This window comes from Hypanus sabinus, chromosome 27 (genome assembly GCF_030144855.1).
Source record: "Hypanus sabinus isolate sHypSab1 chromosome 27, sHypSab1.hap1, whole genome shotgun sequence".
In the NCBI taxonomy this organism is placed as follows: Eukaryota; Metazoa; Chordata; class Chondrichthyes; order Myliobatiformes; family Dasyatidae; genus Hypanus; species Hypanus sabinus.
In genome coordinates, this window is record NC_082732.1 from 38,563,455 (window position 1) to 38,707,633 (window position 144,179).

The 144,179-nt window shown below is 40.5% G+C and overlaps 1 protein-coding gene and 2 long non-coding RNA genes across 6 annotated transcripts; 1 reads left to right on the forward strand and 2 right to left on the reverse strand.

Moving 5' to 3' along the window:
* Window positions 1–2,790: 2,790 nt before the first annotated feature.
* On the reverse strand, window positions 2,791–78,339 carry clstn1 (calsyntenin 1). 4 transcript variants are annotated; one of them, XM_059952266.1, is made up of 19 exons: window positions 78,121–78,339; window positions 41,696–41,818; window positions 37,224–37,253; window positions 33,164–33,359; window positions 30,082–30,290; window positions 26,507–26,656; window positions 25,375–25,560; window positions 24,939–25,196; window positions 22,397–22,518; window positions 21,086–21,248; window positions 18,442–18,492; window positions 16,873–17,030; window positions 13,244–13,392; window positions 11,947–12,173; window positions 9,738–9,908; window positions 8,421–8,566; window positions 8,009–8,144; window positions 5,825–6,009; window positions 2,791–5,679 (listed from the first exon to the last, which is right to left on the reverse strand). In XM_059952266.1, the coding sequence occupies exons 1-19, from the start codon at window positions 78,200–78,202 to the stop codon at window positions 5,488–5,490; spliced, it is 2,934 nt and encodes a 977-aa protein (XP_059808249.1). In that variant the 5' UTR covers window positions 78,203–78,339; the 3' UTR covers window positions 2,791–5,487. The 4 variants fall into 4 exon arrangements, with proteins under 4 accessions (XP_059808249.1, XP_059808250.1, XP_059808251.1 ...); XM_059952267.1 differs by lacking the exon at window positions 37,224–37,253; XM_059952268.1 differs by lacking the exon at window positions 18,442–18,492 and having other exon boundaries at window positions 78,121–78,338.
* A 57-nt stretch (window positions 78,340–78,396) lies between these two features.
* On the forward strand, window positions 78,397–95,586 carry LOC132382239 (uncharacterized). The gene is made up of 3 exons (XR_009508244.1): window positions 78,397–78,432; window positions 79,208–85,036; window positions 86,057–95,586. It is a non-coding gene; the product is annotated as an uncharacterized LOC132382239 (long non-coding RNA).
* A 22,275-nt stretch (window positions 95,587–117,861) lies between these two features.
* On the reverse strand, window positions 117,862–129,664 carry LOC132382240 (uncharacterized). Its single transcript, XR_009508245.1, has 3 exons — window positions 129,611–129,664; window positions 125,846–125,973; window positions 117,862–119,033 (listed from the first exon to the last, which is right to left on the reverse strand). It is a non-coding gene; the product is annotated as an uncharacterized LOC132382240 (long non-coding RNA).
* Window positions 129,665–144,179: the final 14,515 nt, after the last annotated feature.

A 144,179-nucleotide genomic window follows, 5' to 3' on the forward strand; every position in this document is an offset into this window, starting at 1 on the left:
TGCAGACACGGTTAAGAGGTTCAGTTGTTGTTCAGACCCAACGTTAGAATGTGTAAGAAATGTGATTTAAGTGATATCAACCTTGGAATGATTGTTGGTGCCAGATGGGACAGTTTAAGTATCTCAGAAACTGATCTCCTGGGATTTTCATGTCTAGAGTTCACAGAAAATGGTATGAAAATCAAAAAAAAATACCCAGGTGAAAGTGTCTTGTTAATGAGAGGTCAGAAGAGAATGGCCAGACTGGCTCAAGCTGATAGGAAGGTGATAGCAACTCAACCACGATACATCAGCTGTACAGAAGAGCATCTCTGAATGCACATGTTGAACCTCGAAGTAGATGGGTACAGCAGCAGATGATCACAAACATACACTCAGTGGCCACTTTATTTGGTGTACAGTAGGTACCTAACACTGAGTGTATTTCAGTGGGAGCACAAATCTGAAGCTTCCCAGCTTGATTGCTGAGCCAATTTCTATTTTAGACTCAGCACATGTACATTTTAAATAGAAATGCTGAGACCTGATGAAGGGTCTCAGTCCAAAATGTTGATTGTTCATTCCTCCCCACAGATGCTGGTCGATCTGTTGAGTTTCTCCAGCATTTTGTGCAGGTTTCTCTGCAGAATCTCCTTTACTAATTTAAAGTTTTGTTACCACCGCCATCAAATTTCACAGGAGAATATTAGGAAAGTCAATACAACCCAAAAAAATATACCTTCACATACAGTGCTTAAATAAGACCACAAGACACAGGAGAAGAATTAGGCCACTTGCCCCATCAAAACTGCTCTGCCTCTTTCTCTTATGTCCCTTGGTCTACTCTCTTCTATCAGATTTCTTCTTCAGCCCTTTATCTTTTCCACATAGCATCTTCCCCACCCCTAATTCACCCTCCTTCTCCACTACCTAGCTTCACCTAACACCTCCTCTTTCCAGTCCTGATGAAGGGCCTCAGCCTGAAATGTCAACTATTTATTCCTCTCTATAGATGCTGCCTGACTTGCTGCAGCAATTTGTGTTACTTTGAAATGGAAGCAATATATAACGAATGATTAATAATTTCATGTGAATTTAAATATTTAACTGCTTTAATGTTATCTTTCAACTGAACATCCTACTTTCTTGAAAGTACAGTTAGTTGACTTACTAATTTGAATAGAAATATTCAAGAATAGACTCTTCTCAGGCTTCCATCCAGGTATCGATTTTAACCAACATTTCAATGACTAACTGCCATCTTCATCAGGGATGATGCCTGGGAAGGTCTAGTCTGGTGGTATTTATAACCATGTATTCCATCCCTCTTGATTGGTTAGCTCTCATCCAGTCAGGTTTCCATTGCTCCACAATTGAATTTTAGTTCTTTCTTAACGCTAGACCTTCATTTTTGTTAAAATTCTTTTCCTCTGGTTTTACCTCAATGGCTTCCTTCACCAGGCGGAACCAAAAATCATTGGTGCAGCACAGTAGTTTTGTGCTGAAGTCAATCCTATGGCCATTGTGACTGCAATGAGCAGACGCACTGTGAAAAACCACATCAAGGAGCACAGGTGCATCCGTTTGGGTTAACCAAAGAAATCGGCAGCAGCAGAACATTGCATTCGCAATGGCCATAGGATTGACTTTGACAACACAAAACTACTGTGTCATGCCAATAGGCTTTGGGATTGCCTGGTTCAGGAAGCCATTGAAATAAAATTAGAGGAAAAGAATTTTAATAAAGATGAAGGTCTTGCTCCAAGAATGAACTGGAAGATTGTAAACAAGATGGGACAGCAGAAACCTGACTGGATGAAGACTAACTAATCAGGAGGGACGGGTGACGAGGGTATAAATATCATTGGACTAGACATGGCCACGCATCGTCCCTGATGAAGATGGCAGTTTGTCATCAAAGCATCGTTTAAAATCAATACCTGTACCTGGCTGGAAACCCAAGAAAAGTTTATTCTTGACATACGCCAGGAAAGCACTAGATCTTTTTTCAGAAATATTCAAGGTTTGCTGCTAATTCAACTGGTGATGTGGCTTCACCAGCTTTCAGTGCAGTTATAATCAGCAAGACTTTGCCTAAGATATCGTTGCAAACACTAAGAAGGCACGCTAGCGGCTTTAATTCATCACAAGTTTGAGGTGATTTGGTATGTCACCAAAGACTACAGCAAATTTCTGCAGATGTACTGTGGAGAGCATTCTGACTGGTTGCATCACTGTCTGGTATGGAGGCTCCAATTCACAGGGTCAGAAAAAAACTGCAGAGGGTTGCAATCATCAAGAACCCTCAATGTACAGAACATGTCCTCTTCTCATTACTAACATCAGAGATAAAATACAGGAGCTGGAGGATATACTCACTGTTTTAGGAACAGCTTCCTCCCCTCTGCCAACAGATTTCTGAATAGTCCATGACAATATCACACTATTTTGCTCTTTTTGCACTATTTATGGGTTTCTTATTGTAACTTGCAGTAATTTTTATGTCCGTACTGCTGCTGCAAAACAACATACTTCATGACCTATATTTTAATGAAAATAAATCTGATTTTGGGCCAGAACTAGCTTCTTTGTGCAAGGTCACAGCTGTGGAACTGGTCAACTGTAGGTCTGGTGGGCATAAATATTGGGCCAACGTACCAAAGCATTGTTTTAGCCATTTTACGCAAGCACTAAGACAACAAACACAGATTTTAAGATTTTTTTTATTTGACACCGCACTGCTTCAGGCAGCAAGCTTCATCACCCCAAGTAATTGCACACTAAGAACCCATTAAAACATGCTGGACGATATTGTAGAGTTTAGGGCTGGAAATTTATTGTAGCTCAAAGACTTCAGATCGACCTATCATATACATATCTGTAAGTAATACCCATATTGGCTACATACAATTTATAACATGATTACACCATTGTTAGCTTTTAACATGATAGCCTTTATGTCTAATACATTATCTACGATGACAATAAATGGATAGACTTCAAGTCTCTTACACATGAACACAAGACACCCATGTCAGACAAATACATAATGTAGAATTTACTTTTCCACCATGAAAAAAAAACTAGCACATTTAAAAAAAAACTTGACGAAAAGAGAATCAAGTAAAACCATATTCCCCCACTGTTAGGAAATCTATAATTTAAAGTTAAAAAAAAATTTAGACTATTCCACTTCCTAGATGTACATCATTAAGTTATGCTATTTGCGAAAGTCAAGGCACTCCCAACCTGCTCATCTCGATCCAGTTTAAATTACACACTTGTGGCCAAGACAGATCCTGACCCAAAGAACAAAAGAAGATGCAACAAAAGGAAAAGCAAACCTGGTTTCAGGTGATTGCTGTGGCCATGGCACAGAATTACAAGCTACATGGCAAAGGATTTAGGAGAATCATGATTGATAGAACTTAGTGTTCTTAAATCCATTTCAAAACAAGTATCATTCCAGACTTAAAGCTAAAATTTCATCTTTAACCACTAACAGATCACTAATTTAGCAGCATGCAAATGTATATTTTTTCAGCTAGTGATAAAAAATGCTCCTGGATCACTGGTTAATATGCTGGTGTGAAACTCCCCCAATTAACCCATCAACACCAATTCTCCAAGTTAAAACCAGAGACATTCTTCCAAAGGGTAATCATGGATTTTTATTGGTTACAAAGCCAGACAGGTGCTTGGAATGCTCACCAAAATGATGAAATAATATTTCAATAAAAGCCTTTGTAAAAGAGCTGCATTTTCACTTTTAACCAGTGTAATGACTTATTTATTAGCCATTAAAACCAGGAATATTTAGTGAGTTTGTCATTCATGCAGATGCGATTTAAATCCCACTTAGATGTTTGTGGGATGCTAGCCTTTCCACGATGCTTTAATATCATAAATAATGTTTAAACAGATTCTCTACACCCAATAATGTACCTTGTTATACACTTCCAATTTCCAAGGATTACCCTAAGTAACACAAAATTGAAAAACTCACACCATGCTTATGTGATGCTGAAAATGCTGTGGGCATTCCAAGCAATCTCAAATAAGCACTCCCTAGATTCAGACATCTTCAGAATTGGAGTTTTCATTCTCAAAGGACTTTTGCAATTCTAAGAATCTTACTTCTAAGGAAAGGGGGAGTCTGTAAGAGCACAGAACAGCTATTTCTTTCCATTCCCTCCAGGCCTTGCTTCTTCCCTTACAGAAGCTAAATTCATCTCATTTGCTCCAACTATTAATGCATTACCAGTCACAAAAAAAAACCCCATCTTATAAAACAAAACCTTCAACAGCCATAATCTTGCTCATCACTGACTACAAACACTCCCGAAACATCTTTTCCAATTCCCCCTTTTGTCCATCCAGCCAAGCCTGCCCTGCGCACGTCACTAAAGCTGCATATTTTAGTACCATTCTGGCAAATGTCCTTGCACATCAGTTAACAATTCATTTAAAAAAACATGGAGGCAGAGCACTGTTTTAAAATCACCAAAACATTTGATTCACAAATATGAGCCAATTTCTTTGTACAGTTCAACTACAATATTACAAGGAGAAAGCAAAGTTTACTAAATGTAAACAAATAGTTTAAAACTACAGTACAATTCAATGTACAGAACTATTGGTAGTTACTTTGTGCATTGATCCAACAGGGATGGTTCTCAAAGCAAGCATATCAAGTCCTTGGTTTTGTTGAATCCATCACTTCCATTAAATACTCTGCTTTAAAAAGACAGTATTACCTTTGCTTAATCAACACAAAGCCGGTTTCTGATACTTAATGCAAAGTCAAACTGTTACAGAGTCAACAATTGTATATTGATTTAATTTTTAAAACAATGAAATAAAATTTGTAGAGTTGTACGCCAAAAGGTCACTGTTTAAATGCCTACCTACAGATTAATGCAGGATAAGCAGCTAAAATTGTTTTAAACTATTTTCTCCCTTACGTCAGCTTTACTGTTGAAGACAATTACAGCAGAAGTATTTCAGGTAGCATCAGTAAGGATGACCATAATTAAACTAAGCACATTTTAATTACAGAGTTAGAACAAATTTGACATAGAACTTCAAAAGGCCAATATTAAAAAAAAGATACTGTCTCTTTAAATGTATGCTTTAACTCTTTGTCCAATATTTCACTACCATGACATTAATTACATAATTTCAATATATTTACAAAATATTAAAAATCTTGTTATTCTTCTACATAAATTGACCTCCTCAATTTTTTTCCACATGCACCAGAAAAAAAAATTATGACCAGGTCAGAACCAAGCAACTTTAAACGCTACTCAATGCAATTTTTCCTCTTTCCACAAAAAAACTGAAAATAGCAAAGCTGCCTCTTAGAGCAAAAAGAGTCCTGAAAATCATGTATATTGTCTAGCTAGAGTCATTCATCAGATGACAAGAAAAAAGTGCAAGATGGTTCCTTAGCTAAGATGGAGTGGGCAACTGAGTCTCCAACAGCACGAAGTAACAGCAGGAAAATCAATAGGTAAGAGTTGAGTCATCCCATTCAAGTTGCTGTTGTCGGTTTACATTCTGATGATCTTCCTGCTCACCCTCTTCTTCACTGCTTTCAGACTCTGCACTGGTAATGTCATCTTCTTCATCACCTTCCTCACTTTCTTCCTCCTCTTCCTCCTCCTCCTCTTCGCTACTATGCTGGTCCTCGTACGTCTAGTGAGGCAATGCAATAGTTTATTATGAGAAGCAAATTAATGAGCTGTCAAGCCTCTTCAAAATTACACCTACAATGTACCACAATTTTCCTGGGTGGGAGATAATTGGCAATTTAAAAGAAGATTTGAGTTTAACTATTTACCTCCATGGGGTTCACTGTAATTGTCAGAGCTGAATCATCCCAGTCCATCTCATTCTCTTTCCCATTCTCCTGATCCCGTATCGTCCGCTGATGTGCAGCACGGATTCGGAAAACCCCAAGGATAATCATGAAGACCAGGAAACTGACACAGACAACGATAACGACTGTAGCTGCACCAGGCACAACTTCAAAATAAAGGTGTGTTTTTTTTTTAAACTTAAGGCATCAATTTACAGGGCAAGAATATGTGTACTTGCTTTCATTAAAAACAACTTTGAAAGGACGACAACTTGCTTGGATCACATTTCTCCTGCTTCACTTATATCAAACTACACTGGCTATATTTTAACACCCAGTTAATGAGATTTAAAACTTAACAGCTGGCACTTATCACCATTAGCACTGGCTCCTGCCAACATCCCTCCCCAAAATAAAAAGCATTGCTGACTTCTTCCAGACCATTCATTAAAGAATTTTACATCTGCAGAGTGATTAAATAGGTCTAAAGACAAAGACCGATTGCCCAGAGGGCTCTGCATTGGACTGAATTACTTCTTCTGTAGCATTAATTTCAAGAATGGATTACATATTGCTCAACATAAGCCAACAGATGTCTTGTAGACTGCATTTGGAATGTGGTGCAGTTTTGGGCCCCTCATCTTGGAAAGGCTGTGTTGGCATTGGAGAGGGTCTGGAGGTGGTTCACAAGAATGATATCGGGAATGAAAGAGTTAACGTATGAAGAGCATTTGAAAGCTCTGGGCTTATACTCGCTGATAAAAATTGAAGGGAGATTTTCATTGAAACCTATCGAATATTGAAAGGCCGAGAAAAATGGACATGGAGAGGATGTTTCCTATAGTGGGAGGATCTAGAATCAGAGGGCACAGCCTCAGAACACAAGGATGTCCCTTTAGAACAGAGATGAGGAGGAATTTCTTAGTCAGAGGGTGGCGAATCTGTGGAATTCATTGCCACAAAAGGCCAAGTCACTGGGTATACTTAAAGCAGACATGATAGGTTCTCAATTAATAAGGGCATCAAATGCTATGGGGAGAAGGCATGAGAATGGGGCCAAGGGGTATGATAAAATCAGCCATGGTGGAATGACAGAACAAACTTAATGGGATGAATGGCCTAATTCTGCTCCAAGTTTTATGATCTAAACCATACATACAGCCAAATTGCAGAACAATAGGCATCCGTCTCATAGCAGATAATTCAGTCTTAATGGAAGAGCACAGAAATATTGGACTGTGATCTAAAACTTTAAAAAAAAATCATAAGCATATAGATAACCAAATTAGTCTACTTCCAAGCACATGCCTTTATGGCTGTATTGTACACAAACTCATCTAAAGCCACATTGGCTGAATTATTTCAAAGTATTCAAGACCAGGTCAGATTGGAAAGGAACAGCATTTGGCCAAATTTTTGTTATTAACTAATTAATAGTTAAGGTGGCCCACCAGCACCTTTACTTCCAGAGAAAGCTGAAGAAATTTGGCCTGTCCCCTAAAACCCTCACTAATTTTTATAGATGCACCGTAGAAAGCATTCTTCTAGGGTGGATCACCACCTGGTATGGAAGTTGTCCTGTCCAAGACGGGAAGAAGCTGCAGAAGATCGTGAACATTGCCCAGCATATCACACAAACCAATCTTCCATCCTTGGATTCACTTTACACCGCACGCTGCCGGAGCAGTGCTGCCAGGATAATCAAGGACACGACCCACCCAGCCAACACAATTTTTGTCCCCCTTCCCTCCGGGAGAAGGTTCAAGAGCTTGAAGATTCGTACAGCCAGATTTGGGAACAGCTTCTTTCCAACTGTGATAAGACTGCTGAACGGATCCTGACCTGGATCTGGGCCGTACCTTTCAAATATTCGGACCTGACTTGCACTACCATATTTTTCCTTTTCTATTTTCTAATTATGATTTATAATTTAAAATTTTATTATATTTACTTCGATTTGTACTTCAGGGAGCGCAAAGCGCAGAATCAAATATCGCTGTGATGATTATATGCTCTAGTATCAATTGTTTGGTGACAATAAAGTTAACAAAGGAATGTATCTCAATAGACAAAAACTCAAAAATTGATAGTTGGAAGATTGATCTTATTATTAATGAGGATCTTTTCTATATATACGGGTATTTTGAAAACTGAAATTTTGCGTACCTGTGGATGGATGTGGATTTGCAAGGTTATGTCCGGATAAGTCAACTGAAGAATGATGAACTGGATGAACAAACTCTGGTTGTACCACTACATGGTTGGGATGCTCTACTCGATTAGCGGTGTGAATGACATTGACCTGAAAATCATATACAAATCCCAGTTAATATTCATGTCAAATTAGAACTGTATAGAATGATAATTTTGTACATTTTTGGATATGTTTCAGATTTTATAAATAGGGACTCTAATGAGACCAAAATACGAGTACAAATGTGAATGATGACTCTTACAAAGAATGTTGAGATGTTATCTCCTGATCATCCGATAATTTTACACTTGAATTGCAAAATTGTAATGTAATCCTTTATAAATATTTGCAGATTTTTTCAGCAAAGTTTCAATTTCCACATACCTCAACGGTGAACTCATTACTGGAGTAGCGTCCATTTAATTCTGAGCAAATTAGTTTAAATTTCCTTTCAAACAGCGATTCGCTGTTCCAGTTTCGATAGCGAATCAAATGCAGCATCTCCTCATAATTTGACATTGTATCAACACCTATACAAGATGAGATTTCAAGCAATGTTTTGTATTAGGATTTATTTCAAAAACTCTTGCAAGGCAGAAGATCAAGAAGGATCTTAGCTTTGATCCATTAGTTACTTTGTGAGAGGACAGTGGTGGTAATATTACCAATATCATTTGGGCAATGGAAGATGGTTATAGTTATTATTTATTATTAAATAAATGTTGCTGCAAGTAATGACTCTTGCAACAACAGCAAGACTTAGTAACAAGAGAAAAAATAAAACAATCAACTTCAATCTTAACAAGCTGCTGAACAGAATATAGACAGATCATGGACTGTACTAAAAAAGTCAACTTCTTGTACAAATGAAATCAGGTACTTATAGCTTATTATAGTTAAAATGGTTGGGTGAGACCAAAAAATTCCTCAGATCCAAATATCTCTCCAGTTTAGCCTCACAGGTCATCTCAATACTGATTTGGCATAATCAAACAAGAGATGCACATTGTACAATTGAGATTTGACTCAGTGTATTTCCTGACACCATATACACTCTTCCAGTAGACATTAATGAATAGTTCTTGGCAACACGATATCCCATTGTTTTATTTTCCTCTTCCCAATGGAGAAATGTGCATGAATACTTTTGTAACTCAAGTTAACTTGCATCATTTGCAAACCTGGCCTGCTCTTTTCCCGGGCAGAAATACACCAGTAAGTGCTGTCAGTGATAATCTTACAGTATCTTGCTGGTTGGTTGACTATTACACACTAAATAGGCAGGAGAGGGTAAACTGAACAGTAATTATTGTATCCCAATGATTGCTTTAGAATATGATCACAATTTAGAATATGATACCTCAAGTTGTCCATTAGTATATCACCATTTTGGCAAACAGGAGATTAGCTTAAGTATCTTTTGGGAGCATGTCCCAAAAATATGTCCCCAGTCTTCATAGATAACCTCTGAAACTCCCTGTAAATCTGGTCATTTCCTTGGAGCTAATCACCAACTTCTGAAGGACAAGTTAAATTCCCCTAAATAGTGCAGAAAATATTTTTAATTACACAAGAATTGCAGACAACCCCACTAGCCACTGGGGTTGTGGGGAAGGGGAGAACCATTCAAAAACATATATGCCTCCATCTGATGACAACTCATACTCAGAGAATATTAGCTTCCAGCACTTTACAACTCACCTGTGATGGTCATGCCAGTTGAAGAGTTACTCACTTCCATACCCCTCTGTCGAAGTTGGGACTGATCAACATCAAAACTTTCCTGTTCTGCATTCAGCTCATCACCAAGAACCGAAATCTCACACATATCGAGATTGTGCATTATTTCTTCAGATATCACAGACTCTTGGACTAGATAGAATATAGCCATAAAGACAAATTAGTTCAATATAAATAAAGGGTCACTGTTAATTCAACAATTTTCTGTAGTTCAGCAACAAATAAAAATCAGGTTGAACTAAATTGTATACCAATACAAAAAGTTGAAGTTTAGATATACAAATTGATCTCTCAGTTATAGATTTCATTAACATATCTTACTTATCAAATATTGAAAGGCCTAGATGGAGTGGACGTGAAGATGATATTGCCTATAGTGGGGTATTCAAGCCTCAGAATACAAGGATGTTTCTTTAGAACAGAAATGAAGAAGAATTTCTTTAGCCAGAGGGTAGTGAAATCTGGGGAATTCAATGCCACAGACAGTTGTGGAGGACACATCACTGGGTATATTTAAAGCAGAGGTTGACGGGGATAACAGTAACAGACACGAAGGAATGGCAGAGCAGACTCAATGTGTCGAATGTTCTAATTCTGCTCCTATGTCTTAGTCTTTAAATGATGAACAATGATTACCAGCTTTAAGATCAAAGTAATATCTAAACATTTAGTGCAACATTAATTCCTGCCTTTTCTTTCAATACATAATATTATTTGTTCCCAGTACTGGCTGTGCAACTGGACTACACTGCACCAAGTCTTCTTTTCTTTTCCGATGAAAGGCAGTCAACCTAAAATAGGAATCGTCCTACTCTCCATGGATGCTGACTAACCCTACTAAGTATTTTAAGCAGTTTGTTTTAATTTCAGATTTTAAACGTCTTAATTACTGTGTTTTGCCTTCTCCTTTGCTAGAGAAGATAGAGAAGACAGGCCAAGTTTCTGTAATAGTAATTAAGATTTCAGCATTGTTGGACAATGATATCCAATGAATGAATGTGCACATTTAAATGCAGAATTCTAAGCTGCTGCAAGAAACTCTACACCACCTTCACCGATATACTTTGAATCAAAACAGGAGCAAACTTATGTGTATTCAACTCTGCAGTTCTTCAGTAAACTTGCCATAAGCAGAAATGGGTGTGATGGGGTAAATACACTGTTATGTCACTCTGACAGGAATATCCAGACCTAGATGTCGCATTCTCAAATTAAACAGCCTACTACTAAGAGGTGGCAGAAATATCTGCATATCTTTGGAATTCTCTACCCAAGTGCAGTAAGCAAGCACTTAAATGGTAAGGCAATTGATAATGACCTTCGAAAATCCTTTTCAGCCCTGAAAATTACTTTCCCATATTTGGAGACTTCTGTTGAAAATGTTTGATCTATATTGTTGGTCTCTTAATTCCATCCCTCATGATTAACATCCAATTTATTTTTGCATTTTTACATTTCAATGAAAATTGTTCAATTCTATTAATTTCTTGACCTTTCTTATCATTGACACAATGGACACTCTGTGCTGCCTCAAGACACCAAAGTTGAGCACACTGATATTCCAAAACTCAGCAAGCTGTGCGAGATGCTAGAAGGGAGTTGCAGGGTGAACAAGTTGTTTCATAGTACTATAAATCCAGACCAACCTGTTCCATTCTTCTAACCAAGGCCTTGAGGCACTTTTTCGTTTACCTGCACCACACTTTTTCGGTAGCTTTTACGCTTTGATTTGCGTTGTTATTGTTTAACTTATTCTAGCATTATATAATGATTTGATCTGTATAAACAGTACGCAAGACAAGCTTTTCACTGTGTCTTGGTACATGTGGCAACAATAAACCCTACTAAAATCACAATGCTCTTTACATGGAGAAGGACAAAGAAAAGGATTTTTTTTTCTAAACCCTAGTAGAGATGGGATGAACAGTAGAAATAATTTTCCCTAAACCCTAGTGATAAACTGTATTATGACAACCAGGGTGATCTGAGGGCAGTGATTTAATGAAGTGAATCTGTGCATAAATATACCAGTAACTGATGCCAGTGCTACTCTAATAGTATCCTGTTGTCTGATTGATCATTCTATACTGAAAAGGTATGAAAGGGCAAACTAAAAATCAGTATCACAGCAATTTAGAATATGAAACTTTAAAGTCATTGGGGCATTTACCTGCTGATTCATCTTCATCCTCTCCTTCTGGTTCGACCTCTCTTGTGATGGTGCTAATAACCTTCAGCTCTGGGAACAGTGGAACACCTTCATCACTTTCAAATTCAGAGGCAGCACGTGCAAAGTGATCAATACCACTCAGGCTGATTCTTGGTTCGTCTGGCTGAAGAACCATTACGTAGCCCTCCACGTCTGGGATAGTGATGCAAGTCTCTTCATTGAAGCACCTGGAAAAGATTTTATTGTGTAGAATTCAAGAATATTAGCTTCCAATCATCTATCTGCATATTTTCCAAGTGTCAATATGACTTTCGAGCATATTGGCTCCATACATGAAGCCCTCCAAACAACAGGGAGCAGTTATCAAACACAAAAAAGCCTCAAATTTCCTTTTAAAAAACCGTTGTAAGTCAAATGCAAAAATGTCACAACCATTGGACAAGACCTTCACACATGGAGAAAGATTTTGTTCCAAGCAACAAGATGGCCAAACTGCAATAGATTGTTCATCTCCTTTAACTGTTATATTCAGTTGCCCAAAAACAGGTTATGGAACTAAAGATCTAAATGCTAATGACTGCATCTCAATTTTCTTATATGCAATCAGGTCCAACTTTAGCTTAAAATACAATTATACCACCACACCTTCAAATGGTTAATATTGCAGCTTGGTGCACGAGAGACAGGCAGATTTGAGATGTTTCATGACTACTACTCTTGTGCTTGAATGACTAGTACTCTAAGACTTGTTGCAAGTAGAAACAGTGCAGTGTTGATCCTAATATCATACATTATGAGTTAACACAATTTGGAATGAGGGCCTGCTTAAGAGGTGGGTTGGGTAAGTGGTAGAAAATAGAAATCTACAGAATGCCAAGCTCAGGGGAACTTGCATTGTTGGAATTTACTTCCCTCCGACCATCCCAATTTACTTGCAATATAAGATCACTCCCAAAATCATCTAGAATACAGAACTTGGTTACACGGGCAATATACATTGCAAAAATAAAATTATTATGTTAATCAGAAAGACTGAAAATAAGTGTGCAGTTTGTGGTTTTCCTAAACTAAACTGCAATACATTTATATCATTTAAGTTCTGTATTAGAGAACATTAAAAGCTTACAAAATTTCTTGGCGCTTTTTTTTTAAAACACACCATTAGCAGTTAAAATACATAAATACCTAGTGGATCAACACCCAAGTCAAATCCTATAAAAACCTATGACAGGCACCCTGGAGACTGAAGACAAAATTATAAATGTTTGTATTAAATAATTTCAGTTTTCCAACTTACTTCACAGTTGTGCTGATTTTTAATCGTCTGATTCCAGGTGTTGGGAACTGTCTAGAGTTGAGATATGACATGTGCTGTATACTCTTATCAAAGCTTTCAATGTCGTTCCCCTCCAAGCTGAGCACTGACTGGGTGGGATTGAAATGAACCTAAAAAAAAATTCAAACATTTTCCAATCTTGTTCATAACAGTTTTCCAAATGAGCTGGATATTTCACTGTTCCATTTGAGATGTGCTTGCCCAGTCCAAATTTACTGATCCAAAAAACCCCATGGTATTTTGGGCTACAGGGCTCCACAGAGAGCTATTTAGCACCCAAACGCAGGGAAAGCATATTCACCATCTGCGTCCTGAACACGATATCCCATTTCTAATTCCAGTGAAGACCGTTAACTATTTCACTGCAATGTGGAGAATAATCAGATCCATCACATCTATAATAAATGTTACAGATGAGGAAAGCTTAATTTTTGTTAAAAAGGTTTATGGGTTCTGATCACTGTTACTGACAGTGCCCTTCAAACAAGAGGGCATAGAAAAGATGCCAGCAATACTTCAGCAGAATTGTGAAATTTTGCCCTTTTCACTGCATGTTATGTAATAACGGCCAAATATATTACAAAGAATAGTTTTCAAATAAGGCCAACATTTGAACTCCCAGCAGCTAATCATCAACTATTGGGCACATACAATTTGATGGTTTTCTTCTTCAGTTAATTGCTCCAAAGAAACATTAAAAATTTGAGGTTGAATGTATTTACCTAATCTGGAAGACACACATACTTGTATACATGATGGTAGGTTAAATGGTCATTGTAAATTGCCCCGTGATTAGGCTAGGGTTAAGTTGGGGGATTGCTGGGTGGCACGGCTCAAAGAGCCGGAAGGGTCTATTCTAAGTGTATATCAATAAACAAACAAACAAAATATACAACTGTCCAAGAGCTTAGTGGGGCTCAGGCAAGTTTAAGGATGACAGAGGTACTATTAGAGACTAACCACATAGAACTGTGCAGCTCACTAGCAATACTGTTCTTCCCACTATTTATCAAGTCAGATAACTGGAGAAAATCGTGGCTTCAGTGGGGCACATTAACCACTCCCTGGCTTATTTTATATTTCTCAGCTTCCAATGCAGATCTTTTCATCTATCTTGGAGTGAATTAAATTACAAAAGAGAAAAAAAAATATATAGGTAACACTAACATATTTGGATTTCTAGGAGTCTTGATGTGAACTGAGGATTAACAAACTCAAAACATCATTGAAAAATTAACTAAGAGGTTGTAAACAGTGGGATACTATAGATATCAGGGCTGGGATTCCAGCTGTTCACATCCTATGTCAAGGATTTGGTTGAGGAAGCCAAATGTCATATTTCCATATTTCCTGTTGATGGAAAGCCAGGTGCCAGATGCAAGGGGGATGCAGATGGGGTTTGGGAGTTCAAGAACATATTAAAGAAATTGGCTAGGTCTCCTGGCAGGAAAGATAGCGGTCTGTTAAAATATCCACTATCATCTACTGTGGTAGAAAATAAATATAGGACACTCATACCACCCCCCCATGTTGAAAGCCTGAAATACGTTAGCAACAGGGAAACCCTTGTACACCAATGGCTGAAAATTAACATGAGAATGCTACAAGCAATTAAATACGCAAACATTACATTGGCGTTTATTGCTCTGAATATATATTGTTCTGGTAAAACCATACTTGCAAAATTGCGCACAGGTTTGAACACTCTTCTAAAGAAACAAAATAATTGAGAGCAGGAAATTAAGGAAGGACCACTAGTGCATTTCTGAAATGGCTGATCTGTTATGCGATTTATCACGCTGGGTCAGTACTCTGTTTTGACAGACCTGTGAGCCCAGGAGCGAAGCTTTGCTTCATTCCCTTGCTTAAGCACAGTATTCCAGGTGCAGTCAGATCAATACGAAATATAACTACTCAATAAAGCAAACTGTCCAGTTCAATCCCATATCTGACCTCAGGAAAGGAAGTTCTATTGAGCTGAGTGATCTATAAACAGTGGACACTCTCAAAACAAAGCACAAAATGACACACTAAACAGTCAAAACTTCAAGTAGAGACCCTTCATTTCCCTCCACAGACGCTGCCTGACCTACTGAGTTCTTTCAGCAGGTTTGTTATTGCTCCTGATTCCAGCATCTGCCGTACCTTGCGTCAAAGCCATTCAAGTTGGATTAAAGAAAATTTATTTCCCTAATCTGTCATGGATCTTCAGAATTCTTTACTCAGTAGGGAAGTGGTGATCAAGTAATTGAGTACATTGAGACAAAAAACTGATAGCCATTTTGTCCTTAAGAAAACCATGGTGAATGGAGTTAAAGGAAAGTGGCTCTAAGATAAAAGAGCATCTGAATTTCTTATGTTCATTTGGTGGTATGGTATTCAAGAGATTAAAATAACCATCACAAAACAGAATAATAGACAGTTTTCAGTTTGAAGAACATGAAGGAAAAAAAGGAGATCAAAATTAACTTCAACTGAAGGAGTAACCTCTGGGATTAATTCATCACAGGACAAACTATGTACCAGTGCAATGAAGGCCAGAGACATGGGTCTTGGAAACAGGATTTAACTCCTTACAAAATCCTTGACTAAAATGATACACCTTGGTTCAGTCATGAATTCAACACAATTGTGGTCAACAATCACTGGATAATAGATAAGTGTTGCCCTCTGCCTTTATCAGAAGCCAGCAGTAACCAGAAACTCCTAACTAATAATCATATTTGCAGCATACTATCAGAAAAAAACTGCTATTTTTATAACTGCTTTTAAGTAACCATTATTCAAGGGCATTGGGTCAATATTAATATTCAATAGTCTATCTGAAATATCACTCTCAGTAGATTCCTACAACAGTATGCTCAGTAGTTTCATGTAGAGTTGAGCTACACAAAGGCATAATCTATAATTTACACTGTCCACCACGACATCTCACTAGTAAGTCATCTGTATAAATGAGATATAAAAAAATTCATCTTAAATTGAAAAAAAAAAGTTTTGCTACTTTAAAACAGTTTCAACATCCCAAATTATTTTGGCCAGCAGTTGGAATTAAACTATTAATTCGTGCAAATGTTATCACAATCAGCTGACCAGTAAATGCCACAGGCAAACTTGTAGATTGTATAATAGAAAAATGGAAATCTGAATATGTTCATCAGAATGTGTATACATAGGTGCAATAAAATCCCCAGTATGGATTCAAAGCAAAATCTATCCTATTCTCTGAACACCTGGGTTAAACACTAACAATGGAATCAGCTGACCAGTAAATGCCACAGGCAAACTTGTAGATTGTATAATAGAAAAATGGAAATCTGAATATGCTCATCAGAATGTGTATACATAGGTGCAATAAAATCCCCAGTATGGATTCAAAGCAAAATCTATCCTATTCTCTGAACACCTGGGTTAAACACTAACAATGGTCTTGCAATGACAAAGTGGGCACATGCTTCTCTAGAATTTTATTCATGTTATCATTAGGGCAAGCAGTACATCAGGACCTGACACTGCAGAGCAGAAATCATGAAAAGAACACACAGCTAAACATGCTTAAATGTGAAGAAAATAATCTTTAATGCTCTTACCTTCACACTTTTGTCAAGATTCTCAGATTCCAAGAGATCCAGCCCTTCTTTGCAAGTGTACAAGCAGTCAATCACCTTTTTGCTTTCAATTTTCCCACTCTGTATCGTCAAACCTGCTAGATTGCCTTGGAAAAACTGAGCCATGCGGATTTCTCCTCCTGCCATATTAAAAACGGTAATAAATATGCTTTAGAATTATGCTTGGCAATCTTCCAAATCTTCTACTTATCGTGCAATCATGCAGGTTAGTGAAATTTCCACTCTTACCACGGTTAGCTTTGCTGTCATGGGCATAATGATGACTTGCAGTAGGGAACTTGCCCTCATGCAAATGGATTGGGAAAAAGCATTTAGTCAGGTAAAATTGATGAAGATGGAAGGAATGGGGATGGGCTGAGGTGAACAGTTGCACAAGCTTTAAGTCAGTGAGGTGGCACACAAATACTAACTAGATTGAAGTTGCTGCTAACTTTACACAATGAAAATAATACAGAATAAAGGCCATTCAGGCAATGGTCTGTGCTGCAATGTATATCAAATCGAATTCAAGTAAACTGGTGACAGGAAAATAGGTTTAAAAATTCTACCCAACTGAAACAGCAGACCATAATCAACATTCTCCTCCATCCCCACTCATTCCCACCAAACTTTGTAACAAATTGCCTCAATACTTAGCTACTTGTAAATACTTTGTGCACACAAATAGCTTCAATTGTCTCACACTTCCACTGTGTGCAAGGACTAGACTTTGAAAATTCCCAATGCTAAAAAAATCGCTTGCAAGGAATGACACACTAGGCTTGAAAACATGGTGGATCAGAAAATAATCAGTAAGGCAAAGTAGGTAGAAAATTCAAGCACTTTCTCCACTAAAACTCCAATTGTAAAATTATTCCGCTTACTATACAAGATAAAATGTGAATATCAATATACAAGTATTTGATTATTTAATATTTGGGGAACATTTACTTATCCCTAATGCCAAAGGCAAGTGAGTTACTGCATGGAAGTGAAGTGGAATTTAAAGTATAATCCTTTCCAAATACATTCACCTGGAATATGGGAATTAATAGAATTAAGGAGAATGTTGAAAGAAAACCACAGATATTTTTCCCCTCTCAGTTCAAGTTAGTCAAAGCATAGTTGCCTGTAATTCTAACTTCATGAAGCTGACACATTCTTTTGAAGAGGGGATACTTAGAATTCAACAACTGTTTCCAAAAGCAGTTTTCCAAAGTCTCGAAGTAGCAAATGACAGGATCAAAACAATATTATGCTGCAATTTTAAAACAAAATTGAAGTACCAAATGGGAATGTCCATTTTATAATAATAGCCCATTACTTAAGATTTCATAGAAATGCCAATAAATTTAATAACCAACTCACTGTCAAACAGCGTGCACACATGAACCCCGAATGCACGATAACCCCACACTCCTCGATGAAAAGAAATTTAGGTAGCACAATGCAGAAATAAGCAGGGGATGATGCAGCCAAAGTGAATAAAAAAAAGAACATTCTCATGCTAATTGTGAACGTATACTAAACAGGAGGGAAACCCCCAGGAACCTGGATAGGCTTCAGTCACAGTTTCATTTTCATTTTCGCTTCCTGTATATTCTGTGGAAAAGCAAGACAGAAAAAAAGAACTGCGGTGAAGGACGAAATGACCATGGGGAAATCTAACTGCAGGTTGTCAAAGTAATGGAGAAATCCTTCAGCTAGTAGGTTCTAGCAATTCTAAAATACTTATTATAAAAATTGCTGTTTTCTTCCTTTGATCACCCATGAAATACTTATCTAGTTGTCTGAGTACATCTTAACATTTCTTGAAGTACATCCTTTCACTCCAGCCCATATCTGAACCATTCTTGGTGGGGTACAACTCCAAAGGCAGCAACCAATGTCCAGTAACTTGTCCAGGTGGCCATTCTTATGCAAGAGTGCATAACAAAAACGGCAGATCATTTGACTGTGTAGGGGACGCAAGCTTGTTCCCAACCATGACCCAGTATGAGCAGCTGGACAGAAAATCACCTTCTCATTCTACAAATCCAAGCCTAATTATGCATCTCTATAGCCTTGTACTGCAATGCCAGGTATCTTTACCCATTTCTGAATGAACCTTTTCCATTAATTTAGAATGCAAGTTCTAATTAATTTATATTATCCCTCATATTTTCTGATCAGCTAAAGTGTTCCTAAATATATCTTATATTCAGAAAAATATAAGATTTCTTAAATTAATGAGAATTTATTTACAATTGTTTCCCATTAGATATGTAAAATGAAACTGAAGTACACACAACCGCTTTTCCTGAAACCTTATTCCCAGTTTTCTGAACGCAGTATCATGCTGGCATACAGAACCAGTTATCGCTACAAACACAGCAGGAGGCTTAGCAAATGTTAACAGGTCAGTCTTGTTGGTGGAGGGGAGAAAAACAATCATATTTGAGCCTGGTCCTCAATTTTGTATGACATTCACACACACAGTATTTCAAAGCACTTATGGATGAATTCAGTAAAACACAATAAAATACTTTTTCACAAGTACGTTAAAACAACATGAATGAAGTTTATCATCTGCTCCTTACACTGCTACAGCAATATCATGAGGATTATCTATCAATCTGCATTGAACATGCTGAGAGTGAGCATCCACACCCCTCTTGGATACAAAAATTCAGTGATTCAGAAACACTTCTAAAGAAAATTCATTTACATCCTAATGGCTAACCTCTTGCTTTGTGTTTGTAGATACTGCTTGTAGAACCACAACCCCACATAGAACTCTGAAAAACCCCATAAAAATAATTTTAATCAGATTACTTTTATACTTTTAAATTCAAAATATAAGGCAAGTTTGTTTAACTTTTCACGCAACAAAAGCAAAGTACTAGGGTCCCATATTGGAGCACAAATGTCACTACTCATGCACTCAAGTTCTTTCACAATAGAGGTCAACAAAAAGTAAGCAATCAGGAAGATGATATAATTTTCAGTGTCATGCAGAAGGACACTTGAGTCCCTCTGAACACCGTCTTTCAATTGATCAGCAATTAATTTGTTCTTGACAAGCTGGGTAACCTCACGTTTGTCACATTATATTCAACCTACCAGGGTCTCACCTCATTAAGGACCCTTTTGTCCTTGAAGCCTAAATACATTCGCTTCAGGCCACATTGACACCTAAACTAAGATCTTGAATAACCTGGGTCAGATTACATTCAATCTCTTCAATCAGATTGTTGACGCATTATGAATAGTAAGGGAGGTGACAAATCCCCACAGCAAGGAATCCACCAATGTACTTAGAGGATAATCATCACTCAGGAGGATGGGAACTCCCCTGCTCACCTTCAATTTATAGTTATAGGGAAAGTTATAGCTTTTTCCCTGAAGCAAAGGAGAATGAGAAAAAATCTCTTAGAGGTATACAAATTTATGAGGGGTACAGATAAAGTAAGTGCATGCAGGCGTTTTCCCTTCAGGTTGGGCAAGACTAGAACTAGATGTCACAGGTTTAGAGGGAAAGGTGAAATATTAAGGGGAATCTGTGGAGAAACTTCTTCAGAGGATGGCGAGAGTGGTAGGTGAAGGTTCAATTGTAACATCGAAGAGAGGTACATTAACTGGGAAGGATTTGGAGAAACTTGGTCTGCGTGCTGGTAGATAGGACTCGGTAGAAGACCAGACTGGCACAGATAGGTTGAAGGGCCTGTTTCTGAGTTGCAATGCTCTATGAAATTATCCATTCATTCTGTTGAGACTGCATCTGACTGTAATTTTGGAAAATGACTGTGTGTCTGGTGTTCCGACCATCAGGTTCTGGCAACTTATTGCCTTTCAGTCCCGTTAACCACTCTGGACATCATCTTACTAATGCTGGTTCTGTGAGCTTCTCACTTATTCCTGACCTACAGTTCTCCTCAGGTTTACTGAGCTTCTTTCTCTGAGTACTAAAAATATTAATGATCTTTCTCATTTCCGTATTTCCCCAATTTATCCTGTTGTGACAGCAAGGGGCATGTGTTAATTTTCACTGATCTTATTCCTTTTAATTATGTATTGATAATTTTGCTTTTTGCTGTTACTGTTACATTCTGTATTAATAGCCGAGAATGAAATAAATTTTAATTATATGGAGCTGATCCTATTGTAGTGCCAACAACCCCCCAGAAACAGCATGCTGCATTATATAACACTTTACCTTGCCAGCAAGCTCCAACCACCAACTGGGTTTCAATCTTTGAATGGTGCAATGGATAATCCTCAGTAACCAAGAATGGATCATGTGCAACTCCATCAACAAACAGGGCCACAGTGGGGATGTCAACATTTAGTACATAGTGATGCCATTCTTTATCACACACCTACAGGATATAGGAAAAGAATAATAATTATTATTAATTTTCCATTTAATTATCCCATGTCCTTTCATGGATCCTGCATTATTAGCTCCACAGAAAACTAAACAATTTGCATACAGAATATTAATATTCTGCTTGCTGCAAAAGTTTCAAAGCAAATTTATTTAAATGTATTCCTTTGATAATGCCAGTGCAAAAAAATATTAAGAGTAACACACACAAAACACTGGAGGAACTCAGCAGGTCAGGCAGCATCTATGGAAATGAATAAACAGTCGACATTTTGGGCCAAGGACCTTCTTCAGGAGTGAGAAGGAAGGGAGAAGACACTAGAATAAAAAGGTGGCAGTGGAGGGGAGGAAGAAGAGAGGATGGATGTTAGCTGGAAGGTGATAAGATTTTATTCTCGTGTTTCTAAGTAATAAGTGTTATTTTATTTCTTCCACCCGTCTCTCTCCCCCCCAGGTTTAACTTCAGTTTGATAAATCTAAATAAATTCTTCACAAATTATATATCCATTCTTTTAATTTGCCTGAATGTTAACCGATAACACTACAGAGTACAACATATTCTGATAGAGCATGCAATAAATTAAATGATAAACTTATCCAGCTAAACAGAGTAAAGGATCTGGCCCTCAGCTCACAGAAGATCACATAAATATATTTAATATTTTTTCAGATTTAGCAGACTCCCTCAATTTAACTTTGCTGATAATGCCAAACAGGAATAGGATTAGAATAACTCAAAATTCATTTCATATAGGAAACTTTAAAGCTACCATGGAAAGGAAATTTGGAATCATTTATTAGAAGGATTCTAACCCAGAGTTCATATTCCAGTGCCAATCTTTCACTGCACTATTACTAAAGCAACTGAGTAGCTAGATTAATCTAACCTCTCACTGGCATCCTTTATAAATTCAAACTACAGCCAATAGATTGCAACAGCAAAGTGCCTTTTTTTAAAAAAAAATTGCACACACAAAAAGCTTTTAAGATTGATTCTTAAATAAGCTGTTTTAAGAACAGAACTGCTTCATTGTGAAAACAACCAATAATTCCTACATTTGAAGTGCATGTGCTATACGTTTAACTATTTAACTATGTCACTCTCACCGGGTATAAACACATTTATAAAGACTTTCAAACCTGGTCAATTTTCCAATGGAATTCCGCAGGCCGGAAGTTTTCATTCTCTGAAGGATTTTGACGGAAGAGGAAAACCAAGCGACAGTTGTGCACATAAAGGGAGTAGTGATGACGATTCATTTCTACGATTCAAATGAACAATATACAATTTATCAATTTTAAGTGCAGTTCAGAAAATTATTTAAAGAAAATGGTCCCTTCATCAGTATTTTGTACATACTGTCCCCTCAAACTAGGTACAGAATAGCTTGTCACTATAATCCTTCAAATGACTGTTTGCAGTGTCAGAAAGAGTGATTAACTGGTAACTGGTGTGAGATGAAAGGGTTCCCAGTTAAAGTTTTCATGCATGCCATCTCATTTAATATAAACTGAACAATCCTTGAATGAAGACACTGACCACAAGACCAACTTGAGGCTATATGAAATGCAATTAACAGTTACGAAATTCTGTCAAGCCTCAATGGCAGCCTACAGTTAATTGCCAACCTTGCTGATGCAGGTAAATAATTTATTGTCATGTACAATGTTCAACAATTTATTGAACGTCACGTATAAACCCTGGTCTGACCTTGGGAGGATACTGCAGAGCATGTTCCTGTTCTCAGAATTTTTCAGTAGGGGTCACTAGATAGCAATGAATAGGATGAAACCTGGCCATTCATTTTCCCCATCCATAGTGCAGCCAACTATAAATTAACTAAGTGGTTGAGATAATGATTTAAATTTGTGGACACATATTACAGTAGGCCAAATGAGTTGCTGATTAAATCATCAGTAATTCTCTAAAATAAGTGCAACATAGTAACAGGCTTGTGTTCACTTCAAGCCAAGTGTTCACTTAATGCAATCTGAATTGCTTATATTGACTGAAGAAATCTTTCTAAAAGTAATTGCTAAGTGAACCTAGACAATCCTCCTCTTTACCTTGGATACCATTTCAAAAAAAAACAAGTCTGATTATTATACAACTACCTTGATCAAGTGATTATATATAGCATACATTTTACCTTCCTATGCATATAAAACACTTAAGAAACATATGTATTCCAATAATTAAACCACTGCGTTGCTTAGTAATAATTGTAGCTTTCATCGGGGTAGAGCCTTTCACATGCTCCATTATTCTCACTTTATATATTAAGACAAACATTTGACTAACTGACGCTAAATAATACTGGATGTACTTGTTCTGGACTTACGTACAAATCGGACTTAAAGACAGACTCAGGAACGGAGCTCGTACGTAACCTGAGGACTGCCTGTACTATGCAAAAATCTTGGGCACCCTTGCTTACATATATAGTACGGTACATGCCACTTGTAAAAAAGGGTCTATCACATTACAGACATTCAAGAGACTCTTAACTAGGCGTATGGATGAAAGGATAATGAAGGGCTATGTGAGAGGGAAGGGTTAGTTTAAACAGTAGAAATGCCTGTACTATGCTGTACTGTTCTATGTTCTAATTTAGCAAGAGATGCGGTGAGGCAGAATGTTTTAGTTGTGTCCAATCAAGAATTAACCGTCTTTTCAGATTGCTTTCTAATCATGGCTGTAGTTGCTGTTTTCCCCTCGATATCAACCCGGCACAGATGGTACAGGAGTCACTGGATTGACATCAACCTGGCACGGGAGCGGTCTGTAACTGGATCGAACTCGGGAACCTCCATTCTCCAGCCCAGCGCTGATCTCACTGCGCCACCAGCCAACTGGAATTTTTTTTTGGGGGGGGGGGGGGTCTTTGTATTTAAACCAAATACAAAGTTACACATTCAACATAGTGTCAACAGCAATGACTTAAAATGGCAGACAGCATCGCGATCTGACTTAAAATGGCAGACAGTGTTCTCCTTCCTTGGTTTGTAAGTATGAGTTGTCCATAAGTCAGACATTCGTAACTCGGGGACTACCTGCACTGTACTTGTCAACATGGAATGGAGAGCAGGTTTGTAAATCTGGGGGGAGCAAAACAATGTTGGGAATGGCAATGATAGAACACCATGGGAGGGTGTGTGTCAGGTGGCAGAGAAGGAGTGCCAGGGGCTGGGTAGCACTGGTGCAGACACACCCAGTCCTGAGACACCAAGCAAGGTCATCCGATTCCAAACAATTGGTTTATTGATCATTACAGAATGTCTCTCTGGTGCTTCCTGCTCCCTCCCCTCCCTTTTACTAATCATGATTACCCTCTTCCAGCACCCTTCCCACTCTCAGTCCACAATAGAAAACCAGAGCAGAATCAGGTTTATCATCACTCACATATGTAATGAAACTTGGTTTTTTTTGGTAACAGCAATAAGAAAAATTACTACAGGACTGTGCAAAAGCCTCAGGCACCCTAACTATATACGTCTAAGAACTTTGCACAGTACTGTATACGATTCCTTTGATGTGGGTTAATATTTCATATGATTTCAGTTTACAAAAACCCAACTTAAAGCCATAAGAAACAGACACCGAGCAGAAGGCTGGACACGTGCATGGATTTCTAAGAAAGTCTTGAGGTACATGAATAAGGCAACTTGAACTCGTGCATACCTCGTTTGTCAGAATTGCAAAGGATCGTTTCCTTGCCCCCTTGAATACCAGAAGCAGGTCCATGCCGCATCCACACAGAGATAGTAAATGTTTCTTCCAGATTTGTTGTCAAAACGCCATCTGGGATTTTCACAGCTTGAGTACCATTGAATTCGAAGACTTCATCACTGTCGTGCCCATTGTCCGTAGGAAGACCAACTGTCCAATTTGTGCTGCTGCTTGGCGAGGGTAGGAGATCAACTGTATCAGAAGTAACACCTGCCATAAAATAAGAACATTAGACATGAGCATTATTACGAGACAGAGCTAAAACAAACATTAAAACTGTTATTAAATACTGTAAATACAAGTTCAATTTCTTTAAAATCATAATTATGCATGCAATAAAAACACATAGTGGGAAAATAAAATCGAAACTGATAGTCAATAGTCTTACCACATAGTTTATGGAGTGATTTTTCAGAATAGGTGTCCCTGTCACATCCTTTGCCAATGTGGTTTGTTTCTAACTCGATTGTTGTTTTAATGAAGGTAACAGGTTCATCACATGTCTCCAAATGCATACTTGGAAATAATGCCAAACTTCCAGTACCGGGTTCATATTCAATTCTTTTACTCCAACCTATAATCACAAAAATATTAACAACCCTTAATATCATCTTGTCAGAAGCCATTATCAATACCACAAAATAAATATTTTAACTCTTAATATTTGGTATGATCAATGCCACAAAAATATGCTACTGCACTGTGTTTTACTGATGCAATTCAAAGAACCTATATTTTACCTCTGATTCATAACCACATTATCTGAGATATAAAGTCAGTAAACACACAATAAACAATGCTTTATAGGTTTGCGTAAAACTTGTATTAAGAAATGGAGTGATATTTTTAACAGCAGCAATATAGTGTTAGAAATTTCACAACCGGAGTTCTGGACCGTTAATTTAAATGCAGCAGCTGAACAAGTTAATTTCAAGTAACCAGATAAATAAGTCATTTAAAATGGTTATCCTCAAAAACAAACAGTGAGCTGCAAAAACTCCCACCTGGTTTGCAAATATCATTTAAGGAAAAATATCTGAAATCTTTACCAGTCCAGCCCATGATTGACAATTGGCTTTTCAGCTTGGCTACAATTAGGCTTGGACGATATAGTGGCTTTGCCCGCAAGGTATACATGACATTAATAAGTAATAATTCTAAATGCAAGTCTGCAATTGCTGGAAATCCAAAGCAACACTGACAAAATGCTGGAGGAACTCAGCAGGCAAGGCAGCATCCATGGAAATGAATAAACAGTCGATGCTTTGGGCCAAGACCCTTCCTCAAGACTGGAAAGGAAGGGGGGAAAGATGCCAGAATAAAAAGGTGGGGGGGGGGGGGAGAGACACAGGGAAGAGGAAGAAGGTGATAGGTGAAGCCAGGTGGGTTGAAAAGATAATGGGCTGGAGAGGAAGGGAACTGATTGGACAGGAGAGTAGAGTGGACCATAGGAATAGAGGGCGGGGGGGGGGGGGGCGGTACCTAGGAGAAGGTGATAGGTAAGTAAACTTGCTCATTACCTTGCCAGCCAGGCTTGCATGTAGGTTTAATGTTGATCTTAACAAGAACATCTTCTGTTGAACGTTTCTTCCCACAATCATATGCAGTGACCGCAAGCTTATACTGCCGATCTTTGCTATAGTTCACCTTCTCTGTGTTCTTAATAAACCCTGCAAAAATCACCAACTTAATGAGAGAGAGAACCCAAAACAAATATTGCTTATCACTTCTATATCAAGAAATTAGAAAATAAGTTTATGAATGAATATTCAATGCAAAAGCTTATTTGAATAAAAGGTATGGAATTAACTTAGATTATGAAAAAGGAAAAAAAAATGCATTGGGCTTTCTTTGAAAAAAATAGGAAAGGGGAAATTACAGATCTGTCAGGATAATTTTATAAGTAACAAGATACTTAGGGGAAAAATTGAAAGGATTGGACAAAGCCAACCTGGATTTGTGACAGATTGAATTGATAGAAACTATGACAAAGAATTCCTGGCCAGTGTAGTGGCATCTGTACCAGACTTCGAGGCGAGTGGTCCCAGGTTTGAAGTCGGCCATCTCCTTGCATGTTTTCCATCTGTGCTGGGTTAGCAACGGGTTAGCAACTCGGCCTCAAAAAAACACAAATGTGAAAGAAACAGCAAGGTCGCTGCCCGATGCGCCATAAGGCACGGAAAGGAACAACAATGACAAAGAACCAGTGGATATCTTGTATATGGGTTTTCAGAATGCCTTTGTTAAAGTTCCAGAGGTGATAGTGTATAATATTAAAGAATGAATGCAGTGAAACTTGTTGACATACAGGAAAAAGAAAGCAAAAGTAACTAAGTATTTTCCAGGATTGCAAGGGGTGAGGAATGGGGGAATCAGTGCCTGAGCTAGGGCGAATCACAATACAACATCTATGATTTGGATAAGGAAATATCATCTATGATTTGGGTGTGATTAAGTTTACAGATGATGAACAAAATGATTTCAGATTGAGATTTTTGATGAGTATATAACTTAATCCAGACAAGTTGAATGAGCATCAAATACAAGGTAACAGTTTTCAATCTTCAACAGCAGAAAGGCAGATTAGACAACCTATGGAGGAACTGAGTGTCCTTGTTTACCAGTTCCTGAAATCAGTTTTTAAAAAAGCTGGATTTGTTGGCCTTCAATGCAAATTGCTTTGACTATAAGAGAAAAGATGCTTTATTATAATTATACAAGAGTGGACCAGAGGAGAAAGGGTAGAAAGAGGGGACCCGGGGGGGGAGAGAGTGACAGGTAAATGAGAAGAGGTAAGGGGGAGGTGGGGTACAGTTTACTGGAAGGAGAAATGGATCTTCCTACCGTCAGTTTGGAGGCAACTCAGACCAAATAAAAGGGTGTTGCTCCTTCACCTGATGATGGCCTCGTGTGGCAAAAGAGGAGACGATGGATTGACATGTCAGAATCGAAATAGGAATCAGAATTAAAATGTTTGGCAACTGGGAATTTCCTCTTTAGGCACATGGAGCGGATGTGATCAGTGAAGCCATCCTCCAATTTACGAATGGAAGGAGGCCACATCGGAAACACTGGACAAAATACACAACCCCAGCAGATTTGCAGGTGAAGTGCCCTGAATGGAAGTGAGGAAGGAGGTGAATGGGCAGGTGTAGCACTTGGGCAACTTGCAGGGATAAGTGCCTGGAGGGAGATTAGTTGGGAGGGACGAATAGACAAGGGAAGGCAGAGGGAGCAATCCTTGCAGAAGCCGGGGTGGAAGGTAAATATATGCTTAGTGGTAGGGTCCCTTTGGGGTGCAGAAGTTGTGAAGGATGATGTGTTGGATACAGAAGCTGATGCGGTGGTAGGTAAGGAGACGAGGAACTCTACCATTGTTAAAGGCAGTGGGTGACAGCAGATGGCTGGGAAATGGAGATGTGGGCAAGGGTAGTAGCATCAGTGGTGGAGGAAGGGGAACCCTGTTCTTTGAAAGAGGACATCAGAGGAAGGCCTCATCCTGGGAACTGATGTAGCAGAGATATATTCAGGATAACTGTGGGAAGCAGTAGGTTTATAACAGATGTCAGTTGACAGTTTGTCTCCAGAGATGGAGACAGAGAAATCAAAAAAGGGGTGGGAGATGTAAGACCATGCTTGGGTATTTCAGGCAATTTTGCTCTTCAGACTTAGGGATTTACTTGCTATAGAGAGTGCAGCAGAGATTCACTGGACAATCATTGAGAAACTAGGTTTAGGCCCATATCTGTTCGAGTTTGGAACGACAGATACAGTATGGAAACATGCCTTTTGACACACAGGGTCCATAGGGAATATCAACCACCCATTTACAGTGATCCCACATTATTTCTATTTTCACTACATACTATTAATTCTCTCCAACCACATCCCACTTCAATTTTACAACTCATCTACAGAACAGAGTTAATGGTGAATAGATCTCAATGGAATATACAAAATTCGGTCAGGGCTTGAAATGCTGAATGCAAGGGGGTAAAGGAAGAAAGGGACCACAGACTTAGGCTATAGAGCAAGACATTTGGGACAAAACTGAGGAGAATTTTATTTCCCACTTGGTGCATCTGAAATTCTTTTTCACAGAAAGCCTTGGGAGATAAAATAGCCAAAGATAATTAAAAAAGTAATAAGTAGAATTCTAAAAACCATTTGGCCTGAAGTCTATGCTAGCTCCTTGAGCAATTCCATTGTTATAACTTCCATGCTTATTTTCCAATAACCAGTCTGTTCTCTCGCATGCCCATTAGTTCCTGTTACTCAACCACTTCAAGGTTAATTTGCAGTACTAACTAGAATGTCATTGGGATGTGGGAGGAAATTCATGTAGTCTCAGGAATTAATTTTCAGAGGATGATGTCAGGGCTTAATTTGAGCCACTGAAGTTGAAGCAGCAAAACTGCCTGCTGCACTACTGCAAAAAATTGAGCATGGTTGAGGGGAGGGGGGGGGGGGGGGTTTAGAAGTATGGACTGACAGCAGGTCGTTTATATAGAGGGTGGCACAGTAGCATGGTGGTTAGCACATCACTTTACAGTATGAGGACCTGGGCTCAATTCTGGCTACTGCCTGTAAGGAGCTTCTACATTCTCCATGTGCCTGCACAGGTTTCCTCCAGGAGCTTCAGTTTCCTCCCGCAGTCCACAGACATATAGTTGGTAGGTTAATTGGTCATTGTAAACTGTCCCATGATTAGGCTAGGGTTAAATCGGGGGATTGCTGGGTGGTGCGGCTTGGTGGGCTGGAAGGACCTATTCTGCGCAGTATCTCAAATAAATAATTAGCCATGATTTTATTTAATGACAGTGCATGCTTGAATGGCAGAATGGCCTTCTGTTCATATTTGACTATATCCCCATGCTACATTGAACATCCAGCAATTCACAGTGGAAAGTACAGGCCGTCACTTAATCGATACAGGTTTCATTTCTGAGACAGTGAGGAAGCCTGTTAACATTGCAAATCTGTACTGGAAAAAGAAACATTTACTTTTGCTTTATAGAACAGTTCAGTAATGGAAATTTAATTTGCTGTGTATCTTTTTGAAATTAAGTTAATACCTACATGACTTACAACTTACCATCCTTATCAATAGTGAACGGCACATCAGGAGTAACAATTTCATAACTGCAAATTTGACTATATTGAGGTGAACAGTCTGCATCAATTGCTTCCACTCTCAAAATGCTGTCATATTTCTTTCCTTCAACAACTGTAGCTTTGTAGGACTTTTCCTTGAAAACTGGGGAGTATTCATTTACATCATTCACCTGGATATGAACATTGGCTCTACAAAACAGAAACACTGGTCAGTCACATGGCAGTGGCCATCAACTGAGAGGCAGCACCTGAATCACTTAAAAGATGAATATAGTGCACTCTTTCCTTTTTATAAACACTTGTCCTGTCAGCACAAATTATTTGATTTCTATCAAAAAGGTTACTTTTAAATTGGGAGTCCCTCTCAGGATACCACGTTTACCTGGATATGGACCATCAGTTAACCGGGGCAGCTGCTTATTTAGGACAACTCTTAAAGAACAATAAGCAAATTGAGAAAATAGCTGGGATTCCCTTAATTTATTTGGGACACTATGCTGTTTATTTGGGTCAGAAGACCACTGCTGAAAAGTCATTTACCACACCGTGCTTAGAGTGAACAGTTTTTAAATAGCAGAAAGACAATTTGGAACTGTTTTGCACACCACGGTTTCAAACATTCAGGCCCAGGCATGCCAGAAACTCTTGGGAGTGAAAATAAAACAATCTCACAATTTCAAAATGTTAGGAACTACAAAGAATCATCTTGATGCTACAATTACAACTAAGATTTGGAGGATGCAATCATCAAAAGCATTGTATTAAGGCAATCCATTATCTGCAATAGGTCGTTGTGCTGATTTTGTTCATTTACAATCAAAAGAACACCATTAGGAACTAATAGTTTTATAGTTCTGTAGGTGCTTATGAAATGTTCTAATTTGTTACTCAAACTGTAGCTTGTCTTTTTTTAAACTTAAAAAAAAACTACTTCCTTGAAACCAGTTTACTGGGGGCAGCCCGATATGTCCCAATTAACCCAAATCGACTGTATATGCCATTTAAAAATGAAAGGCCGCTGACTCGACTTTTTCTTGAGGGGATGGGGGCAGTTTCTGTCTGGCACTTGCGTACTCATTTATCAGACATGCCGAAATGATGTCAATTATTTTGAGAATTATGACTTGGGTTGTCTGTCTTTATGGAATAATTTCACTAGTTGGCTGGTGATATCACTCACAACTCAGGAGTCATCATGTGAAATTCAAAGCTTGTGCACAGTAGTATACATCTTCAAAAATTGATACTTCATACTTGTAGACATCTCCAATAAAATTCAACATGCATTCTCTTCCTTTTTTAAGCACTTCTAATGAACTGATTTGGACAACTTATGTGATAATAATGACTGAACACAAATGGGCTAAATTGAGAATGCGTCAAAATCTATACCTTTTTTCCATTACCTGAAATGCCCAAACAATTAATTTTTTGTAGTTGTTGTTTAATGAAGTGGAAGTGTAATGACTTGTAATTGATTACCTGTGTTTTTAGTTATCTCCTTGGAATTGCAAAAACAATATCCAATCACTGGATCACATAATTAGGTGGACACCTAACAGACAGTGAGTGGTTCACACTGGGGCATGGTACATTTACGATAAATAATGTAATTATAAGCTTTCATTGATATATACTTGCTTAGGTGAGATGCAATTTGGCAAGTGACTATCAGGACTTATGTACACTACTGGGTAAAAGTCTCAGGAACATATATAACTAGGGTGCCTAAGAATTTTGCATAACATGAAGCAGACAGAGTTTGTAAATCTGACAGGAGCAAAGCATGTTGGAAAAGGGGAGGTTGGGGTGCCTCAGGAGGGGCGTGGGACAGGTGGCAGAAGGAGTGCCAGGAGCAGGTGGGCGCTGTGGGTGCAGACACCAGTCAAGGTCGTTTGATTCCAAACAATTGGTTTACTGATCATTACAGAATGCTTCTCTGGTGCTTCTGCTCTCTCCACTCTCCCTTTCCCTTTTTCCCAACATGATTCCTCTCTCCCTGCTCCTTTCACATTCAGTCCACAATAGAATCAGAATCAGGTTTATCACTCACACATCATGAAATTTGTGGGGAGTTTTTTGCACAGTGGCAAAACATAAAAGTATTACAGCACCCTAGCTATATATGTGCATAAGACTTTTTGCACAGTACTGTACACAGAGAAATGAAATTAGAATTTTACTAAAATGTTGGTTATTGAAATTCTACTGCATGCGTCCCCAACCTTTTTTATGCAATGGATCCCTAGCGTTAATCCGTGGACCCCAGGATGGGAACCCATCTTACTGATAGCAAGCAGTGAGTTGCTCAAAATGTGTGGAGGGAGAAGTTATCTTTTCAAATACAAAAAGCAACCTAATTGGAATCAATCGTTTCCCCTTGACTAATTGCAAAATTTAACAGTCAAGAGTTAAACAATAAGCCAAAAAGCTGACAGCATATATATCTTAAGTAATTTTCTTTAAAGTATCTGAGAATAAATAGAACAGGACAAACATACAATAAACGTAATTCAATTTGCTTAACACAATAATCATGTCAGTTAGATTTCTAATACTGCTAATATTTGACTTTCTAGATTTTAAGCTGACATTTTAATAACAATATAATCTAAGATGTCGCTTGGTAATTGCACAGGCCTGCTCTGATGTAACTGGTGACCTGCAATGGAATGCATCTTCAATCATTCGATTTGTGCATGACAGCAAAAAATAAAACAGACCAAACATCCGCTTGTAATTTCATTAAATGCTGGACACCATACAGATACAAAAGTGATTTATTTTGAACTGTTCTGAATGCACAGTCAAGGCCAGAACTTCAGCTTATGCAGATGCACTTTTTATTACATACTATATTAGATCATTATGAGCAGTAATTAGCAAATGCATCATTACATTGGTTATACCATGTCTTCTGTTCCAATGTTATTTGCAGAGATACAGCCCGTAACAGGCACTTCTGGATAAACTAGCCCATGCCACCCAATTACATCCATGTGACCATGTGTAATAAAGTAGAAGTCAGAGTAATTTTGTCCTGCATTGCAGTATACACTTACTTATGGGATTTTTTCATATTTTCTCCATCTGGACCCTCTCCACAGTCGTAGGCCTGGATAGTAAATGTGTACTCTTTCTGCAGCTCACAGTCCATCACTTCTTTCGAACGCAAGACAGCTTCACCGGTGGTTTTATCAACCATCACAGCTTCAAAAGGAACATTCTGCCCATGAATTCTAAATCCACAGATCTCACCTAGAGATTAACAAATAGCAAGTTAGAACTTGAACAATAATGCAACAGTTTAACAATAAAGTTTAAAGTGCAACAGCAGTCCAAACTTCGCAGCCAAGGGTTTTGCTTTTATTGTGAGGGTCTGTTGAGAAAGCAAAGCCTGTGCCTTGTTTGGGTGAGTTCTGGGACTTAGTATGGGTGCATATGCCTGCCTTCCAAGCCACTGGTTTACAATGCATCCACTCATGCAGGAAAAAGAGATAAAAGGAGAGAGAAAGAGACAGGCATTTCACAGGATTACTTATGACAGCTATAACTTGTAAAATACAGCCATGGCTGCTGGGATCTTCTATGCCAAGCTACTGGGCAGAGCTGGGCTGTCTATTCTGACCAGGATAAAAAGTTAAAGTGCAAGTTAAAAATCTGGAAATGTACAAGCATTTGACACAGGTTCAGCACAGTTTCACAAATTCTGTCAATTTTCTTTTGAAAAACAATTGTGTTTTAAGTCTTCCTGTGCAATGTATCTGTCTACAATTAGGAATCACGATAAATCACTGGATGGCAACTCAGCATTAGAAATATCAGTTGGATTTCCTATTCAAAAAAAATTAACACCTTACATGAATTGATTCTAACCAGATCAGTCCTTTTGACAACTGTGGATGGCAACTAGAGAACTCAAATCAAGTATATTTAAGGTGAATTCTGTGGATTAACAAAATTATTCGTAAACTCAAATTTCTTCTGAAGATTTAAAATATTAAACAGCATGTTGGACCACATATTTGACCACAAATTCTATACTTGTGATAGGTCAGAATTTCTCTGTCCAGTATTAACACAAGGAAAATTTGGGGTGGAAGGGGGAGGAGGAGAAGCACAGAAGGGCTGGATATCACATCAACAAATTCAGCTAATCAGAAATACCAGAGTACAACTTTTAGGCACCAAGGACAAAACTACTGGAAACATTTGGCAAGTAAGCAGGATTTTCATTTCAACTTCATAAAGAATTTATATTGAATAATCTACTGTAAATTGTCCAATGGCTGTTAAATTATGATACAAATGACTAAGAACTTCACACTGAAATCAAGAGCTCTAAATTTTCAGCAATCAGGGATATGAGGCTTTGATTTTTTCATCTTATTTCAACTATTAAGAGCTGTTACCTTCTAGATGAGTAAATGCAGACACTAGAATGTTTTGGACGACTCAATGACTTCACTTGAGAATGCTTTCATCCAAAATCTTCTCTAATCTCATCATTCTTAACAGATCTGCCAGTACAGGCCTTCTGGCCATTTCCTGGATTTATCCACTCCTCCAAAAGGAGCTTGTACTCACAGATTGAAAGACCCAAAGCTATGGAACTTTCTCCTTAAACCCCCTCCTCTTCCCTTTTAATCATCCACCCCGTATCTCCTTCATATTGCTTGACATCAATTTTCATTCAATATTGTTCCTCAGAGAAACCAATTGGAGTCTTATGTTAAACACATATGATAAATTTAAGCTGTTGATTTCTTGTAACAGAGATAACAAGACCAAACATATTCACTGGGGGAAAGTGAAGTGACAGGGAAGGATAAATGAACCAGAGGGCACAGATGCAATTTGAAGTTTGTTTTCCTTTATTTCCATTAGATGTTTGTGTGCAATCTGTCATGTTGCGATTAGATCCTCCTGCCAACAGCAATGCCCCATCATAAAGTGTTTAATAATGAATTTCTGAGGGTAAGTAAGGTGGCAATTGCAGGATGTAATTTATGCATAGAGTAAATGAATGTATGAAGAGCTTTTCCACTGGCATTAGCAGAGCAGAGAATGCTCAGGATCGCAGCATGCACTGCCTTTGAATTAATGCAGAATCTTTGCTAAGGTAGCATTTGGTGGGAATGGAAAAGGTATAAAAGTTTATTTCTTTAGGGGCAATCTATATACAGCATTTCTAACCATTCACACTTCTGTACAGCAAAAGGCTAGTACAAAAATAATGTTTAAATACTTGTACAGCATGAAACCAGAAATGAAATTTAAAACCAGCTAAATCAAGATGATACTTGCATAACATGCCACTCCAGGATAATCAATCACATGATCATGCAAAAAGGGCAGTGCAGATTATCTGGAGACTGAGAGGGAAGCACAGAGAGATCTAGGTGTTCTTGTGCACCAATCAATAAAGTGCTAACAGGCAGATGGAACAAGTAGCTAAGGCTGCAGGCGGCATTTTGACCTCACTACAAGGGTTTTGGAATTTAAAATTCAGGATGCTTTGTTAATTTGCAGTGGGTTTTGGATTGATGGAATACTGCATACTGTTTTGATTCCCTCTAAATGTAATAATATTGGAGGCAGACCACCAGACTACCTTGAATGAGACGATTGTCCTTCAAGTCAAAGAATTATCCTGCCAGGACATTAAATAGCTATTCTTTGGAGTTTAGAAAAATGAGAGGTGATCTTAGTCAAGCATACAAGACTATAAGGAGGCTTGACAGAATAAACTCCAAAGGGACAGTCATAGAAATTACCGGAGGATGGTGGATCTCTGGAATTTTCTGGCTTAGCATGCAGTGAAAGTTAAATCATTGCAACTATTTAAAGTTGAGGTGGATGAATATTTGATAGATTGAAGAGTATGGAGGAAAAGCAAAGAGGAGTTGAGGGCAGCAGATACCAGCCATGACCATATTAAATGGCAAGATAGGCTTAAAAGGCCCAATAGTCTACTCCTGCCCGTTTTGCTTTCCTTTGTCACTGCCTAGAAAGTGAACATGCTCAAAGTAATTAATTTCTGCATATAATTAAGAGAAAGGATAGCATATCAAATAACCCTGCAATGGAAAGAACTAGTGGCTCATAAATTACATCAATAAGCACCATGTTCATATTTGTCATGCAATTCTAAATCAATATTCAATAATGGAAATGGGGGGAGAGACGAAATGAAGGATCATGCAAGTCCCACAGTTTGCCATTTTTGTTTGTGATTCTCATGTAGCTGATGCATGAGATTTTCATTATCAATAGTGTAGGTGTTGCACTTGACACCTAGAATCCAATCAAGAGGCATCTGACAATGGAATCCCATCTGAGCGATATGGTCAAACTTTGCTGGACACTAGATCAAGCAGGTGCCTGCTTCATTAAGTTTGCACTTTCCATCCAGCCACATGCACACCAACTCACCACTGTTACCATTCCTCTAACACAACTGATTCTGACTCACAGATATCCAGCCAATGTACTTCCTCCCACACAAGCACAAATGACCTTGTCTTCTTGAAGTCTAACCCTTTGCTTATCCCGATTCTCTCCCAACAAAGTAAAGTCTAACCACTATACATGCCCCACAAGCCCTTTCCAGGCTACTTTTCTCTCCATCAAGGACAGCTCACCATCTATATCTGCACTCAGTTATCAACTTATTTCCAGTCAAGCATTTTGTTGTTTAAATTTGAATTTACTATGAGACACAACAAACAAGATATTCTAATTTTGATAAGGTACCAGGACTAAAATCTAGACACTAAAACCCAAGGCTTATATAGAACTGGATTTGTATTATCAGGTTAGCCTCAGGCAATAACTATACAAAGTCAGGAAGAAAATTCATTTTTTTAACCTACATCAGAAGAGTTTGGGCTGAATGCAAACTCGAAATATGAAATGTGAAATGTCAAATTAACTGATATTTCTAATGAACTCATGTTAAACTTTACATCCAGTAATTTTTCAGATAAGCCTGGATAACAATGGGGAATAATATGGATGACAGGATTTGCTGTTTTAAGTGCTGATTCCCCATTTTATGACCGGAGTTAGTGGGTTAATACAACTGTTCATGAAGAATGAAAGAAAGAACCCAGGTATCACCTTCTTTGGTGAATGTCACCTCATACCTCTCTATAAGGGGAAGAAAAGATAAACAGAGGTCAGTCATCGAGTAAGAAAGCAAAAGGGTGAAGACAGGAACAAGTAAAAGGGATCATTGCAAACACAAAGCAACTTAAACAGATTTTTCTTTCATGCATGTATAACTTTTTAGGATCTTTGACAAACCAACAGTGGGATTTAGTCCAAAGAGATTAAAGAAAATTCTTGGCACAACATAGCTCATTATAAACATACTAACCTTCACAGTTCCAGGTTCCCTTTAAAAACAGGTTATATAAAAATAAATTATCTATCATGATTCAAGTCAAAAGCAATGCATTGCAGAATTATATAATTTCTGCATCATTTATTTTTTCAGCATGAAAGTAACTTGATACTTAAATGCACCATTTTGAAAGTTGATCAAAATTATTCAGAGTGCTACCACATAAATAGCTCCTGGTGCATAATAATCCAACAGATTACTGAATCTTACCTGTATAAAATAAAATTCAGTTAACATTTAGAATGGAATACTGCTGATCCTTTAACTACAATCCTATTAGTTGAAGATATTTTTGTGATTTATATTTATGAAATATTTCACTGTAAACTAACCATGAAATATTCCATTAGGTAACAGTGAAATATTTCATAGCCAACTTCGACCTTGGGATTTCATTTTTATACCAGATCCAAGTGACATTGCTAAAGACATCATGTACATAATTAAACATTACATCAATAACATCTATTTAAAGCCTTGCTCTTTCCTTTCAAAATAATCCAATCATTTCTATCAACCAACAACTATTAGGTACTAAAGCAAGATAATGTGACAGATACAGAGTCACATTTTGCAACTAATTCCTGTAACACTAGACATACATTTAATGGGAGACATCAACAACTTTTGAATTATTAAAATAGTTTACAACAGCTTTCTTTTAAAATTTTACCTCATCTTATTTATAATCTTCGTTAAAGTCATTAATCATAAAGTTGAAGTTACAAAGCAAGTTTTATTCTGGGGAAGAACAAGCTTTTAAAATCACTGCAGCTTGGGTTGTTTTCTCTGGAGGCTGAGGGGAGATCTGAGGAGTTTAAGATTATTAGAGGCCTAGACAGTATCTTCTTCCTAGGATTGAAATGTCTATGAATTGTTTAGTACCAGAGGGCAAGTATTTAAGGCGTGGGGGGGGGGGGGTACTGACAGGAGATAAGATGAGAGGGGCAATTTAAAAAAAATACAGTGGTAGGTACCTGTAATGCACTGCTTGGAATCTGGGGTCATGGTAGAGGTAGATGCATTAGGGACTTTTCGGAGACATTTAGAAAGGCACATGCCTGCAAGGAAAATAGAAGGAAATGGACATTGTGCAGGCAGAAGAGATTAGTTTAGTTGGCCATTTGATTTCTAACTTAACTGGTGTGGCACAACATTGTGGGCTGAAGGACCTGTTCCTATGCTGTACTGTTCTATTTTCAGGCAATAAGAAAAAGGAAGGATTGGACAGACCTAGCAGACCTGTTTATTGCAATGCTTGAGATGAGGATCTGAGCATTTCCCAACCAAATTTGAAACACCTCTTGGGATGACACCAATTCCATCTCTACCCACTGCTCAGAATCTGACTAAATCATCCTCCTACTCTGGTTACACTGCAATAGTAGATTCATGCTTACATTGCTATAATCCATCAGGTAGCTTTTTAGCTGGGGCAAGATTTAAAATGAGATTAAATATTTTCATGCTTAGAGCATTAGGGTAATCTTACCCATCTACAATTTTACTCTTATCTGATTATATATTGTTTATTCTCAAAATTTTATTTCTAAAAGTATCATGGCTAATTCTTTCCTCACCACCCTGTGCAGAAATAAGTGGAGGGAAGGCTGATAAATGCAAAAGGATATTAACAGCATTTTCAGAATAAAGAGTACAAAATCAAGATGCTTAAAAGCAATAGCTTTAAGAGGACAAATGGTCAGAGGAAGGGAAAACAAAGGTTATTCCCTACAGACAGGATGAAAAACTTTGAAAACATGAAGGCTAAAGATCTACCATAGGAAAGCTAGTTAAGCATCTGGTGCAAAATAAAAACATGTGCCCACTTAGACAAATCCTGGATGGCAGATTAGCAACAACATTGTAGTGACTAAGGGACCAGATTTAGGAGAAGAAATTAACTAATAAATAGGCCATAAATATTGGTAGATAACCCCTGGAGAGAGTGGCAGAAGAGGAAACAAAGTAATACACAAAAACTGGAGATGATTATGCAGAAATCAGCAGCAAGCCCTTGCATGGTAAAATGGCATATCAAGTGATTTATGCGCAACTGAGAGCTTATAATGTGAAATGCTTACAGATGCCAAGAGGATGACTGAAAAAATGATTAGTGAAACCCAGATAAGGAAATCAGTCTGGAGAATGATTTCAAAACAGTTGAACAATCCCCAAGTTCATTAATGTGGACAGCCAGTGGATTTAAGCAACACTGCCTCTCAGGTATATTAAGGGAGAGCTAAGTAATCAAAATTTACAATAGAATATTGTGACAATCAAAAATAAATCCTTCAACTAATAAGTTTGAATTAACCAAAACATATAAAGAATGTTTCTTCTAACACGACAGATCATCAGGTCTAATTTGCACTAATTGGATTGAGGGCCATTCAAAATCCTGTTGAGGATCAAAAGACCTTCTGGACAACTGCTGTCATATTCACACCATCTGGTACTCAATGTACCAAACTCACTAATTCATTTGGCAAAAACTGAACAAATCTCAATGGAAGATTACCTTAAATGTGTCGTGTAAAATTGCTGGCTGGATTACAATGCAAACCGCTGGATCGACTCAGACAAAAATCATGGATTGCCAAGCAATGGATATGAAAGATGCTAATGCAACTAGAATGCTCGACAGTGCAAATTTCACACAGTAGTCTTTGTTTGCAAATTCTAATGTTTAGCAAAGGTCTCCAAACCGTCCTGAATCATGAGCTATGGGTAACAACTGCAAGTTATGGAGAAATTATTTGGAATTCAGTTACAGATAAGCCAGAACTCACACCAATATGGATAACCTTTGAAGCTTTTAAAAGAAAACAACAGTTAAAATTGCCAAGCTGCACCTTTGTGGTTAAGGTTGTGGCACCTGGATATTTTGCTTTTAAGAAAATACTTTACCAATGAAGAGTGCTCTGGGCCTCTAATTTCACTAAACTATTAGATACATATAAGTGGATCAAGTTGTTTTTTAAAATTAGACGATGTTTTGTTCCAATTAATTTAAAAGGTTTTGTGTTTAAATATAACCATCCAGCTGTTCTGAGCAGTAAAATGGAAAGAATGTCCACACTGCTGTGGTGTAAATTCACCACAGTGTCCATGGAAGTGGCCCAACGTAGAGTTAGTTTTGCTTTAGTTTCTGGCTTCAGCCACATGGGGAGAAGGCAAGGACTGAACACAACATGCAATACATGCAAATTGATTGAAATGCAGAAAAAGAATATCAAAATTAATTGCTGTACTGCTCACTTTATCAATTATCAAAAGTAAACTTCAATTACTTTGTGTAATCCTGATTGTTACAAGCTGGATAAATATCTTCTAGAATAAAATAGAAGGCGCCAACATTTTCAAATTGACAAATTTTATAAAACTTGACACCAGAGTGGTGTAAAACAATAAGACATCATTTGCAGGGAGAGACAGATTGAAGGTCTTAATTATTTAAGGGCTGCTCAGGTGAATATTTATCTTAATCACAGAAGACTTTGAAAACTGTACAAATGAAAGCACAAATGCTAATGTTTATTATGAACTGGGTTCTGTTTAGAAAATTAGAAAACTAAGTACCAATAAATTGCTTGCAATAAAAACCTACTTATTTTCTTGTGCAAATTCATGAAAATATTAATATATCTTTTGAGCATATGCAAGTAGTGTCCAAAGTCCTCAAACAGCAGACCATTAATGCTCAGAACTAAAAGGCCCTGCTGATCTTCTCAAATTCAATTCATCAAATAACCTCTAATACCCCAGTATTATTGCAACAGCCGAAGTAAAAGAGCAGCTGAAGTACTGCATCTTGACGCCGGTACATATGAGGTCTCTGTTGTTGGCTACTGGAAGAGCCCATAAGACTCGAGGACAAACAAGGTGAGCCCTTGGTTTAGTATTCCATCGTTTAAGCTTCAACAGCGCAGCACTGCCAGTTTTTAAGTTCAATAAAGCCACTTTAAATGGAATACAATTTTACTAAAAGGCCAGTTATGTGACAAAGTTAACAAAAAGATGTCTATTGATGGCAGCACAAATCCCTGATGCAAAAGATTAATATTTCTAAATCAAGTTCACAAGCATTCTTTGATGTGTGTTTCAAACAATATACAAGTCTACAGATTTACAATACATTCAAATGCAGAACATAACATTTAGTCATGAGAATGAATTTACATACCTGCATAACGCAGAGGTGCATCTTTATCCAAGGCAATCAGTGGAGGATCCAGCAGGACTGTGACATCATTCTCTGTTACAATACCATGATAAGTGGTTTCTATCCAAGGCTTGTGCTTGTTTACTGCAGAAATAAACATCATCAATGGTTAACTACAAATAATTTGTTTTAATACCATGAAAAATATAAATCTGATAGATTAATTTTAGAATGAAATTCCAAATTTGCAGCTTCAAAATGATATCCACGCATCTTACACTTTGCATTATTGATACAAGCTCCATAATTGTGCGGCTTTCTTAATGCAAACTTCCTTCTTATATATTCAGTCACAATACTAGTCTGAAGAAAACTGTAGTACTGAGTCACATTTCATCCAAGAATGCTATCATGTACAGTCTACTAATCTGGTCATATCCCAACTGGATAGGACGAGGAAGAATTTGGAACCAAAGCTCAGCATCTAATTGACTGGATTTCATGCACATGGAATGCAATAATCTACACAAGACTATAATTAAAAAGTATGCAGTTAAACCAGCAGCATTAGAGATGGAATTACAGGCATGAATAAATCAAACAATGCAAATATCAATGGGATTACCTTACAATGGAGTGAAATCTAGGAAAAATACCAAGATTGAAAACTGATAGTTTTAGAAAGATGACAATCTTATTCAAGTGCTTTGAAAGAAGGCATTTTAGAGATATTGGATATACTTATTGTATTCCAATGTTTATAGATTCTGGAATTGTTCAAGTAGACGGTAGCAATGTGACCTCACATTTTAAAGAGAAGAGACAGAAAAATGCTACAATCTAAAAATGAGGCAATCACAGAATACCAAATCTCTTAGCTTTTTCAATCTCTCCTTGTAGAATAAGCCTGCTATCACTGGAATATTAGAGTCAAGGAAAACTACAGCACAGAAACGGGTTTTCTGTCCAAAACATCCAGACCATGCTGAACCACTTAAACTGCTTAGTCCCATCAAACTGCACCTGGACCATACCCCTCCTATTTGTGTAACTATTCAAACTTGCATTAACATAGAAATCAAAATCACATCCACCATTTGTGCTGGCAGCTTGCTCCACACTTTCAACGCCCTGAGTGAAGGTGTTTCCCCTCATGTTCCCCTTAAACATTTCACCTTTCACCCTTAACCTAAACTCAGTAGAAAAAGCCTGCTTGCATTTACCTCATCTCTACCTCTCAGTCTTATATACATATATCAAATTTCCCTTCAAGCTTCTATGTTGTAGGGAATAAAGTTCTACCTATTCAATTGAGTTCTTTACGACACCATCTGCCTGTGACACCACTTTCAATGAATTATGGACCTGTATTCCCTGATCCCTTTGTTCTGGGAATGTTAGTAGTTATACAGGATGCAGTACTCTATACAGTAATCCACACAGTTCCCAAAGCCTTATACACTTGCAATGAGTCTTTCTTACTCCAAGACAAACACAATCAAATAGAAGCTAAGATATCATTTGTCCTCGTAATCACTTAAATGCTGGACTTCAGCAACTTGCATACAAGTATAGATGGGTCTTTTGAGCATCAGGATTATCCCATCTCTCACGATTTAAGAAGTTCACAACTTTTCTATGATTCGCAACAAAAATGGACATTTCCTACATTCTATTCGACTTGCACGTCTTGCCCACTCAATTTACCCATAACCCTTTGAAGTCTCTTTACATCTTCCTCCATACTTGCAACACCATCTAGATTCATATCATAAGCAAACTTGGAAAATATGACATTTGGTCTGCTCAGACAAATCATTGGTTATAGACTGTGAACAACTGAGGCCGAAGCATAGATATCTGTGATACCCCCTACTACCAATCTATATCAACTCTGCTTTCTATTCATTTAAACAATTTCTCCCTTCCCCAAAATCTATGCCTAATTAAGGGTAAACAATTCCTGTAATTTACTCTATCTATAACCCTTTTAAATCTCTTATACCTCGATAATGTCCCATTATAACCTCCTCCACTAGATAAAGAACAAAGCTACCCTCGCCAGTCTCCACATAACTGAAGAACATCATAGGTAAAATCCTAGTGAATTTCCTCTGCATCCTCTTCACTTTCCCACTGGCGATACACAGTAATCCAGCCAAGATCTGACCAATACCTTGTGAAGACCAATCTCTTGTGACTCAATTTGTTGTTTCATAAGTTTCATCTGCAACCCTTTCGAAAATGAAAATAAAGGAAAGCAAATCAGTTTAGACTAGCAGAAAAGATTAGGTGAGGGAAGGGATAGGTAGAACAATGGAGAATTCTCTCTGAAAGGTTAAGGAGAGAAGTTACATGCAAATTCAGCTGATTTGATCTGTATAATGCATTGAAAATAAGACAGGCCTAGCAAGTCCGATAGTACAAAAAGGATAGTATAAAAAGGACTTCAGTAAGTACAGGTCTACCACTCTCCATTACACATCAATGTTTCTGCTGTGGAGAGTGAAGAGCACAAAGTTCCTTGATAGGCACATAATGGATGACCGAACCTGAACTCTTAATACCAGTTTGCTAGTCAAGACGGCATAGCAGTGTCTGTACTTTGTGGCTCCCTGTCCCATTCCAACAACTTTCTACAGAAGCATCACTGAGTGTCCTCTCTGGCTACATCATTGTGTGATAATGGAAACTGCAAGGCAAAACCTTATTGAGGACAGTAAAAATGGACAAGAAGATCACTGTGGTCTTCCCCCACCCCTCCCATTTGTTACATTCACTGGAAACATGGCAGACAAAGGGCCCAAAGCATTGCTGAGAATCCCCCTCAACCATCCCACAATATCTGTGACCCACTACCATCAAGGAAGTACCGAAGCATCAAGACTGGGACTACCAGACTTGGCAACAGCTTCTTTCCTCAGGCTGTGAGACTAATGAATACCTTGCCACCAAGGTCTTGTCATTAGGAGAGCAACCTGATTACTGTCTATTTACTTGTGCTGCGCATTACCACACAAAATATTTAATTATATTTTATTAACTTATAGAGTATTATTTTTTGGTTTCTGTGCTGTGAGATGTTTTGTGGATTCATGTGGTCTGAAGGAATGTTGTTTCATTTGGTTCTGTATATGTAGTCAGATGACAATGAACTTGAACTTTATCTTAAGTAACAGCTAAAATGATAACAGGCAGAAATGGCCAGTTCTGATACCGACATAATAAGTAGCCTTAAATTAGAAGTTGATAGTCCTGATGGAAGCAATTTGCTCAGATGATGGCGTTACTTAAGCTCATTCCAACGAGGCAAAAGGTAAATGGGAACAGAATGGTGGTTTAATAGAACCAGATATTCCTTCTGCAGGAGTGACTCCAAACAAGGATATGACACAAAGTGATCAGCCAGTCAGCGTTGTTACATGTTGATAATTAAGGTGCATCTTCACCTTGTTTCCAGCAGTTTGTTTTTCTTTATAACTTCTATAATCTTTAGTTATTTTCTTTTCTTCCACTGTATCACTCAAACCCGTGGTAACTAGAGAGGCCCTCCACTGGTTGGGATCAACCATGGATGCGTCCCAGCTGTCTATGTGATACACAAGCTGGGCAGTATGATATAGAGAGTAAGCTGGTTCCCATGTAGCAGACTCCCCCTCTCCACACAGCTGATAAGTCCAAATGATTGACAGAATGTAACTATATGAATCTGTTATTCATTATGTGAATCTATCCTATATTAAAGGGGCCTGCCCCACTTACCTACTTAATAGCAGACTACATCACAGAAATAATTTGGAAATTTAGTAAACTACTCATCAGAAAAAAATACACTGGAGCTTCCTTGAATTTACAGTGTAAAGACTTGCTTTAATTTAAAACTGAAAACTAATCAAAATTTGTAGCTCAAATTAATTGGACAGATTTAGGGGAAACTAAAGTACCTTTCTTGTACAGTATAATTTTGTCAAAACTAAAAACCATGGCACATTGTACTGTGAATATCAAACCAATGAAAGAGAAAGATAGAGGACTGTAACTGTGATTTAGTAAACGTAATAAACTATAAACTGAGATTTCATACTTTGCCAGCTTTCAGATCCATACTCGTGTCATGTTCTTGGAGGTGTACAAAATGGGAAATATGACTTCTACACTTACATTGCAAAACTTTCTAGGACCTTACCAGTTCCTAGAAAAACAGGAGAAAAAAAAGCTTTTTAAAAAATCTCCTATATGAAGTATGTCTGGTGCTCTCGTTAAAAACTTTCTCAAGCTTTGCAGATCAGCAACACATCCAGTGCGTGAGAATTACTTAAAAGATTTATTCAAAATGACATCCTTAGCTGCTCCAAAGTGATAACGGCTAAGGGTGTTAGTCTAAAACTCAAAACATGCTACAGTAGAATAGCAAAGTTCCATAACAAATATTCTGTATCAGAATTACTGAACTCTTTGCAATGTTGTTTTGAAGCAGCTCCTCAAGATCGAGGAGTATTTACTTCCACTGATCTTTGGGTTCCAAGACATCAATGTGAGATCTGCAGACTCTTCTACAGTTGGGGCAGGTTTGGCGTACCAGTTGGCAGCCTGTGAGGTGCTCCACTCTATCACCCAAAAAAGGCTTCCAATTCATGGTCATGGGAGTTTTTTAAATAACATTTTGCATGATCCATATTGGGCCAGAAATTTGCTGAAGTCTTTGTATTTAACAGGAGGCTTTGAGCACACACTTTTCACCAGGTAGTAGCTTTCTGTAACAGAGCTCAGAATAAACTCTCTTTGAAAAGTCTGTGGCTGGAAGATGAATGATAATGTAAGGCCTGTCCATGACAATACTGGGGAAGGTAGCTTCGAACATTCACATTGGTCTAAGACAGAGGTCGGCAACCTGCGGCTCCAGAGCCACATGCGGCTCTTTGATCTCTGTGATGCGGCTCCCCGTGGTTTGTTAGCTTTTGAAATGTAATTCGAAATTTGAAGATTATGGTGATCTTGTACAATATGAAAACTTTGCGGAGACACCGTTTCCTGGCACATCCGAACCGGCTCACAATTAGCCACCGTTCCGACTAAGGGAGATAGCCTACGGGGGTTTGTGAGTACGTGTCTTTTGGAGCATCCGCGCCCACGGGGACGGGTTGAGGGAGGCTTTAAAGCAAGGCTGTTTAGTTCGAATAAAGTTACCTTTGACTGCAGTCTTTATTTTAGCGCTGCGTGTAGCGCTACACCGCTACAACGTGCTTTTTATCACTATTAATATACATCACAACTGCCAATGCCTGACACCCGCCAGTGCGCGCATTCTTTTAATTCTTCGATCCAAGGTAGGCTACCTACGGAGTAACCTTCAACCCAACGTCTTTTTTTCGGAGTTCAAAATGTTTTTGTTGCATGCAGAAATGTAATTTCGTTTTCTCTGCAGGAGTTCATCAATTTCATAAATGCAACACATTATAGTTTGTTTATACATAGCATAAAGGCAAAAAAAACCCGTTGTATGCAGTGTTATTTCATTTTGTGGCTCCCAGTGTTTTCTTTTCTGTGGGAAATGGGTCCATATTGGCTCTTTCAGTGGTAAACGTTGCCGACCCCTGGTCTAAGAGAATTTTGTGGCAAATGTACTGATTTTTCCAGTGCTTTACACTGCCTGCTGCAGACGGTAAGAGGTCACAGAAGAGGTCATTGCTGCCCAATGGGCTAACATTCTTGCTAAAATGTTGCATCTCAATTGGAATAAATCTTCAGAACTAACCAAAACCTGCTCAAACAGCAGTGACTACATTCCAGATCAAAAGTTATTAGAGCCTCAATACTCAAGCTGCAACATGTCGATTACAGTTGCATTTGTGCAAAGAAGCAGAGCTACAAATTCACTCAATGGATCTGTTTGCTGCACTGCACTGTCTTTCAACAATAAATGCTCATAGCATGGCCCTGGAAACAAGGACCTCTTCTCAAATCTTGGGAACCAATCTAGTGATAGACGACATTGATGGTAACATTCATCGTCATCTTCAAAATGCCAGCATGGCCTATGATGATTGAGGAGAACTATAGAAGACCAAGAGTCCTTCCTGCAATGTTATATCCAAATGAAAGTTCAACCCAAAATTCAAAGAGAAATTTGTAAAGCAATATCTGCACAAAGAAAATTTAATGTCAGGATTTGGAAATCTTGTGACCATAAATTCAACACTTTCCTTTTCTATCCATAATTTTTTTTTCAATGGCAACAGTTTTCTGGTATTTCAAGCCAAGCACAAGTAGGAAGAAATTAACTGTAAAGGAGTGTAATATAATTCGGCTGCAAAATCATCAACAAATGTGCAAAACAATGATAAATAATGAATGAAACCCTGTTTCTTTGGACCTAAATGACAAAACCTGACAAAAATATGACTGAAATTGCCAAGATCTGAAGTTAAGATTAGTCTATTCATGGAAAGGTTGAGTGATTTATAGGTGTGGAACAGGATTAAAGATTAATGGGGAAAAATTATGCACATTCTAACAAAATAACCATATTAATTTCTGTGTAACTGTTTTGATTTTTCAAATGTCAAGGTGGCTAATAATAGACTAGCTTTATATACTGGATTGCAATAAAAATATGCATATACATAATTAATAATTTATGACAGAAACCAAGTAACACCTTTAGGTACAACACCTTATATACCAGCTGGGTAGCCTCCAACCTGATGGCATGAACATTGACTTCTCTAACTTCCGTTAATGCCCCTCCTCCCCTTCTTACCCCATCCCTGACAATACTTAGTTGTTTAGTTTTTTTCTCTCTCTCTGTCCATCACTCTGCCTGTTCTCCATCTCCCTCTGGTGCTCCCTTCCCCCTTTCTTTCTCCCTAGGCCTCCGCCTCCTGTCCCACAATCCTTTCCCTTCTCCAGCTCTGTATCCCTTTTACCAATCACCTTTCTGACGCTCAGCTTCACCCCAACCCCTCCGGTCTTCTCCGAACATTTTGCATTTTCCTTCTCTTACTATCTTTCCTTTCAGTTAGTCCTGATGAAGGGTCTCGGCCCGAAACGTTGACAGTGCTTCTCCCTATAGATGCTGCCTGGCCTGCTGCATTCCACCAGCACTTCGTGTGTGCTGCTTGAATTTCCAGCATCTGCAGATTTCCTCGTGTGTAACACCTTTCATATCTGTGCATTCCAGAACTTTTTAAACAGTAATTCCCTACTTTTGAAATGTAATCACTGTCATCATGGGGACGAGGGAGGATTTAATCTGCAAAAAGACCCAGATATTGAATACATACTTTGATAACAAATGTACTTTTAATCTTGAACAGCAATGAAATTAATTACTAGATCTCTTATTTATCTTGTTGCTTGAGGGCAAAATACCAGAAATCCCATGCTGGCTGAATCAAGTTATGGAATTATTTTTAACGATACAAATGGAGCCTCCCAACATCTTTTTTCTTTTTCAATCTTTTTATTGAATTTCATATATAAATAAAATATAACATAATAGTGAACAGGTTATAAGTACAATAGACTTGAGATTGCATTAATAATAAGATAACAATATCCTATTAAATATCGACAACAAAAAAAGTATAATAATCAAGTCTATAATAATTATATATGAAAAAATAAAAATAATCATCAAAAGAAGAAAAAAAATTAAAAATACAAGAAAAAATATATAGAAAAAAAAACACTAAACTAAACTAACATGGGCAATAATAACAGTTTATATGTATATGATAGTGTCAAGAACTCCGGAACTCCATACCTGAACAAGAATAAGCAGAGAGAAGTTCTGGAAGAGGTCAAATTAATTCATATGAAAATGTCGAATGAACGGTCCCCAAGTTTCTTCAAATTTAATTGATGAGTGCTTCTAATTTTTTCCAAGCTCAGATAAGAAATAGTTTGAGAGAACCACTGAAACGTGGCAGGAGGATTTACCTCTTTCCAATTTTGTGATATAGACCTTCTGGCCATTAATGTTACAAAAGCAATCATTAGTCTAATTGAAGGGGAAAACTGATTACCATCCTTATTTGGTATACCAAAAATTGCAGTAATAAAATGAGGTTGTAGATCGATATTCCAAATTGAGGAAATGGTAGCAAATATGTCCTTCCAATAGTTATGTAAAGTGGGACATGACCAAAACATATGGGTCAATGAAGCCACATCTGAATGACATCTGTCACATTGAGGGTTAATATGAGAATAGAATCGAGCAAGCTTATCTTTAGACATATGAGCTCTATGTACAATTTTAAATTGTATTAAAGCATGTTTAGCACATATAGAAGAAGAATTAACCATTTGTAAAATTTTTCCCCATTTTTCTGTTGATATATTATATTGAAGTTCTTTTTCCCATTCTTGTTTAATTCTACCTGATATTTCTGGTTGTATCTTCATAATCGTATTATAAATAAAAGTCACTAATCCCTTCTGACAAGGATTTAAGGTAAAAATCAAATCTGAGAAATCCATTGAAGTTGAATTGGGGAAAGATGGTAGAACTTTATGTAGAAAATTTCTGATTTGTAAATATCTAAAAAAATTAGATTTAGGTAACTTAAATTGGTTGGAAAGTTGGTTGAAAGACATCAAACTACCTTCAAAAAAAAGATCACGAAAACAATTTTATACCTTTCCTTTTCCATATGCTAAAAGCTTGATCTGTCAAAGGTTTGAAAAAAAAATTAAGTAAGATAGGGCTATCAAGAACAAAGTTTTTCAGAGTAAAAAACTTATGAAATTGAAACCAAATTCATAATGTATGTTTGACAACAGGGTTGGATATCTGTTTATTGAATTTAACTAAATCAGTAGGAAGAGAAGAACCAAGAACGGAGAATAGAGAATATCCCTGTACCTCATTGCATTCTAAATTTACCCACTGTGGGCACAATGGTGAATCCAAATCTGATTTCCAATAAATTAAGTTACGAATATTATTCGCCCAATAGTAAAATCTAAAGTTAGGTAGAGCTAAACCACCATCTTTTTTAGATTTTTGTAATTGCCTTTTACTTAACCTGGGGTTTTTATTTTGCCACACAAATGAGGAAATTTTTGAATCAATATTATCAAAAAAAGATTTAGGAATAAAAATTGGTAAAGCTTGAAATAAATATAAAAATTTTGGTAAAATCATCATTTTAATAGCATTAATCCGACCAACTAATGATAAGGATAGGGGAGACCATCTTGTAGTAAGTTGTTGAATTTGATGGAGCATAGGTAAAAAATTCAGTCTAAATAAATCTTTATATTTCTTGGTAATTTTTATACCTAAATAGATAAAGTTATCAGTAACAACTTTAAATGGTATCCTATCATTCAATAAAGTTTGCACGTTTAAAGGGAATAAATCACTCTTAACCAAGTTTAGTTTATAACCAGAAAAACTACCAAATTGAGCCAACAAGGATAAAATAGCGGGAATAGACCTGTCAGGATCAGAAATATATAACAACAAGTCATCAGCATAAAGTGATAACTTGTATAACTTCTCATTACGGATAATACCAAAAATATTAGGAGATTCACGAATAGCAATGGCTAAAGGTTCTAATGCGATATAAAATAATAAAGGACTTAAGGGACAACCTTGTCTCGTACCACGAGATAATTGAAAAAAAGAGGATCTGTAATTATTTGTAAGAACAGAAGCAACAGGTTTATAATATATTAGTTTGATCCATGATATAAAATTAGGACTAAAATTAAAGTATCTCAAAGCGTTAAATAAGTATGTCCATTCAACTCTATCAAAAGCTTTTTCAGCATCTAATAAAATAACACATTCTGGAATTATGGGTGATGGTATAAATTATATTAATCTATTTTCTAACATTAAAAAAGGAATACCGATTCCTAATAAAACTAGTTTGGTCTTCTGAAATAATCTGTGATAGTACCTTTTCTAACCTAATGGCTAAAATTTTTGTAAGAATCTTAGAGTCTACATTTAATAGTGATATAGGGCAATAAGATGCACATAAAGTAGGATCCTTATCTTTTTTAAGAATTAGAGAGATAGCAGCTTCATAAAAAGATTGAGGTAATCTCTTCTTAGCAAATGCATCATTAAAAATCTCACATAACCAAGGGGAAAGCGAAGAAGAAAAAGTTTAAAAAAATTCTATAATCTCACCATCAGGACCAGGAGCTTTCCCTGAATTCATTAACGAGATAGCCTCTCCTATTTCGGCCATAGAGATAGGAGCATCAAACAAGTTACGATCTTCATCTGTCAGTTTGGGAATATTCAAATTGTTAAAAAAATTATCCATCATTGACAGATCGCCATCAAATTCTGATTGATATAAAGATTTATAAAAATCTTGAAAAGTGTTATTGATTTCTTTATGATCAGTAGTTAGATTACCGTCTTGTTTATGAATTTTAATAATTTGTCGCTTAGTCGAAATAGCTTTTAATTGATTAGCTAACAGTTTACCAGTTCGATCACTATGGATATAAAATTGAGCCCTGGTCCTAATTAATTGATTCTCAATTGAAGAAGATAATAATAAGCTTTGCTCCATTTGAAGCTCAACTCTCTTCTTATAAAGTTCTTTGGTAGGAGTCACGGAATAAATCTTATCAATTTCTTTAATTTTATCCACTAATAAAGCAATATCTAAATATCTTTGTTTTCTTTTACCAACGGAATAAGAGATAATTTGTCCACGGATAAAAGCCTTAAAAGAGTCCCAAAGTATTCCTCTATCAATCTCTTCAGTATAGTTTGTTGAGAAAAACAAGTCAATTTGCTGTTTTATGTAGGTGATAAATTCTGGGTCTTGAAGCAAAGTAGCGTTAAGTCTCCAAGATCTAGTATTATTGGAAAAGTCCGAAATCTTGATAGATAACTTCAAAGGTGCATGATCCAAAATAGTAATAGAATCATATTTACAATCTGTAACATCCATTAATAAACGATGATCAATAAGGAAATAATCAATTCTAGAATAACTGATATACATGTGAAAAAAATGAAAATTCTTTATCTTTAGGGTTCAAAAACCGCCATATTTCAGTAATTCCCGAATCAACCATAAAAGAATTAATAAGTAAGGCTGATCTATTCGGAAGAATTCGGGATAGGTTTAGATCTATCCACCGAAGGATTCAAACAACAATTGAAATCTCCACCCATTATCAACATATATTCATTTAGATTAGGAAGGGAAGTAAATAAACGTTTAAAAAATTCAGGGCAGTCAAAGTTTGGAGCATAAATATTAACTAGAACCACTTTTCGATTAAAAAGTGAACCAGTTATCAACAAAAATCTGCCCTGTGGATCAGAAATAATTTCATGATGTGTAAACGAAATTGAGGGGTCTATAAAAATAGACACACCCCTAATTTTGGCGGTACAATTCGAGTGAAATTGTTGACCCTTCCAGAACCTAAAAAAACGTTGATTATCCTCCCTCCTAATATGGGTCTCCTGTGCAAAAATAATATTAGCATTTAGTCTATGAAATACTTTAAATATTTTTTTACTTTTAATCGGATGATTTAAACCATTAATATTCCAAGAGATAAAGTTAATAGACTTATCCATCATGCCAATATTAGTTGTGTATATCATAAAAGGTTAAAAAGACACATAACCCATAATTCAGGAAGAAGGAAAAATGATTCAGGAGCAACCGGAGAACATGACACCTCAACAATATTAATAATTTAAAGTCGGACCATAAACTAAAAGCAAAAAAATAAAAAGCAAAAGCGTGAAAAAAGATCCCTACCCCCTCCCCCAACCCCTCAAAAAAGAGCCAAGTGGCAGGCGCACAAACTAATACTAATATTACCCCCATTTTCAAGATGGCAACTTCATGAAAAGAAAGAAAAGAGAAACTATATAACACCCAGATATAAATACAGGGTTGTAAAAAAAAGAATATATATCAATCAAAATGAAAAAATAATATAAAAAAGCAAAAAATCATTAAAAAAAAAGGATAACCATTGAAATTTAAAGTAGTGTAATATGCCTTAAAAAAAGATTCCATATTCAAATATAAGAAAATGACGTTTCAAAAACAGAGACTTATGGGAAGAAGAAACGACATTTTGAAAGGACCATATTACAGAATATAAATGTAAATTCGCCAAGCTTTTCTTTAAAAGAAAAGGTCATCAAAATAAGATTAAAAAAGGATTCAATAACCACTACTATATATATATAAAAAAAAGGTCCAAAAATTCAAGACATTCGTCCCATTCTCAAATACAGGCAAATAAACGCTTACGGAAAGCAAAGTCTTATGGGAAAAAGAAACGACATCTTAAAAAATAAATCATTATTACAAAATCTTAACGTGTATATCTAATCCAGAGGGAAAAAAAACTTAATTAAAAAAAACATTACAGTAAAATTAAAAGAGTATCTGTAAATCATGATAATAAAAAAAACCAGGTCTACAGACCAAAGTAAAAAGCTATACCGCAGCTTCATAAGTTAAAGCCTAAAAGCGGAATGGCGTCTTCTCTCCAAAAATTCTTCTTCAACATAACGCATAGTTCAACTTGTACTAGAAGAGCGATATTCTTCAACGAATTTCTTTGCTTCTTCCGGAGTATTAAAGAAGCGTTGACTGTCATCACTCAACGTAATTCTGAGATTCGCTGGGTATCTTAAAGCTTGTTTAAGTCCAATCGAATGAATCTCTGCCATCACCGGTTTAAAAGCGATTCTCGCCCTCATTACCTTGAATGAATAGTCCTCCACAATACGAAACTTGTTGTTTTTGTGAGAAATCATACCTTTCTGACGAGCTAATCGAATTAGAAGCTCTTTCTCCCGAGGATAATGGAGACGGACAATCACAGCTCGTGGCTTGTCTCTCGCAGCCGAAAATCTCAGAACTCTGTGCCGGTCAATAGTAGGTTTAACCCGCAAAGCGTCCTCGCCAAAAATTTCCCACAATAAGTTAGAGAAATATTTAGTTAAGTCACCAGATTCAACTTTTTCGGGAAATCCAATAATACGCAAGTTCTGTCTGCGAGATCGGTTTTTTAAAACTTATTCTGCTCCACTATTTTAGCGGTCGATCGTACCTTCTCCTCCAAAGTTTCGATTGTACGTATTTTTTCACAAATTATCTTGTCAAGAGCCGCAAACTTTTCTTCATGCCGTTCAATATCTGCTGCCAGCGATTGAAGCTTGGTATCAAATGATCTAACGACATCTTCAAGCTCAGACATTTTCGCAGTAAGTTTATTTTCCAGACTTGCAAGTTTAGTATCCAGTTTAGTATCCAGAAGACTGGAGATTGCATCGAGAGATATAGGGTCTTTAGACGATTTCTTAGGTACAGACATTTTAAGTTTGAAAAAATTAAATCAAGTATTATTTTAAAAAAAGAAATAAATTGTAAATATCAACCCATGTAGTTAGGTATGAAAAGATTTGATTAAAGGGTGATTATAGCTTAAAACATGAAGAGCGCCTAAAAGGCAGATGTCTACGTCGTCATCTTGAAACTCCACCCCCCCTCCCAACATCTAATCCCAGTACAATACCACGAACAAAGACAAACAACTGAAGAAATACTTTAAAAGTTGTGCAGATTTAGAGACAGTAATTGACTCTGAGACCCTGAAGGAAAGTGTCACCACTGACAGCCTGCTTCAGTTACACATCTCAGTAGCAGATATACTTCATTAAAGGGACAGTAGACAAAGCAAGACCACAATGAATTATTTAAAATTAAATTAGAAATATAGAAAATAGGGATTTTGGTTTCAGAAATTGAGGCAAAGTAAAAACCCAAAAATTCTAAACCTTCATAAAATCATTAATAAGGTCTGGGTATTTTTACTGGTTCTGCAAGGGTGTCAAGCCCACAGAGTCATATTGTACATTCATTGGAATGATACTAAGATTGAGCTTCACTGATATGGCATATACAGAGGAATTGGACTCAAAATCAATTTTTTGGTGGTCAGAATGGAGAAACTTAACAGGTCTTCAAAATTATGTGAGTTATCTACCAGCATTTCAAATGGGATAGATTTCAGCCAAGGAACCACAAGATATTTGAAAGTTAACGAACATGATCTGCAATGGACCACTGGGAAGGATGGCAGAACTAGTAGCGACTTTAAAGAAAAAAATTGGACAGAGATTCAAAAGGGAGTTTTAAAAAAGACATTACAAAACATCAGAACAAATTTTAAATAAACTGGCAAGGAATCAAAAATGAACTGTCCTTCCTTGCCACATGATTTTATGACTTTTAACAGTACAGAAATCACACTAATTGCAAGATGAAAGCTAAAGTGAATATAATTTGCTTCAAGATATGAAAAAACAAAAATGAAATTATGCACCCACTGATTCTTAACTTATTAGTAGCATCCTTCTCCAGTTAATTGAAGTATACTCTGGTGAGGCAAAAAGACATTTGTTTGCAAAAGAAATATCAATTTAAATACCCAACATCACACCAACTGCTTCACTGGCATAGGGTTATGACAAAAATCCAAGGATCTCTCTTGTTACAGAACTGAAAGAAATTGAACGATTCCTAAATTTGTAAAATCTGCAAGGGCTGAACTATACAATGCAGGCAGATCACACTACAGTGATGGAAGGTGACTTCTCAAATCAAACAACTTCCAATTGCCAGTTTTCCTACCACTTCCAAACAATTCCAAAAAGATCAGAAACTCTGTATACATTCCAACACAAATATACATGCTTAATCTGCTACATTCAGATTCTGATAATCCACATTTCCATTGCTCAGAAATCCAGTTTGACAGTGTGGTTTCCTGGCTGCCAATTCCCACACTCCCCGCAAACTCATCAGGGCTGTGTTCCCAGCACACCCTTTAAACTGAAATGTGAACTGTTCGAGGGAGTTATATCAAAAGGTCCAGAAAATCTGCCAGTCTAGGAAGTCTGTAAAATTACTTTTACTGAACTCAGTTTAATATAGTACTTACACAACCCAAATGATAGATGTCGCCATTCAGCAAGCCAACCCCATGCTTGCTCTGCCTTTCAAAACAATCATGACTGATCTTTTAGGTCAACAGCACTCCCCAATACTAACCCTATCTTTTTCACTTCCCTTAACATGAAAAAAAATACGATTCACTATGATCATGGTGATGAAATTTCTCCTCAATCCTTTCCTATGCAATCAGTCCTTATTAATGGATGGAGCTGGCTAGCCAAAAACTCAACTCTGCATCTACCCCAAACCTGGTAAGAACTTTCTATGTTTCAGTGAGATCATTTGTCATTCTTGAAATTCATAGAGTGTGAGCCCATTCTGCTTAATCTCTTCAAATGCAATAAATACACTATCCAAGGAATCAAATCTGGGAATATTCAATCACTGTCTATTGCAAGTATACCCTTCCTTAGGTAGCAAATGGATCTGTACACGATATTCTAGGTGTATTCTCGCCCATTTAAAAAAATACCAAGGACCCAGCATATCTATAGTAAGCTATCTCTACAAAAAAATGCAGGAGGAACTTGCACCCCAATGAGTCAGTTTTCCAAAATAAAAATTATCCACAACCCCATGTGTTCTAACTTTAAGAACCTCATTTGTATTACCTGTATCTAAATACCATTCTTCTAGCTCTCCCTTTAGAATTAGAGTAGTCATCATGTCAAGAAATGCGAACCTTGGGGTTTGTATTAGTCCAACTTCTAACTCAAGTTACTTGAATTCAGATAATGTCCATTAAATTTAATTAAAGGGACATTAAATATCTAATTTTGAATATGAAATCTAAGTACTTCAAGACATGTAACTGAAGGACTTTCTCCCAAGTACACACATTTTTAGAACATTTGAATTGCAAATGTACACAGACATTCTCACAAACATCAAGGTGTTTTTGGAAGTTGTTTAAATTTGGCCAGCACAGCACTTTGCTAGTGTTGTCCTTTGCCACACATTACTGGTGGTTGTTATCTTCAGCTCTTGTTCAAAGCTCTCCTCTCATTCCCTTTCTCTTCAACTGGTGTTCTCCTATGTTGCAATTTGTGATATGATACAAATGTAAGTTTTCAGTTCCATGGCAAAAACAATCAAATGTCACAATCATGGGCCAAGCTTAGCTACTCAATTGCATTTGTTTACCAGCAAGTCAGAAAATAGTCCAGCTATCAGACATTTCCTATGTCAACCACAATGCTCCTCTTTGCTTGGTATTTTTTTAAAATGGGTGTGGACAAAGTGTAAGGCAAGACCTGCAATTTGTTCCTATTGTTATGTAAAAAATTCCTCCTCTTTATTGATGTACTGGTGGTGTTTTGGCTTTTTATGTTCATGCCGCCAAGAGTTTTATATCCACTCAAATGGCTGTTAAACAGAATTAAGGAGGAAGCTTTGAATAGACTGACTTTAATCATTTTGATTTAACATGGTTTAAGAATTTTGTGACTTGCTGGCAAACAAATGCAATCAAGATTCAGATGTCTAGATTGAATTGTTTGCATTTGATGATATATTTGAATACTTAAATACTGCATGTTTACCAGTTGGAGATGTCTTTAACTTAAGAGATCTGCTTTGTCAGGATTACACAAATGGAAGATTGTTTAATAAAGTGAGGAAGGAAGTGCAGAAATAAACGGGTCGAGGCGAGAGAGTGGTGAGTGCATGGAATGGGCTGCTGGCAACAGTGGTGGAGGCGGATACGAGAGGGGTCTTTTACGAGACTCCTTAATAGGTACATGGAGCTTAGAAAAATACAGGGCTATGGGTAACCCGAGATAATTTCTAAGGTAAGGACATGTTCGGCACAGCTTTGTAGGCCAAAGGGCCTGTATTGTGTTGTAGGTTTTCTGTTTCTATGTATATATAGAATGAGGCATTGCAAAAGCTTCAGCCCTTGTTGTCATTCAGCAAGTCCGATGCTCTTACAACCTTGCAATAGCAATATAGAATGGATGAGCAAACTGACCAGACAAACATCTTACAGAAAGCTGTGGAAAAGGCATTCAGTGTAAACAGCATAGGTAAGAGGGCAATGAACCAAATAACCAGAGCAATACATAGTACTATTCACAGAGAGTGGGCTCTAATTTATATTTATAAAGTTAAAGAAAAAGTATTAAGGCAAAATGAGAAATGGCAACAGATAAACAATCTTTCAGAGAAGGTCAAAACATTCAAACATACAAACATATCTCCAAACAGAAAATCTGCAGATACTGGAAATCAAAGTAATACACTCAAAATGCTGGAGGAACTCAGCAGTTCAACCAGCATCTATGGAAAAGAGTAAACAATAATGTTTCAGGTGGAAACCCTTCATCAGGACTGGGCAAAAAATAGATGGAAAGTCATAGTAATAAGGTGGGAGAAGTACAAGGCAGCAGGTGATAGGTGAAACCTAAGAGTGGAGGATGAAGTAAGGGCTGGGAAGTTGATTGGTGAAAGAGATAATGGGGTAGAGAAGGGAGAATCTGACAGGTCAGAAGGCAATGGAAGGGAGGGGGGAGCAGCACTAAAGGGAGGTGATCGGCCTCCTCTACTGCTGCGATAGGCCATACTCAGGTTGGAGGAGCATAACCTTATATTCCGTTTGCTTAGCCTCCAGCCCAATGGTATGAACATCGATTTTGTGAACTTCCAGTAACTGCTGTTCACCCCACTTCTTCACATTTTCCATTCCCATTTCCTTCTCACCTCATCTCCTTAACCTGCCCATCAGCACGCTCTGGTGCTCCCCCACACCATTCTCTTTTCTTCAATACCCTTTGTCCTCTCCTATCCTATCAGATTCCTCTTTCTTGCCCACAGAAAGCAGAGTGGTTGTAGAAGGGTCATATTCTGCATGGAGGTTGGTGACCATGGTGTGCCTCAGGGATCTGTTCTGAGACCTCTTCTCTTCATGATTTTTATAAATGACGTGGATGAGGGAAGTGGAGCGATGGGTCAGTCAATTTGCTGGTGATACAAAGGTTGGGGGTGTTGTGGATAGGGTGGAGGGCTGTCACAGCGGGACATCGACAGGATGCAAAACTGGGCTGAGAAGTGGCAGATGGAGTTCAACCCAGATAAGTGTGAGGTGGTTCATTTTGGTAGGTCAAATAGAATGGCAGAATATAGTGTTAATGGTAAGACTCTTGGCAGTGTGGAGGGTCAGAGGGATCTTGGGGTCCAAATCCATAGGACACTCAAGCAGCTGCACAGGTTGACTGTGGTTAAGATGGCATACAATGCACTGGCCTTCATCAACCGTGGGACTGAGTTCAAGAGCTGAGAGATCAGACCCCACTTGGAGTACTGCGCTCATCTCACTGCAGGAAGGATGTGGAAATTATAGGAAGGGTGCAGAGGAGATTTACAAGGATGTTGCCTGGATTGGGGAGCATGCCTTACAAGAACTTGGCCTTTTCTCCTTTGAGCGATGGAAGATAAGAGGTGTTGTTGTTAATTAGGTACCTAGAGTGGGGACATTTAGATTCATCAGGGAGTAGGTTTATACAAGTTGGCACAAAATCATGCTCCAAAGGGCCTGTATTGTACTATCCTACATTCTAAATCTGAGTACAGCAGGCCAAAAGATACAAGATTGGCAAAGGCTGAATACGAAATGACAAGTAAAGACTAGGGCACTAAAAGCATTAAAAAGTATTGAATTTACTTGTAAGTATATTAAGCCACAAAACCCATCAGGAATATAATACAGCCATGGCTAGTGAATGGAATTATTAGATGAAGGGAAAAGATTTATATAAAAACCTGGGATTTTTTCAATTTAGCAGAAGAGTAACAAATATTAAGAGTAGAATACAGGAATAGTCTACCAAAGAAATAAGAGAATACAAAAGCTTCTAATGGGCATATAAAAAAGAAAGGTTGGCTAAGGTGGGAACGTTATAGATGGAGAAAGGAGCAATTATGTTGGATGAAATAAACAAGTAATTTATGATTTTTTACAAAGACAAAAATTGCTGGAAAATAAAAGTCTGCAGTGAATGAGTTGAAAGTCATGAGCATTAGTTTAAATGTGAAATTAATGTCCAGTACTGTGATTCAGTACTGTATAGCATTAAAATTTAGATATGACATCACTGCATTAATTGGGTTGGCAGTTGTGGCCAAGTCCCTCATCATTGAGAACATATAAACAGAATGCAACATTGCCATGCTTTTAATCTCTTGTCTTTTACTCCATTTCCACTAAGTCATTACATTTTAAGCAATTACAGCCTGAACTTCTTATACATCATCTTTCTTCCAAGAACCTTGATTTTCAAACCCCATTCCTTAACCTGGTACACCCACTTCCTAAACCCTTTCATGATCGACAAATCTTGCACATCAGACAAAATACCTTAGAGGCGAAAAGCATGGCATCACTGCAGTCTGAGACATCCTTAGACTAGAAAGTGTGGCAAGAGACTCAGTTGCAATCGCCAACTCAATTAATGCCATGATATTTTATGCAAATTTTTCTGTCCCATAGTATTTACTGTTGAAAAAATGTTAGCAAAATTTGTTTCTCTTACCATCATCCAATTTTATTCAATAATAGTGGTCAGTCATTTTATCAATACAAATGTAGTGGCTTAATGAGATCCTCTAGGAGCACATTTCCACTCATAACATGGAATTTATTAGGAAAGGGGCATGGGGAGATCACATTGCAGAAAGTCGTAATACAGACTAATCTCCAGCAATTCAACCACTCCATAAAGCAAGTTAGTGTGAGAGGTATCAAGTGGTAAAACGAGAACTTGAAAAATAAAAAAGGGGAAAGTCAATATGAATTTATGAAAAGGAAATCACATTTGACTAACGTGTTAAAATGGTGCACCTGGAGCTTCAAAAGGCTTTCAATATGACAGACAGCATGTCATTACTGCTACCTTGCAAGAATCTAAACAGTAAAAGTGCACAGGACAAGGAGAAATATACTGGCATAGGGACTAAAGACTAATTAATAGAGAAAATGGTATGGATAGATAGCTGAATTTTGATTTAAGAGGCTGTGATCAATGTGGTGTTGGCTACTGCTTTGGATTAAAAGATGAACTATAATACAGTGGATTTCTGGTTAATTGGGACAGCCATTTATTTGGGACAAAAAGAACATAACTAAATCAAGGAAATATCCAGGTTTCCCATCGTTTATTTGGAACACTATGCTACTTATTGGACAGGAGGCTGTAGTCAAGCAGTGTCTCACTAGCATCAGATGCATTATGTGGCCATTAGACACTGTGCTATGCTTAGAGTGAACAGGTATTTTAAAAAAATAACTTCAGTTGTGTGCGTTTGTGTTCAAAAAGCAGTGATTTTTGTCACTGATAGTTGGCAAGAAATAAGCAGCAAGACCATTCAGAACAGTTTTGCTCATCGCAGTTTCAAGCATTCAAGCTTGGAGATGTCAGAAACAGCTGGAGGTGAAAATGAAGCAACTTTACTACTTAACAAGTTAAGAATTACAAAGAATTTGAAGATATCTACAATTATGTCACAATGAAAATGAAGATTTGGAGAACATAACAATCCAAAGTATTGTATGAAAGCAGTCCATTATGTACACTAGGTGTCCGTGCTAATATTGTTCATTTTTAGTCAGAACACATAAGATGAATTCCTCCGTCAATAACCATTAGGAACTAATACAGTTTTACAGAAGTAAGAGGCATCGGTATTTTACAGAAGTAAGAGGCATTATTCTGTATTTCATTTAAACACAAATTGTTACTCAGTTAAATGGTAGTTTGTCTTTTTTTTAATACCTTTTAACTATTTCCATGAAACTTCGGCTAACTGGGGCAGCACCAATTAACCGGATGGAATCTACTGTATAATCGAAATTTGCTAACGAAACCAAACTGAATGGTATTAAAGGCTGTGAGGAGGGAGAGCCTTGGAAAATAATGAGCACAGAAATCAGAGTTCATTCATTTTCCATATTAAAAGAAGAAAACTGGAGTTTTCTTGTATAGGAATATTGAAAGGTTTTGGTATTCCAAAGGATTTGCATATTCTTGTACATGAATCACCAAAGTTAACATCGAAGAAATTAGCAAGATAAATACTATGTTGGCTAAGTATTATAAGAAAATGTGCAATTGTATAATTTCACTAAGACTTTTTAATTTTACAAGTCCCCACCTTACAGTACTGTCTGATCCCCTGACTGAAGGAAGGATCTGTGTGAGAGGGAGTGCAAAAGTGCTTCCATACATATATACGCACAGACAAAATTTTATCCTGTCAAGCTGCAAATGAAAAGTAAGGTTTTTCCTGACAGGATCATCTGAAACCAGAGATCAATCTTAAAATAGTGGGTCAGTCATTCAGAACTTTACCTAGGGATTGCTGAATTTTTGGAACCCTCTATCCAAAAGGGCTGTGATATTGTGGATGAGTTGGCAAGCATATTCAAGGCAGGGATTGATAGATTTTTTTTTAGTATCAAGAAAAATCAGAAGGTATGGAGTCAATGAAATTAAATGATCAGTTATGGTCTTCTGACTAGCACTTCAAACATTAGAGTTAAATGGTTCACTGCTTACAACATAATTCAATGTTGCAAAGTCCTTCAGCTTTGCTGGAGATTTCTTGATATTTTAGATGATGCTATTTCAAATCTATAGTACAACATTGATTAAATAAATGAGTTTTAAAACTTCAGAGAAACTAAAAGTGCATTTGAGGACATCAACAGTGAACTTTTGTCCTTGAAGAATCTAACATAAGAATTATGTGCCCATTCTTTTAAAAAAACACAAGTGAAATAAAATATCTAACCTCATGTTCTGGGAAAATTTTATCCTTCAAGTATCATCACAGTCATGTCTGGTCTCTCATTGCAGTATGCATGATATTGCTGTGGTCAAATTAGCTGTTGCTATTGAGAATTGCTAGAGGCTTCTTAATGTACATGAATATTTTTTCATTTAATCCTTTTAGAAAGTTATAGCATCTCAGGCAAAACAGCAAAGTATGCCCTGGACTGAAAAAATCTGAAACACCACCCTTCAACAAACATTCTTAGTAAATGAATTCTATGGACAAGTTTTCTAAAACTGCAAACTTAAGGATACTTAAATAACAGAATCAACCATTTTCACAAGCAAACCTACCTCAGCTTTCTAAACAGACCTAGTCTGTATGGACAAGGCAGACATTAACTAAAAAAGACACACCCAAACATTCAATATTAATCTTACCATTTTCTACAAAGTCCTGTTCTACTTTCAACAAATCAGCTATTCATAACACCTCAAGCTATAAATTTCCTAAAACAGGTGGCTCACTGCTTGAAATACTGACAGTTGTTTCAGGATTAGATTTAATATGGAAACTATTCAAGCTTCACTCCCACCTCCCACAAATCCTCCATTCAAAAAATGGAACTGAGTTAGTGATTGGTTTCCAGACCTACCAATGTCACCTTGTACGAAGTGCCATCTGCTATGTATTTACACCTTTTCAGGAACTACAAACTCTTTAACAAAATTGAAATAAAAAGTATTGGAAATGCTTAGGTCAAGCAGCATTGAGTAAACGTCTTAGGTTGACATCCTTTATTGCAACATCAACCTAAGACATTAATCACTTCTCTTGCTGAGGCAAAGTGGGAAATGGAGAAGAGGAATTGAAGGACAAGAAATGCTGTCTGATGTGTTGAGTGCCTCCAGTATTGCTCTTGTTTCAGATTTTCTGCACCTGCAGGTTTGAGTTTCAATAAGGGTTGAACTTCAAGCTCCATTTGACTTAGAAATGGTATATACTTTCATCTTAAATTTTATGGCAAGAGATACAGTAATTTAAAAATGGCAACCAGATATGCAAAGCACATCCAATCTTCTTCCATTCAGAATGGCTCCCGATTCCTTGAATGAAGAAGATGGAATTGGAGTTGAAATCAGGGACATAGTTGGAACAAGTGGAATGGAGGAAAAACAGTAGCAGAGCTGTTTCGGAGCCCGTCCATCTAAACCAGGAGCAAGGTTCTATAATTTATACATACTTTGAACTTTGAAACTAATTATTAACTGTCTATGGGATACAGCTTGCTTACAAAACTGTCATCAATTTACCTTCCTCAAATACCAATTAAGCAATTAAGTCAGTTGAAGTCTATCTGTTACTTAATATATCCAGTCAATTGAAGTTCTTTTAAAAAAATGCTGGAATTCATTATATTCAACTCTACCAAGCAACCCCCAAAGAGGGAGAAAAGGCTGAAAAACAAAGGAACAAAAGAGAAGGAAGGGAAAGGGAAAAGAGATACGTGTTTATAATTTTGAAATTAAGATTTTAAATATTTGATCAACATCTATATCAATCCTGGGATCCATTGCCCATATATCATCTCTGCAAACCACTATCTTAGCTAAAGGCCATGGATTGGGTACTGCTCCTCCAGTATTTGCTTAACTGTTGGTCCAAACAGGTGATGCTGAGCTGCAGCACAGAGTTAAATATTAGGTGACACAATACCTTTTAATATGCTGTTATTTTGGCTTTGCATTATCATGACACTTCCTTTCATTAACCTTGATAATTGCAAGTCTATATAGACACCTTCTAGACTGAGGGTAAATGACCCTGGCGTTTCATTTTGTTGTATGACAATGTCACAGAAGGAAACCGATTAAACCGCTAATCAAGGTCAGGAATATTAACACATGGATTAGTTTAAACAACAGCACTTCACAGACTGAAATATTGTTATACACTGTGGTAGAAATAAGCCAGCTCCAAAGGAAACTACAGGACAAGGAAAAACCATTCCTGGAGAAGCAGCAGTAACCACAGAAGTAAAAGAATGAAATATAGGTAAGATGCAGAAACATAACTTAGTGCTCTTGAACAGATTATCTAGGAAACCACAAGTGAAACAACACTTCGTCCAATAATAAAACATCAGTATTTGAGCTAGTCACCAAAACCACCAGATAACCACTGCACACCTGTCCCAAAACTTCCCAGAAAACATCTGCTGAAAAGCTCAAATAAAGATAAATGAAGTTCTCTTCCTGCTTGCCTAACCTTATTCGTGTTTATTCAGATGAATGACTAAATAATAATAAAAAAAGATCTAGTGCTTTCCCAGCTTATGAGCAGTAAACTCTTCTTGGGTTTCCAGCTGGGTACAGGTGTCAATTTTCACCGAAGTTTCGATGACAAACTCTGCCATCTTCATAAGGGACAATGCCTAGACACATCTAGTCTGGTGGTATATATACCCCCTTCATCCATACTTTCTTTTTGGTTACTCTTCAACCAATCAGGCTTCCACTGTCCCACCTTGTTTACAATTGAATTCCAGTTCTTAGATCAAGACCTTTAGCTTTGTTAAAATTCTTATTTTCTAGTCTTACCAAGCAGTCCAAAAAGCCATTAGCGCAGCACAGTAGTTTTGTGCCGGAGTCAATCCTGTGCTCATTGCAAATGTAATGTTCTGCTACCGCCAATTCCCCCGGGTAACCCAAACAGGTTTCCACCATCCACCCAATTGACAAAACAACTGTACCATGGTAATGGCTTTTCAGGCGGCCTGGTGAAGGAAGCTATTGAAAAGAAAGGCCAGAGAATAAGAATTTTATCAAAGATGAAGGTCCTGCTCCAAATAAGAACTGGAATTTGACTGTAAACAAGGTGGGAAGCAGAAGCCTGATTGGTTGAAGAGTAATCAATAAGGAGGGATGGACGATGGGGGTACATATACCATTGGACTAGACATACCTAGGCATCATCCCTGATGAAGATGCTGGAGTTTGTCATCAAAACGTTGGTTAAAATCAATACATGTACCTGGCTGGAAGCCAGAGAAGAGTTTATTCATAATGACTGAAAATCATTTGCAAAGACCTTCCTTTCTTCTCAAACAAGTTATCTCAGAGTCCCTCAGAGATTTGGCCCTAGTTCTATTCTTTTTCTCCTCCACTACTATTAGGTGACACAGTGGAGCAGTGAGCAACTGCAACTTCACGGTATTCAGGTTTGAACCAAACCTTAAGTATCATCTGTGTGAGGTTTGAGCGTTCTTTTTGACTGATGGATTCTCTCCAAAAGCTCTGGGAACGTGGGAAGTATAACTGGCTGCTTAAAAGTTAATGCAGACTTGGTGAAATCATTGAGGTACAAGCAATTAACTGAAAACAAAAATATGAATTGACCATTTTCACATTAGAAAGCTGTGATTAGCAGGATGCCTTGAGGTTCAGTGCTCTGCAATCTATATTTCTGACTTAGGCATGACTATCATACAAAATTCCTATTACAACTTGCTGACAAGTACAGGTAAGCAACAGAATTGGGGGTGTCAGTAAAGTTTAAGTGGCAGGACAAGCAGAAAAGATTCACATGATATATTACTGTAACATGATACCAAGACTTGGATGTGCTTCTAAAAAGTTAGGCTGCAGTCACAGCAAGTAATTATGGTAAATGAAATGACAGTATTTATTGCACTAAGGTGGGGTACAACAGTAAATCTTGCTACAGCTGTACCGACTTTGGCAATAAGTATTGCCTACAACCTTAGTTTCCTCATTTAAGGAAGCATTTTCAGAGAACCACCAATGAGGGTGTACAAGATTGACTGGGGGTGGCAGGGTTTCTCTCAGAGAAAATGTGGCATAATCACAAACAATTTTGAGAAGAATCAGAGGTGGTATTAGGCTTGATGCTGTGCAATTTTTCCATTGATTGGAGAGTCTATAAACAGGACATTTTCTGTAAGGGGCAGACGATAAAACAAAGATAAAATTCCTCTCCCAAGGTTGAATTCTCTAAAGAGCTACATAGCTAACAGTATGCACTGAAGGTACAGACCGCTAGATTTTTTTTGTACTTCAGGTGAATCATAGTTTGTGGGGATCAATAAAGAAAATGATTAGGTCAATAATCAGATTGACTGTATTCTTACTGAACAACTGCTCAGGTTGAAAACAATGCATGATCCATGCTTGCTCTAATTTCCTACCTGGTTTTGTTTTGTGTACAATAGTGTCTGAACAATTCCAACAAAAACAATGCAGAGCAGCACAAACCACATAATTGGCATTTTTCCAACCTCTGAATTCTTTGACTGTTAACCAAGAGGAATTATGAAAAAACCAAGTCTGGATGACCTCTGAAAATGATTACTGTTGCACACCCACTAAGCAAAGACATGCGATGATCCTTAAGTCCATCACAGACCTTACTTCCAACACAAACCAGGGCAAACAAGAGATCCCCAGCCCTGGTGCAAATATAAAAATACATGAATATAACAGGAATAAATCAGTCTGTTTAACCCGAGGACCAAGATCACTCCAATCCCAGGTCAATTTATATGATGCAGAAGTAAAAGCTTGGAGGCAGAGTTCCAAATCATTGTCGAGTACTTCATTAAAGTCCCTGAATATTGGCCTTGTGGTAAACAACACAGTGATCCTCTGCCTACCAGTCTGCTCCCAGTAAACACTACCACTTTCACTCCAATGACCAAAATCCATGACACTACCCCCAACACATGCAGCAGCATCCTCATCTCACAAGCTACCTTTCAACCATGGCAGGTAGGCACTGATGACAAAATTCATCATTGCCCCCATGCATCAACACAGTCTGCGGAGACTAAGGGAAAATAGCAGAAGTGAACCCCATCATTCTGTGCATTCCAGTGGTATTGACAACCCATAACTCAGCACTGCTTAGAATGGGTTCAATGAACCATTGTTGTATCACAGAACTCCTCAAAATTACCAGCAGTTCAGTTGAACTAATGTCAGTTTCCTCTCTCAGAAGGATTTTCTGCATCTAGACCATGTACATGCTCAAACAGTTCTGGCTGGTGTGCTGCATTAGCACACCTAATACTGCACTCCTAAAGCATGTAAAGCTTTGGTAAAGCAATAATCTTTAGAACTGGAATTATTCATAGTATCCTCCTCATTAACCAACCCCTGGTCCTCAGCTGATCAAAATGATGCATACACTCTGGCCACTTTATTAGGTACAGGAGTGGAACCTAGTATGGGTTTCTGCTGCTGCAGATCATCCAAGGTTCGTCATGTTGTGCATTCAAAGATGCTCTTCTGCAGATCACTGTTGCAGCACATGTTATTTGATTTACTATTGCCTTCCTATCAGGTTGAACTAGTGTGGTCCGTCTTGTCTGACCCCTCTTCTATCATCGCCCACAGAACTGACACTCACTGGCTGTTTTTCTTTGCACAATACTCTTAACTCTACAGACTGTTGTGCGTGAAAAATCCCAGGATATCTGCAGTTTCTCAGTCACTTGTATCACATTTCTTCCCCATTTAATGTTTGGTCAGAACAACTGAACCTCTTGATCATGTCTGCATGGTTTGAGATGCTGCCACAAGATTAGCTGATTAGATATTTGCATTAAGTTATACAGATGTACCTAATAACGTGGACACTGAGCATATATCTAAAACAACTGTTGTACCCAGCACCACCTTTTCCACTTCTGCCAAATCTATTGATATCACATGGGACTGTTCAGCCACCTCAGAATCTGAGTGAATTTGAATAAAGTCATCACTGAGGATCTACCCAAAATGTGCTGTCTTCAATTGTCCTGGTCTTCTGCGATTCCCTCGCTAAAGTTCTCATTCTTTCTTCAAGATAATGCTTTAGATCTACTGTTCTAACGTATGTCCTAATATTTCATAGAATGCCTTTTGTTAAGTTTAACCTGTTAATACTGAGAAACAATTTGAAGTACAATAATACCTTTTAAAAGGCATTTGCACAGGTACATGAAAAGGAAAGGTTTGAGAGAGATATGGGACAAACACAAGCACATGGGACTAGCTTGGATGGGCATCTTGGTTGGCATGTCCTGATGAAGTATCTTGGCCCAAAACATCAACTGCTTATTCCCCTCCATAGATGTTTCTTGCTCTGCCCTGGAGTTCCTCCAGCATTTCCTGTGTTACTCTTGGTTGGTATGGGCCCATTTCAGTGCAGTATGACTGATCTTAAGTATCTTGGGGCATCTTGCACTGAAGACATTATATGAATATATGCAAGTTATTCCCCAACACTCACAGGACAATTTCAAAAAGTTGTTTTATGCCAGTATTACTCATGCTTTAAATTGTTTTATCTTAAGCTTAGCCAGAAGCCACAGCACAGTGCTTTAATATTGAGCAAACTTAAAATAGTTTATTTAAACTTTATATGCATGTCTGTACATCATACAGACTGCTTTGCTTAACCTATGCAGTGAATGTTGCTTTGTTAATTCACATTGAATAGAACACCTACACCATTTACAAGCTGTGAGTAAATACCATTCTTCACGGCCCAGGTGTGGCCTTCTGTCCAATGTATAATACACATGTCGCTTGTGGGCTGGAAAGGAATACAGGGCTTTGAATGGATCTTGATGCAACTTAACAAATAATTTAAAAATAAACAAAATTACAAGACTTCTTCATCCCATGCTCCCAAAAGGGCAGAGCGAAATAGTAATCAGCTCTTCCCTGACAATTTGATAGAATCAAGCAATATGTCTTCCAGGAGGAAGGAATGAGAGATCCTTAAATGCCTTCCCCACATGCTTGAGTTAGAATTTACCAGGGGCTCAGTATAAGCTACTGTAAAACTTTTGGACATCCAGTCAAATGATCTGACCCAATACAGCATGTTTCAACTATTCTGAAATGTAAACAAATGATTACAAAAGAGAAACTCCTCCTCTTTACCATCAACATTCAGAGTGTATGCAAATCACAGAAAGAACACCTGAACAGCAGGGATGCATACAACAAGATGTCCTTTATTGAATATGGCTTGGCATTCATATCATCCCCTCAAAACTAATCTATTAAGCTTCAAGACCTGGGCTCAATAGCTCCATATGCAATTGGCTCCTCACTCAGTTCCCAGTTAGTTCAGAATAATAACATCATCACTTTCACAATCTCCATCAGCACAGTTGCACAAGGCTGTCTACTCTCTTTATACTTATGACTGAGACTAAGCACAGCTCCAATGTCATATTTAATTTGTTTCTGGCTGAATCAAAGGTGAAGACGAATCTCAGCTTATAGGAGGGAGCCTGAAAATCTAGCTGAGTGGTGCCACAACAACCTCTTACTCATGTCAGTAAAAGCTAGATGACGACCATTGACTTGAGGAGGAGGAAACCTGAGGTCCATGAGCAACTCCTCATTGGGGGATCAGGTGTTGAAAGTCAGCAACTTTAAATTCCTCTATGTTATCTTTTCAGAGGGTCTCTCATGTAGATGCAAATATGAAGCAAGCATGGCAGCACCTCTACTGCCTTAAGTTTGCAAAGATTCAGCATGACATCTAAAACTGGGACAAATCTGTATAAATGTGTGGTGGAGAGTATATTGAAAGGTACCATCTCAACCTGGTAAAGAAACACCAATGCCCTCAGACAGAAAATCCTACTAATAGTAGTGGATTCAGCCCACTCCATCAAGGGTAAAATCCTCCCCACCTTCAGCACATCCACATGGAGCACTGTTGCAGGAAAGCAGCATCCACCATTGAGAATCCCCACCACCTAGGACATGCTCTCTTCTCACTGCTGCCATCAGGAAGGTGGTACAGGAGCCTCAGAACCCTCCCCACCAGGTTCAGGAACAGTTATTAACCCCTCAGCTCCCCACCACCACCGTCAGGTTCTTGAACCAGTGGGAATAACTTCACTTGCTCCATCACTGAACTGCTCTCACAACCTATTGACTCATTTTCAAGTACTCTTTATCTTGGTATTTATTATTGTTAATTCTTTTGTATTTGCACAGCTTGTTGTCTTTTGCACATTGGTTATTTGTCTGTCCTGCTGGGTGCAGTCTTGGATTTACTGAGCATCCATGGTAGGGTAGTGGCAGAACGCTTTATAGTACCAGCAACCCAGGTTCAATGCCTACCACTGACTGCAAGGAGTTTTATACATTCTCCCCATGACCACATGGCTCTCCTCTGGATGCTTCAGTTTCCTCCCACAATCCAAAGATGTACCAGTTGGTAGGTTAATTGATCTAAAGTAAATAATCTTACTATTATGCAAGGGTTTAAAAAAAAGGGGGCTGCCATGCAGCATGGATCAAAGGGCCAGTAGGGCCTATTCCGCACTATATCTCAATAAATAAATGTCTGCAAGAGAACAAACTTCAAGGTTGTATATGGTGACACATGATGTACTTTGATAATTACTTTGAAATTTGTAAAAGATCTCAGTAAAGCTTTAATAGCCAAACACAACAGCAAATACTTTGCTGATGTCACTTAAAGGATAATATGCATGAGAAAAAACGATTATAAGATCTAGAATTGGTAACATATATGATCATTCTCAGTGCAGTAATTACAAGACATTTGAGTAGTTATATCTAGGTAAATTCTAAATAATAAAAATATTAACTGCAAAAATTTTAAGTGGCTTTAGAATCTCATTCTTATTAAATCTAAATGATTTTTAAAGAATCACACTGTTTACAATCATGAACAAAATCAAGCTTAATTACAGAAGTTTTTACATGTTTAATATGGTTTGAACATTGAGATGTGTCATTTACGTCACAACCACAGTCTAATGATGTGCTGGGAACAACCCACAAGTACTGCCATGTTTCCAGCATCAAAATAACATGCCCACAACATACTAACCCACGTTTTTGGAATGTGAGAGGAAATTGGAGCACCGGCAGAAACCCACACAGGGAAAACATACAAGGTCTTTAAAGACACCAGTGGAAATTGAACCCAAGTCACGGGCACCAAGATATGGCATATTGACAAACATTTAAAACATTAAATATTCCATAATCGAAATGTAACATCTATTGGCAGCTTGTTTTAACTTCACAAATTATAGAAAATGTTAATTACAAGTAGAATATACACACAGCAAAATAGCACTGATTAGCAAATAGGAAAAAACTGACAATGTCAGTAGAGCAGGGAAGTAGGCACAACTGAAATCCAAACTTCAGTGACTGCTCGGCACAAGATGTTCCAACATCTAATTCTCATTACCAATGAAAAGTACAAACTATTAATTGTCAGTAGGGAAATACACAATACATTCATCATTACAACCCATTCATTGTTACACCCACAGATCACTTACCCTCAGACATGCATGGGAAATGAATGCTGGCACTATTAGAAGCTTGCAGGAAAAAAATGGGAGGAAATTTTGATTCCAAATATTAGGCATATTTTAAGTTAGCAACACTTTTGAAGAGTTCTATTTGTGTATGCAATTTGATAACTGTAGAACCAAATTTCAACATTTTGAACATCCAATTAAGACCTCTGTGCTCTTACAATTTATGCCATCACAATCTATTTGGCAAATTAACATAATATGCATACAAGATTCATTCTCATATTAACCTCACTATGGAGGGTTGTCTAAATACCACTGCATGTCTTTTTCTTTCCCAATTTAACCTCAACTCCTCCTTGTCAGTAAGTAATCACTTGTAAATGACTGCAAGCTAGCAGCAAGAGATAAACCTATTATTTTTTAGCTTCACCTTTTCAAACTCAATCATGACTGCCGCTAAAAGGCTGGAATCATTTTTTTTAAATGTCTGGGCATGCAACAGGGTTAGGACAGATAGCGAAGCCCACTTCTCCAAATCTGCCTGCAGTGTTATAATACATCTCTCATACAATGTGGCTCTTATTCATGATCAGAGCATGCAGAGTTAAGATTTTAAAAATGTTCTCATTTCACCTGACCCAGTTGTTTTTTGAGATTAAAGTTTCGTCATTTCGAGCAGCCTGAAGCCATAAGAAAACTGAAAAAGTTTAATAAAAATTATCCTCCTACATATTATCATACTTTTGGTTGCACATCAACCTTGCCAGCCATCTCAGAATTGAAACAGAAATTATTCTCAACCCCGAGGGACTGCTTGTTGTTCTAGCACCTTTGCTTTGGGAAAACGAACAAGATGCTTCCCAAGACTTTTATCACACAAAGTGTGATAACAACCCAAGGTGATCCTGTAGCTAATAGCAATATAAAAAGCCTAAAACTCAATTGCTTAAAATGTGTATAGAGAAGGAAAAATGATAAGGTCAAGACATGTATTGGGTAGGGAACCAGTCTACATTAGTGTGTGTGTGTATATGTATATATATATATATATAAAATCTTGATGACAACTATTTTGGTTAAAAAAAACATTCTTCATATGATTAGAAATCAGTGTCCATTTGTATATGTTTAGTCATGCCACAAACCAACTCAGCTCCATTTGGCTGATGAGTTATACAAATTTCAGTATGCCCGTCTAAATTAATTTTAATTTTGTTCATTGCAAGATGGTCAATGTCTGTTTCATTTTGGCCTCTCAGAATTAAGGGGTAGCTACAATTGCAGATTTAATTTAGGGCAATTCTATGAGATACAATTGCAGAATGGTTATGTTACTGGATTAAATGAACCAAAACCCCATGATCCTTTCCCTTCTCCAGCTCTGTGTCCATTTTGCCAATCACCTTTCCGGCTCTCAGCTACACCCCACCTCCTCCAGTCTTCTCCTATCATTTCACATTTCCCCCTCCTACTTTCAAATCTCTTACTATCTTTCCTTTCAGTTAGTCCTGACGAAGGGTCTCAGCCCGAAACGTCGACAGTGCTTCTCCCTATAGATGTTGCCTGGCCTGCTGCGTTCCACCAGCATTTTCTGTGTGTTGCCAAAACCCAAATAACCTGTTTAAATCTTGATTTTGCCATTGGGGGATTTAAGTTCAGTTAGTTAAACAAAATCCAGAATCTAAAAATGATGGAAATCTTTTCCTACTAAATGCCATCTAGGTGTTCAAAGTGATTGACTTTTAATGGTCTAGGAAACCACCCAGACACAATGCACTGTTACCTTTCCAGGGCAATTAAAAATAGGCAACAAATGCAATCAGTATCCATATGAATACTGATTGAATGAAGAACTTTTCAAGAGTCAATAATACATAGATGTTCAGAACAACAATAAAAATCAATAGTTTACTAAATTCATAATTAATGTACTATAATAATACTGCTGAAAGGACATTTGTCCATGCAAGCACATCTAAAATCCAATAAACAATCAAACTACAGCTACAACTTTTCCAAACTTCTCAGTTCCAGTAAGAACTTTTCTTGCATTTGTTTCGGATTAAGACCAAGGAAAATAGATCACAATGGATAGATAACACCCTGTACTATAAACTAGTAACAGCCACTACGGTAGTGTAGCAGTTAGCACAATGCTATTTCTACTCGGGGTGGAGGTTAGAGTTCAATTTCAATGCCATTTGAAAGGAGTTTACATTCACCCTGTGGCTACATGTGTTTCCTCCCATATTCCAAAGATTGGTTAGGTTAATTGGGCATTGTAAATTGTCCTATGATTAGGCTCATGTTAAATAGGTGGGTTGCTAAGCAGTGCGACTCATTGGATCAGAAGGCCCTGTGCTACACTATCTCTAAATAAATTAATTTTGATCTTAAAACACATCACTCTTGTACATATACCAACTACACTGCTATTCTATTATGAAAATAACCTACCTCAAAGAATGGAATCATATATCACAGATGGAAACAATTAATCACTATTAAATAGAAAGATAGAAATCTAAGTACACTAAAAACTGCAATCATACTTTCCCAAGAAAGATATCAGAGTAAAATTTCTGCCTCAATCATTTAAAAGTGAAAGGACCAACAGTTAACAAGCCTAAGAATAAGACAAATCCATTCTTTGAGAGCAACCATCTCAATCTAGTCAAAACATACCTTAAAACATTGTTATTTATCTGTGGGAAGCAGTTAAAAACAACACTGCACACTGTTCAAAGAAGTCAAACAAAAGGCTTTAACTAAGACTGAAAAAGTTACAATTGATAGCTCAATCATTAAGTTGTATTTGGAAATAGAAGCTTCATGGAATACATTCGAGATGGCACACCTGCCCAAATACAGGTACAGGCATACCCCATGAAGCTGACTAAAATAATAAACAAGTTTAATTCATATTTTAACCAAGTTTCTAACCATGATGTCAGTCCTCAAACATTCAGCATGCCTATCATTTATCAAATTTCAAAATTAATTTATAATCTAAGTACGTTTGTCACCATATACTACCATGAATCAACGTCTTGTAGGCATTCACAGTAGAATATAGAAATACTGTAGAATTAATGAAAAACTACACTGGCAACCAATGTGCAAAAGTGTGTAGTGTAACATCACAACTGCATGCTTTGATTGTTGAAAAAATTAAGCAGCTCTCTGAATTAATATGATGAGAAATTTAGCAAAGCAACAGACACAAACTGCTGGAGGAACTCAGCAGGCCAGGAAACATCTAAGGAACCAAATAAACAGTCAACATTTCAGACCAAGACCTTTCTTCAGGACAGAGAAGGAAGGGAGAAGACACCAGAATAAAAAGGTGGGGGTAAGGGAGAGCAGGATAGCTAGAAAGCTATAGGTGAAGCCGGATGGGTAGGAAAGGTAAAGGGCTGGACAGCAAGTAATCAATGGGAGAGCTGATAGACAGGTGAGAAGAGGTAAGAGGCCAGAATCGGGAATAGTAGATGGGAGGGTGTGGGAACATTTTTTTTACCTTAAGGAGCAATCAATATTCATGTCATCAGGCTGGAGGCTACCCAGACAGCACATGAGTGTTGCTCCTTCACCCTGAGGGTGGCCTCATCATAGCACAAGAGGCGCCCATGGACTGGGATGTCGTCGGGAATGGAAAGGTTGGGGGAGGGGAAGAAGGCTGGCTAGAAGGTGATAGGTTATACCAGGTGAGTAGGAAAAGGAAAGGGCTGGAAAGGAAGGTTTGCATAAAGTATACTCAACAACTTATTTTGAACTTTCAGGATTTGTTCTGCAATAGCAGTTTAAAAAAAACACTGCAGGAGACAGCTATGAGGAATCCCTGAGATGAGTGAGAATTTACAATAGACCAGAATACCTTGATTAATATTTTTCCACTGCTCCTTGGTGGTGTTAAAATTGTGGAGCTCAGCAACTCTCAAACAGTTAAATCATAAATGCATCTTCCATTTTTAAAAACATTTCATCAGTGTAGGGTGAAATGCAATTTTATTCTTCACAGATGACGATAGTCCTGAGATATTAAACAGATTTCAAGGAAAAAAATGTGACTAGAAATTCTTTGGTATTTACCTCATTCAATTAACAATAATGATATGAAGTACTAGTGGTATTTCAATATGCAGATTAGAACCAACATCAATATCTGCTGTACCTCCACAGAACTGGTACATTTTCCAAGATACCATCTAAAATCTGAAGCTTTTCACTAAATTACTTCAAGAAACAATAGAAGATCAAAGAACCTGCAATGCGTCGACTTTTGCATTTAAAAGAATAATCAATATTAATACTACCCATTATGCATTTTCTAGAAGTCTAGACAGCCTGGTATTTTTCAGTCTTTGAAAACTTAATTAACAATACTGTAAAGGGTAATCACTTTTAAGCCTTGCAACAGCTATCAATAGATCTTTTAAAAATCCAGTGTTGGTAGGGGAGGGGGAAGAAAGGTCAAAGGCTTGGCTTCCTATTAAAATTATTTAAACTTATTAAGAAAAATGTCACACCAATGCACATAGAAATTAAGAATGTTAACAGAGCTCTTCAATTTGAGAGATTTTTTTAAAGGAATAGGAGGAAATAAATGCAATTGTTGGGAGGGGGGAATAGAGATGGAGGGCAGGCATATTTAACAGTAAGCACCAAACCTACTGGAAGGCACAAGATGCCTTAACTACCTAATATTTGGGTGTAATGAGCATTGCTACTGCAGCCTAAAGTAACGTCATTTGGGTCTATATATAAACAAAGCCTTGCCCTTTGCTAACCCTATAAACCAAACCCACACTGAAAAAGGAGATAATCTTCTGAAATATTTAACCCATCCCGACATAGCACAAGGATGTCCTTAAAGAAAACAAGACACGAGAAGTAGAAAATGCAATGCTTTATCTTAAATCTAAAAAATGAGAAGACAAACAAGCGCAGCATTCCGGCACATTATAAAGTTATTTTTCCGCTTTGATTAGAAAGATGAAGTATTTTCTGGAAGGTGGGCGGATTCCTGTGCCGAAGGAAGGAATTTAATTAAGAATAAATCTGCAAGATGCCACTTCTCTCATCCCAGTGGAGGCAGAGAGGGTGGAGGTGACTGGAATTGGACGTTGCAACCTGGATAAAGCACACAGATCCCCCGTAAAGGAAAAACGTATCAACTAGCATTTTAATTTAAATAAGATAAATAAACATTTTGCTCCTCAGCATCAACACCAGAAGCATCTGTAGGAACATGGCCGGAGCGAAGAAAAACACAAACACCCTCAGCCCATCCTCAAGCGAAACAAAAATAAATCACGATCGGATCAATCGCAGTGAAACGGAGGGGAGGGTGGACTTATCCTCACCTTTACCGGCCGCGGCGGCGACCGAAAAGCTCAGCAACAGGCAGGCCAACGAGGCGACGAGCTTACACCTAACCGAATCCATGCCCACGCTGCCGCTGCCCTTGCCGCTCCTCGCCCGGGTGCTGGGGTAAAATGGCGGACAGCCGCCCTCCCGCTGGACCGCCAGCGCTCCGCAGCCCAGCGCCACTGCCTGCCTGACGTCACCGCCGCCGCGGCAGAGCCGCCGACGTCACCGCCCGGCCCCGCCCACCGGCGCCGCCGCTCCGCGTCACGTGACCGTTAAAGGCTCCGGTGCTCGGCCGCATTGGCAAGGTGAGCGCTCGGTCTCTATTCCGTGATCCGCTGTCCTCTGCTATTTGATTTCTTCTCCTTCAGTCCTTTTCCTCACACCACACCTTTTTTATTACCTGCCCTACCCTCTTGCCATCCCCCTCTCACCTGGACAATGAACCCATGAAAATTACCTCAGTATTTCCCTGATGAAGGGTCTCGGCCCGAAACGTCGACAGCGCTTCTCCCCATAGATGCTGCCTGGCCTGCTGTGTTCCACCAGCATTTTGTGTGTGTTGTTGTTCATCGACAGTGCTTCTCCCTATAGATGCTGCCTGGCCTGCTGTGTTCCACCAGCATTTTGTGTGTGTTGTTGTTCGTCGACAGCGCTTCTCCCTATAGATGCTGCCTGGCCTGCTGTGTTCCACCGGCATTTTGTGTGTGTTGTTGTTCGTCGACAGCGCTTCTCCCTATAGATGCTGCCTGGCCTGCTGTGTTCCACCAGCATTTTGTGTGTATTGTTGTTCATCGACAGTGCTTCTCCCTATAGATGCTGCCTGGCCTGCTGTGTTCCACCGGCATTTTGTGTGTGTTGTTGTTCGTCGACAGCGCTTCTCCCTATAGATGCTGCCTGGCCTGCTGTGTTCCACCAGCATTTTGTGTGTATTGTTGTTCATTGACAGTGCTTCTCCCTATAGATGCTGCCTGGCCTGCTGTGTTCTACCAGCATTTTGTGTGTGTTGCTCAGTATTTACCCTCACTTTTTGCGCTAGTCATTTAATGTAATTTTATATATATATATATCCTTGGCCCTTAGGGGGCTGGAAAGAGCCATCAGGACTATAGCAGAAGCTGCTAAGCAAGCCTCCAGATGGTTATGGATCTGGAGGTGCGACTCATGGAGAGATGCTGCTGGGACACAAGCCCTGGCCTGACCAGCCCTAGCTGGGTAATCTGGCTGAGAATGTCTGATATTCAAAGACCTGAAACACCCGGTGACCACAGGTTACATCACTGATGATGTGTCCCAGTGCATCCTAGGATGTATGCCAGCAGCGTTACATCCATACACTTATTGTTCACTTGCCCCTTCATTGAAATGCTCCCACAACCAATGGACTCACTTTCAAGGACTCTTCATCTCATGTTCTTGATAGTTGTTGCTTATTTATTATTATTACTATTTCTTTCTTTTTGTATTTGCATAGTTTGTTGTTTTCCATACCATGAATACCCAAATAGGGCAGTATTTCATTGATTCTGTTATGGTTATTATTTTATAGATTTATTGAGTATGCCTACAAGAAAATGAATCTGAGGATTGTTATGGCGATGTATATGTATTTTCATAATAACAATTACTTTGAACCTTTAAATTTCCTTTAATACCATCACCCCTCAAAACTAATCAGTGAACGTCAAGACCTGGACCTCGATAACCCCTTGTACAATTGGATCCTAGATTTCCCCACTTGGGAACCCCAGTCAACTTGGATCGCTAAAAACACCTACTCCACAATTTCCATCAGCTCAGGTGCACCACAAGGCTGTGTGCTTAGCCCCCTGCTCTACTTGCTTTACACTTATGACTGTGTGGCCAAGCACAGCTCCAACACTGCATACAAGTTTGATGCAGCCAATCAGAATGCACTCCACAGTACAGTTTTGAGTATTTTAGTTGACCAACTAAACCTCCCCAAACTCCTAATGAAATATAGCTGCTACCTTGCCTTCTTTAATATGTTGTGTCCAGATTAGGTCCTCAAAGATGTTGACACCCAGGAACTTGAAATTGTTCACGTTCTCCACTTCTGATCCCCCTATGAGGATTGGTTTGTGTTCCCTTGTCTTACCCTTTCTGAAATCCACAATCAGCTCTTTGGTCTTAATGACATTGAGTATGAGGTTGCTGCTGCGACACCACTCCACTAACTGGTAAATACCGCTTCTGTATGCCCTTACATTACCATCTGAAATTTTGCCAGCAATGGCTGTATCATCAGCAAATTTATGGAGAGATTTGAGCAATGCCTAGTCACACAGTCATGAGCGTAGAGAGAGTAAAGCAGCGGGCTAAGCAGACACCCCTGTGGTGCCCCAGAGTTGATAGTCAGCGAGTTGGAGATGCTCTTGTTATTTATTACTGCTTTGTTTTATTTATATCTGTACAGTTTGCTGTTCATTGATCCTGTTCACAGTTACTGTTCTATCGATTTGCTAAGTATGCCTGCAAGAAAAAGAATTTCTGGGTTGTATGTGGTGACATGTATGTACTCTGATAGTAAATTTTACTTTGAACTTTTATTATTATGTATTACAATGCACTTTACCTATTGTCTGCCAGCTTGTGCTCCTTACCCCTCTCCCCACCCTATTTTCTGGTTTATGCCCTCTTCCTTTCCAGTCCTGATGCAGAGTCACGGCCCGAAATGTCAACTGTTTTATTTCCCTCCGTAGATGCTGTCTGACCCACTGAGTTCCTTGAACATTTGTTGCATTTGCAGAGCCCGCAGCATTGTCAAGGGACCCCTCCCACCCATCCCACAATCTCGCTGACCTCCTGTTGAGCAGTATGAGAACAAGGACTGTTAGGCTGGGTAACAGCTTCTTCCCCCAGGCTGTGGGACTTCCAAACACCCTGCTACCACCCAGTACACATTATTTATGATAACAGCAGTAGCTTTATACTGTTGTACATTTAACTAAGGTCCTATATGCACTTTATGCCAACTTGTACGTCTACAGATTTTTAACATTTTTTGTTAATATTATTTTATGTGTTATATGTATTATATTGGGTGGTGGGATGGAGGTACATCTTTACTAAAGGAGGTGTAAGGTGCTCCTTCTGTCCACTAGCCAGCAGGTCACCCTTGGGCAAGGTGTAGCACCTGCTCAGCCCCCCAGTCAGGGTCACGTGAAGCCATGGGAGCAGGTGGTGGATGGTCATATGAGCAGCCGGTGCAGATCACAAGTCCTGGTTATGTGACCACTGACACCTGGCAGACAATCTCTGAAGAGTATTGATAATGGCTGGGGTCACTGGTCTTGTAAAGACACTGTCCAGAAGAAGGCAATGGCAAACCACCTCTGTAGAAAAACTTGCCAGGAACTATCACGGTCATGGAAAGACCATGATTGCCCATGTCATAACGAATGAATGATATATTTTATGTACTGTGTTTTGCACTCTGCTCCCTGACAAAAGCTGTTTCGTTTAGCTGTATACCTGTGTGTGTGGTTAAACGATAAAAAAAATTGAAGAATATTTTGTGTGTGTAATAAGAAGAAGAAATTTATATGTGTGTGGTGTCTCTCATCACCTCATTCCACTGAAATCTATCCATGTAGTCTCAGCTTTTCCAGCTGTCTTAGACTGTGAAAGCTAAACACTGCAGGAGGTGAAGTCTAGAAACACTTGATGCTGCAAATGCTTATCAGATCAGAAAGAGATAAATAGAGTTATTGTTCCAAGTGAGTTACTCTTTATCAGAACAGGTTCAGACATTTGGAAAAGCAGGGATTGATTAGAAATACTGTAGTCAGCATGGCTTTGATCATTAGAAATTTGACTGAGTTTTCCTGGAGATGCCGAGGAGGATTATGAGGGGAAGGTGGTAGGCGTTGTCTGTATAGAATTCAGCAAAGACTTTTGATAAGAGCCCACATGGTAAACTAGACTGGAAGGTTAGATCACAAGGAATGCATGGTGAACTAGTCAATAGGATCCAAACTTGACTTGGATGAAGGAATCAGACATGTGTCAGTGATAGTAAACTGATTACGATTATGGTTTTGGGTGAGCAGGGAAAAATTAAAAGGGACCTAAGGGGCACCTTTTTCACTTGGATGGTAATATATTGAAAGGTAGAAGTGGAGGGTGGTTATGCTGGAGGCCTGTGACTAGTGTTGAGCCGCAGGGATCGGTGTTAGGCTCACTGTTGTTTGTCATTAATGTTAACAATTTGGATGACATTGCTGCTAAAACAGTAAATTTGCAGATGACATCAAAATTGGCGGTGTACATTGAAGATGGTTATCTAAGATTACAATAGAGCCTAGATAAATTTGGGGAAATAGGCCAAGGAATGGCAGATGGAATTTAACTCAGTAACTCAGACAAGTGCAAGATTTTGCACTTTGGTCAGCAATACCAGGGCAAGGCTTAAACAGTAACCGGTAGAGCTCGGGAGACTGTTAAAGAACAGAGAAACCTGGGGGTACAGATACATAGTCCCTGAAAGTGGTGAAGCAGATGGACAGAGGAATGATGAAGGCATCTGCCTTTGTCAGTAATATTGCTGTGAGTACAGGAGGTAAAAATTATGTTGCAGCGTACAAAGCTTGGAGCATTGTGTGTGGTTCCAGTTGCCCAGTTATAGGAAGGATGACATTGAGCTGGAAAGGGACCAAAAAGGATTCACAAGGTTGTTAGCAGGACTGGAGGGCTTCAGTTATAAGGGAAAAACTGGATAGGCTGGGACTGTTTTACTTTACTTTTTTTTGTCACCAAACAATTGATACTAGAGCGTACAATCATCACAGTGATACTTGTTTCTGCGCTTCGCGCTCCCTGAAGTACAAATCGAAGTAAATATAATAAAAATTTTAAATTTTTAATTATAAATCATAATTAGAAAATAGAAAAGGGGAAGTAAGGTAGTGTAAGTCAGGTCCAGACATTTGGAAGGTACGGCCCAGATCCGGGTCAGGATCTGTTCAGCAGTCTTATCACAGTTGGAAAGAAACTGTACCCAAATCTGGCCGTACAAGTCTTCATGCTCCTGAACCTTCTTCCGGAGAGAAGTGGGACAATAAGTGTGTTTTCCCAGGAGCACTGGAAATTGTGAGGTGGCCTCATTTTTTGAGGATGTATAAAATTGAGAGGGTGGAGATAAGATACGTAAGGCAAGGAATAAAATATGATTCACTATTTTGTTTCCTGGGGTAGGGGAGAGGGGATAGGTTGCATCAAAGGCACTAGCCTCCCCACCGAGGACATCTTCAAAAAGCAATGTCTGATGAGGCAGCATCCATCATTACAGACCCCCGCCACCAGGTCATGCCCTCTTCTCATTGCTACCATCAGGGAGGAGGTAGAGGGGCTTGAAGACCCACACTCACTGATTCAGGAACAGCTTCGTCCCCTCCACCATCAGATTTATGAGTGGACCATGAACATGACCTCACTCTTTGCTGTCTTTTTGAGCTACTTATTTATTTTATTTATATTTTTCTTATTGTATCTTGTAGTATTTTTTTATGCATTGCACTGTGCTACTGCCAATAAACAATAAATTTCACAACATACTGATGTTGTCCTGATGAAAGGTCTCTGCCTAATATGTCAACTGTTCATTCCCCTCCATAGATGCTGCCTGACCTGCTGAGCTCCTCCAGCACATTGTGTGTATTACTCTAGATTTCCAGCATCTGCAGTACCTTTTGTGTCACAACATATTGTATGTCAGTGATAATAAACCTGATTCTGCTTCTGATTATGATTTAGGGTGAGAGGGGAAAAGAATTATGGGCAAAATTTTTAACTCAGGTAATATATAGAATGAGGTGCCAGAGACAGCTTAGACATTAAGAAATGGGTGCAATTATAATGTTTAAAAGACATTAAAAGGTACATGGATAGAAAAGGCCTAGGCTCTCATTTGCCTCTATTTGACCCACATACATAGAGCTATATGGGTCAAATAGAGGCAAACGGGACAAGCTTCGACAGACATTTTGGTTAGTATGGATGGCCTAGGCCGGAAGGCCTGCTTCCATGCTGATTGACTCTACGATGACAACAACAAATATTGTGTCGGCAGATGGGATTAGAGTAGTTGGGTATTTGATTACTAATTTAAGTTAGTTCAGCACAACATTGTGGGCTGAGTGGCCTATTTCTGTGCTGGAGGAACTCAGCAATTTGGGCAGCATCTGTGGATGGGGGAGGGAATGATCGATGTTTTGGACCAAGTCTGCTTCAGGTGTACAGTGGAGAGGTGGAGTGATGAAACAGGTTAGTGAGTCCCTGGAGAGAGATCCAGAGAGAGGTGGATGATAGATGGAAGCAGAATTTACCATGGGCATTATGACAAATACATTGAAATAAACAAAAGGTAAGACATTGAAAACTTAATCGTTTTCCTTTTTCTCTTTTAGTATTCATAAGTATAGGGGAATGGGCAGAAATACATACTTTCAGTTGTAGATTCAAGATTCAAGTTTATTTATCACATGTATATTGAAAGATACAGTTAAATGCATCATTTGCGTTAAAAGCCAACACATCCGAGGGTGTGCTGGGGGCAGCCCACAAGTATAGCTACACATTTAGGCACCAACGTAGCATGTCCACAATGTTCAGCAGGACAACACGAAACAGAACAAGCAACAAACAACTAAAGCAAATGCAAGCCCCATTCCTCCTTCCAACCAACCAACCAACCTACCTACACAGTCCTACAACCCCAAGACAAACATCCAATCTCCAGCCTCTAACAGACACTGACTCAGTCCTGCAGACATGGAACTCTGACCTCCCTGGTGCACTTACAGATTCGCAGACTCGGCTCCGGCCAGAGGGCCTTGACTCCTGAACTTCCGATCTGGCTCTTGTGCCTCGATCCTCGGCATCGATCCCAAGGTATGTCGATCACTGAACACTAGGCCCTAATTCCGGACCCAAACACTAGATATAGAAACAGTTATTATAAAGATACAATTACCTGCAAATATCATAATGACTAATTGCAGCTTGGGTTACAATAATATGTGTAGACTGTAGCCTCCAATACAAGTAATCAGTTTCCAGCAACTTCCTGTGTCTGGCTCATGAATATCAAACATTGTTGCTGCTTCTGGCTTCAGATCAGCTGATTATAAACACTTCCAGAGAACTTAAATCAAAATAGAAATGACTTCTTAACTGATTGTAATGACTAAGCAATTCAGTAAGAAACATAAATTGTCTAGGACAGTTGTGCAAAGCACATACTGAGTCAGCAAGTCTGGTCAGCACTGCCCGGTGTACACTGCTATAGATGCTAATAGAAATGGGTATATATTTATTTATTTTTATTTTATTTATTTAGAGATACAGTAGGGAACAAGCCTCTCCGGTCCAATGAGTCCAGCAGCCCACTTACTTAACCCTAGCCCAATCGTAAGACAATTCCAATTAGCCTACTAACCAGTATATCTTTGGACTGTGGGACGAAAGCAGTACACCCAAAGGAAACCAACACCAACAAAACCATCTGTGGAATTCTCTGCCACAGGGAGCAGTTGAGGCCGGTTCATTGGCTATATTTAAGAGGGAGTTTGATATGGCCCTTGTGGCTAAAGAGATCAGGGGGTATGGAGAGAAAGCAGATACAGGGTTCTGAGTTGGATGATCAGCCATGATCATACTGAATGATGGTGCAGGCTCGAAGGTCCGAATGGCCTACTCCTGCGCCGATTTTCTATGTTTCTATACACACAGGAAGAAGGTACAAACTTTCTTACAAAGGACGCCGGATTTGAATTCCAAACTCTGATGCCCTGAGCTGTAATAATGTCGTGCTAACCGTTATGTACCATGATGCCCTAAAGGGCACAGAATATGATATCACCCACTTCACACTATCTACTAAGCACACATTTTTTATCTTCTGTCTCAAAGGCAAATGTGCAATGAGAAAGAATTCTGATTGCAACCTGTAATAGAGGTATCGGTGGCTGAAGACAAATGAGGGAAAATCTGCAGATGCTGGAAATCCGAGCAACACACATAAAATGCTGGAGGAACCCAGCAGGCCAGGCAGAGTCTATGGAAAAGAATAACAGTCGACGTTTTGGGCCGAGACCCTTCAGCTGGACCACTTCGCCGAACACTGTGTTCTGAGTGCCAGACGGAACATGAAGTGTTGTTCCTCCAACCTGAGAGTGGCCCCATCACAGCAGTAGAGGAAGACATATTGGAATGGGGATGGAAAGTAGAATTAAAATGGGTAGCCACTGGGAGATCCTGCTTCTTCTGGAGGACGGAGCGTAGGCGCTCAACGAAGCTGAAGGCAAACTATGCAAACACATGAAAAGCATATAATAATAATAAATAAACAAGTAATATATAATATTAAGAACATGAGTAGTAGAGTCATTGAAAGTGAGTTCATAGGTTGTGAATCAGTTCAGTATTAAGGTGAGTGAAGTTATCCACACTAGTTCAGGAGCCTGATGGTTGAAGGGTGTTCCTGAACCTGGTGCTGTGGGACCTAAGATGAGACCAGGTGAGAAGGAAGGTGGGAGGGTGGGGATGAAATAAGAAGCTGAGAGGTGATAGGTGGAAGAGATAAAGGGCCGAAGAAGAAGAAATATGATAGGAGAGGACAGTAGACCATGGAAGAAGGGAAGGAGGATCATCTTTTTTTCACTGCTAATCAGTTTAATAAAGCTAAACATCCCCTCATTTCCAATTTCACTTTGGGCTTGTTAATTTAAGACTGTCACTTTCATTTTTAATCTCTTTAACCAACTTAAAGATGTTATTTCAACCTACATGGAATATAGCCAGCAGGATTGCCGTGACCTAGAATAATCAACCACACCCACGAGTTCAAGGCTCTCTTTCTACAATAGAATTATTTTTCCAATCCTTTTAAAACCTAACTACAGAAATTATACTAGATTTGCATAGTTACTGGAATTCTCTGTCCCTGTATTAGCCTAATTAATTCATTCATTCACATGTGATGAGAATGCTCCTTTGAGATTAGAGAAAATATATTTGCATTTACTGAGAGAGAAGGAAGGCATTGTAACATTTTCCTTGGCTTCAAAGATAATTTTTAATAGATGTTCAACCCTACGTATGAGATTATCTTCCTGCATTCCATAATTTTCTATTAATTTTATCCTGTATCAGTTCTCTGCAAAAGCCATTACTCTTTAAATTTAATCGAGCTTCAATTCACACACTGACAAAAGCAATGAAGTATCACAATAATGTTCAATTTAATTCCCATACAATTGTCTCTTTTAAATCATAAGTTACTTTTGATACAATGTTGTAACCGGTTATTCATTATATACTCAGTGGTCAGCTTATTTGCTACTCGTACATTAATGCAAATATCTCATCAGCCAATCACGTGGCAGCAACTCAATGCTTAAAATCATGCCGACATGGTCAGGAGGTTCAGTTGTTGTTCAAAGCAAACATCAGAATGGGGAAGAAATGTGATCTAAGTGACTTTGACCATAGAAAGATTGTTGGTGCCAGATGGGGTGGTTTGAGTATCTCAGAAATTGCTGATCTCCTGTGATTTTCATGCACAGCAGTCGCTAGAGTTTACAGAGGATGGTGTGAAAAGCAAAAAAAACATCCAGTGAGTGGCAGTTCTGTGTGCGAAAATGACTTGCTAATGACAGAATTCAGAGGAGGATTGCCAGACTGGTTCAAGTTGATGCTAAGACGACAGTAACTCAAATAACCATGCATTATAACAGTGGTGTGCAGAAGGACATCTCTGGACGCACAATATGTTGAACCGTGAAGTGGATGGCTACAACAGCAGAAGACCATGAACATATACTCAACGGCCACTTTATTAGGTACAGGACAGACCTAATAAAGTGTCCACCGAGTGTATTTGTATACATACTCCATAATATCATCTAACTATAATGAACAATGGTTAATATTTGGAACTGTGAACTTAACTCTTGCTGGGTTTACTCATTCTTGTTCTTATTTTGTTAATTTCACAGTTGTTCCACTAATGTTAGCATAATTATAGTAGAGAAATGGGAACACAAAGTAGGGGTATTATTTTCTTATCACTGTTCAAATGCCTGTATATTTAAATGCTAAATGTGTCTTGTAGCTGATAAAACATAACAGCTTCTAGTTATCTTGTGTAGATATTTTTAAAAGTAACACACACACAAAATGCTGGAGGAACTCAGCAGGTCAGGCAGCATCAGTGGAGTGGAATAAAGAGTTTGGGTTGAGACTGGAAAGGCAGAGGGAAGAAGCAAGAAGGTGCAAGTCTGGGTGAGGACATGTTTGAAGAGTCAGAGGGCAGCAGAGATCACAGGAGAGGAGCAGTGAGAGAGGGTCTCACAGAACTCCCGTCCAAGAGAAGATTTTAACTTTTTCAGGGTAGGCCTACCTCAATACTACATAGTGGAGCAGCAAATCATAAACACAAGAGATTCTTTCTAACATCTGCACAATCTCTTCTGTTCAGATACTTTTAAAATGCATTTTTTCTTCTATTCTCTGAAAGATCGTATATGTCATTGGCACAGCCTTCAGATTCAGAGATTTATTAATCACGTACATCAGAACACAGTGAATTTCATCATTTGTTTTAACAGCATTACAATTAATTTTTTTTCTCTTTCACGTTTGCACGGTTTGCTGTCCTTTGCACATTGGCTGTCTGTCCATCCTGTCGGATGTGGTCTTTCATTGATTCTATTGTGTTTCTTGGATTTACTGCGTACGCCCGCAAGAAAACAAATCTTAGTGTTATATATAATGATGCATACTCTGATAATAAATAGACTTTGAACTTTGAAGTTTGAAATAGGAAATAACTGTTTTTGAGTCTGGTGGTCCTGACGGAAGTGGGATCCTTCCTGACATTGCTTTCTGGAACATTTCTGTATCTACACTATTTATTAGGTATATCTGTACACCTGTACTCCTGATCGTTAATGCAAATCTCTAATCAGCCAATCGTGGCAGCAACCCAATGCAGAAAAGCATGCAGACATGGTCAGGAGGTTCTGTTTTTGTTCACGCCAAACATCAGAATGGGGGAGAAGTGTGCTCTAAGTGACTTTGACTATGAACTGATTGTTGGTTGCAACAGTGGTGTGTAGAAGAGCACCTTGAAGTGGATGGGCTACATTATTACCAAATAAAGTGGCACTGAGTGTATGTCCTTGGTGGCGGATAGGTTGGTGCCAGTGATGCATTGCGCAGTTTTAACTACCTGTTGTCGAGGCCTCCTGTCCACCGCAGTGAAGTCTTTGGGTGTGATGCTATAAAGTAGGCTCGTTGACTCTGTTACTGCTTCAGGAGAGGAGGAGAAAGCAGGCAACGTAATTAAGTAGTCCTGAAGAAGGGTCTTGGCCCAAAACACCGACTGTTTACTCTTTTCCATAGATACTTCCTGACCTGCTGAGTTCCTCCAGCATTTTGTGTGTGTTGTCATATAATTGAATGTTTTTGCTCAATTAAGGATTGCACCATAACAGCCATCACAGACAAGATTCAGCTACACTGCCAGTTATCCTCTACCCCCTGAGCTCTGTTATGTCTACAAGCAAGAATTCACAGCTAATGCTGAAGATAATCCGCATGATGCCTTGCCTTACATAGACTCAGTGGCCACTTTATTAGGTACCTCCTATGTGTGTTTGTAATCTTCTGCCGCTGTTTCCCATCCACTTCAATGTTTGACATGTGTGTTCAGAGATGCTCTTCTGCGCAGCATGATTGTAACACATAGTTGTTCGAGTTGCTGTTATTTTTCTGTCAGTTTGAACCAGTCTGTCCATTCTCCTCTGACCTCTCTCATTAACAAGGCATTTTCACCCACAGAACTGCTGCTCACTGGATGTTTTGTTTTGTTTTTACACCATTCTCTGTAAACTCTAGAGACTGTTCTGTGTGAAGATCAGCAGTTTCTGAGATACTCAAACCACACTGACAATTATTCCATGGTCAAAGTCATTTAGATCAGAATTCAGCTCCATGGTGATGCTTGGTCTAAACCACAACTGAACCTCTTGACCCTGCCTGCTTACTTTTATGCATTGAGTTGCTGCCACATGATTGGCTGATTAGATATTTGCATTTACAAGCAGGTTTTACATCAAAATATGTAAAACAACAGCAATAAAAGATGAAACCACAGAAGCGGAAAGTTGTTTTTTTTTTAATTTTAATAGATTAATTAAAAGTATGGTAAACTTTTTCCTTAGATGTAATACGATCCTTACTTATGTTTGGAGGACACCGGGTCATGTCTAAAAGGGATGAATATTTGTTACAAATCATATCTTGGAAATGTGTCTTCCTCTACGTTGGTGAGACCCAAAGTATTTTAGGGGATTGCTTTGTCGAGCACCTCTGCTCCATCTGCAAAAATGCAGAGTTTCATGGTGGCCAAATATTTTAATTCCTATTGCCAATCCCGTTCCGACACATAGGCCCATAGCCTCCTCTTCTAGCATGATGAGGCCACTTTCTGGTTGGAGGAGCAACATCTCATTTTCCGTCCAGGTTGCCTCCAAACTGATGACATAAATATTGATTTCTCCAACTTCTGGTAATTTTTCCCTCCCCCTTCCCTCTTCTTCCATTGCCCACTCTAGCCTCTTACCTCTTCTCCTCACCTGCCCACCACCTCTTCCTAGTGCCCTTCCTCCTTCCCTTTCTCCCATGGGCCACTCTCCTCTCCTATCCAATTCCTTCTTTTCCATCCTTTTACCTTTTCCACCTAACATAACCCATAACTGAGTGCTTCCTCCCTCACCCATCTAGCTCCAACCCTTCCCCTCCCCCTACCTCCTTATTCTGGCATCTTCTTGCTTCCTTTCCAGTCCTGACCAACGGACTCAGCCCAAAACGTCAACGGTTTCTTTATTTTCATAGATGCTGCCTGCCCTGCTGAGATCCAACATTTTATGTGCATTGCTCTGGATTTCCAGCAACTGCAGAACCCCATGTGTTTTTTCATCTTTAAAGTTTATTTTAAGATAGATTATATTTTTAAAATTTTAGCTTAACCTGCAGGATTGAGACTTATTTGCAGAGCCATTGTGAATGAGAGTCCCACCCTCTGACCTCACATTGATACGGGCTCATGTACATATCTCCCCACTGCCCTACAAGCAGCTTGTAGGGACAGGATTTTCCGAGGGCTCTTTCAGCAACTGATGCCTGCCTCATTGAGGCCTGGAGCCCGTGGAAATGCAACCCAAGAGTTGGCTTTTAAAAGATGTTTGGATAGGAACATGAATATGAGGAAGATGGATGGATATGGACATTTTGTAGGTAGGAGGAATTAGTTTTTGGGTGTTTCTGACTTACTTTTTGTATGGTTTGGCACAACATTGTGGGCTGAATGGTCTGTTTCCACACTGTACTGTTCTATGTTCTATTCAAAATTGTTTATTGTCTTTCAACAGTTCACAAAAGGAGAACAAAATGATTATTACTCCAGATCCAATGCAGCACAAAAAAACACAAACAATTTAAGTACATTAGATGGCTTATATAAATAGATTGATTGTATGTCCGGAAAATGATGTTCGGCGCAGAAGTGTCTGTACAAAGGATCTATCTTTTGCCCATAACGCTGCTGCTGTTTATAACAGCAATGTAGGTCCACCATTTCTGGTTTCCTTCATCCATAACAGCATAAGACCATAAGACATAGGAGCAGAATTAGGCCATTCAGCCCATTGAGTATGTTCCACCATTCCAGCATGGCTGACCCTGGATCCCACTCAACCCCATACACCTGCCTTCTCGCCATATCATTTGATGCCCTGACCAATCAGGAAATGATCAACTTCTGCCTTAAATATACCCCGGATTTGGCCTCGACTGCAGTCTGTGGCAGAGCATTTCACAGATTCACTACTCTCTGGCTAAAAGATTTCTTCCTTACCTCTGTTCTAAAAGGTTGCCCCTCAAGTTTGAGACTGGGCCCTTTAGTTCTGGATGCCCCCACCAGGGGAAACATCCACCCTATCTAGTCCTTTCAGCATTGAGAAGGTTTCAATGAGATCCATATTCCAGTGAGTACAGGTCCAATGCTGCTAAATGCTCTCCCTATGTTAACCCCTTCATTCCTGGAATCATCCTCGTGAATCTCCTCTGGATTCTCTCATCGTGTCAGTTGCTTCCTGTGCATAAGGTACACCAGCTGTCAGGAAATGATGAAGCAGTGGTGCTTGGGGGTGTGGAGGGGTGGGTTAGTGGGTGGAGGTGTTGATCAGCCTTACTGCTTGGGGAAAGTAAATGTATTTGAGTCTGGTGGTCTTAACATGGGAGGGTGGGATCTTTTATGGTATCATTGGCCTTTTCCCGGCATCATATGTCCTTGATGGAAGGTAGACTGATGCCAGTGATGTGTTGGGAATTTCCTGTCCACTCCAGGGCAGTTTCTGTACCACACAGTGATGCAGCTTGTTGTGTTCAACTTCTCCCTCAGAGAAAATTTTGATTTGAAATGATAATCTGATTTCCAGACACACAACACACAGTACATTCCTGATTACATAACTAATCTTTATTTTCTTTCCACATGAACTGGAGCAAGTCTGTACACAGTCACTTAATGAATCCGGGCAAAAGCAATAATGCCTGTGGAACACATCTACAAGTTTTGATGTTTCGATGTACGTCTGACAAATAACACTAATCTTTCTTGAACACAAGAGATTCTGCAGATGCAAAACACTCAAAATGTTGGAAGAACTCAGCAGGTCAGACAGTATTTATGGAAATGAATGAACATTCGAAGTTTCAGACCGAGACCCTTTGTCGTGACTGTGAACAAAGTCACCAGAGAAACACAGCTAGAAGATATAAAAGTGTTTTATTCAAGACACACACTAGCTGACAGCCTTTGGAGTCACTTGACAGATCCAATATTATAGCACATTTTTATCCATTAAAGAACAAAGGTAATAAGACAATTTCTACAGTTACAATGCCCTCATGATGCTTGTTTGAGTTACATGTAATTCGAATATCCGTGGATCTTCTCACCAACACACCCAGAATGAGTGTTAATTACTATGGTCTCCATTCATGCATTGGTGTGTCGATTGCATTCATGCATATGCAGAAATCGCAGGTCAATTGGATGTTTGCAATTTACTCTAAAATGCAGCTCCTGGAAGACCATTGTTCTGAGCTGCATCTTGAATTCAATCTACAATATACATTCAGATCTGAAGACTGGTTGCTGTTAAAATTAATATTTGCTATATTGCCTATCTCCAGAATATGCCCTAACACCTTTCAACTCTTTTCCCAGCAATTTTTATTTTTATTTCAGCATCAGCAGTTGGAAAAAATCCACATCATTTTGCACTGATCAAGGACTTCATTTTGCCTTTGTATCAGAAATTCTAATTTTATATCAGCATGCATTTACCCTAGTATTTAACGACTCCCAAATGGTGACGAACAATTTTTATAAACTTCTATCCATTATTGTAATTGCCTGCATGATTATCTCCTGCAAGTGAAAAGCATGTATTGTTGTATTACATTTGGAGCCTCCAAGGGTCTGTTCTATTTCAACATAAATCACTCACCATTAGTGTCTTTGTGAGAAGCTGCCCTATAATGGGAATGATGCCAGACTGCTTTAGCAATGAATCCATTACACAAATCTATTATTATTGGATTAAACTGTTCAAAATTGCATTTTTTTCCAAACACAAAGAATATGTGCCCTGCATATGCTTTCTCATAATGATTGAGTTTCATAGCCAAGTGTTCTGCCTCTGGCATATGTGCTCGACATCATATTTGTTTGTTGTCTCACCATAACACAAGCAAAAATGCATAGCATAACACGTAGATGTGGCATGCTGCTTTGTACCTGTCTCCACTGCTGTTCATCAAAGTGCTAATGTCATGCAGTCCTCTGCAGACAAGGTCTCTCTCCGCCTGGCTGCATCAACAAGTTACAGTCTGTAGGTCAGTTGTGGACAAGCTATTAAGACCATTAGCAATAAATTATGCACTGCTCATGATTTTTGTCTTGGAGTTTTATTCCTCTCTTCTTGCGACTTGATGTGGAAGAATTGATGGTCAGTTATAGATTTCTCCATTCCTCATTCTGGCTCTCCTCTTATCCCTTCTCTTCTCCTCATCTCCCTCTGGTGTCTCTCCTCTTTCCCTTTTTCCCCATGGTCCACTCTCTGCTCCCATCAGATTCCTTCTTCTTCAGCCCTTTACCTTTACCTCCTATCACCTCCCAGCTTCTCTCTTCATCCCCCTTCCCCCACCCACCTACCTTTCCCTTCACCTGGCTTCATCTGTCACCTTCAGCTTTATTCCTCCCCACCCCCACCTTCTTATTCTGGCTTCTGCCCCCTTCCTTTCTAGTCCCGGTGCAGGGTATCAGCCCAAAACATTGACTGTTTATTCCTCTCCACAGATGCTGCCTGGCCCGCTGAGTTCCTCAAGCATTTTGTGAGCATTGCTCTGGATTTCCAGCATCTGCATAATCTCTTGTGTTTATAGTCAGTTATAGAACTTCATTCTTTCCTTCCAGATTGCCGAAACCCAAATTTGCTCTATAACTCCGGCATCAAACGAACTGAGGCTTTAATTTTGATCTCAAGTCAGTGATTGCTTTCTAGCCAGCAGCAAACATCACAATGAGCACCTCCATGAAAGAGTCATTCATTTAGTCCAAGTTCTTCCCCTGTAGCCATCTTTGTTTTGTATACCATAGCATGCTGTTGTACGCTGCATTTTGATGTTCCACACATATGCCAGTCTGTGTAGTCTTTGTGTACAGTTTTTCATTGATTCTGTTGTATTTCTTTGTTCTGCTGTGAATGCTTGCAGGGAAATGCAAAAAAGGACGTCCATTTAGAACAGAGGTGAGGAAGAATTTATTTATTGTTATTTGGAGATACAGCACAGAACAGACCCTTCCTGTCCAACAAGCTGCACAGTCCAGCAACCCACCTATTTAACCCCGGCCTAATCACAAGACAATTTACAACGACCAATTAACCTTCTAACTTTGGACTGTGGAAGGGAAACTTCCACGTGTAGAGCGTATAAACTTTCTTACAGAGGACGTTGGAATTGAACTCATGCCCTGGGCTGTAATAGCATTACATTAACTTCTGTGCTACCCTGGCACCAAATTTTTTTAGCAAGAGGGTGGTGAATCTGTGGAATTCATTGCTACAGATGGCTGAGGATATGTTCTTGGTTCGTAAGTTCATTGGAGGTTATGGGGAGAAGGCAGGAAAATGGGATTTAGTGGGATAATAAATCAGCCATGGAATGGCAGAGCAAACTCAATGGGCAGAAGAGTCTAAATCTTCTCCTATGCCGTATGGTCATATGGTCTTATGGAAACAAATCTCAGGGTTGTATATGGTGACGTATAAGTAACTTGATAATGAATTTACTTTGAACTTTGAACTTTGACATTGCAGATGCATGTATCCAGTTCCCAGGTGAACATATTTTGTCGAACTCTCTATTTTCTCTAATAAATGATAGCGAAAAGTTGGTTCTAGATTATTTGAATTCTTTATGGATAGTATTTCAAGTGGATTAGTTTTGATTCACATTGGCCTAAAGATTAATTGCAGCATTAAAATCAATTACATATGAGGAGGAAACATTGTGAGAAAAGACTAATAAAGAAAGATGCCTCTGGAGAGGTTGAAGCCGGGCGTCTGTAGGGCCGATTCCACGTCTGCTGGAGGCTGAAAACTGAAGGCCTGCCCAAGGATGGGAGAGAGGAACAGGGCTTATTTTTGCTGTCGTTTTGTTGCTTGTTGTGATTTGTGTTGTTCTCCCGAGCACTTTTGGCATGCTATTTTGGCATCGGAACGTGTGGCGATACCTGCCCCCAGCACAATCTCGGATTACATTAGCTGTGGACACAATCAACGCACTTTAGTGTATTTTTCGATGTACACAAGACAAATAAGTCTGAATCTTGAAATCTTGCTGTCGATACAGTATTTTAAAAATACCTTTGAAGGCCTTCAGTTACCCTAATACATTTTACAGCCAATCAGATTCTTTGGAAGTGTAGAATCACAGAAAGTTCACGGCACACATGGAAACCATTCTTGTCTGCAGTTACTATAAAAGAGGTCTCCAGGCTAACTTTAACTTCTAACAGTCAGTCCATAGTCATGTAGGTTACAGCCCTTAGGTACATATGCAAGTAATTTCTAAATATGATGGAGGTTTCTGACTGTTCCATTCAGGCGCAGAGCTCCAGATGAAAAAAGTCTTCCATTTCTTCCATTTAATTCTTCAATCAATTCTGGGCTCCTTAGCTTTTCACTACCATGCAAAGGGAAATCCGTTTTCCCTATTTAGAACCTATGGCGCATCCATGAAGTTTGTGACCACAGAGGACAGTGAAAGCCAAATCATTGCATATATTTAATACAGACAATGATAGGTTCTTAATTAGAGTTAAGGGTTACAGGGAGAAGACGGGAGAATGGGGTTGATTTTTTATATTTACTTAGAGATACGACACAGTACAGGTTCTTGTGGCCCAATGAGCCCAATTGCACACATGTGACCAATTAACCAATCAACCAGTATGTCTTTGGAATGTGAGAGGAAACTGGAACACCTGGAATAAGCTCATTGGTCACAGGGAAAACAAACAAACTCCTTACAAACTATGACAAAATAGCGTTCCGCTAACCGCTACTCTACTGTACCGTCCAAATAAATAAACAGCCATGATTGAATAGCAGAACAGACTTGATGGGCTGAATGGTGTAATTCTGCTCATATCCTATAATTAAAAGACAGTGGGAGGCAGTGAATTAATTACAGCAACAATTGAATGAACATCAGCATCATAAACTCAAGTGAATTACAATGACAGTAATCACTAGCTCTCCATCATAGCATGCATTATCAGCCCACCAAAAGCCATAAATAATTATATCTACATCCCTCTTTGCATTTTACCATGGGTAAAAAAGAAGTTCAAAGTTTAAAGTAAATTTATTATCAAAGCAGAGATTTTACAAGGATGTTGCCTGGATTGGGGAGCATGCCATATGAGAACAGGTAGAGTGAACTCAGCCTTTTCTCCTTGGAACAATGGAGGATGAGAGGTGACCTGATAGAGGTGTATAAGATGATGAGGGGCATTGATCGTGTGGATAGTCAGAGGCTTTTTCCCAGGGCTGAAATGGCTTGCGCGAGAGGGCATAGTTTTAAGGTGCTTGGAAGTAGGGACAGAGGAGATATCAAGGAGGTGTCCAGGGTAAATTTTTTATGCAGAGTGGTGAGTGCGTGGAATGGGCTGCTGGCGGAGGTGGAAACAATAGGGTATTTTAAGAGACTCTTGGATGGATACATGGAACTTAGAAAAATAGAGGGCTATGGGTAAGCCTAGGTAGTTCTAAGGTAAGGACATGTACAAAAAAGTCTTAGGCACATATATATCGCTCGGGTGCCTAAGACTTTTCACAGTACTGTATTTGTCAACGTGGAGTGGAGAACAAGTTTGTAAATCTGGCGGGAGCAAAGGATGTTGGGAATGGCGAGGGGAGCACTGCAGGATGGGTGTTGGGCAGGTGGCAGAGAAGGAGTGCCAGGTGCGGGGGGTGGGGGCATTGGAATGGGTGCAGACGTACCCAGCCCTGAAACACCAGGCAAGCTCATTTGATTCCAAACAATTGGTTTATTGATCATTACAGAATGTCTCTCTGGTGCTTCCTGCTCCCTCCCCTTTCCCTTTTCCCAACCATGATTTCCCTGTCCCTGCCTCCATCCCACTCTCAGTCCACAATAGAGATCCAGATCAGAATCGGGTTTATCATCACACATCTATGTCATGAAAGTTGTTTTTTTTTATATAGCAGCAGTACAGTGCAATACATAAAATTTCTACACTACTGTGCAAAAGTCTTAAACACCCTGCCTATATTTATGTGCCTAGGACTTTTGCACAGCACATTATGTGTTACCATATGCTATCCTGAGATTCAGTATCTTGCAGGCATTTACAGGAAAATAGAGAAATACAATAGAATTAATGAAAAACTATACATAAGCAAAGACTGACAAACAACCAATGAGGAAAAGAAGACAAACTGTGCAAATTTAAAAAATACCGAGAACATGATTTGCAAAGAGTTCTTGAAAGTGAGTCTGTAGGTTGTGGAATCAGTTCAGAGTTGAGGTGAGTGAGTTATCCACACTGGTTCAGTAGCCTGATGCTTGCAGAGTAATAATTGTTTCAGAACCAGGTGGTGTTAGACCTATGGCTCCAGTACCTCCTGCCCGATGGTAGTAGGGTGACCTGGATGGTGCTTTCCTGTGGCAGCTCTCCTTGTAGATGTGTTCAATGGTGGAGACATCTTTGTAATGGACTGGGCTATATACACTAGTTCCTGTAGCCTTTCTGTTCCTGGGCTTCGCTGGATGTGATACAACCAGCGGGTGAAAAATTTTAGAATAATCCTGTTTGGGAATCTGTGTGAAATAGCTCTAGAGGTTTCTGGCCAGAAAGCGTCAATACTTGTGGAAATTTTGCAAGAGTCAGTTTAGAGCTTGTGGTGAGTCTGGTCTTCAGGGCTGTTGTTCCAGAGTTTTGTTTTCACTTCAGTTAGGGAGGCAAATCACTTTGGGTTAGGTGGGATTCCAGCAGAGCCTTCTGGTTCATGCTGCCTACATCTGCTACAAACTTTATCACCTTGCACTTGTTGAGATTAAATTCTGTCTGACAACGCTCCACAAATTACAATCCTCAGGTCTTGATAGAAGGGATGTGGAGAGGATGTTTCCAATAGTAAGAGAGTCTAGGACCAGAGGTCACAGACTCAGAATAGAAGAACCTCCCCTTGGAACAGAGATGAGGAGGGATTTCTTTAGCCAGAGGGTGGTGAATCTGTGGAATTCATTGGCACAGATGGCTGTAGAGGTGATATTTAAAGCAGAGGTTGACAGGTTCTGGATTAGTAAGGGTGTCAAAGTTTACTGGGAGGAGGCAGGAGAAGAGGGGTGAAAGGGATAATGAATCAGCCATGATGGAACGGCCAAGCAGATGCGATGGGCTGAATGGCCTAATTCTACTCCAATGCCTTTGGGTCCTTATTGTCCTATGGTAAATTTGTACTGGGCTGAAGAAGCGAAAATTCACTTCTAACTGAAGCTCAGCTGCTGACGAATGGAAAAGGCACAAGTACGGATTTAGAGTGAGAGCATAATTATTACCTATAAGATTCACATTCAGATTTCAGCCTTTGAAATAATGAAATTTCATGCTCAACAATTCCACATTAACACATTTCCTCAGCTTCATCTGTAATGAGGAACTTAGGGAATTAAAGTTCCCAACATCTGAATAAGTGATGTGTTGGAATTAATCGACGTGTCGGGCACCACCTGCGGAGGGAGAAACAGAGATAATGTTGCAATAATGTTAATGGCTTATTTTTTGTTATGATTTACAACATCTGTGATATTTTCATTTTACTGAGAAAATCTGAACCCTGCATGATTTTTGGGCTCCAATCAGCTCTCTCAGCTGAAAGCGTAGTTCCCTTATGTAATAAAGTACAGTCAAATTCCCATATTCCACTATCCTATTATTCTGAAATCCTGATTGTTCAGCATCCGGTTCTGTATCCCAGTCCCCCTTTGAACCCACCTTGTATAATACGACATAACTTAATTAATACCACTGATCCTTATCCAGCATCCTCAATTGTCAACATCTGCAAGTCCTGGGTTGATACCAAAGATCGAAGCCTGTAGCTCAAGTGGAGGTCCAGATCGAAACCCGTAGGTCGATCAGATCTAAGCCTGTAGGTCAATCAGAAGTCAAGATCAAAGGCCAAAGGTCAATCAGCAAAGACTGTTAGATATTGGAGCAGAATTAGGTCTGTTCCAGCATTTCATGGTGGCTGATCCAATTTTCCTCTCAGCTCCAATCTCCTCCCTTCTCCCTGTATCACTTCATGTCCTGACCAATTAAGAATCTATCAACCTCTGCCTTAAATATACATAAAGACTTGGCCTCCCCAGCTGCTTGTGGCAAAGAATTCCACTGATTTACCACTCTTTGCTTTAAAAAGTTCCTTCTTATCTCAGTTCTAAAAGGATGCCCCTCTATTCTGAGGCTGTGCACTCTGGTCTTAGATTCTCTCACCTTAGGAAACATCCTCTCCACATCCACACTATCAAGGCCTTTCACTATTTAATAGGGTTCAATTAGGTCACCCCTCATTCTTCTGAATTCTAGTGAATACAGGCACAGAGCCATCAAATGCTCTTCATATGACAAGCCATTCAATTCTGGAATCATTTTTGTGAATTTCCTTTGAACCCTCTCCAGTTTCAGCACATCCTTTCTAAGATAAGGAGCCCAAGACTGCTCACAATAATCTAAGCGAGGCTTCACCAGTGCTTTATAAAGTCTCAATATTACATCCTTGCTTTTATATTCTAGTCCTCTTGAAATTAATGCTAACATCATGTTTTACTTTCCTCACAATAGACTCAACCTGCCAATTAATCTTTAGGAAATCCTACACAAGGACTCGCAAATACCTTTGTGCCTCAGACTTTTGTATTTTATCTTTAGTTGGAAAATAGTCAACCCTTTCATTTCTTCTACCAAAGTGCATGACCATACACTTCCCAACACTGTATTACATCTGCCACTTCTTTGCCCATTCTCCTAATCTGTCTAAATCCTTCTGTAGCCTTTCTACTTCCTCAAAACTATCTACCCTCCCCCTATCTTCATATCATCTGCAAACTTTGCAACAAAGCCATCAATTCCATCATCCAAATCATTGACCTGTAACATAAAAAGAATCGGTCTCAACACAGACCCTTGTGTAACACCACTAGATACCTGCAGCCAGCCAGAAGAGGCTCCCTTTATTCCCACTCTTTGCCTCCTGCCAATCAGCCACTGCTTTATCCATTCTAGAATCTTTCCTGTACTACCGTGGGCTCATAGCTGGTTAAGCAACCTCATGAGTCACCTTGACAAAGCCCTTCTGAACATCCAAGTACCCAACATCAACCAATTCTCCTTCGTTTCTCCTGCTTGTTAGTTGTTCAAAGGATTCCAACAGATTAGTCAGGCAAAATTTTCCCTTGAGGTCCAGATGACTTGTCTACCTTTAGACCATTCATTTTCCCGAGGACCTTCTGTTGGCACTGGAATGTGTAATGAGTGACCACTCCCCGCTGAACATCAATGGCTCCTCGGTAGAGATCGTTAAGAGCACCAAATTTCTCGGTGTTCACCTGACGGAGAATCTCACCTGGTACTTCAACACCAGCTCCATAGTAAAGAAAGCCCAGCAGTGTCTCTACTTTCTGCGAAGGCTGAGGAAAGTCCATCTCCCACTCCCCATCCTCATCACATTCTGCAGGGGTTGTATTGAGAGCACCCTGAGCAGCTGCATCACTGCCTGGTTTGGAAATTGCACCATCTTGGAATGCAAGACCCTGCAGCAGATAGTGAGGTCAGCTGAGAAGATCATCGGGGTCTCTCTTCCTGCCATCATGGACATTTACACTACACGCTGCATCTGCAAAGGAAATGGCATTATGAAGGACCCCATGCACCCCTCATACAATCTCTTCTCCCTCCTGCCGTCTGGGAAAAGGCTCCGAAGTATTCGGGCTCTCATGACCAGACTATGTAACAGTTTCTTCCCCCAAGCCATCAGACTCCTCAATACCCAGAGCCTGGGCTGACAACTTACTGCCCTATTGTCTTGTTTATTATTTATTTGTAATGCCTGCACTGTTTTTGTGCACTTTATGCAGTCCTGTGTAGGTCTGTAGTCTAGTGTAGCTTTCTCGGTGTTATTTTTTTACGTAGTTCAGTCTAGTTTTTGTACTGTGTCATGTAACACGATGGTCCTGAAAAACGTCGTCTCATTTTTACTATGCACTGTACCAGCAGTTATGGTCGAAATGACAATAAAAGTGACTTGACTTGACTTGACTTGACACTTGTGGGCTTCTCCCAACACACCCTTGGGCATGTTGGCTGTTAACACGAATGATGCATTTCACTGTATGTTTCAATGTACATGTGATAGGTAAACCTGAATCAAAATATTATGTGCCATTTAATAAAGAGGTGAATTATAAGGATGTGGTTGTATTAATAGTACAGAAAAAGTGTTTCCTACAGTTTGTGATCATCCCGTATGAGTGAAGAACAGATTACTTGAGAAACTTCTGTAAATCCAGGTGTGTGTAACCTTGCAATATCCTCTCAGGAGCGGAAAGGGAGCGTTGTGAAGAAGCAACTGCTGTATTTGAGTATAAAAATAGAAACTAGAAGACACAGGAGAGTGTGACAGAGTGAATGAGAGAGAAAGATATTATATTAGGTGTTCGTAACAGAAAATATAATGCACCATTAGACTCAAGTGCTGAATGTAGGCCAGTATATACCTCCAGGGCTTAATATATCATTTATTTTGCCACTGTCAAATAGACATGGAGAACTTTAATTTCCAACGGTCATTACAGAAGATAGCATCAAGGGAGCAAAGGAAAACTGGGGACCATGTAGGAGGGGAAGTTTACATTTATTACAGGCTGAATCCAAGATTGAATTCCCAGCAGGAATTATTTATAATTGGTTGTAACATGAAGTAGTGCACTGGTAGATAAGGTGGAAATATTTATTTCAGAACAGTTCTCCCTAAGTAATGTCAACAATCCTTTAACACAGAGCAAATGAAAATCATAAACTACAAATGCTGGGAAATAAAACAGAAAATACTGCAATTCAGCAGGTTAGATCACATCGGTGGGAAGAGAAAGGGAGGATTTCAGGTGATGCACCATCAATAACTCACTCTGAGACGTAAAGGCGAGATATCGGCTTTTATTGACTGGAAAAAGGAACCAGCAGTGAGTGACCACCATACTACATCCTGGAGACTGAGAGGCCAGGCCCAGGCTCTGATCGCCTTTATACAGGGGTCTGTGGGAGGAGCCACAGGAGCAGTCAGCAGGGGGCATGTCCAGACTGGCACACGTAGTTCACCACATCAGGACAGAGACCCTCCCCCAAACAGTCCTTCCAGGTGAAGCAAAACTTCATCTGCCAATCTGTTCGGGTCTTCTACTGTGTAGGGTGCTCCCAGTGCAGCCTCCTCTACGTCAGTGAGACCTGATGTAGATGGATGGACTGCTTCGCTAGGCACCTTTGCTCCATCCGCCACAAACGGTGGGACCTCCAGAGGCTGCCCATTCCAATATGGCTTCCCATTCCCATTCCAACACATCAGTCCATGGTCTCCTCCACTGTCGCGATGAGGCCACACTCGGGTTGGAGGAACAACACCTTATATTCCATCTGGGTAGCCTCCAACCTGACGGCATGGACATGGATTTCTCTAATTTCTGATCATTTCTCCCCCCTCTACCTTCTCTCTTTTTCTATTCCTCATTCTGGCTCCCCTCTTAGCCCTGCCCATCTCCTCCCTCTGGAGCTTCCCCCTCTCCCCTTTCTCCCTTGGTCCAAGAGCACTACCTCACTATTTTTCTCTCTCTTTGCACTCCTTATTTACTCCCTGATGTATTAATTATTGTAACATAGATCTTTTCTGTGCTTTGCACTGCACGGCTGCTATAAAATAACAAATTTCACAACGCTTCGGTGATAATAAACCTGATTCTGATTCTGCCTCAGCAAGTTAACGAATAGGGTTGTGCAGGTCGGGTCAAGAACTGTATGGTTGAAGGAAAGAGGCAGTTCTTGATGCTGCTAGTGTGGGACTTAATGTTTCTGTCCCTCCTGGCCAGCGGTAGCTGGGGAATGATGTCACGGCCCAGATGCCGAGGATCTTTGATGATGGATGTTACCACCTTGAGGCAGTGCCTCCTGTTGATAACGCCGATGGTGGGGAGGGATTGCCCGTGCTGTACCGGGCAGGGTCCGCTACTCTCTGCAGCTTCTTAAATTCCTGCACATTTGAATTGCACATCTTCTTTTTGTGTGACTGTATTTTACTGATATCCGATAGGTGCTTGCTATCTTATATGTGATATAAATGCCTTGTGATGTGTGTGACTGTTGGTTTTGTGTTTTTACACCTTTGCCTTGGAGTAATGCTGTTTCATTTGGCTGTATTCATGTATGGTTGAATGATAATTAAATTTGAAATTGAACTTCAACTTGCCATACCAGTTTTTATATATATATAAAGTGTAGTTTTACAGTTTTATAGTTTATAGTTACAGTTTTCTTTTATGTATGCATTGTAATGTTGCTGCTGCAGGAAAGGAAATTTCACAATATATGCCAGTGATAATAAACCTGATTCTGATTCAGACCCATGGGGCAAGATATTTTCAAAAGCAACTTCGGTAGAAGTCTGCAAGAACCTAGTAACTTTGCCTGGAGTCAGGTGCACAGCCACATGACATTTCTAACCACTGTCATGAGAAGTGATTACCCAGACTAAGCAAAGTTAGAAGGGGAATTCCCAAGGGCAACTCCTACACATCACGGTAGCATAGCGGTCAGTGCAATGATATTACAGTTCGGGATGTTCCGGAGTTCGGAATTCAATCCGGCATTGTTCTGTAAGGAGTCTCTATCCTCCATGGAATGCATGGGTTTTCTCTGGGTGCTCCAGATTCCCCCCATAATCCAAAGACGTACTGGGTGCTTTATCTGAAATCAAGTACAGAGCCACATGATGTTTCTAACCATGAGAAGCATCTATTCAAACTAAATAAAGTTGGAATCAGAAATCAGAATCAATTTTAATATCACCAGTATATGTCATGAAATTTGTTGTTCTGTGGCTGCAGTACATGGGTAATACATAATAATAAAAACTGAAAATGACAGTAGGCATATATACATTTAAAAAGTTAAATAAATAGCTCAAAAAGAGAGAAAAAAGGGTAGTGAGGTAGTGTTCATGGGTTCAATGTCCATTCAGAAATCTGATGGCAGAGGGGAAGAAAGTATTCCTGAATCAAATTCCTGAATGGAAATTCCCGACAGCAAAACCTCAGAATGATACCTATGCACTACAGTAACGTAGAGGCTAGCGAGATGCTATCACAGCTCAGGGTGTTCCTGTATTCAGAATTCAATCCGACACTGTTCTGTAAGGAGACACTATAAACCCTCCCCATGAAATGCGTGAGTTTTCCCTGGGTGCGCTGGTTAATTCCCGCTGTCCAAAGACGTACCAGGTAGGTTAATTAGTCATTGTAAATTGTCCTGTGGTTAGATTAGGGTTAATCAGGGTAGTTGGGTTTGCATGACTTGAAGGGGCAGAAGGGCAACTCTGCTCTGTATTGCTAAATGAATAAATAAATACAAATTAAAAGCTATTACTAGCAGTACCTGTGGGTGGTGGAATTTTTATACTTCTGCTATTTTGTTCCATGAAGATGCTTGAGCAAAAGGTTAATTCCCAAATTCTCTACGTTTGGTGTCAAAAGTCCAGCTTCTGTCGTCATTACATGCAACAGATGAAAGTGAAACCAATTCCTTCCTCCTTGGCATTTCCTTCTCTCTAGGGAAATTAAGAGCAGGTTTTTTAGGAAAGTTCTGAAAAATGGCTCTCAGGCAATTACACACTGGAGGACTTCTGTATCTGTGGGGATAAAGTGATCTCATTTACTGTACTTCATTCAGACAGATTCTGGAAGGGATACTTAAGTCTAATTACAAAACAAACCTCTTGAAAGATTTAAATGGGAGATATTAAATCTGCCAACCACTTTCACAAATCATAAGCACAAGAGATTCTGCAAAACACTGGAGGAACTCAGCAGGTCTCTGGAGGGGAATAAACAGTTGATATTTCAGGCCAAGACCCTTTGTCATAAACACAAGAAATATGGCAAATGCTGGAAATCCAGAGTAACACACGCACACAAAATGGGGGAATGCCGCAAGACTGACGAAAGGTCTCGGTCCAAAACGTTGACTGCTTACTCCATTCCGTAGGTGGTGTCCCACTTGCCGAGTTCCTCCAGCATTTTGTGTGTGTGTGTGTGTGTGTGTGTGTGTAACCCCCTCATCAGGTGTTTGTCTGACCGGGAACCTGAAACATCCACTGATGTTCTTAACATGGCTATTAACACGCCCGTTAAAACTGTTTCTCTGAAGCAGCAATCGGAATCATTACGCAAATGTCTGAAGTAGTTCCTTCAAGCTTGTGAACATCCACGTCACACTGATTTTATTAGTGAGTGTATACCAGGGTGGAGACAGGAAACCCCTCCTATTTGATGATGACGATTGTTAGCAGTCGACTGCTTTGTCAGATTCAGGTTGAAGGGAATTCCCTAATCCCCACCAATTCCAGTCAAAGATCAGCCATTCATTATAAATTCCAAATGAACACTTTCCTGATATCTACTCAAAACACTTGCTAAGCAACCAAGAGGGAAAGATTCCATTAAAACTTACAAGCAAAATCTTCTGTGCGTGTTCTCTTCTGATCCTGCACCGATTCTTCACTCAGAAGCAACAGAATTGTTCAGATCAGATTTCTGAACGGTCCATGAACCCACGAAAACTACCTCACCACCTCACTATGTATGGGGTGTCCAAGGAGGGGGTAGCACCTCTGATGAAGGGGCTTGTTGTGTCCATTCCAGGGCAGATCGCTCACCATCGGTCCCCACTGGGGATTTGGTCACCTGGGGCTCTCAGTAGCTGTTTGCATGTGACAGTGGCCACTTGTCCTGTACATGGCTTTGACAGGTAGGCTAAACCAGGTGAGCCTTGTACCCCAGTGAGACAGGAACATGCCTGTCCTAGCATGCCAAGTCAGCTCTGACAGACCGGGCGGATGAGATCTACAGTGAGATCCAACGGCCAGGAAGGCTGTACTCCAACATCTTGTGGTAAGTGAAGGGTGTGACGAGGCACAGACGATGTCATGGTCATCCACTGCATTCAAGGAAGACCCCAGTCTGTGGCATTTGTTCATACCACAGGACCCAGACTTCTGAGGCCGAGAGAGTGGAACTGCCCCAGTGAGACAACATTTCCACTTTAAAACACTCTCACACACAGGTTTCCTGTCAGAATCAGGATCAGATTTAATGTTACCAGCATATGTTGTGAAATTTAACATTACGGCAGCAGTACAATGAAATACATGATAAATAAATTTAGAGAAAAAACTGTTATATTAAATATGTCTGTTAAATACAGTATGCAGTATGAATATTCTACAGTTAAGTAAGTAGGGCAAAATAACAGAAATAAAAAAGTAATGAGGTAGTGTTCAAGTGTTCAATATGCACTTAGAAATCAGATGACAGAGGGGAAGAAGCTGTTCCTGAATCACTGAGTGTGTGCCTTCAGGCTTCTGCACCTCCTTCCCAACAATAACAGTGTGAAGGAGGCATGTCCTGGGTGATGGGATCCTTAGTGATGGACGCTGCCTTCCTAAGGCACTGCTCCTTGAAAACATCCTGGATACTACGGAGGCTGGTACCCATGATAAAGCAGACTAATTTTACAAGTTTTCAAACCTGTGCAGTAGCCCCTCCCCATACCAGATGGCGATGCAGCCAGTCAGAATGCTCTCCACCATACACTTGTAGAAGTCTTCGAATATTTTAGTCGACAAACCAAATCTCCTCAAACTTCTGTCGCACAATCACCACCACCTCCCTAAATTACCTATCGCCTTCTAACTTGTCCTCCTTCTCCTCCCACACACCTTCTTAATCCCCCTTCCCAGTCCTGAGTAAGATTTTAGTTCCAAAACATCAACTCTTTATTCCTTTTCATAGACGCTGCCTGACCAACTGAGTTCCTCCAGCATTTTGTGTGTTACTCATACTGCTCTCTTTTTACATTCCTTATTTATTTTTATACAGAATATCTTACTGTAAATCATAGTAACTTTTTAATGTATTGTGCCATACTTCTGCCATAAAATGACAAATTTCACTTTATATCCAAAGGGCCTGTTCCTGTGCTTTAATGTTCTATGTTTTATATACAGTACTAGGCAAAAATCTCAGGCACCCGAGCAATATATATGTGCCTAAGACTTTTGCACAGGACTGTATCACTTGCAATAAACCTGATTCTGGTTCTGACATCTTGTGAGAATCTGATGGATAAATGCCGGGGTTGGCTGTGATCAGCCTGGGGTAGGACTTTCACCGACTCTAGGTGCGCCGTCTACGATTTGGGGCAGGAAAGTGTCTGCTGCATTGCCAGGTCGAGATAGAAATTGCCCCTGGTGCAAAGGCAGAATCTGTGAGGGGTGCTAGAATCTGGGGAGTAATAAAATGGGATTAGTATAGAATTAGTGTTAATAGTTGCCTGATTGTTGGTGTGGACTCCATAGGATGAAGGACCTGTTTCTCTACTATATAGCTTGTGACTAACCCTGCCACCTATCTATACCCTGTAGGGAGGGGCAATTAAATTGACAAATTAACCTACCATGCCCGTCAGATTCATCCTTCTTCAGCCCTTTGCCTCCACCCCAGCTGGTCAAATGCTGAATTACTCCAGCATTTTGATGCTTTTGAGATGTGAGAGGTAACTGGAGTGCTCAGGAAAATCTTACCCACACACAACAAAAGCATGAAAACTCCTTACAGATAATAAACAAGAGATTCTATAGATGCTGGAAACCCAGAGCAACACACACACAATGCTGGAGGAACTCAGCAGGTCAGACAGCATCTATAGAAAAGAATAAAGAGTTGACTTTTCGGGTCAAGACGCTTCATCAGGACAAGAAGGTGGGGGAGCGTTTCCAGAGCAAAAAAAAACATGCATTTCCAACTTACTCAAAAGTACTGAGCTCTCACTTGACTTAAACAACTTTATTTTATGTATCTCATGCTGAAGAGAGTTTTGGAATCAGTTATTTGAATGTGCAACTTAAGTGTTTGAAGTTACACGCAGTCATATAAAAAATTGCTGAAGTTGTTAAGCAAACTGGCAGGCGCGGGGAAGGTGGGTGGATGATGTGAGAATCTGGAAGGTGATAGGTAAAAGCAGATACATTAGGGGGGAAGGTGGTGGGGAAAGGGGCTGATGTAAGAAGCTGTGAGGGTTAGTCTGTGGTCAGCCTGTTCTTAATTTCCAAACCGATGTTACACTCAAGACTAATTCTGCATCACAGTCCTTGCTATGGGAGGCTTTGGTAAATAGACACACCCTAATGAGTTAAATCATTCCAAGATGTTGAGCCACAGTTCAGTGCTAGTCAGGGCCCTCCCTTGCTCTAACCACAATCCCTTTTCTTCAAATGTTTGCCTCACAGACCAGCACTAACCTTAGAGTGGAAACCCGTGAGGTAATCCCGAAGATTACTTTCACAAGTATTTGGTATATTTCAGATGGAACTTAATGCAGACAACTGTGAGATGTTGCACTTTGGGAGGAAAATCAGGGTAGAACTTGCACAGTGAGTAGTTGGGCACTGTGGACTATGGTAGAACAGAAGGAGCTGGGAATACAGATCCATAATTCCTTGAAAGTGGCATCAAAGATAGATGGGGCACTGTAACATTAAGTGTTAACATATCCGCCAGACAGAAGCTGCTTCCCCCATGCTGGTCATTCATTGGCCTGCACGAAGGATGTGGGAGCTCTCTCCCATTGGCTGGCTTTTGCCCCACAGCACCGGTTCCGGTTCAGGCATCCCAGGGGTATAAGAAAAGTGCGCGCGAGAGGCTGTTTTTTTGCAGAGGGCTCCTGTCAGATTGGGTCACAATTAGGGCTGAAAGACCATTGGCAAAGTGTGCTGCAGATAAGAGGGCTTGTGTGCCCACTTTTTATTGCATGTTTAGTTTTGTGTAACTTGGGGGGACTTAACGAACTACCTATTTTAGCTAGAAGTGTTATTGAATTCTTAGGGTAGTAGTTGTGTAAGTACTTAGATAAGTTCTTGTTTGACTTAAGATGTATGGTTGACCGTTTCACTGCTCATTTGTAAATAGTTAACATGCTTACTTACAATCAGTCTTCTGTCCCACTTACCAAATCCATGGTAGTGTAGCGGTTAGCATGAATCTATTAAAGCTCAGGGCATTCCAGAGTTTGGAGTTCAGTTCTGGCGCCACCTGTAAGAAGTTTGTATTTTCTCCAGTGAACTTCATGGGTTTCCTCTGGGACCTCCGGTTCCACAGTCCAAAGATATTTATTAGTCGGTTCATTGGTCATTGTAAATTGTCCTGTGATTAGGTTACTGTTAAACAGGTGGGTTGCTGGGCCGTGTGGCTCATTGGGCCAGAAGGGGCTATTCTGCACTGTCCCACTAAAGAAATAAAGAAAGAAAGCAAGCTTTTGCCACAACACACACAAAGTGCTGGTGGAACACAGCAGGCCAGGCAGCATCTATAGGGAGAAGCACTGTCGACGAACAACAACACACACAAAATGCTGGTGGAACACAGCAGGCCAGGCAGCATCTATAGGGAGAAGCACTGTCGACGAACAACAACACACACAAAATGCTGGTGGAACACAGCAGGCCAGGCAGCATCTACAAGGAGAAACACTGTGGACGTTTCGGGCCGAGTCCCTTCGTCACATTGCCACTTTGGCTTTTATAAATGAGATACAGTAGATTCCAGTTAATTGGGAGCAGTATATATTGGCTCGATTAAGCAGCTGCCCCGATTAGCAGAAGTTGCACAGAAACAGTGCAAAAGGTATAAAAAAGACAAACTACTGTTTAACTGAGTAACAAGTTATGTATTTGAATGAAATACTCAACAAATTAGAACTCTACTGATATTGCTACCGTACTATAAAACTGTGTATTAGTTCCTAATAGTTAACACTGGAGGAATTCACCCAGTGTACACTGCCGTGTTCTTTTGATTGATTGTAAGTGAGCAAAATCAGCGCAGACACCTAGTGCAGGTAATGGACTGCCTTCATACAAAGCTGTTGACAATTGCATCCTCCAAATCTTCATTGTCATTGTAATATTCATGATGATTGGTGATACCTTCAAATTCTTTGTAGTTGAAGTAGTGAATTCTAACTTGTCAAAGTGGTGAAATCATTTCATTTTCACTCCCCACCATTTCTGGCATCTCCAAGCCCGAATACTGGAAACTGCAGTGAGCAAAACAATTCTAATTATCTTACTGCTTATTTCTCACTAAGTATCAGTGACAAAAAAGATCACTGCTTTTTGAACACAAACACCCACTACTGTGAGGGAATGTGAGAGAGGATAGCGAGAGGAAGAATAAAGGACAGGTGGGGACTACACGGTTCCGGGATATTAAGTGTGTAGTAGAGGAAGGTGGGGTGGAACAAGTGATAAGGAGTACTCGTGTACAGAGGGATGGTCTGACGGAACATGGAGTTAAATGTGTTGAAAGAATAAGTAAATTTAGGAAGGACAACAAAATTCTAAGGGCGTATAGCCCGATGGGAGTTCGGGGAGCTGGGTTAAGCACAACAGGCAGCGATTCAAACAGAGAGAGGAGAAATGGGTTAAAAATTCTATATCTGAATGCACGAAGTATCAGAAATAAGGCGGATGAGCTTGAAGCCCAGGTGCGAATGGGTAACTATGATGTTGTTGGAATAACGGAGACATGGCTGCAGGGAGATCAGACCTGGGAAACGAATGTACAAGGGTATACGTGCTATCGTAGGGACAGAAATGTGGGCAGAGGGGGTGGGGTGGCCCTGTTGGTGAGGAATGAGATTCAGTCCTTTGCACGGGGGGACCTAGGGTCAGGAGAAGTAGAGTCTGTGTGGATAGAACTGAGGAACAGTAAGGGCAAAAGGACCCAAATGGGTGTTGTCTACAGGCCACCAACAGTAGCATGGATATTGGGTGCAAGTTGAATAGGGAGTTAACATTGGCATGTGGCAAAGGTAATGTCGCAGTAGTTATGGGGGATTTCAACATGCAGGTGAACTGGGAGAATCAGGTTGGTGCTGGACCCCAGGATAGGGAGTTTGTAGAGTGCCTATGGGATGCATTCTTGGAACAGCTTGTACGAGAGCCGACCAGGGACAAGACTATTTTGGATTTAGTGTTATGTAATGAACAGGATTTGATAAGTGATCTCGCAGTAAAGGAGCCATTAGGAGGTAGTGATCACAATATGATAAGCTTTTATCTGCAATTTGAGAAGAATAAGGGCAGCTCAGAGGTGTCAGTGTTACAGTTGAACAGGGGAAACTATGGAGCCATGAGGGAGGAGCTGGCCAAAGTTGACTGGACAGATAGCCTAGCAGAAAAGACAGTGGAACAGCAATAGCAGGTATTCTTGGGAATAATGTACAAGGAGCAAAATCAGTTCATCCCCCAGAGAAGGAAGGATTCAAAGGGGGGAAAGGGGCCACAGTGGTTGACAAAGGAAGTCAGAGATTGCATAGCATTAAAAAAAAGGAAATATGACAGAGCTAAGGTGAGTGGGAGGACAGATGATTGGGAAGTTTTTAAGGAACAGCAGAACTTAACTAAAAAGACAATACGGGGAGAAAAAATGAGATACGAACGCAAGCTAGCCAGAAATATAAAGGAAGCTAGCAAAAGCTTTTTTAGATATGTGAAGAGAAAGAAGATAGTTAAGAACAATGTTGGGCCCTTGAAGAATGAATTGGGTGAAATTATTATGGGAAACAGAGAAATGGCAGAAGAATTTAATGAGTACTTTAGATCTGCTTTCACTAAGGAAGACACAAGCAATCTCCCAGATGTATGGATGGGCCAAGAACATAGGGTAACAGAGGAAATGAAACAGATTGACAGTCGGAAGGAAACGGTGATGAGAAGACTGATGGGACTGAAGGCTGACAAATCCCCAGGTCCACATGGTCTGCACCCTAGGGTACTAAAGGAGGTGGTCCTGGAAATTGCGGATGCATTGGTAATCATTTTCCAATGTTCCTTAGATTCAGGATCAGTTCCTGAGGATTGGAGAATGGCTAATGTTATCCCACTTTTTAAAAAAGGAGGGAGGGAGAAAACAGAACTATCGACCTGTCAGCCTGACATGGGTGGTGGGAAAGATGCTAGAGTCCATTATTAAGGATGAAATAGTGGCATATCTAGATAGCAGTGATAGGATTGGGCCGACCCAGCATGGATTTACCAAGGGTAAATCATGCTTGACTAATCTGTTGGAGTTTTTCGAGGATGTAACCAGGGAGTTAGACGGGGGATATCCAGTGGATGTAGTGTACCTCGATTTTCAGAAGGCATTTGATAAGGTCCCACGTAGAAGATTGGTGGGTAAAATCAAAGCTCAGGGCATTGGGGGGAAGGCATTGACATGGATAGAAAACTGGTTGGCAGATAGAAAGCAAAGGGTAGTGGTGAATGGGTGTTTCTCGGAATGGCAGGTGGTGACTAGTGGGGGTGCCACTGGGCTCGGTATTGGGACCACAGCTGTTTACCATTTACATTAATGATTTGGATGAAGGCATAAAAAATAACATCAGCAAATTTGCTGATGATACTAAGCTGGGTGGCAGTGTGACATGTGATGAGGATGTTAGGAGAATTCAGGGTGACTTGGATAGGCTGGGTGAGTGGGCAGATACTTGGCAGATGGCGTTTAATGTGAATAAGTATGAGGTTATCCACTTTGGGAGTAAGAACAGGAAGGCAGATTATTATCTGAATGGTGTAGAGTTGGGTAAGGGAGAAGTACAAAGAGATCTCGGAGTCCTTGTTCATCAGTCACTGAAGGTGAATAAGCAAGTGCAGCAGGCAGTGAAGAAGGCTAATGGAATGTTGGCCTTTATTACAAAGGGAATTGAGTACAAGAGCAAGGAAATCCTCTTGCATTTGTACAGAGCCCTGGTGAGACCACACCTGGAGTATTGTGTACAGTTTTGGTCTCCAGGGTTAAGGAAGGACATCTTGGCTGTAGAGGAAGTGCAGCGTAGATTCACGAGGTTAATTCCTGGGATGTCTGGACTGTCTTACACAGAGAGGTTAGAGAGACTGGGCTTGTACACGCTGGAATTAAGGAGATTGAGAGAGGATCTGACTGAAACATATAAGATTATTAAGGGATTGGACAAGATAGAGGCAGGAAATATGTTCCAGATGCTGGGAGAGTCCAGTACCAGAGGGCATGGTTTGAGAATAAGGGGTAGGTCATTTAGGACAGAGTTAAGGAAAAACTTCTTCTCCCAGAGAGTTGTGGGGGTCTGGAATGCACTGCCTCAGAAGGTAGTGGAGGCCAATTCTCTGGATGCTTTCAAGAAGGAGCTAGATAGGTATCTTATGGATAGGGGAATCAAGGGATATGGGGACAAGGCAGGAACCGGGTATTGATAGTAATTGATCAGCCATGATCTCAAAATGGCAGTGCAGGCTCGAAGGGCCGAATGGTCTACTTCTGCACCTATTGTCTATTGTCTATTGATACCATTTAAAAATTGTTTACTCTAAACACGGTATCGTGTCTAAAGGTCACACACATGCATAGGAATTATGCTAGTTAGAAACTGTTTGGCAACAGACTCCTGTCCCAAGTAAGTGGCACAGTGTCCCAAATTAACAAAGGGAATCCAGGCTATTTTGTTGATTAGTTTTTGTTCTTTGAGTTGTCCCAAATAAGTGGCTGCTCCAATGAACCAGAATCCACTGTATTGAGTACATGAGTTGGGATGTTGAAGTTGTACAAGATGTTGGTGAGGCCTAACTTGGAGTATTGTGTGCAGTTTTGATCACCTGTTTACAGGAAAATATCAATGAGGTTGAAAGAGTGCAGAGAAATTTTTCAATGAATTTGCCAGGACTTGCGGACCTGACTTATAAGGAAAAGTTGAACGTTACTTTTCATTCCCCAGAACGTAGGAGAATGAGAGGAGGTTTGATAGAGCATATGAGGGGCATAGAGAGGGTGAATGCAATCACGTAAATGCTAGAGGTCATAGGTTAAGGGTGAAGGGTGAAATGTTTAAGGGGAACACGAGGGGGAACTTCTTCAGTAACAGGGTGGTGAGAGTGTGGAACGAGCTGCCAGTACAAGTGGTGGATGTCAATAATTAAGATAAATTTGGATAGGTACATGGATGGGAGGGGCATGGAGAGCCATGGTGCAGGTGGAGGTCAGATTAATGGTCTGGCATAGACTAGATGGGCTGAAGGGCCTGTAGTAGTACTCTATTATTCTATTGCACTTGTAAAAGAAATGAAATCAAATCTCCCTCACCTTTATTAAAAATTAAAAACTGGACTGAGAAGGTACCACTGAACTCGTACAGGGTGAGGTACATTAATTGAATGTGGAGATTGGTCTTGTGTTGCTATAGTTACAGCTGGCTCTCTCTAGCTCTGAGCAATCTTTTTTGGAGCATCATGGCAATTAGATTGTTATTTTACTCTGAATAAATCTGTGATCCACGTTGATCTGACAACTATGACCCAGTGCTGTAAATCCAACAGGCTGCGTGATCTAATTTATATGCAATATAAAGAATCTCACTCCATTAGCTTTGGCTTGACCATATTTAAAGGCAGCTTTATATATACCTGCATTTTCTTTTCTTTCTCTCATGGCTGCAGTGAGTATATATTCCCATTGTCATAAAAGAAAGCTTTATAGTAGATATAGCACATCTATAACCATATAACCATATAACAATCACAGCACGGAAACAGGCCATCTTGGCCCTCCTAGTCCGTGCCGAACCCTTAATCTCACCTAGTCCCACCTACCCGCACTCAGCCCATAACCCTCCACTCCTTTCCTGTCCATATACCTATCCAATTTTACCTTAAATGACACAACTGAACTGGCCTCTACTACTTCTACAGGAAGCTCATTCCACACAGCTATCACTCTTTGAGTAAAGAAATACCCCCTCGTGTTTCCCTTAAACTTCTGCCCCCTAACTCTCAAATCATGTCCTCTAGTTTGAATCTCCCCTACTCTCAATGGAAACAGCCTGTTCACGTCAACTCTATCTATCCCTCTCAAAATTTTAAATACCTCGATCAAATCCCCCCTCAACCTTCTACGCTCCAATGAATAGAGACCTAACTTGTTCAACCTTTCTCTGTAACTTAATTGCTGAAACCCAGGTAACATCCTAGTAAATCGTCTCTGCACTCTCTCTAATTTATTGATATCTTTCCTATAATTCAGTGACCAGAACTGCACACAATATTCCAAATTTGGCCTTACCAATGCCTTGTACAACTTTAGCATTACATCCCAACTTCTGTACTCAATGCTTTGATTTATAAAGGCCAGCGTTCCAAAAGCCCTCTTCACCACCCTATCTACATGAGACTCCACTTTCAGGGAACGATGCACAGTTATTCCTAGATCTCTCTGTTCCTCTGCATTACTCAATGCCCTACCATTTACCCTGTATGTTCTATTTGGATTATTCCTGCCAAAATGTAGAACCTCACACTTCTCAGCATTAAACTCCATCTGCCAACGTTCAGCCCATTCTTCTTCTTCTTTTTTTTTTGTCTGTGAACCCGGCCGACCGGGAACTGCAGTCCAGCCCGAGACGAGCGAGATTTAGCCTTGGACTGAGCTTTGCCAGCGCCGCCTTTTCCACGTCCAGACATTTCCACAGTCACGATTTTACTCCAGCGAGAATGAGGGAATCTGCCCATTCTTCTAACTGGCATAAATCTCCCTGCAAGCTTTGAAAATCCACCTCATTATCCACAACACCTCCTACCTTAGTATCATCGGCATACTTACTAATCCAATTTACCACCCCATCATCCAGATCATTTATGTATATTACAAACAACATTGGGCCCAAAACAGATCCCTGAGGCACCCCGCTAGTCACCGGCCTCCATCCCGATAAACAATTATCCACCACTACTCTCTGGCATCTCCCATCTAGCCACTGTTGAATCCATTTTATTACTCCAGCATTAATACCTAACGACTGAACCTTCTTAACCAACCTTCCATGTGGAACTTTGTCAAAGGCTTTGCTGAAGTCCATATAGACTACATCCACTGCCTTACCCTCTTCAACATTCCTCGTAACTTCTTCAAAAAATTCAATAAGGTTTGTCAAACATGGCATCTACATGGAGCATTGTCACAGGAAAGCAGCATCCATCATCAGGGACCCCCACCACCCAGGCCATGCTCTCATCTTGCTGCTACCAAGAGGAAGAAGGTAAAGGAGCCTCAGGACTCATATCACCAGGATCAGGAACAGTTATTACCCCTCAACCATCAGCCTCTTGAACCAAAGGGGATAACGTCACTCAACTTCACTTACCTCATCAATGAGAAGTTCCCACAATCTGTGGACTCACTTTTAAGAGCTCGTCAGCTCATGTTCTCGATAGTTATTGCTTATTGATTATTATTATTTCTTTATTTTTGTATTTGCACAGTTTCTTATCTTCTGCGCAATGGTTGAATGCCCAGCATGGTGCGGACTTTCATTGATTCTGTTATGGTTATTATTCTATTATGGATTTATTGAGTATGCCTGCAAAAAAATGAATCTCAGAGTTGCATACGGTGACATATATGTACTTTGATTATAAACTTACTTTGAACTTTAAATATATTTGAGGAGATGGCTGGCAACCTCTGAATATACGGGGAAGAACTTGTACAATGTTGTAAGAGTAATACTTGAATTTATGAATTAAATCATTTCAAATTTCAAAAAGCCACTTCATATGTGTTCTGATTGGCCATGTTTGGGCTTGGACACTGATGTTTTATTGATCATTATCTTAGGTAGAGGCTGCAGAGGGTTATTGACTCAGCCAGCTCCGTCATGGGCGTTACCTTCAAAGACATTCTCAAGAGCTTGTACCTCAAAGAAGTGACATTTACCATTAAGGATCCCTCACCATCTAGAACATGGCCTTTTCTTGTTGCTATCATCAAGGGGGAGGTACAGGAGCCTGACAACACACCCTCAACATCAAATGGCGTCATGACAAGAAACTCGTGCTCTACATCCGTTAAGACCAAGGAATTGACGGTAAACTTCAGGAAGGCGAAGCTGGGAGAAAGCACACCAGTCCCCATTGAGGGGTCAGTAATGGGAACGGGGAGCGGTTTCAAGTTTGTGGGTGTCAGCATCTACCCGGGGCCCAACACATTGATGTATCCTGAAAAAGGCACATCAGCGGCCCCACTTCCAATAGTTTGAGGAGATTTTGTGTGTCACCTAAGACTTAAAAAGTTCTGTTGGTGTATAGTGGAAGGCACTCTGACTGGTTGTATGGTGTGGACACTCCAATACACAGGATTGCAAGAAGGTGAAGGAGGTTGTAGATTTAGCCAGCTCCCATATGGCACCATCCTCCCCATTACTGAAACCACCTTCGAGGCACAGTTCCTCAGCAAGGCAGGCATCCTGATGCACCATCAATAACTCACTCTGAGACGTAAGGCGAGATATTGGCTTTTATTGACTGGAAGAAGGAACAAGCAGCGAGTGACCACCATACTACATCCTGGAGACTGAGAGGCCGGGTTCAGGCCTTGATCGCCTTTATACAGGGGTCTGTGGGAGGAGCCACAGGAGCAGTCAGCGGGGGCGTGTCCAGACAGGTATATGTAGTTCACCACACATCCACTACTAAGGATCCTCGCCACTGGGACATGCCTTTCCTCTTTATTACCATCAAGGGTTGTGGGGTGGAAATATGTCACTACCAAAGGAGGTGAAAGGCGCACCTTCCCTCCACTAGCCTGCAGTCTCTTGGGCCAGGTGTAGCACCTGCTTAACACCCCCCCCAACCCCCGATCAGGGTCAGGTGAAGCCATGGGAGCAGGTGGTGGATGGTCGTATGAGCAGCCGGTGCAGATCACAAGTCCTGGTTATGCGACCACTGACACCAGGCAGACAGTCTCTGAAGAGTATTGATAATGGCTGGGGTCACCCATCTTGTGAAGACATTGTCCTGAAGGCAGCAATGGCATACCGCTTCTGTAGAAAAAATTACCAAGAATAATCAGTCATGGAAAGACCATGATTGCCTTATGTGTGGTGCATAATGAACGAACAAACCATCAGGGGGAGGTACAGGAGGCTGAAGACACACACTCAATGATACAGAAACAGATCCTTCCTCTCTGCTATCAAATTTCTGATCTGTCCATAAACCTGTGAACATTACCTCGCCATTCCTTCTGTATTGCACTATTTATTTACTTAGTAATTCACATTAATGTTATGCCTTGTCCGTATATTTCTGCTATACAACAACTAATTTGAGTAATAAATCTGATTCTGATTCTGTCTCCCAGTGGGTGTCATCGGATATTGGGTCAAAAACAGGAGCATTCACTAGTTTCATAGAGTTATCGAGAGCTGCAAAAGACCCTTCGGCCCATCCAGTCTGCACCAAGCTGTTATTCTCCCTCGTCCCATCCAGCCTATGGCTGGATTATAACCCTCCATGCTCCGTATCTGCACAAAGAGGATCCAGAATGGGATACGGGGCAAGAAAATAGTGTTGCAGTTACAGAGAGGGAAGGGTGGTGGGAAGGAGTTCTGGGGATTTGGGCTTAGATAGTTGAAAGCAGGATTGCCAGTGGTGGAGTTAGGGAGTGGGCATTGCATGAGACATCAGAGTTGGTGCAATGCTGTTCTCATAAGATTGGCTGATCGACTTTACCAGTGAATTAGGTGCATCAAGAACCAATTCCTACAATTTGTCTGAGAGCTAGTATTAACCTGCAACACCTGGCCAGTGCACATTGCTGGGTGCTTGTTCTGTGTGTTGGCCTCTGATATTGACGCTGTGGTTAAGAAGGTGTATGGTGTATTGGCCTTCATCAATCGTGGAATTGAATTTAGGGGCCAAGGGGTAATGTTGCAGCTATTTTGGACGCCACTTGGAGTACTGTGCTCATTTCTGGTCGCCTGACTACAGGAAGGATGTGGAAGCCATAGAAAGGGTGCAGAGGAGATTTACAAGGATGTTGCCTGGATTGGGGAGCATGCCTTATGAGAACAGGTTGAGTGAACTCGGCCTTTTCTCTTTGGAGTGAAAGAGGATGAGAGGAGACCTGATAGAGGTGTATAAGATGATGAGAGGCATTGATCGTGTGGACAGTCAGAGGCTTTTTCCCAGGGCTGAAAGAGGATACAGGTTTAAGGTTCTGGGGTGCAGGTACAGAGGAGATGTCAGAGATAAGTTTTTTACTCAGAGTGGTGAGTGCATGGAATGGGCTGCTGGCAACGGTGGTGGAGGCGGATACGATAGGGTCTTTTAAGAGACTTTTAGATAGGTACATGGAGCTTAGTAAAATAGGGGGCTATAGGTAAGCCTGGTAATTTCTAATGTAGGGACATGCTCGGCACAACTTTGTGGGCCGAAGAGCTTGTATTGTGCTGTAGGTTTTCTATGCTTCTATGTTCTGCCATTCAGGTCTATGTAAGGTAGTGTTCATGAGTTGGTTCACTGTCCATCAGGAAAGCTGGTGGCGAAGGAGATGAAGATTTTCCCAAAATGTTGAGTTTGTATCTTTAGGCTCCGGTACCTCTTCCTTGATTGTAGCAATGAAAAGAGGGCATTCCCTGAGTGATGGGGGTCCTTAACATTTTTTGAGCCTTCTGAAGATGGTGGAGAGAATTTGCTCTCAATCTACACTCTCTTTCTGGCCCTCAAAGGACCGTTCTTTCCTTTCCTCTCCCTCTCTATCCATCTTCACATCTTTCCAATTCCAGTGAAGAGCAATCGACCATTTGCTCCCTCCACAGATGCTGCCTGACCTGCTGAGTATCAACCAGCATTTTCTGATTTCAGTTAAGGTTTCCTGAGTTTGTCCACCCGCGCCCACCCGCCAGCAGTTTCCGACCCTTGAACAGCATAAAGGAGTACAAGGCTGTGTTTTCTGCTGGACCCTGGTTAACTATTTTGGAAATTCTGTGCTGCATTCACAAACAGGGAGCTGTGTGTCAGGGGGCTGATGCTGTTTTGTACAGCACGAAGTGACTATTGACTCAGTCGTGAGTCTAGACAGTGAATCACTGCTGTCATGGGAGGGTGAGGGTGGTGCTGAGAACATGTTTTCTATAAACAACATGGCTTTACCACAGTCAGTGTTCTGAACATGAAACTAGAGAAACAGACTGGCATAAGTCCTCACAGGAAATTATATTAATCACAGCCACACTCATTTTGAACACTCCTTTATTTTTAAGATTCAACATTCAAGATTGTTTAGTGTCATTTCCAGTATACGAGTGTAAAGGAGAACTAAATAATTGTTACTCCGGACCTGACGCAGCGCAGAAAAAACACAATAAAATAAATGACATTATCACACCTCTGGCCGTTCCGGAGTTCGGAGTTCAATTCTGACCGTTCTGTAAGGAGTCTGTGAGTCCTCCCTGTGGAATGCGTGGGTTCTCTCTGGGTGCCCTCATTCCTTCCCACAGACCTAAATTGTGCGTGTTAGCAGATTAACTGGTCATTGTAAATTGTCATGTGATTAGGCTAGGTTTGCTGGGGCAATGTGGTGCAAAGGGCCCGAGTGGCATACTCTGTGTTGTATCTGTCAATAAATATACACAATAGTAACAAGAAACACAATAAATATAAATACATAAGATAACTTAAATACACCGATTAATTGTATGTTCATAAAGTGACGCTAGGCACAGGAGTGTCTGTACATAAGGTGACTCTGACAGGAAATGATGAAGTGGTGGTAGTTGGGGGTATGGAGGGGTGGGTTAGTGGGTGGGGGTGTTGATCGGCCTCACTCCTCAGGGAAAGTAACTGTTTTTGAGTCTGGTGGTCCCGGCGTGGATGCTACGTAGCCTCCTCCCTGATGGGAGAGGGACAAACAAGTCTGTGAGCAGGGTGGGTGGAATCCTTCATGACGTTCCTGGCTTTTTTCCAGCAGCTTTCTGTACATCCATCCTTAATGGTGGGTAGGTTGATGCTGGCGACATGTTGGGCAGCTTTGACGGCCCTTTGTTGACCCGTCCTGTCCACTGCAATGCAGTGTCCGTACCACACAGCGTGATGCAGCTGGTTACGATGCTCTCAGCTGTGCATCTGTAGAAGGTCATGAGTATTGAGTATTTTGATCTTATCTGGCTCTCTGCTGGTGTTATGTATTGCTTTATCAGCCACTTTGATCTGTTATGTGGTTAAATGATTATCTTCTTCCTTCTTCCCTCTCAGAATAGCATGGTTAGCTTCTCACTGAAGTGAGCTGCTGTCTCTGTTACACTGGCGGTTGGCCATTTTTCAAGCAGGGGCCTACGTACTCAGAATCTGTTGTCTGCCCCAGAGACGAAGGTACTTCATCAGTGTCCGTGACGATGGGCCATGACCTGAAAAGATGCTGCCTAACCTAATAAATTCCTCCAGCAATTTGTGCTTATTTCGAAGAATGTATAGATAGAGCAACCAGAAGCAAGAGACGGTGGGAGGAGACGCCCAGCTTCTCACTTCATTCCCGCTTCCCCCACCCACCAACTTCCTGCTCACCTGGTCTCACTTTTGGGTCTCAGCCCGAAGCGTTGACTCTTTATTCTCCTCTATAGATGCTGCCTGACCTGCTGAGTTCCTCCAGCATTTTCTCTTTGTAGACTGTGGGAAGGGGTGTCAACACTATAAATATGTTTAAATAACTTGTTTAAGCTCAATTTATCCCAATACTAATTTTCCCACAGGATTTCCAGAGAAGCATATAATTGTGGCTGTACATGTTCTATGTGTAGTAGTACCTCCCAAACCCATGAAGCATAGAACAGAAAGGGCAGTGGACACAAGCGGTGTCACCACCTGAGGACCACTCGCCAGCCACCGTCCTTTCATCGTGGCCGGGTTTAAATCCTGGAACTCTTGTCCAATACCCCCTCTGGAAGCACTGACACTGGAAGGGCTGGGGCAGTTCCAAAAGACACCCGCCATTGCCATCTCAAGGGCAGTAATTGCTGATCTCGCCAGTAACGACCAGATCTCTGATAATAAGACAGCAGGGCATAGGAGCAGAATTAGGCCATTCAGTCCATCGAGTCTGCTCCGCCATTCCATCATGGCTGACTTTTGCTCCTTTTTTGCATTACTTAATTTATTTTGCATTTATGTGTGTGTGTGTGTGTGTGTGTGTGTGTGTGTGTGTGTGTGTGTGTGTGTGTGTGTGTGTGTGTGTGTGTGTGTATTTGTTATTTGATTTATAGTTTTTTAATCTATTGCACTGTACTGCTACCACAAAACAACAAATTCACCAACGTACATCATTGACATTAACCTGATTCTGATATTTTCCCTCCCAACTCCATTCTCCCGCCCTCTTCCCCTAACCTTTGAACCCCTTACTAATCAAGAACCTATCAACCTCCACTTCAAATATACCCAATGACCTTGCCTCCACAGTCAATGAATTCCCCGATCCGCAGCTTCCTGGTGAAAGGAATTCCTCCTCACCTCTGCTCTAAAGGGATGTCCTTCTAGTCCGTGGGCATGCCCCCCCGGTCCTAGATTTTCCCCCGCTCCCACCATCATAAACGTCCTTTGCCTCTCCACTCTATCTAGGCCTTTCAAAATGGGGGAGACTTCAATGAGATGCCTGCCCCCCACTCTTCTAAACTCCAGCAAGTACAGGCCCAGAGCCATCAAAAATCCATCATATGTTAACCCTTTCAATGCTTCGATCTTGTAAATCTCTTCTGGACCCTCTCCAATGTCAGCTCACAGTTTCTTAGATATGGAGCCTTTAGGACTGAACGATTTGAACTTGTATAATTTTATAGAGATACAGGTGCACAACTCCTCTGTGTAACGATGTACGATCCTAATGAGATGGCTCAGGTCATTTTTAATTTTTATGTTAGTGAAATTGTTATGATGGACTAAAGAGCAGGAAAACAGAATGTGTTCTATTTTGGGCGTTTTGTGTCACTAGAAAGCATTCCCAGTGAGCTGGACAGAAGAATCTCTCCGCCCTGCAGCCAATCGAGTCCACACCCAAAAGGCAGCCACAACTTTTAAGTGAGACATGGTCAGAAAAATAGAGTGGTTTTAAAATCAGTATTCATTAGCTCAAAGTTCAAAGTAAATTTATTATCAAAGTATGAGCATGTCACCATATACAACCCTGAGACAAGTTTTCTCGTGGACATTCACAGAAGAACAAGGAGATACAATAGAATCGAAGAAAAACTACGCACTGACAAATAACCAATGTGCAAAGCAAGACAAACCGTGGCAACGCAAAAAAAAAATAACAATACATAAATAAATAATACTGAAAATATGGGTTGCAGAGTCCTTGAAAGGTGAGACCATAGGTTTCAAGAATCAATTCATTGTTGAGGTGAGTGAAGTTGTCCACACTGATGGTTTAGGGTGATAACTGTTCCTGAACCTCATGATGTTGGACTTAAGGACCCTGTACCTCCTTCCCGACGGCAGCAGTGAGAAAAGGGCACGGTCTGGATGTTCGGGTTCCTCGATGACGAATGCCGCTTTCTTGTGGGAGTGCTCCTTGTAGATGTGCTTAATGGTGGGTAGAGCTTTGCCTGTGATGGGCTGGGCTGCGTCCACTGACTTCTGCTCATTGAGAATTAATATTTCAGCCAATCACATGTACGGGTTGCCGAGAAAGATGCACACATTTAACAATTCATCCCAAATCCGAGAGCTTTATATTAATCAGTGGAAGAAGGAGTGTTTGGGGCCCTGAATGGTGGTGAGGAAGGATGTGTAGGGGCAGATGTTCCACAGTCCTTGGCAAATGGAGTCCGGTGAGGGACAGAGAGAGGCAGCAAGGCCTGCAGATGATGAAGGCACTGGAGATGACAGATGCTGGAACCTGGAGAAACAACCAGTCCGCTGGGTGAGATGCAGGATTTCGACCTGAACCGGCGAATGTTTGAGGCCTTGAATGTTGGTGAGGGAGGAGGTGTAGAGCAGACGTAGCACAGTCCTTCCAGGTGAGGTGACACTTCACCTGTAGGTCTGTCAGAGTCATCCAGAGACCAGGCATTCCTGGTTGGCTTTCTCTGGAGACCCGTCCCAGGTTGGCGGACTGCTTCATCAAGCACCTTTGCTCCATCAGTCACGAAAGGCAAGACATCCTGGTGACCACCCATTTCAATTTGACATCCCATTTCCCTTCATACCATGGCCTCCTTTCCTGCCAAGGTGAGGCCAAACACAGGTTGGAGGACCAACACCTTCTATTCCCCTTGGCTAGCCTCAAATCTGAAGCCATGGACATTGATTTCTCTAATTTCCAGCAGTTTTTCCTCCTCTACCTTCCCTCTTCTTCCATTCCCTATTCTGGCTCCCTTCTCAGCCTTCCCTTCTCTCCACTTGTCCACCATCTCCATCTCCTCCTTGTGCCCCTTCTCCTTCCTGTTCTCCCATGATCCGCTCTCTTCTCCTATCAGATCCCTTCTTCCTCAGCCCTTCACCCAAAGTCAAAGTAAATCATTATCCAAGTATGTATAGAACCTTGAGATTCATTTTCTTGTAGGCAGCCGCAGGAGAACAAAGAAACACAGTAGAATTCATGAAAGAGCCACATATAACAAAGACCAACAAACATCCAAGGTGCAAAAAGGGATGAATTGTGCAAATAATTTTTAAAAAGTAAATAAGTATTAGTGAAAATGTGAGCTGTAGAGTCCATTCAGTGGTGTGGCTGGTGAATCGGGTCCAGGAGCCTGATGGCTGCAGGGTAATAATGGCTCCCGAACCTGGCAGAGTGGGACCCAAGCCTTACCCCTCCCAGCTTCTTACCTCCTCCCCTCTCCCACCTTCCTCTCACCTGTGCTCACCTACCGCCTGCCGGCTCGAGCAGCACACACAAAAATGCTGGAGGAATTCGACAAGTCAGGCAGCACCTATGGAGGCGAAGAAACAGTCGACATTTCAGGCCAGGTCCCTTCATCAGGGCTGGAAAAGAAGGGGGAAGAACAAGGAGATGAGGGAGAGGAAGGAATACAAGCAAGAAGGTGATAGCACAGACTGCCAGTTCGTACAACTTTCCCTACCCCTCAATATTTTGGCTTATTCCCCTTTCCTTTCTAGTCCTGATGAAGGGTCTCAGACCAAACATGAAACATCAACCGTTTACCCCCCTCTATAGATGCTGCCTGAGCTGCTGAGTTCCTCCAGCTTTTTGTGTATGCGTCTATATTCTGCATCCTGTTCTACTTTTTGCGACGTGAGTGCATTAATGTCTGGAATGATGTGTCTTGGTGACATGCAAAGAAAAGCTTTTCACTGCATCTGGGTACCTGAGACAATAATCAAATCAATACCATTAATAAAGCAGTACCAACTCCTCCATTGAATAGGACTCAGTCACAGCTTGTATCTCTGGGGCATTAGTGAAACAGTTTCAATGTTATTCTCTGCTCCACAGCTCCAATGTCAGCTTCTTTACCTTGAAGTTTTAATAGCTCAATTCACATTCTTAAACTGCCTGGCTCACTTAGTTATTAGTCCTGGCTTCTGGAGTGAATACTGATTGAGCCAGGGACAAACTTAAAATGACAACAAATTTCATGACTTACGCCAGCGATATTAAACTTGATTCTGACTCTGATTCATTATTCTGAGGTAGGGCTGCTTACGGTTTATTGCACTTAGAGGCCATTTTATTAGGTACCTCCTGTATACCTGCTCTGTCATGCAAATATCTAATCAGCCAATCACGTTGCAGTATCTTCATGCATAAAAACATGCAGACGTGGTCAAAAGATTCAGCTGTTATTCAGACCAAACATCAGAATGGGGAAGTAACGCGATCTAAATGACTTTGACTGTGGAATAACTGTTGGTGCCAGATGGGGTGGTTAGAGTAGCTCAGAAACTGCTAATCTCCTGGGATCTTCACAAAATGGTCTCTGGAGTTTACAGAGAAGGGTGTGAAAAATTTAAAAAAACATCCAGTGAGCGACAGTCCAGTGAGTGAAAGTGCCTTGTTATTGTGAGAGGTCAGAGGAGAATGGCCAGACTGGTGCAAGCTGACAGTAACTCAAATAACCACTCGTTACAACAGTGGTGTGCAGAAGAGCATCTCTGAATGCACAACATTTTGAATCTTGAAGTGGATGGGCTACAGCAGCACAAGACCATGAACATAAACTCAATGGCCACTTTATTACATATAGGAGGTACCCAATAAAGAGACCACCAACAACAGGCCATTCTGCCCTTTTGAACCTGCCTTACCATTCAACATGTGGACGCTGCCAGTAACTGAGGGCCCAAGTTCTAGGGAGATGTTAGCCAGGCCAGGATTCTTTGGAAAGTAGGAGGTTAAGGGAGGTTCTGAAAGAGGTGCATCAAACCATGAGGGGATACAGATAGTGCACGTAGCCACTTTCCCAGGGAAAGAAAGCTGATAACCAGAAGGCGTATGTTTAAGGTGTGAGGGGAAAGATTTAAAAGAGACCTGATAGCCAATTTCTTCATGCAGAGGGTGATGCGTATATGGAACGAGCTGCTAGGGAACGCGATTGGGGCAGGTACAATAGCAACAACAGTACAATGGCATGGTGGTTAGCACAACACTCTTCAGTTTCAGCAACCAGGGTTCAATTCCCACTGCTACCTGTGAGGAGTTTGCACATTCTCCCCGTGACCGTGTGGGTTTCCTCCGGGTGCTCCGGTTTCCTCCCACAGTCTAAAGGGGGGGGGGGGGAGAGAGAGAGAGAGAGAGAGAGAGAGAGAGAGAGAGAGAGATAAATTAATTAATTAAAGTAAGTGGGTAGGTACTTGGATGGGGGAGGGCTTCAGGGGGAGTATGAACCAAATGCAGGAAAATGGGGCCATTCTGTGGTCAGGATGGATGAGTTGGTTCAAAGGGCTTGTTTCTATGAGTCTATGACTCAGATTCACAGAGAATACCACTTGTATCTGGTCATTTACCTCAGTACTGTGGTCCTGCTCTCTCTACATAGCACAGTGGGTGTCTGATGTTTCCTTGAATGGGTTCCATTGTTTCTTTGTTTCACAGCTGCCTGTGGGTGGGCAAATCCCAGAGTTGTATCCTGTATAAATACTTTGATAATAAATGTATCTTGAATCTTTGAATATACTGTATATTTTATTGTATTTCACTGTGGTGGTGGCATCCGTTAGTCTCACAAGACCAGGAATCTGAGCCTGGAAGGTCTCCAGGACGCAGGCCTGGGCAACGTTGTACGGAAGACCGGCAGTTGCCCACGCAGCAAATCTCCCCTCTCCTCAACACCGATATTGTCCAAGGGAAGGGCAAGGGCCGATACAGCTCGGCACCGGTGTTGTCGCAGGAGTTGCCAGAGCGAGGTTGAAGGCAATGTCGGACTGCCTCAGGGACTCCAGCTCCAGATTTGTCCTCGGGGTTTACTCCCGAAGCCTTTCCCATGAGTGGGTATGGCTGCAAGGCAGCGGAGATTTGAGAGCAGAGCTTTCCCTCTCTGAGATGGACTGCCTTCCCAGGCTGACAAGCTCCATCTACCCGAATGTACCTCATTCTACTGCTGCTGTAAAACAACAGATTTCCTGACATATGGCAGTGATTCTGGTTCTGATTCTGACTGAAGGGAGGTTTGGATAGATACATGAATGAGAGGGGTATGGGGGGCTTTGTTGTGACTGTGGACAAAGTCACCAGAAAGAGACAGAAGCCAGGAGGTATAGAAGCCTTTATTCAGCAAAAAAATCGAGTAAAAGGCATCATATTGAGACACTTTTGGAGGAAGAGGCCTACTCGACCCAATATTACCTGACATTTTTATAAGGCAACAGCAGGGCAATTTATAGTTACAATGTATATTATCTGAATTATATACAATTTTCAAACACCTCTTTCTTCACACCCACACTCTAGACACCCAAAATGAATGTTAATTCCCACTCAGTCTGGGCCATCAAACCCTAAGTGCAGCTCTAGGAAGACCATTGTTCACAGCTGCATTTTACGTTCAATCTACAATCCACATTCAGGTCTGAAGACTGGCTGTTGTTGAAATTAATATTTGTTATAAACCATGACTCCAGAATCTTGCCTAACAGGCTATAACCTGGGTGCAGGTAGATGGCAGGGGATCTGGTCAGCATGGCCTGGATGGGCCAAAGGTCCAGATTCTCTGCTGTAGTACTCTTATAACAGCATAACGTAAATTGACAGAGCAATTATATCCCATAGTTGGCATGTGGCCAAGTGGTTAAGGCTTTGGTCTAGTGATCTTAAGGTCGCTAGTTCGGCAGTGTGTTGTGTCCTTGAGCAAGACACTTAACCACACATTGCTCTGCGACGACACCGGTGCCAAGCTGTATCAGCCTTTGCCCTTCCCTTGGACGACATCGGTGGTGAGGAGAGGGGAGACTTGCAGCTTGGGCAACTGCCGGTCTCCCATACAACCCTGCCCAGGCCTGCACCCTGGAAACCTTCCAAGGCGCAAATCCATGGTCTCTCGAGACTAACAGATGCCTATTAGAATGGATGCCATAATACACCGTACTGCAGGAAATTTGAATTACAGTGATAAAATTAAAGCAACTGTATGAGTTTATCAATAAATAGAATGAAAGGTATCACCTCTTTCCTGTGCTGCTTTGCAAATGAGCTTCCTGAATTAGAACGCAGTTTAATTTATCTGTTCATCTGAAATTGAATTGAGAAATAGGATAATAATCTGTGTCCAGAAGTAAACAGTCGTATAGGATAATGCAGTTAGCATGAAAATAAAGCCACAACTTTACATGAATACTAAAATATCTGTAATGATTCAGTGACTGTCTTTGTTTCACTGGAGTTTTGTGACATGTCAGAAAGCAATCAGGACAATTGCCTTCCCATTCTCAGGATTACGTCATTTCACTCTGTCAGCAGTAATCCCATTGGGACAACAGTCAGTGTCTCATTTACTGTTCATACAGCAGAAATAGGAAACCTTCACTCTGTGGAAGTAAGAAGGAAAATTAGGAAAATCACTCAGTCCATTAGAGCAGGAGGGGGTCCTTGGCATAAAAAAAGGTCGGGAAACCTGCATTAAAAGGTTATCTGTGCAGGCAGAAACAGTTAATACTTCAGGTCAATTAACCTTCATCAGAACAAACCACCAATCTCAGAACAAGGAAAATAAATCTCAGGATAGGATAGGGTGACATGCAGTATATGTACTTCAATAATAAATTTACTTTGAACTTGAGCTTTGAACCTCTTGACCGAAACACAGGTCTCACCTCTGGATTTGTGAATTCGGGAGAGATGGAAGATATTTTGTTGAAACATCAGCACTTAAAATAATCTCATTGATTAGCTTCAACTACAGGGTTCAGAGCTCAAAGTAAATTAATTTCCAAAGTACATATACGTCTGCATCTGCCACCCTGAGATTTATTTTCTTGCAGGCATTCACAGAAATACAATAGAATCGATGAAAAGCCACAGACAATCTGAAGCTGACAAACCACCAACGTGCAAAAGACAAACCGTGAAAATAAAAATATGAAAAAGTAAATAAATAACAATGAGAACACAAGTTTCGAGTCCTTGAAACTCAGGTTGTGGAGTCAGTTCAGGGCTGAGGTGAGTGAAGTTATCCACGCTGGTTCAGGACCCCGATGGTCAAGGGGTAATAACTGTTCCTGAATTCAGTGGTGGGGGACCTGAGGCTCCTCTACCTCTTTCCCGATGGCGGTAGAGGGAAGAGAGCATGGTCTAATGGTGGGGGTCCTTGATGATGAATTCCTCTTTCCTGTGGCAGCACTCCATGTGTTTACTTAGTGGTGAGGAGGGCTTTGCCTGTGATGGCCTGGATCACCTTCTGTAGATTCGTGAGCATTGGTGTCCACACCAGGCCAAGATGCAACCAGTTAGGGTGCTCTCTCCACAGTGAGCACCTATAGAAGTTTGTCCAAGTTTTAGATGCCATGCCAAATCTATGTAAACTTCTAAGAAAATAGAGGCACTTTTACAGGAGCGAGGAAGCATAATGGTTACATTACCAACGGGTAGTCACAAGGAGGGGTTTAATATCCTTGATGGTGGACAAGAAATATCATCACGACAGCTGGCCAATTTAATTCGATGAATTAAATCATTGGGAAAATTATTCAGAGTGGTTTGTCAAGCTGTTACAGGGATCAAGAATCAACTTTCAACAGTTTTGGACCCCGTATCTTAGAAAGGATGCGTTATCATTGGACAGAGTCCAGAGGAGGTTCACAAGGATGATTCCGGGAATGAAGGGGTTAACATATGAGGAGTGCTTGGCAGCTTTGGGCCTGTACTAACTGGAATTTAGAAGAATGCAGGGGGGGAATCTCATTAAAACCTACCGAATGTTGAAAGGAATAGATAGGGTGGATGTTTCTGATGGTGGGGGTATCCAGAACTGGAGGGCACAGCCTCAGAATTGAGATGCGACCTTTTAGAACAGAGGTAAGGAGGCATTTTTTTAGCCAGAGAATAGTGAACCTGTGGAATGCTCTGCCACAGACTGCAGTGGAGGCCAAGTCCATGTGTATAGTCAAGGTGGAAGTTGATCATTTCCTGATCAGTCAGGGCATCAAACAGTATGGCGAGAAGGCAGGTGTATGGGGTTGAGTGGGATCCAGGGTCAGCCATGATGGAATGGTGGAGCAGACTTGATGGGCTGAATGGCCTAATTCTGCTCCTATGTGTTCTGGTCTTTATTCGCCATGTATAAGGAATTTGCTGTGGTGTGTTGGTCAGGTTGTGACATGCAACAAAAAAACAACAACATTCGACAATTAATAGAGAATAAAGAATTATATAAAAATAAATTTGAGGTTAAAATATGGATATGGAACAAAATATGCAGAAATACATAAATACCAGCATGCATTTACAGCATTATAAAAAGTGGTTTACAGTGCAGTGACGGGGTAATACATAGAGGATGTTTACTAGAATGTTTGCTCAGACAAACTGCCCGTGGAAGAAACTTTGAAGATGGTGGGAAGTTCTTGTGTTAGTAGCCCTATAGCACTTACCGGAAGGGAGTTTTTGCAAAAGGCAGTGTACTGGGAGGGTACAGAGATTTCTTCTGCCCTCTTCTTTGTCCTGGACACACACAAGTCCTGCGGAGAGGGTAGACGTCAGCCAGTGACCTTTTCTGATGACCTGGCAGCATCAGGAATGCTATTCACAGTGACCATGAAGCTACCAGATTGTTATAAAAACCCACTAGATGGACTGGTGCCCTTTTGTGAAGGAATTCTACTCCACTTGTGGCTCCAGATATATACATACAGCATTGAACATAGAGTATTACAGAACAGGAACGGGGCTTCGGCCCACAATGTTGTGCTGAATTTTTTAATTTGCAATCACATTCCCAACTAAATTTAATCTCTTCAGCCTTCATAATGTCAGTATCCTTCCATTTCATGCCTATTCATGAGCTTATCTAGGTGCCTCTTGAATGCCTCAGAGATGTACAGCATAGAGGCAGCCCTTCGGCCTACTGAGTCTATACCAATCATCAACTATGTTCAGGCCCTCTGTCGGCTGGGGTTGACCGTGGATTTCGTGTCCCATGATACACAAGCCAGGGCAGTACGATATGGAGAGCAGGCTGTTGTCCCTGGCAGCAGACTCCCCCTCTCCACGCAGCTGCTGAATCCAAAGAAACAGCAGAGACCGATCCAGATTGGCACCAGCGGCGTTGCCAGTCAGTGCGAACTCAACTTAGAGACTCCAGCTCCGGATTTTTCCCTCGGGGTTTACTCCCGAAGCCTTCCCTGTGAGTGGATATAGCCGCAAGGCAGCGGAGTTTTGAGATCAGAGTTTTCCTTCTCCTACATGAGCTGCCAACCATGACTGACGTGCCTGAAGTGACTGGTATTAAGGTGCCAGTAATCTGCCTTTGCCCCTTCTCCTGTCAGTAGAAATGGAGTCACTGCATTTAGTAGCTAAGCCACACATGAAGGCCAGGAGCTGAACTTGGTTAGCAAAAGTATTTGAGGTGCACACCATCAGGACTATTCAATGGGTAGTGGGAGCTTATCCCCAGCTATGACAATCTTAATGAACCATTTACATTAATTCCACACTAATCCCATTTTGTTTTCCCTATACTCTAATACTGAAAGGCCTAAATAGAGTGAAAGTGGAGAGGATGTTTTCTAATAGGCGAAGTTGGTTTGTTTACTCTTTAAAAAAGGCATGATCCTCCAGGAATGAAAGGATTTACGTGTCAGGACTATTTGATGGCTCTGGTTCCCTCTGGAGTTTGGAAGAATGAGAGGGGGGCCTCATCAATTGAATATTGAAAGGACTAGATAGTGTGGACATGGAGAGGATGTTTTCTACAGTGGGGGAGTCTAGGACCAAAGGGCACAGACTCAGAACACAAGGGTGTCCCTTTAGCACAGAGATGAGGAGGAACTTTGTTAGCCAGAGGATGGTGAATCAGTGGAATTCATTACTACAAACGGCTGTGGAGGCCAAGTCATTGAATATATTTAACGTGGGGGTTGATAGGTTCTTGATTAGTCCGAGAAGAAGGCAGGAAAATGGGGTTGAGAAGGTTAGTAAATCAGCCATGGTGGAACAGCAGAACAGACTCAATGGGCTGAAAGGCCTAAATCTGCTCCAATGGTTTTATTCTCATCGGTCCCCATTGGAATTTACAACTCATTTTTACACTTTACAGTGGCCAATTAACCTCAGCACCCGTGTATCCTTGGGATATGAGAGGATATGGATGAACTCCAACAACTCACAGGCAGAAAGTGTAACCTTCACACAGACGCGGAATCAGGTTTAATATCTCTGGCATATGTTGTGACAGCTCCCGAGGTTGAAAATGAGCCCAGATTACAGGAGCTGTGAGGGAACAACACTACCTACCTCACCAATCTGTTGCTCGCAGTCGACATCAGTAGCCGCTTTAATTAGGTAACTTCTTTGCTGTAGCCTGTCCACTTTACATGTTGTGCATTCAGGGATGCTCTTCTCCACACCACCGTTGTAACGCATGATTATTTGAGTTATTGTCGTTTCCTTTCAGCTTGAACCAGTCTGGCCATTTTCCCCCGACCTCTCTCATTAACAAGGCATTTCTGCCCAGAGAACTGCCAATCACCGGATGTTCTTTGTTTGTCGCACCATTCTCTGGAAACTCTGGAGAGGGTTGTGTGTGGAAATCCCAGGAGAGCAGCAGTTTCTCAGATACTCAGACCACCCCGTCTGGCACCAACAATCATTCAGCAATGAAGATGGCCAAGTTTGTCATCAAAACGTCGGTTATAATCGATACCTGAATCTAAATGCGGCTGGAAGCCCGAGAAGAGTTTATTCATCATATATGCCAGGGAAGTATTACATCCTCTTTCACTTGGATCACATTTCTTCCCCAGTCTGATGTTTGGTTTTAACAACTACTGAGCCTTTTGACTATGTCCGCACACTTTTATGCATCGAGTCGCCGCCACACGATTGGCCGATTAGATAGTTGTGTTAATGAGCAGGTGTGGCCACTGAGGTTAAGTACGTTGGTGCTGGGGGCCACAAACAGGCAGGTTAGAGTCAGCGTAGACTGGGGAATTAAAGCAAAAGGCAAGGGCAAGCTCAACGTTACCCCTGCAACCTAAACAGAAAGCAGAACCACGGTATGAGCTGCGGATGTGGATCACGGACTCCGACAGGACCCCAGCCACATTGAAAAGAAAGAAAAGACTGCTCCACAAAGTGGTGCTGTGGGAGGATTCACAACTCCACCTCCATTCTGACAGTTATGAGGATGGGTGGAAAGTTCAAATTTCACAGTGATGCAGCCAGCAACCCTTTCATCTGTTGGGATTTGGGGGCGGTAGCATAGTGGCTAGCACAACTCTTTACAGTACCGGTGATCCAGGTTCAATTCCCGCCGCTGTCTGGAGTTTCTACGTTCTCCCTGTGACTGTGTGGGTTTCCTCCGGGTGCTCTGGTTTCCTCCCACAGTCCAAACATGTACCAGCTGGTAGGTTAACTGGTCATTGTAAATTGTCCCATAATTAGGCTAGGATTAGGCATGCTGGGCAGCGTGGCTCAAAGATTTGGAAGGGTGTTTTCCACTCTGTATCTCAATAAATAAGTAAATAAATAAATCATCAAAAGCTGCTTGGAAATCCATAAACACATAGTCATGACATACGTGAGTGCTGATAAACCGGATTCTGATATATAAACCCTATTCTGCTCTATATTGGAGGAATGAGAGTGGGCAGGGTTTACGGAGAGGGAAATTATGGATGAGGAAAGGGGAAGGAGAGGGGAGGGAGCAGGAAGCACCAGAGAGACATTGTGTAATGATCAGTAAAGCAGCTATTTGGAATCAAATCACCTTTGCCTGATGTCTCAGGGCTGGGTGTGTCTGCACCCACGCCAACCCCCCACCCTTGGCACTCCTTCTCTGCCACCTGCCCCACACCCGTCCCGTGGCATACCACCCTCACCGTTCCCAATATCCTTTGCTCCCGCCAGATTTACAAACTCGCTCTCTGCTCTACGTCAACAAATACTATGCAAAAATCTTGGGCTCCCTAGATTTACAGCATACAGGTATATATGTGCCTAAGACTTTTGCACAATGCTGTGTTTCTTTGGAATGTGGGAGGAAACCTGGACAGCCGGAGGAATCCCATGTGATCAAGTGGAGAATGTAGAAACTCCTCACTGGCAGTGAATCCTGATCACTGTTGCTATAAAGCGCTACGCTTACAGAAAAGTACCGTAACAATGATATTAGTTTAGCAAGACTATGATCACTGTTTTTTTTATTGTTCTTATTGTGTTTTCTTCTAAAAGATGTAGAAAGTCTCTATCAAATTTACCAGCAACCCCAGCAGCACATTCCAGGCAGCCACCACTCCTTTGGACAATCAAGGTCATAGCTCCTCGACAGGTCGATAAGGTGGATAAGAAAGCTAACAAAATGTTTGCTTTTATTAGTCGAGGCATTGAGTTCAAAAGTCAGGAGGTTATGTTGTAACTTTATGAAACTGGTTAGGCCACATCTGGATTATTGCATACAGTTATACAATTATTGGCAGATGTTTCTACAGAAGTGATTTGCCATTGCCTTCTTCTGGGCAGTGACTTTACAAGACGGGTGACCCCAGCCATTATCAATACCCTTCAGAGATTGTCTGCCTGGTGTCAGTGGTCGCATAACCAGGACTTGTGATCTGCACCGGCTGCTCATACGTCCATCCACCACCTGCTCCCGTGGCTTCATGTGACCCTGATCGGGGGCTAAGTAGGTGCTACACCTTGCCCAAGGGCGATCTGCAGGCTGGCGATGTAAAAGAGTGCCTCACACCTCCGTTAGCAAAAAAGGTATCTGCAGCCTGCCACCCAAATCCTTCCACCGTGCTCTGAGGTGGAACGAGGCAAAACAATAACAGTGCAGAATAAAGTCTTGCCGCTGTCTGTAAGGAGTCTGTACATCTTTCCTGTGACCATGTGGGTTTCCGACAGGTGCCCTGGCTTTCACCCTCATTCCAAAGACGTATGGGTTACGGTCAGTAAGCTGTGGACATGCTATGTTGATGCAGGAAGTCTGACCCCACTTGTGGGCTGCCCCCCAGCACAATCCCCAGACTGCGTTTGGTGTTGATGCAAAACGATGTGTTCACTGCGTGATTTAATGTTTCGATGAACTTCTGACAAACAAAGCATTTCTTTAATTTTTAATCTTTAACTTGAACCCTTAAAGTCTGAAAGCTACAAAAAGCGCTTAGGGCAGGTGAACAATGCAGTGCGAGATACCTACACTCTGTTTTTTAAACATTTGCACAAAATGCTGGAGGAACTCGGCAAGTCAGGCAGCATCTATGGAGAGGAGTAAAGAGTCGACGTTTTGGGCCAACACTCTTCATCAGGTTATTTGTAAATCTTTGTTGATATATATATGTTTTCATATAGAACATAGAACAATACAGCACAGTATAGGCCCTTCGGCCCACTATGTGATGCCAACCCTTAAACCCGGCCTCCCATATAACCCTCCACCTTAAATTCCTCCATATACTTTCCATAAATTTAATTGTATTTCTTTATAATCCTGTAAATGTTTGCAAGAAACTGGATCTCAAGGTAGTATTTGGTAACGCATACGTACTTGGAATATAAATTTACTTTGATTTTGAGATCATAACAAGGTAGATTTTGAGGCCGGGAGCACCTCTTATCATACAAGAGGTCAGTCCAACAGTCTGGTAACTGTGGGATAGAAGCTGCCCTTGAGCACTGTGGTAGGTGCTTAAAGGAGTGGATGTCATCAACGGATTCCGATGGACAACTGAAGAAGAGGCACTTTCACTTATACATTTGAGAATCAGAATCAGGTTTAAGGGAAGTCTCACTAGGTACATGGATGGAAGGGGTATGGAGAGAGGGCTATGATCAGGGTGCAGGTCAGTGGGAGTGCATAGATTAGATGGGCCGAAGGGCCTATTTCAGTTTTGTAATTTTCTACAACTCTATGACTCTATATCACTGGCATATGGCATGAAATTTGTTGTTTTGTGGCTGCAGTGCATTCCAATACACAAAATATATATAAACATGCAAATTCAAATTTGTTAAGTAATCCTGTTTGATAAGTGACCCCTGTTTCCATCCGAGGGGTCAGTGTGGAGATGGTGGAGGATTACAAATACCTGGGGATATGAATTGACAATAAACTGGACTGGTCAAAGAACACTGAGGCTGTCTACAAGAAGGGTCAGAGCTGTCTCTATTTCCTGAGGAGACTGAGGTCCTTTAACATCTGCCGGACGATACTGAGGATGTTCTACGAGTCTGTGGTGGCCAGTGCTATCATGTTTGCTGTTGTGTGCTGGGGCAGCAGGCTGAGGGTAGCAGACACCAACAGAATCAACAAACTCATTTGTAAGGCCAGTGATGTTGTGAGGGTGGAACTGGAATCTCTGACAGTGGTGTCTGAAAAGAGGATGCTGTCCAAGTTGCATGCCATCTTGGACAATGACTCCCATCCACTCCATACTGGTTAGGCACAGGAGTACGTTCAGCCAGAGACTCATTCCACCGAGATGCAACACTGAACGTCATAGGAAGTCATTCCTGCCTGTGGCCATCAAACTTTACAACTCCTCCCTCGGAGTGTCAGACACCCTGAGCCAATAGGCTGGTCCTGGACTTATTTCCATTTGTCATGATTAACTTATTTTTATTTAATTATTTGTGGGTTTATATTGCTATATTTCTTCACTATTCTTGGTTGGTGCAGCTGTAACAAAACCCAATTTCCCTCGGGATCAATAAAGTATGTCTGTCTGTCTGTAATGCAATAGGTGAGCAAAAAAATAGGAAAAAAAATTAGTGAGGTGGTGTTCATGGGTTCAATGTCCATTCAGAGATCTGATGTCAGAGGGGAAGAAGCTGTTCCTGAATCATTGAGTGTGTGCCATCAGGCTCCTGTACCTCCTCCCTGATGGCAGCAATGAGAAGAGGGCGTGTCCTGGGTGACAGGGATGGATGCTGCCCATTTCTGGCATCATCTTTTGAAGATGTGCTCAGTGCTGGGAGGCTAGCAGGTACCTGGTGGAGCACGAGAGGAAAATGGGACACCCGAAGGGGACTGTGTGGGGCGTGGTCAGAGAAAGCATGTGTGAACTCTGCATCGACATTTTCTGTACAGACGCATCCTCGCTCTACTTCCCAACTTTGCTTCCTAATCAACACACACAAAATGCAGGAGGAACTCAGCAGCTCAGGCAGCATCCATGGAAATGAACAAACAGTTGCCGTTTCGGGTTGGAAACGAAGGGTGAAGTTGCCAGAATTAAAAGGTGGGGGGAGGGGAAGAAGGTCAGCCAGAGGGCAGCAGGTGAAGTTGGAATGGTAAAGAGCTGGAGATGAAGGAATCTGATAGGAGAGGAGAGTGGACCACGGGAGACAGGGAAGGAGGAGAGGCACCTGGAGGAGGTGACTGGGAAGAGGTAAGCGGCCAGAGTAGGGAATAGAAGAAGAGGGGAGCGGGAGGGAAAATGTTACAGGAGAAATTGATATTCATGCCATCATGTTGGAGGGTACCCAGTAGGAATATAAAGTGTTGCTCCTCCACCTTCATCTTGTCACAAGAGGAGGCCACGGACCAACATGTTGGAAAGAAGGGGAATGGGAAGTTCTGCTTTTGGCGGATTAGGAATTGGTGCTCGAAGAAGTGGCCCCTCAATTTACTATGTGTCTCACCAATGCAGAGGAGGCCGCATCGGGAGCACCGGACACACGCAGGTGAAGTATTACCTCATCTGGAAGGACTGCTTGGGGTCCTGAGTGGAGGTGAGGGAAGAGGTAAATGGGCAGGTGTACAACTCCGGCTGCTTCCTTGTTTGATTCTTAACGCTGCTTGAAGCACCCAACACAGGCTTTTCTGCACGTTCTTAAACCAATAGTTAAAATCAATAAACCCCTGAATATCAAATTTCTTTTGTTAGAATGTTTAAATGCAATTAAGCTTGGCAGACAGCACAGCCAGACACCAAATAATCAGGAACATCACTGGATACAGGACCTCAGGGTCAAATTGCATTATTAAACCTTCCTGACTCAACGCTCATGATTAATGATATCATCTGAGTCCTTCATTGTGATGAAGCCTCTGGGCTCTCTTCGCCTACATTTGGAACTTGGACCTTAAGCTGATGCCAACAATAGCAACTTGTTACTTTTTTTAAACCTTACCTCCACCACACGACATTAACATGGATGACAGTTTCTTCAAGGTGAAAGCAATATTTAGGCACTTTCAGCTGACATATTAACGATGAGCAGCGGAAGTAAAAGTACATTTTTCATTGGCGTTGCTGTACAGCAGAAGGACCATGACAAAGGAACAGATATTTATAACCTCTGACATGATGCTGCTCCAGGAATTTTACTGTAGAGCAGGGGTTCCCAAACTTTTTAATGCCATAGACCCCACCATTAACCGAGAGGTCTGTGGGCTCCAGGTTGGGAATCACTGCTATTGGGTAATACAGATAGAAGCAGGCCCTTTGGCCCAACGTGGTCATGCCAATCAAGGTGCCCATCAAGCTGGTCCTATTGACAAACACACACAAAATGCTGGAGGTCAGGCAGCATCTATGGAGAGGAATAAACAGAAGACATTGCAGGCTGAGACCTTTCTTCGGGAACGCAAAGGAAGGGGCAGGACACCAGAATAAAAAGGTGGTGGGGGGAGGAGAAGGAGGGTAGCTGGAAGGTGATAGGTGAAGCCAGGTGGGTGGGAAAGGTCAAGGGCTGGAGAAGAAAGAATCTGATAGGAGAGGAGAGTGGACAACAGGGGAAAGGGAAGGAGGAGAGGGCCCGGGGGGGGGGGGGAAATAATAGGTGAGAAGGTTCAAGTGGGGAATAAAGGAAGGAGGAGAGGGGGAAATTTGTTTACTGGAAGGAGAAATCGATGTTCATGCCATCAGGTTGTTAGGGTACCCAGACGGAATATAAGGTGTTGCTTGTCCATCCTGAGGCTGGTCTCCTCTTGGTACTAATGAAAAGGAGCAAACTAGTCCTATTTCCCCATTGAGTGTTCCCACACACTCAGTGTTTTAGGAAAAGCTTCTTCTCAATTTAACATTTTAGCAACAGCTTCTTCCCCTCCATCATCAGATCTCTGAAAGACAGCGAACCCATGAACACTACCCTCACTATTTTTATTCTCTCTTTGCATTGCTTACGTATTTGTTAATACACATTCCCTCTTGTGCTATATAGTACATTTAATGTATTGCACTGTGCTGGTTGCCCGTCCTATCTGGGAAAGTTTTTAAAGTGGAAAGGCCGTTGTACTGGGGCGGGTCCACTCATTCAGCCTCGGAAGTCAGTGTCTGGTGGTACGAGGAGTCGTCAGAAACTTGGTTGCAGTGGATGACCATGACTTCTCCTGTGTCTTGTCATGTCCTTCGCTCTTCATAAAGTGTTGCAAAACCGCTGCCACAAAACAACAGATTTCACAACGTGTGTCAGAGAAATTAAAGCTGATTCTGCTTGGACCAGATCTCTAAATGCCTCCTATCCATTGACTTATCAATGCCATTCCAATGTTGTAATTGTACCGGCCTGAACCACCTGCTCTGGCACCCAATGTGTTAAGAAGTTGCCCCTCAGGTGTCTCTTCAATCTACTACCTCTCACCCTGAACCCATGCCCTCTAGTTTTCAGTTCCCTTTTTCTGGGAAAAAGACTAAGTGCGTTCACCCTTAGCAAGGATAGACAGGTAACAACGCGACGCCTTCACTGACCATAAACCCAGGTGCAACTCATTTTCTTCAAAGTAAATTTATTATCAAAGGACGACACGTATGTCACCATATACAACCCTTAAGATTCATTTTTTGTGAGCATGCTCAATAAATCCTTAATGAAATAATAACCATATTAGACTCAACGAAAGACCGCACCAACTGGGCGTTCAACCAGAGAGCAAAACGCAACAAACTGTCCAAATAAATACAAAAAAAAAGAATGATAATAATAAATAAGCAATAAGGAAGAGTCCTTGCAAATGAGTCCATAGGTCATGGAGACATTTCAGTGAAGGGGCAAGTGAAGTTATCCCCTCTGGCTTAAAAGCCTGGTGGTTGAGGGGTAATAACCGTTCCTGGACCTGGTGGTGGGGGTCCTGACGCTCCTGTACCTCCTTCCTGATGGCAGCAGCAAGAAGAGAGCATGTCCTGGGTGGTGGGGGTCCCTGTCGATGGATGCTGTTTTCCTGCACCAGCGTTTCAAGTAGATGTGGTCAATGGTGGGGAGGGCTTTACTCGTGATGGACCTGTCATATCCACTACTTTCTGAAGGATTTTCCATTCAAGGACATCGGTGTTTCCATACCAGACTGTGATACAGCCAATCAATACACTCTTCACTACTCATCTTTAGAACCACTTTTAGCCAATGGGTACTACCTTCTGCTTTACTCCCTGTGGCTAAACGCAGCTCCAGTGCTGAATCTATAAAGGTAAAATCCTTCATCAAAGATTCTCAAATCGAGGCCTTGCCATCTTCTCGTAGATACCATCAGGTTGGAGGTATAGAGGTTTGAAGTCCCACACCACCAGGTTCAAGAACAGCTACTTCCCTTAACCATTCAGTTCATGAACAAACTTGCACGACTTTTATCACTACCTCAGTATAGCGACACTAGATCTATTTAATTGTGTTCTTTCTTGCAATAATTGCCAACAATTTATGTTTAAATTTATATATATATTGGTGTGTGAATGCAAGTAGAGGATGTCGCTGCATGGATGATTTTCATGGCACCTGTGTTCACACGGACGTGTCGATGACTTTGACTTCGAAGGTCCCTCTCCGTTACGTAACTGAAATATTTCCATCTTTTACTGTTCTTCAGAGAGGGGTAACCTTCCAGAAGGGCCTCGAACCACGTGCACAGGTGAACCCAGCTGTGCTGGAAGTGAAATCGCCATGTTAAAGCACAAGGCAGCTCTTAGGGGCGCCACGGTTACCGCGGCGCTATTACAGCTCTTGGTATCAGAGTACAGAGTCCAATCCCAGTGTCCTCCATAAGGAGTCTCTGTACGTCCTCCCGTGGAATGTGTTGGGTTTTCCCTGGGTGCTCTGGTTTCCTCCCACAGTCCAATGACACCAGGGAGGCTAAATGGTCATTGTAAATGGTCCCATTGTTTAAATCAGGGTTGTCAGGGGTTGCTGTCCAGCACGGTTCAAGGGGCCAGAAGGGCCTAATCGACACTGTATTGCTAAATAAATAAATAAGATCTCTCGGACTATTTTGACTGTTAGCCTCGCCTCAGTGACCTGCCATCCCAAGAGCGTCATCTTTGTCCAGACTGACGTACAAACTTAGAGAAGGTCAAGTCGTCAGGGTCATCCTCCCACAAAGAGCTAGGGTGAAAGGTGAACATGAGATAAGAGGGTTATGGTTAGAGAGAACGGGTGCTTTGGAATGTGAGCCGTCCATTGACGGGAGGGTGTTTCCATCCCGTGTGTCGGACACCAGGGAGATCTGGGTCTTTTGTTCAGCAGGGGGTGAAGAGAGAAGATGCCGGAGCAGAACCACGATCGGACGAAGGCCGGGAGATAAGAGGTGATGCACCATCAATAACTCACACTGAGACGTAGGCGAGATATCGGCTTTTATTGACTGGAAGAAGGAACCAGGAGTGAGTGTCTATCATACAAGGTCTTGGAGACTGAGGCCGAGCTTCAGGCCGCAGGTCTCCTTTATACAGGGGCCTGTGGGAGGAGCCACAGGAGCAGTCAGCAGGGGCGTGTCCCGACAGGCACATAGTTCACCACATTCACCCCCCCTTCGTTTGAAAAAGTCCTCATGTAGCGAAGGTTCTTACAAGTCAAGCCGATCAGGCGGTCGAATCTGTCGCTGCGATCTACGTAGCACCGGCTGTGACCGCATAGGTGCTGGCAACATTGGCGATTGCACAGGGGATGGGGGTTGCGCGTGTTCTTGCCCACTAGGCGCCGGTGATCCCTCATGCATGTGTGAGGCGCCTGGTATAAATGTGTACGAAACGCCCGGTATACAAGTGTCGTGAGGAGTCTGTGTAGGGCCTAGTGAGTACGGTGTCACCACTGGTGCAGGGTTCATAGTTACCGGAGAGCCTTCAGGGTAGTGGTCTGCTGCACCTGCGGGTGCCAGGTCGCGGATGGAGACCGTGTCCTCCCGCCCATCAGGTAAGACCACGTAAGCATACTGGGGGTTCGCATGGAGAAGGTGAACCCTCTCCACCAGCGGGGAGTATTTATTGCTCCTCACATGTTTCCGGAGCAGCACTGGCCCCGGGGACGTCAGCCAAACTGGTAGGGTGGTCCCAGTGACAGACTTCCTGGGAAAAGAGAATAGGCGTTCGTGAGGGGTGGCATTGGTGGACGTACATAACAGAGAGCGGATAGAGTGCAGTGCCTCAGGGAGGACCTCCTGCCATCGAGAGACCGGCAACCCTTTGGACTTAAGGGCTAAAAGTGTGGCCTTCCACACTGTGGCATTCTCCCGCTCCACCTGGCCATTACCCCGGGGATTATAACTCGTGGTCCGACTGGTAGCAATGCCCCTAGCTAGCAAGTACTGGCGCAGCTCCTCACTCATAAAGGAGGACCCTCTATCACTGTGGATATAGCAGGGATACCC

Coding starts and splice junctions, on each gene's coding strand:
- clstn1 (XM_059952266.1), bottom strand. CDS start 78,202: ATGGATTCGGTTAGGTGTAAGCTCGTCGCCTCGTTGGCCTGCCTGTTG. Junction 22,519..24,938: donor TTGCAATTCTGACAAACGAG/GTATGCACGAGT, acceptor TTTGAATCGTAG/AAATGAATCGTCATCACTAC. Junction 9,909..11,946: donor GGATGAAGATGAATCAGCAG/GTAAATGCCCCA, acceptor TATTCTATCTAG/TCCAAGAGTCTGTGATATCT.